Here is a 121,689-nt window from a genome sequence, read left to right as displayed (position 1 = left end):
TGTAAACTGGTGCAGCCACTATGGAAAACAGTATGGAGTTTACTCAGAAAATCAAGAATAGAACTACCATATGATCCAGCTATTCCCCTGCTGGGTATTTATCCAAAGAACTTGAAAACACGAATGCATAAAGATACATGCACCCCTATGTTCATTGCAGCCTTATTCACAATAGCCAACACTTGGAAGCAACCTAAGTGCCCATCAAGGGACGAATGGATAAAGAAGATGTGGTATATATACACAATGGAATACTACTCAACCATAAGAAATGATGAAATCCGGCCATTTGTGACAACATGGATGGATCTTGAGGGTATTAAGCTAAGTGAAATAAGTCATAGGGAGAAAGTGAAATACTATATGATCTCACTCATAAGTAGAAGATAAAAACAACAACACACAAACACATAGCAACAGAGATTGGATTGGTGGTTACCAGAGGGGAAATGGGGGAGGGGAGATGGCGAAAGGCCATGTGTGGTGATGGATTGTAATTAGTCTTTGGGGGGTGAACATGATGTAATCTACACAGAATTTGAAATATATTATGCTGTACATCTGAAAGTTATATAATGTTATAATCCAATGTTACTGCAACAATTAAAAAATTAAAAATAATAATTAAAAAAAGAAAAATTCAGCTGAAGTTTTATCTTGAGCTTCCAGCTTTGCAAATAGAAGAAAAGGGATATATGTAGATAGCCTTGAAAGGGGAGAGAAGAAAAGATCACCCTCCTTGACCTTTCTCTTTGCTGCTACCAGCCCCTTACGCCTCCCCCTCCATTTCCATTTCTCCCATTCCCTCGGATGATTGACAACTAAATGAAATCCACTCGAAAGATGGCTTTAGTGGGCAGCCTGGGAGGGGGCACCGAATTCCTGCCATACCAACGACTGGGGCATCCTTACAAGATGAGGATATTTCCATATAGCTGCTGGAGGAGGCTGCACCACTCTTCTTTCTTGGTTTCAAATTACATTCTTTACCCATGGTTCTGAATATACTCTTCCTAACTTGAACCCCCAAGAAAAAAGTGAGACTACTGCTAGCTGTGAAGTGTGAGATCCACAGAGGCTGATGACAAAAGAATCGTTGGATGCAATAGCCTTGGTCTGACTTGTTGATTTACACACCCTATAAGAAACAATTTAAAAATACATTATGCACAAAATTGTGCTTATGTGTTTACATCAGAGGAAAGTTATACTATACAAAAAATCTTCAGATGTGGAAAACTGTAATAAATTGAGCAGATGACATAAAATGAAGTAGTTATTGGCTTCAATTTAATTTTTTCCTGGAAACCACGGTGATGGGGCAAGGCCGTGGATGAAGGTTGGTACCTGGGGCAGAAGAGGTGGGAAAGAACCAGAACCAGTTCTGTCTTCCCTGGGAATCCCTTTCTCTGATGTGGACAGATGTGCTTCACTTTCCTAGTTGATACAATGCGACAAATTCAGGGTCCTTCCTGTACCAAGATTTCAGGGAGGCCCTGCTGAGACACTGCTGCCCTGGCCTGTCTCTTCTTGGTCTTTGGGTCTGCTCTAAAGTGCGAATCTGAGGGCCTAAGTAATTCCTGAAGACATGAGCATTCTGCCCAAAAGCCAGAGCTCAGGGGCTGCCCCAAAGGCTCCCAGACAGGACCTTAAATGCAGCTGTCCCTGCTCCCACAATCCCTTAATTGCTGATTCCCCTCTATGACTGCTCGCTGAAGACATCTAGGTGAATTTCATTTAGTTGTCAATCCCTTAAGGAGGTGGGTGGAGAGAATGAAAAGGTCCATAGTGAAGGAGGAGGATTGGGGGGCTGGCAGCAACAGAGAAAAACGTCAAAAAAGATGACCCTTTTCTCCGTTCCTTGCTCCCTCCTTGCTTCTCTTTCAGGGTTATCTATCTCTTACACTGTGGCTTGTAGTCTCTGTGAGTCTTTTTGCCCCACTCCTCCTGGAGGCAGAGAACCAGTGACTATTCTGTGCCTGGCACTTGCATGGACCTGGGAAGTACAGACGTAAACCATCCCTCCCTTCAAGGAGCTCACAGTCCTATGGGAGACAGCCAGGTAACCAGCACTGACAACACCCTATTCTCAGTGCTATGGCAGTGATAGCAGATGGGTGCGAGAGCTAGGACAGGGACACAGCATCCGCGGGGATCAGGCAGATTCTCAGACACTCAGACCATCAGTCCCTATACTTTCTCCCAGTATGGCATTGCCTTTCTGGCATCACTGCCATCCGGGTCCATAGCCCCCTCTGTGGCTTTCACCTATTCTCTAAATGCTTTTGTCCCCTTGTCCTTTTGCCCTAGCACTTGTCAAAACCCCAATTTGTGTGGCTTCTCCCTGCCCATACATGCCCTTCCCTAAGCACTTCTTGGAGAAAAGCCCAGGCGATTCGATCCTTTCCTATTCTGTGTTAAAAGTACTCCTTGCTCACCCATGGGGACAAACATTACTGACAAAATCACTGAACCAGGGCAGGCCGTTTTTAATGAGGCAAAGCTGAAGATTGGATACCTGTGCTGCAGGTACCCCATTCTTGTTGTATGTGACCAGAAACCTCCCTCTATGCCAGTGCTGTTCAGCCCTGTCTGTTTTGTTCTGTGCTGTATTCCTAGCGTCTAGTATAGCGCTGTGTGTGCAGTAAGTACTTGTGCAATGGATTTCCTGCTACCCCAAGCCAGAGTTTTCAACAGAGTTTGAACAGGAGTCTTGTATTCTGGGGGTTTAAATGTTTGCCCCAATCAATAAACCAGCAGTGAATCTAACATTCAACTGGTGAGCCTTGGTTATTTTCCAATGAGTAGAACCCAGGAAAGAAAGAAAGGGGAGGGGAGGTGTATTGGTTTCGTATGGCTACTATAACAAATTACTGCAAACTCAGAGTCTTAATACAAATTTCTTATCTTGCAGTTCTGGAGGTCAGAAGTCCCAGATGAGTCTTACCAGCCTATGTTCCTTCTGGAGGCTCAGGGGTAAATCTCTTTCCTCACCTTTTACAACTTCTAGAGTCCACTTGCACTCCTTGGTTCCTGGCCCTCTTCCTCCATCTTCAAAGCCAGCAATGTTGGGCTGAGTCCTTCTCAGGCTGCCAGCTCTCTGGTTTTCTCTTTGGCCTCCCTCTTCCATTTATAAAGACCCTTGTGATTACATTGGGCCCGCCCAGATAATCCAGGATCATATCCCTATTGGAAGGTCACCTGATTAGCAATCTTAATTACCTTTTAGCATGTAAGGTAATATCCATAGGTTCTGGTGAAGAGGATGTAGATATCTTTGGGGGGACATTATTCTGCCTATCACAGGAAAGATTCTGAGGCCTCAGACTCTCATGTTCATAAATGTCAGCCATCCTTGTCTCTTTCTCTCTGAGTATCCTTGTGCCCAGTGCCACACCCCACCTCCAATCCATGGGTCTCTTTCTTCCTTCCTCCTCACCTCCCTCCCTCTCTCCTTCTTCCACTTCCCTCTTTTTCGATTGGTTCCTTCTCCTTAGCCTAAAAACATATTTAAGTTTTGCCGCATAGAAACTAATTTATCACAACCTTTCTCAATCCCACATCCCCTCCAGCTACAATCATATCTTTCTCTTTTTCTGGTAAACAAAATCTTGAAGAAGTCCTTCACATTTACTATCTTTCCTCCCGCCTCCCTCATTTCAATCCATTGAAATCTGGCTTCTGCTCCTATCACCCTACAGAAAGTGCTCTTACAAACTTCACCAAAGACTTCTTTGTTCATAAATCCAAAGGTGACTTTTCAGTCTTTGTCCTTTGAAATCAGCAGCATCAGATGACACCACTGAACATGCCCGCTCCTCCATCCTTCTGGAAACATTCCCTTCCCTCCCTCTGCTTCTGTCCATAGCGCCACCTCCTTCTGGTCTGTCTTGTACTTGTCTGGCTACCCATCCTCAGTCTCCTTTGCTGGCTGCTGGTCCTAAGCCCACCCCAGGGCCTCTGCTGCTCCTCTTGGGGCTCTGTGTGGGCCACTTTCTCTTCTTAGTCTGTACTCCCTCCCATGGCTGAGGGTGTGGGGTGAGGAGAGGGGAACTCAGGAGATTCTAAGGCTCATCATCTTCCACTCAAACTTGCTCCTCCAGTCTTTCCCATGTCCAGAAATTTTACCCACATTCTTCTAGTCATTCAAGTCAGATGCCTGCCTGGCTGTTATCTTTGATGCCTCCTCTTCTTCAGGCTCAATATCTAGTTAGTTTTCATGTGTTAATGATTTCAGCTCCTAAATCTCTCTCAGGTCATTCGCTCTACTCCACCCCTGGTTTCTCTACTATAATTCAGGACCCATAATCTCAAAGCAGATGATTGCACCGGACATGCTGTGCTTGTTCTTGTCCTTCTCCTTCCACTCTCTCACTGCTGTCAGAGAGTCTTGTCTAACACACTCCTCAGACCCAATAATTCCCTTGCCACCTCACCACCACTATCACCCCTCCATCCTAAGGCTTAACCTCCTTTAGTGTCTCTCCACGGCTTTGAGGATAAGGTCTAAAGTCCACACCCTGCCCTTATAGAACCCCTTACAAATGACTTAGCCTCTGCCTCCCTTCCAGCCTCATCTAATATCCTTCTTCTCCTTGCAGTCTACCCTCCAGCCATAATTAACCACTTTAAGTTCCTTGAAGTCTTCATACTCTCAGAGTCTGGATCTTTAATCTTTATACATAATATCCCTTCTGCTTGATCACTTCCACTCCTCTCTCTCTGCCTTTCCCCCTAATCCTCACTTCATTTCGGACAAGGACAGGCTAACTGTTCAGTCCAAGTTACAAGTTAGGTGACAGTTTTTCAAAGAAGCCTTTCCCTGAGTGTCTCAGGCTAGGTAAGGGCTCTGCATGCATGCTCCCCCAGCCCCTAACACTCAATGTTCTCTTGGCTTTTTTCCTGTTACTCTGCCAGTTAGATTGTGCCCTCCTTAGCATATACTCCACGACTTTTTTCACTGCAGAACCCTCAGCACTTTGCACAGGACTTGGCACCCATGCCAAGGAGGCTTTTAATAAATATCTGCTGAGTGAATGAAGCCCTTTCCATCTGTTGCAAATGACACAACAGAACTGGCTGGCATCTTGCATGCAACTATACTAGTCACTAAGAGAACTGTGCAGAGGACACAACCCATGGACAAGGCATAAACACATCCTCTAACCTACTCCTTGAGCCATCTCCACAATCCCCAGAACTTCTAGATGCTAGGAGATACACACTCAGACACACATCCACAGCCAGGCCTTGGAACAGTGCTGCCGCCGTACCCCCCAAGCCAACCAATGCAGCTCCACCTGCCTCACAGAGTTGCAGCAACCTCCAAGAAGCATCAAAGTCTTTACTAACTACAAATGCTACACAAATGGGATGGAACTTTGTCTAGTCTGTGGGGCCTTAAGGGGATCACATGACCTCCCTGATCCTCAGTTTCATAATCTGTAAATTGGAGATGATAATGTTATCCAATCCAGAGGGCGGCTGTCAGTGCTTGGCACAGCAACTGCCACCTGGGAAACACTCAATGAATGGTAGCTCTCAGGGTTAGGCTTGTTGTTATTATCACTATCCTTTACAGCCCACTTGTTCACTTAATTTGGCCCCATGATCCTCTGTAAATCTTGTATCCTTTCTCAGACTGTTCTAGGTTAGGATTTGGGGAAAAGGGTTCCTATCATATTCATTCATTTATTCAACAGTCAGTTCCTGAGCCTTTTAGTATATTCTACATATTGTGCTACTGTCTGTGAATATGGAGACATAAAGAGGGAGGTGGAAAGAAGGAAACTCAAATGCCTACTACATGTCAGGTGTTTAATACGTATTCTCCTCTATTGCAACACCAGTATCTCTCCTCCCTCAAGAGCAGACTTTTCCCCAAGGAAGAGATTTTGTTCCCAGAGAACAACCGAGATGAAAGTTTTAAAAGATCAAAATAAAGAAAGCCACAAATTACCAACCCATATTGGAAAGCATATAATCGCATTGAGAAATGTGATAACACCTTACACTTCACTCTGACCTGATTACAGCTCAAGGGATAAACACAAGCATGGCAGTCCGCATTTACCCTGCCAGGCACTGGGACTCTGGGACTTCAGGAACATTGGATTGCTCTTCCCCCAGTGCCTACTTTGCTGCCATTTGCACCCAAAATGCACATCTCACATTTCCTTCATGTAAACAATAAAAACTATTTCAGACTGTCTTGTACACAGACACAATTTGGCCAGAATCCTGGAATATCAGGCCCAGAAGGGCACTTAAATATCACATAGCTCAAGATCCTCATTTTACAGGGCAATATTTGAGACCCAGAAATGTGAAGAGCCTATCCCAAGTCAGTAACGCTGTTTGGTTTTTGGTTTCTTTCCCAGTTCTAGTGAGACATAATTGACATACATCACTGTATAAGTTTAAGATATACAGCAGAATGATTTGACTTACATATATTGTGAAATGAAATGATTACCATAATACGTTTAGTTAGCATATATCATCTCATATAGATACAATAAGCAAAGGAAAGAAATTTTCTTTGTGCTTGTGATGAGAACTCTTAGGATTTATTCTCTTAACAACTTTCAAATATACTATACAAGAGTGTTAACTATAGTCATCATGTTGTACATTACATCCCTAGTACTTATTTATCTAATTCCTCCCCCCCACCCCCACCTCTGGTAACCACAAATCTGCTCTCTCTTTCTATGCGATTGGGTTTTTTTTTTTATTCCACACATAAGTGAGATCATACAGTGTTTGTTTTTCTCTGACTTATTTCACTTAGCATAATGCCCTCAAAGTCCATCTATGTTGTTGCAAATGACAAGATTTCCTTCTTTTTATGGCTGAATAATATTACATTGTATATATTTATATACACCACATTTTCTTTTCCATTCATCCGTTGTTGCAAACTTAGGTTGCTTCCATGTCTTGGCTATTGTAAATAATGCTGCAGTGAGCATGAGGGTACATATGTCTTTGTGAGTTAGTAAATTTCATTTCTTTTGGATAAATATGCAGAAGTGGAATTGCTGGATCATACAGTAGTTCCATTTTTAATATTTTGAGGAACCTCCATACTGTTTTCCATGGTGGCTGCTCCAATTTGCATTCCTAAAAGGGTTCCCTTTTCTCCACATCCTCTCCAATACTTGTTATTTCTTGTCTTTTTGATAATAGCCATTCCAGCAGGTATGAGGTGAAATCTCATTGTGGTTTTGATTCGCGTTTCCCTGATGATTAGTGATGTTAAGCACCTTTACATGTACTTGTTGGCCATTTGAATATCTTCGGAAAAATGTCTATTCAGGTCATTTGCCCATTTTTTAGTTGGATTATTTGTTTTTTTACCTTTGAGTTGTATGAGTTCCTCATATATTTTGGATATTAATCTCTTATCAAATGTGTGGTTTGCAAATATTTTCTCCCTTTCTGTAAGTTGCCTTTTCATTTTGCTTCTCATTTCTTTTGCTGTGCAGAAGCTCTTTAGTTTGATGCAGTCACACTTGTTTATTTTTTATTTCGTTGTTTATGCTTTAGGTGTCATATCAAAAAAATCATTGCCAAAACTAATGTCAAGGAGCTCCTTCCCTTTGTTTTTGTCTAGGAGTGTTATGGTTTCAGGTCTTACATTTAAGTCTTTAATGCATTTTGAGTTAATTTTTGTAAGTATTGTTAGAAAGAACTCGAGTTTCATTCTTTTTTTTTTTTAAAGATTTTATTTTTTTCCTTTTTCTCCCCAAAGCCCCCAAGTACATAGTTGTATATTCTTAGTTGTGGGTCCTTTTAGTTGTGGCATGTGGGACGCCGCCTCAGCATGGCTCAATGAGCAGTGCCATGTCCACACCCAGGATTCGAACTGAGGAAACACTCTCAAGTTTCATTCTTTTGCATACGAATATCCAATTTTCCCAGCACCATTTCTTGAAGAGACTGTCTTTTCTCCATTGAGTATTCTTGGCACCCATGTCAACAATTAGTTGACCATATATGCATGGGTATATTTTTGGGTTCTTGACTCTATACCATGGAACCATGTGTCTGTTTTTTATGCCAATACCATACTGTTTTGATTATGATAGCTTTGTAATATTGTTTGAAATGAGGAAGTGTGATGCCTCCCGCTTTGTTCTTCTCCCTCAGGATTGCTTTGGCAATTTGAAGTTGTTTGTTGTTCCATCTGTATTTCGAGATTGTTTTTTCTACTTCTGTAAAAAATGCCATTGGAATCTTGATAGGGATTGCATTGAATGTATAGATGGCTTTTGGTAGTATTGACATTTTAACAATATTAATTCTTTTTATCCATGAACACAGAATACCTTTTCCATTTATTTGTGTACTTTTTAATTTCTTTTGTCAGTGTCTTGTAGTTTTCAGAGTTGTGACTTTTCATCTCCTTGGTTAAGTTTACTCCTAAGTATTTTATTGTTTTTGATGCTATTGTAAATGGTATCATTTTCTTTATTTCTTTTTCAGATAATTCATTGTTAGTGTATAGAAATGCTCCTGATTTTTGTATTTTAATTTTCTATCCTGCAGGTTTAGTGAATTCATTGAATAGATCTAACAGTTTTGTGGTGGAGTATTTAGAATTTTCTATATTAAAATCTTCTCATCGAAATAACAACAATTGTACTTCTTTTTTTCTAATTCTTTGCTTTTTAGTTCTTTTTCTTACCTGACTGCTTTGCCAAGGACTTCCAGTATTATGTTAGATAAAAGTGGCGAGAGCAGGCACCCTTGTCTTGTTCCTGATCTTAGAGGAAAAGCTTTCAACCTTTCACCGTTGAGTATGATGTTAGCTGTAGGCTTGTCATATATGGCCTTTATTACATTGAGGTATGTTCCTTCTATACCTAATTTGTTAAGAGTTTTTATCATGAATGGTGTTCAATTTTATCAAATACTTTTTCTGCATCTATTGAGATGATCATATGATTTTTTTCATTTATTTTATTAATGTGATATATCACACTGATTGATTTGTGGAAATAAATCCCACTTCATCACGATGTATGATCCTTTTAATGTATTCTTTGATTTGATTTGATGATATTTTGTTCAGGATTTTTCCATCTATATTCATCGGGGATATTGATCTTTAGTTTTCTTTGCTGGTAGTGTCCTTTTCTGGCTTTGATATCAGGGTAATGCTGGACTCAAAAAATGAGTTTGAGAGTGCTCCCTCCTGTTTGATGTTTTTGAAAGAGTTTGAGAAGAATTGGCATTAATTCTTTAAATGTTTTATGAAATGCAGGGCTGGCCCCGTGGCCGAGTGGTTGAGTTCGCACACTCTGCTGCAGGCGGCCCAGTGTTTCGTTGGTTCGAATCCTGGGCGCGGACATGGCACTGCTCATCAAGCCACGCTGAGGCGGCATCCCACATACCACAACTAGAAGAATCCACAACGAAGAATATACAACTATGTACCGGGGGGCTTTGCGGAGAAAAAGTAAACAATAAAATCTTTAAAAAAAAAAATGTTTTATGAAATGCACTAGTGAAGCCATCTGGTCCTAGGCTTTTCTTCATTGGGAGATTTTTGAGTACTGATTCAATCTCCTTACTAGTAACTTGTCTACTCAGACTTTCTATTTTTTCCTGAGTCAGTCATGGTAGTTTGCATGTTCCTAAGAATTTTTTCCATTTCTTCTAGGTTGCTCAGTTTGTTGGCATATAGTTGTTCATAGTAACCTCTTATGATCCTTTGTATTTCTGTGGTATCAATTTTACTGTCCCTTTTTTAATTTAAAATTTTATTGATTTGGGTCCTCTCTTTTTTTTTTCTTGGGTAGTCTAGTTAAAGGTTTGTCAATTCTTTTAAATCTTTTTAAAGAACAAACTCTTAGTTTGGTTAATCTTTTCCATTGTTTTCCTGTTCTCTATTTCATTTATTTCAACTCTAATCTTTATCATTTCCTTCCTTTTGCTAACTTTGGGCTAAGTTTGTTCTTCCTTTCCTAGTTCCTTAAGGTGTAGTGTTAGGTTGTTTATTTGGGATCTTTCTTTCTTCTTAATATAAGCGTTTATTGCTATGAACTTCACTCTTTGAATTGCTTTTGCTGCATCCCATAAGTTTGGTATGTTGTGTTTCCATTTTCATTTGTTTCAAGATAGTTTTTTATTTTCCTTTTAATTTCTTCTTTGATTAATTAGTTGTTCAGGAGAGTGTTGTTTAATTTCTATGTGCTTATGAATTTTCCAGTTTTTCTCTTTCATTCATTCTAGTTTCATACTATTCCAGGGAGAGAAGATACTTGGTATGATTTCAATCTTCTTGAATTTGCTAGGACTTGTTTTGTAGCCTAATATATGGTCTATCCTAAAAAATGTTCCACGTGCACTTGAGAAGAATGTGTATTGTGATGTTGTTGGATAGAATGTTGTGTATATGTCGGTTAGGTCCATTTGTTCTATAGTGTTGTTCAAATCCACTGTTTCCTTATTGATTTTCTGTCTGGATGATCCATCCATTGTTGAGAACAGGGTATTATTGTGTTGAAGTTTATTTCTCCTTTTAGCTCAGTTAGTTTAGCTTTATGTATTTAGGTGCTCCAACGTTGAGTACATAAATATACACAATTGTTATATCTTCTTGATATATTGACCCATTTATCACTATATAATGAGCTTCTTTATCTACTTTTACCATTTTTAGTTGAAATCTATTTTGTCTGATATACATACGCTAACCTTGGTTTTTTTGATTACCATTTGCTTGAAATTTCTTTTTCCATCCCTTCACTCTTAGTCTATGTGTGTCTTTACGGCTGAGTCGCTTATAGACAGCATTTTGTTGGATCTTGTTTTTTATCCATTCAGCTATTCTATGTCTTGTGATTGGAGAATTTAATCCATATACACTTAAGTAATTATTGATAAGTAAGAACTGACTATTGTAATTGTTATTAATTGTTTTCTGGTTGTTTTGTAGATCATTTTTCCTTGTTTCTTATCCTCCTGTCTTTTTGTGTTTTGAGGTCTTTTGGTATCAGTATGCTTTGACTTCTTTATCATGTTCTTTTGTGTAATTACTGTAGGTTTATCCCTTGTGGCTACCATGAGGCTTACATAAAATATCTTAAAATTATAACACCCTATTTGAAACTAATAACAACTTATCTTCAATAGAATTCCAAAGCTTTACATTTTTATTTCTCCTCTCCCTCACATTTTAGGTTATTAAAGTTACAATTTACATATTCTTAATATTGTGTAACTAATAACAGATTATTGTAGTTTAGGTTATTTTTCCTACGTTTGTTTTTTAACTGTTAAACTAGAGTTGTAAATGAATTATGCATCACCATTACAATATTACAGAATCTAACTTTGACTCTATATATACCATTACCAGTGAGTTTTACACTACCTTCTTATGTTTTAATGATGTTAATTAGTATCCTTTTATTTCCACTCAAAGAACTCCCTTTAGCATTTCTTGTAAGGCAGGTCTAGTAGTGATGAATTCCCTCAGCTTCGGTTTGTTTGGGATAGTCTTCATCTCTTTCATTTCTGAAGGATAGCTTTGCCAAGCACAGTATTCTTGGCTGACAGAGAGTTTTTCTGTTTCAGTATTTTGAAGACATCATCCCATTCTCTTCTGCCCTGAAAATTTTCTGTTGAGAAATCCACCGATATTCTTATGTGGATTCCCTTGTATGTAACTTCTCTTTTTTCTCTTGCTGCTTTTAAAATTCTGTCTTTGACTTTTGACAATTTAATTAGAATGTGTCCTGGTGCAGCCCTATTTGGATTCAACCTATTTGGGTCCCTTGGGCCTCTTGGATATGAATGTCTGTTTCTCACCTTAGATTTGGGAAGTTTTCAGCCATTTTTGCTTTGAATATACTTTCCACTCCTTTCTCTTTCTCTTCTTCTGGAATTCCCATAATATGAATATCCTTTCTTTTCCTTGTGCCCCATAAATCCTATAGGCTTTCTTCACTCCCTTTCATTCTTTTTTCTTTTTGGTCCTCTGACTGGATAATTTCAAATGTCCTGTCTTCTAGGTTGCTGATTCTTTCTTCTGCATGGTTGAGCCTGCTTTTTAAGCTCTCTGTTGAAATCTTTGATTTAGTTATTGTATTTTTCATCTCTGGAATTTCTGTTTGGGTTTTTTTTATAGTTTCTATTTCTTTGTCGAACTTCATGTTTTGTTTGTGTTCATTGTTTTCCTAATTTCATTTAGTTGCCTGTCTGTGTGTTCTTGTAGTCCACTAAACTTCTTTAGGATGATTATTCTGAACTCTTTGACAATTCATAGATCTCTATTTCTTTAAAGTCAGTTATTAGAGCTTTCTTAGTTTTCCTTGGTGGTGTCATATTTTCTGATTTTTCATGATCCTTGCTTCCTTACTTTGGTATCTGTGCACTGGAGAAAGTGGTCTCCCATTCTAGACTTTGCAGGTTTGCTTTGGCAGGAACAGTTCTTCACTAGTCAGCTCAGTTTGCGTTTCTGGTCATGTCTACTTGTAATGTCCTTGGGCAGATGAGGCCTGCTATTAGGGCCTATTTTGGGGCAAGAGAATTTTTCAAGCTCTGAGGTCAGGGGTTGGGCGGTTGCGACAGCCTGAGAACTTCTGGATAGGACTGCTCGATTGGTTCCCTGCCTGATTAAGGTGGTAGGATGACCTCTGAAGTTGCCTCTATTCTCTGGTAAGACTTACTAGACAGTTGGAACTGGGTACCATACTCAGCAGTAGGTGGGACTATGAATTAGCTTCCCCGCCCTGGCAGGGTAGCAGGACATGACCCAGGACCTGCACAGCTCATTGTTTGGTGAACCAAATCAGGCAAGAGTGTGCATTGAATGTCCTGGTCAGGTGAGGCCAGAGGTTTTGCTCTGCAGACAGGTAAAACCTTGGGGTGTGCTCTCTGTTCAGGTGCCACTGTAAGCAGGGCTGTTGGATGAGCTACACAGCCTCCTGTGTGCTCTGGCAATGTTCCCTGGTTGGGCAGGCTGAAGGCTATATTCAGCAATGACTGGGGCTACAAATTAGTTTTCCTTCCCAGGTACAGTGGGAGAAGCAGCTCCAAGGCCAATAAAGCTCTTGTTTTTGTGGTCTTCACTCAAGTCAACCCATGCCCCAAGGTCCCTGGCTGAATGGGGCCACTGGCCTTGCTCTGGGGGAGATCAGCTCTGCCCTCCCCTTCCAATGCTCAGCGAGTGTTGCTGTGTTATGCAGCTTACAGGGGTTCTCACCCACCCTTCCTGTTAGATGGGGCCAGGGGCCACATTCTGCAGATGGTGAAGCTATGACTCAGCTTTTCTGCCTGGATGTGGAGAGACCAGGCTCCAGGGCCAACAAAACTCCTTGTTTGAGGACCCAAATCAGGCAGACCTGCACCCTGTCAAGTTCCCTGGTCAGACTGCACCACGAACTTTGTTCTGAAGATGAGCAAAGCCACTGGTTGAGACTACTACTTAGGCTCTGCAGGCAGGAACATGGTCTTCAATATTTGAGTGCTGGTCTTTGGAAGCCTCTCCTTCCTTCCCCATCACAATCAGATTCCCAGTGGTTGAGCTCTGAAGATTCCCCTGTGATCCCTGTAGCATGAAATCAGATTAGGGGCTCCCACAAAGCAACCCATAATGGTACGGGGTCTGGATGTCACCTCTGGGCTCTCTTTTCTCACTGGAGGAACTGTAGGCTCAGGGGAGACCTCTTGGCATGGTACTGCACTGCCCTGGGGGAGGGGCAATGTGGTCAGTGTGTAGCCACTCCTCATACCCTTCTAATGTGGTCTAACTTGGTCTCCGTGGTGCAGGTGGGTGCTTCAGCCTCACTCTTGTGTTCTGGGATTCTCTCAGTGGTGTCTTGTCCATCGACAGTTGTTGGTTGTTCTTCTTGGGAGGGGAAGCAAAGTCAGGAACAACTTCTACCTTGCCATCTTGGGGATGATACTCTTAGTAGCAGTGTCCAGATTAGAAGATTTGTTCCTTACGTATATGGCAATTAAAAATTCCAATGATCTTCCATGGGCAGGAGCTCCTTTAATCCTAGTCATTCCTGGAAAAGTTTTCTTATTATATTTATGTTACAAAAAGGTTAAATGACTTGCTCAAGGTCATACAGCTGAGACAGTGGTATAACCCAGATTAAAACTCGGTATTCTTGCCTCCCAGTTCCTGTGTCTTTTTACCATTCACATTTACTCTAACCACCACCAGCTTTTCACTCTGACCATGTTGGTATCTCATTCTTCTTATGGGTTTAGATGAGGACCAGTCCCAATAAAAACCTCTCAAATGGCCACATATTAATACTTACAAGAGGATATGGCCATCTGCTCAATGTTCAGGCTTTGCTGCATCTATCATGATGGCTCCTTCAAGGGGGTTGTAGTGTGGCCATGACGTAAAGCCAAAGTGCCTAGAACAGATTCCAGGCTGAGGCACCATTGACCAGAGCGCTAACCTTGGGCACCGTCTCCCATTGACCTTAACCTGGAGCAGGCCTGCTAGTGCCACAGAAGCCTGGGAAAGTTGGCTATAGTTCATCATAGGAGACCAGCTCAGCATGGATATGGCTTGAGTACTAGACAGTTTCAAAGTCAGTAGCAGCTGTTCCTAATATCAGCATGGAGGGAATGTGGTAACTAATAAGACTTTGGGTTTCACTGTCTGATACTTTTTCTGCTAAAAGTTTACCCGCTCTCTACTTTGCCAATAAATGTTCATTAAATTTCCCTAGTTCTCCTCACATCAAGAGGCAGGGAGGGGAAGGGTATGATTCCAGCTAGATCTATATTTCAGGAAGGAGGCTCAGCTTGAAATTTTTAATGATCTAAGAGCCCTAACCCAACATGATACCTGCAGGCATAAAACTCAATCTGCTAAGAATGGAAAGTCCTAAGCCCCCAGCCTGGTGCAGCTTTCAGGGCTGTCCTGAGACTATGATAAAACTGAATGGCCTGCAAAGGGACCTAGCAGTGTTATTATTACCCTTCATGGACTTCTGTTTATTTTGTCTGACCCTTTAATGATCTGAGAAAGGGTCTGTAGGCTTTGGAATAGTGTGAGTGAATGTGCTTGTTATGCAGCAAGGCTGGGGAGCGGCTGAAAGGATGGGAAACTCTTAGACCATGGGTCTTTAGGAAGTTGGCGTAGAATGGAGCCATCAATCCTACAGCAAGTGGGTTTCCCCAAATCGGGTCACATGTGCTGCTGTCATCTTTCTAAGTTTATAGAAGCCAACTTTCTGGGATAACAAGTCAACAAGATGATGGCATGCAGCCAGGTTCTCACATAGATAATAGCTTATGCCTCCCATACCGCCTCTTAGGTCCAGAACCACTATAGTCATCATCCATCCTAGTGGGTAGAGTGCCTGGACAGCTAAGACAAATAAATTTGGCCATAAGCCTCATTATGTTCTCTCTCACTTCTGGGTCTCTGTGCATCCTTCTTGAATGCCCTTCCCCTCTTTGCCTGGCAAATTCTGAATCATCCTTTAAAGCCCAGATCAGAAGTTATTTTATGCAATATTTGCTGACTTTGGACTATGGTTTTGGCCCTACAAAGTGGTGTGCAGGGTCAGCTCTTCCTCACACCTAGTGGGAGATTGCAATGAAGCATGGTGAATGTTGGGATAGCAGAGCAATACAGAGTGGAGTGGAAGCAAGCACACAGCTGCTTTGCCATGGAGGACAAGGCATGACAGACATGACCTTTCAGATGAGAACTGAAGGATGAGTAAGAGCCAGCCAGGTTAGGGCAAGAAGGGAAAGAACATTCTAGACTGAGAAAACAGCCTGCATAAAGGCCCTGAGACATATTAGTACTTGATGTGCAGTTGATATGGCTGATGCATTGTGAGTGAGGCAGCACTGTGGTAACAGGAGGATGAGCAGGACTTTTAAGGCCAGGGTTAGATTTGGATTTTAAATGCAGCAGGATACCATTGAAGGGTATTAAACAGGCAAGTGACATGATCTGCCTTATAGTTTAAAAAGCTAGCTCTGTCGTGATCCAGGTGAGAGATCATGGTGGAGGCTTGGACTAGGGTGCTGGTAGTGGAAGTGAGGAGAAGGGGGCACGATATGGGATTTAAATTAGAGGCTGAGTGCAGAAGATTGTCAGATATGCTGGATGTAAGGATGCGAGAGAGGTGTCTGGAATTCCTCCTATGTTTTTGGCTTAAGCATCTGAGCAAACAATGCTTCCGTTCATTGATAAAGGAATGATGAAGGGAAGAACTGTGTGGGTGGAAGAGTCAAGAGTTCCGCTTTGAACATGCTAAGTTTGACGTCAAAGGACTAGGCTAGAGATGTCGATTTGGTAGTCATCAGCATAAAGGAAGTGTGGCGGCTTTCATACATGTGTGCAAATTCTTTGACACTCCTCCTAAGAGGTGAGGTCGGTGCCCCTCCTCTTGAATCTGGGCTAGCTTTAGTGAGTCTATTGTAACAAACAGAATGCAGCTACTTCCCAGTTTAGGACAGTAGAAACCATGCAGCTTCCACGTGGTTCTCTTGGAACACTTGTTCTCCAGAGGCCGCTTCTGGAGATGCTCCTTTTCAGTGCCCAGCTGCCATGCTGTGAAACTATAAGGAAAGGTCATGTATAGATGTTCTAGTCAACAGTCCCAGTTGAACTCTTCCTTCAACCATCACAGCCCAGCTGGCAGACACATGAGTGACAGACCCCACCTCCTGGTCTGGCACCCAGAACCGCCTTCGTTTTCTCAGTTTCGGACCCAATATTTTCCCTGCTGAACAGGACTGCAGCTGGGCAACTAATATGCCTGTATCTCACCACAGAATCCCCTGCCATGCGGAGCTTGGAATTGGGTCCTCCATCCCCGATGTTCCAGTCAGTTAAGTTACCCTTGCTTATTTGAGTCTTCCTATCTGAGGTCCCAGGCATCATGAGGCAGAGATAAGCCACCCCTGCTGTGCCCTGTCCACCTTCTTGACCCATGGGAATAATAAAGGTTGTTGTTTTGTGCTGTGAAATTTGGGGGTGGTTTGTTACATAACAAAAGATAATTCAAATATGCAGTCACTGAAGCCATCAGGACAAATGAGATCATTCAGGGAGAGTCTGTGGAGTGAAAGGAGCAGAGACAAATCACTATAGGGAACCCCAGGGATGGGAGAAGTTGAATAGAAAAAACACAGGAAATCGGAAGGTAGCAGGGAAAAAAGCAGGGATATCAGGAGACCGTGGTGTCATGGAAACCAAAGAATAAGGTCACTGTCAGCAGTGTCAAATGCTGCCGACAGGTCAAGTAACATAACTGAAAAATGCCTTTAGGTTTTAGTAACCAGGGCAGTGGTGACTCAGCAAGAGCAGCTTCACTGAGAGCAGATAACAGAAATAGAATTCCTTTAGAAGAGAGGAACATGGATGAATAATAAAGTAAGGACTGGCCTTAGACAGAGGGAGACCATCTTTTGCCCGTGACAAAGGGAAGGGAGAGATCCCATGACTTCTGTTGATTTGGTCACAAGAAGTTTAGGGAATTCCCTTCTGAGGATTTCTGTCCTCCCCTAAGCTGAACCTTTGGAGGAAAAAAGAAAAAAGGAGGTGTCTTTTGTTCCAAATCTATGCTCTTGGCTTACCTGGAGGCCCCCTGCCTGGTACTAGCACCCCCTTAATCTTTTCAATTTAGCACCCTACTTGTCCCATGCTAAGACTGGAGCTGGGCCACTAATAATCCTGCATCTCATCACACAAGACACTCCCACATGAAGCTCAGGCGGAGGATATAGTGTGTGGGGAGGTGTTAAGGAGATCACTAATAGACCTGAGAGTTTGGCCTCTGTATTCCCAGGTTTAGCTTCCTAGCTGTGCTTACTTAGTGTTTAATCAAATTCTTTGGAAGCTGCCAACCCATCTGAGTTGTGTGACAGGCAACCAAAGGATGGGGCTTGTGCTCCTGGAGTGTGCTGGTGTGGGGGCCCCAGGATGGGGTGATACTCGGGGGCACAGTGGACTACCAGGGGCAGCTGCTGCTGGAAGGGGTACTCTGTTGACTTGTCTCTGATCAGAACCACATTTTACTAAAGGGGAGATGAAGTCTTAGCTCAGGGGAGGGACTAGTCCAACGTCACACAGCAACTGTGAGGGGACTAAGCCCTGGCTAAAATCCAAGTGTTCATTCTTCTCAATGTTTTCCCCTTGATATCAAATTGTTTGAGCTGAGGCAGATGCAAGGCATAACAGGTCCAAGGTTGCTCTCTGATGGAAAAGGCAAGAGGCCCCAGAGGGCAGCTTGCCTAGTCAACAAGGGCAGGCACCTTTAGCCTCACTCCAGTGGATGGTCACATGATTAATGTTCCCAGGAGAAAGAGAGCCTGTGTAATTAGAAGCTGTTGAGACTGAAGAGAGATCCCTGCCTCCAATTCTAGGGTCCCTTTGACAGATTTTCTCCCAATTCTTTCTCTTCCTTTTCCCTTTTCATTCATTCCATCTCCTGCTAGACTTCTTGGAAAGATTCAGAGTTCTGGAGGGCCTTCTTCCCAAGCTCAGACTGGAAGCCCTCAAAAGGGTGTCAAAACACAGGTGCATCTTCAATGGGCCAGTGGGCTCTCAGAGGGACTTGGTACCCAGTCGTGCCTTCCTCTCCTGCCCTCAGTACTTTTAGCATGAGGAACTAATAGGCCATTAAATGAACCTCCCAGATTTAAAAGCCAATAGGAGCAAACAATTATTTAAACAAGAAAAATCTATTTAAAATGACTTAAAACAAAGCACATTTATTAGTACTTGGATGCTCTTCAAGCTGCTTTAGAAGACTACAAATTGCATTTATTTGTTTCCATTAATCTCCACTGATCATGGTTTAGCTTGTCTCCTCTCCAACACCGCCCTGAAGAGACTCTCCCCCATATAGCTCTGACCTAGATTCGCATCAATTTATTCATAAATATTTATTGAATACCTACTGTGTGAGACATTCTTCCAGCAGCCTCTAGAATGGCTAGGGATATGACTCTGATGCTCTAAATACCATAAAATACTTGAGTTCAGAGATGCTGGTTCCAGTTTGACGTAGGGTTTCAAACTCTAGGGGAGCTCAGCAACAGAAGTGCTGATGGGAACAGCTTGAGATTTCCCCTAAGACTAGGGAAATAGTTTTCAGAGGCAAAGTGGCTTCAAAAGGTTTTCAAGGAAACGACAACACTTAAATATTGGTATCAGGCAATTTTGCTAGGGAGGCAGCCATGTGTGCCTTGCATGGTTGTTCTCAGGGCATGGTTGAACTAGTCAGGGACTGTGAGATTGTTAGGGCAGCAGGGCATCCATCAGATGACCACAGGGCTGGAACATGCACCAAGTGTCAGACTGTCCAAGTCTCTGATTTTATTTCAGACAAGAAAACCTTTTATATGATTTAAAATGCTCTCCCAAAGAGATTTTCCCCATCCCTTAAGAGCCATGCAATTTCCTCAAGCAGATCTCATGAGATTATTTCCCAGATTTTTCCTAACTCTGTAAGAAATAAGGGTCATCATCCATTTTCCAACACGTGGATCAACCAACCACTCACTCTCCTTCTGCTTAATAACTATCACCTAAGGAGACTATTGCCTAAGGGAAATAGTAATCAATGGAAAAGAGAGAGCCTTTAGAATTGCAACGAAAATCCCTCTCTCTATGTCCTGGGAGTGGGTGAATTTAGCAGAGGGAGCAATACAAGTGTTTCCTTCTCTGTCATATTGGGTAATGAGACCCTTGAGTCAATCAAAGCTATGTTTTCACATGGCTTCCATTTTGGATCACTGTAGTAGGTCTCTTGCTCTGGATATACCTTTTTTCCAGCATAGTCCAATGGTGTTAAGAACTGGAAAGTAAGGGTGGCACGAGAGTGGAGGTGAAAGCCAAGAACAGAGTACTGCTTGTGTTAGGCAAGGAGTGACCAAAAAAAGTTCGCCAGCCCAAGTATAATTCAGCGAGAGTTTAATAAACAGCTGCTAAACATTGCACCAAAGCATTTGGAAACATTTTCTACAGAGAGGCAAAAGTCAGGCTCATTCTAAATTCCTTAAGAGGATCATTAGCAGCCCCACCCACCCCACCCCCCATCCCCACAGATCCACGACACCACACTCTTCTAGTCATGAATTTATCTACAGACACAGTCTTAGGAATAATGGGACTGGCATGCATTATCCCAGCAATGGCAAGGAAGCAGGGGATGGGGGAAGGATGGGTGAAAAGGTAACCAGCAGCTAATGATAGACCCCTTAGGAGCGTTGTTCACAGAGTGGGCAGGGAGAATCTGCTTTTGGTGCCATCTGTGGCTTTATTTTAGCCTTCTAGGATACTCTGGACTAGGGGCTGGGGCTGCCATCTTAAACAATCTCATTCCCTTGAGCTGTGACTATTAGAAGTGGTCTGCTTGGATGACATATTGTGACTTTCTAAAACTCTTTTAGGCGTCCAACCAAACTGTTTTCAGGACCCAGCAGGCCTATTGAGATTGTGCCAATTCTGAGGTCAAGGTGGACCTGGCTTCTCAGTCATGTCTTCATTTTGGCCTTGGAAAGGGGTGCAAGATAGTTCTCTACTACAGACACTTGTAAGGAGCCTAGGCAAGTCATTCAAACATCTGAGACTTAGTTTAGCTACCTTATAAAAATTTTATAATTATAGGGGCCAGCCCCGTGGCATAGTGGTTGAGTTTGGTGCACTCTGCTTCAGTGGCCCAGGTTCGTGGGTTTGGATCCTGAGCGCAGATCTACACCACTCATCAGCCATGCTGTGGTGGTGACCCACATATTGAGTGGAGGAAGATTGGCACAGATGTCAGCTTAGGGCTAATCTTCCTCAGAAAAAAAATTATAATTATAAATGTCCTTTTTACTCGCATTATGAACAAATGAGATCAAATGGCCTATAAATATTATCAAACTGGTAATAAAGATAATGTTTTAGTTGACTCAAAAATCAACTCTATTCTGATTCACCCCTCTCAGAATCAGCATCAACAGAGGACCAGAGGTCCCTGACACAATGGGAGCAAAGTTCTTGGGCCTGGGCTAGGCTTTGGGGTGTGGCAGGTATGGAGAATAGAATCTGACTTTTGCCTGCCAGTAGCCCTCTCTTCTGAGCCAGACTTCAAGCCTCAACTACCACCCAGCCCAACCCTCTTGCCCCATCCAATATTTCACTAATTGTCTTGGCAGGGAGGTGACTTTCCCATATGAGATAGCCCAGCCTAGCTCCCTAGTGAGTCAGAATCATCTGATCTGGATCAGTCAACAATTGTCCTTGGTGTGGACCTCTCAAACAGCCAAGGCTCCCACTATAGGTAGTAGAGTCTCCTGTTCTTTCTGCAGAGGGCAGAGTGCAGTAAAATACATGCAGTGCCCTCAGCTGGGGGAGACTGGCAGACTAAGATGAGCAATTGGACAAATGGCAGTGTTTGGCTCTGAGGGTACACTCAGCAATGTTAGAGGGGCAATCTTTTTTGTTTTTTTTTTCATTGAGATTCATAAATATGATTTGAGAGTCATGGCTTGGTAGAGCGTTAAATGAAAGATCCTGAAACACACGAAGGGGAGCCCCAGGGTTTGGGTGCCTGGATGCTTCCTAGGGTAGACAGTGCTCTGGTTGCTGAGCCGCCACTATCTACTGTTTGCGGATCATGCCCTTGATAGCTGACTCCTGGTTGACGTATGTAGCCCAACAGACCAGACTGAAAATGGCAAAGAGCACAGGAATGATGATGCGAGAAATTTTGTCAACCTTGCTGACACTGTTGTAGGTCTTGGTCTCAGTTGGGTTGTCCAGCACATAGGTGGTCTTGGGCAAAGGAATGATTGTTGGTTTGGAGGAGACACTGGGAACAGCACCCTTGGAGATGGTGGGGAACTCAGTGTCCTTGGCCAGGTTGATGGGGTAGGTGGTCCCCACGATGTTGAAGGTGGTGCTGATTTTCTTTGTTGGAGCTGCTAGTGTTTTCTTCTAGGGGCCAGAAACAGTAGGAGAGAAGGGGGAAACAAAGCAAAAGCTAATTAATTCGTTAAACAGAGCACTCTCAGAGGCTGTGGGGAGGAGGAGCCATGAGGGAAGTTAAGAAACAGTGGCCATGAAGCCAACAGCTCTGAGTAGCCAGGTTGTGTCTGGGGATAATTGAAGATGAGTTTGAAAACAGAAAACTTGCATTATCCTGGTTTACTAGCTATGTGGCTTTGGCCAAGTCATTTCTCTTTGAGCTTTAGTTTCTTCATCTGCAAAATGAGGATCAAAATATTTGGCACGGTTGTTGAGAGGATCAGATGAGAGAATGGTTGTAGAAATCACCGGAAAACTGTGAAATGTTGGTCACATGAAGGGTCCTATATAATCATGTGATTTGATCGTCACAGTAACCCTATGAGGTTGGTGAGTGAGATTACTCCCATTTGACAGACAAGAAAACTCAGCCTCAGACTGAGTAGCAGAGCCCACACTAGCCACCTGGGCTCCTGACTTTTATCCAGTGCTGCATTCTAGGCACAAGACACTTTTTGGTCACCCGAGAAATAACTCCAAAAGGCTTCATCAAGTGGCACATCTCCTGTGAGGAAGAGAGCTCAGTGAGTCCAAAAGTCATTTCGTCATAAAGACACAATAAATCCTACGGCATGTTTACATGCATTATTTCGACAATATCTCACCCTTCACGCACGGTTAATGTGTTCAGCAAGCTGGGGCCACACTAGAGTTTTCCACTCTTGCAAAGCTGCAGGCAGGAGCCACAGCCTTCCCAGGGAGCTATGCAAATACTCCCCTCTGACACAGCAAAGGCAAGGACAGGTAGGGGCTTCCTATGACACTGCCTTTGGATTTTTATTTTCAGAGTAAAAAAAAAACTCAATAGGAAACAAGCATGCACACATGTCCCCATTTGTTCCCACATATATGACTTCTGTATACATGAACCTCCATGTAGCAAACAAAAGAGGAGACAAAGCTCAGCCCTGGATCAGAAGAGAAAGGCTGACGAAAAGGAGGCCAAGGGAGCAGGCCAGTTCCTGACTCAGGCCAAAGGCAGTGGCCAAGCTCATAATCTGTAGTGTTGGTTGCCTCACTCCCCCTCTGGCCTTTTCTGCCTTCCATCCCTCTTTGTTTCTAGGGAAAAGTGGTGCTAGATGAGCTTCAGAAGTGCCCAAGAGTATGAAGTGATGACTCATTGTATCACGCTTATTTCACACACCTCGCCATGTTCCCTGTCTCAGTGTTACTTGGCTTCCCAGCATCTGTGTTTTACTCCTTTACTCCCTCTCTTACACGTTTCTCTGAATCTCTTTCTATCTCTTTTCTTCTTTACTTCAGAGTCTCCACTATTTTCATATTTTTTTCCTTTTCACCACACTGCCATTTACCTTCCTGATCCTAATAATAACTTTTGCCAAATATTTACTGAGTAGCTACTTGGCCAAGAACTATGTAGGTATTTAGGGATGGGTGGAAAGGTTAAAAGATGAGTCAGTTTCAGTCCCTGTTTTCCAGTTCACAGTCCACTGGGGGAGAGAGCCCTGTGAACACATCATTGACTTAAAATGTAATCAGAGTTCTAACAGATATGGGCCAGATGTGGTGGGAATTCAGCAGAGGGAGGGGCACAGTACCTCCCTCTACTGGACAGGCGCTGGAGAAGGTGGCTCAGAGAAGGCAATGAGTTCTGTGAGCTGGGTGGCAGAAGATGAGCAGGAGCTCACCAGAGGAAGATGCAGCAAAGGACAGTACACAGGCCAAGGGCACTGATTGTTTGAGGGGTGCCCAGGAGCTTGCTGTAGCTGGATCACAGTGTGCATGGCAAAGGCCTTGTATGCCAGGCTCTCCTGCTCTGCCTGCCTGTGCTGCCTGCAGGGTTTTCAATCAGGGAGGGGGAGGGGGACAAATGAGAGGGTGTGGGTTTAAGTAAATGAACAGTCTGACTAATGGGACACTTAAAAAGCAATACTGTTCTTTCTCTTTGAGGACTGCAGTCACACTGCTCCAAGTGGAAGGCGGACAGAACTCTAAGGCTTCTAAGAACCTTGTAAATGCCTTAAATACTACACGGGACTCAATTATAGTTAACAAATTCAACGTGTGGATAGAGGCCTGCTGCTAAATGCCTCTGCTGTTAAATAAAAGAGCACTTTACTTCTTTGCCTGCTTACTCATTAATTTGCTTAGTAATCTCTTTTTTCGTGAGTAAACAAGAAAAAAAGAAAAAAGGAAAGAAAAACCCCCACTACCCTGATTTTGCTAGAAGCTTTCACATGTGTTATTTCATTTAGTCATCTGATAAGCTGGTTGTGATCAAGTCTCTGGAACAATCATTCTTAACAGCAAACACTTTCATTAGCTCCGTGGGCACTCTGTAGTCTATAGGTGGGGAGAAGCAGCCGTTGATTAAACCACAGATTTTTTAAGTAATAAAGGAAAATATTTTTTCATTTTCTTTGCCCTTTCCAACATGGCATATTTTAATCAGCCATTATAATTTTTAGCTAAATTGTCAAAGAAGGAAATCAAAGCAAAAGCTATAGTGTCAAGAAGACAGGAGAAGAAGGCAGAGATTAATGGCTAATATTTCTCCATTTCAGCATCTAGTTTTCTAATACTTCTCTATGTTCTGGAATTTGATAGATACAAACTAGAAGGACTTAACTTTGCCCAAACTGTGATTCTATTTCTACCTCCCTAGCCAAGTGCCTGACTCTTAGGCACATGATAGATGTTTACTGAACGAAAAATGACCTCCTCCGCATTGAAGATTCTCGATGTGATTTCTAGGTTGTTCTTCCTGAGTTCTGATCTCTTCTATATGGAGAGCATATCTCTATAATTCAGGCTGGACTTAACTCCCACACCAGAAAACTGACACTGACTCCTCCAAATTCCCCCAAGCAGTCTGACCCTAGGACAAGGACACCTTTCCTCCTGGGAAGCCACCTGATGTGGGTTTTTAGGATGAGGCAATGAAAACTTTTATGGACCAATGCATGTCCCACTCAAGAGTTTTCCTCAGATGGCACTCCTGGCTGTTGTTTCCAGAAGTACTAATTAGGGGTTTAGTTGGAACCCTGAATGTACTTGAGACCCAGCCAGGACCTCAGAGTATGTGCAGATATGGTCTGCACCCTGTGTGACAACCCCCAACAGCCATCCAACTTTCCCACACCCAAGTTTTCAGAAGCGGGGCAAGGTAATGCAGTATATACTATGTGGGATTCAAAGACAAATCAGAGCAATGACAAAAATCCCAAAAAACAAATGACCCAATTTTTAAAATGGCAAAGGACTTGAATAGATATTTATCCAAAGAAGCTATACAGATGGCCGACAGGCACATGAAAAGGTGCTTAACATCATTAGTCATTAGGGAAATGAAAATCAAAACCACAATGAGATATCACCCTACACCCATTAGATACCTACTACCAACAACAACAGCAAAAAACAGACTATAGCAAGTGTTGGCAAGGATGTGGAGAACCTGGAACTCTGTGCACTGTTGGGAATGTAAAATGATGCAGCTGCTATGGAAAATGGTATGTTAGTTTTTCCAAAAATTAAAAATAGAATTAAAATATGACCCAGCAATTCCACTTCTGGGTATATATCCCCCAAAATTGAAAGCAGGGTCTCGAAAGAGATATTTGCACACCCATGTTCATAGCAGCATTAATTCCCAATAGCCAAAAGGTGGAAGCAACTGAAGTGTCCATAGAGAGGACAGTGGATAAACAAAATGTGGTCTATCCACACAATAGAATATTATTCAGTCTTAAAAAGGAAGGAAATTCTGACGCAAGCTACAACATGGATGAACTTTGAGGACATTATGCTAAGGAAAATAAGCCAGGCACAAAAAGACAAATAGTATATAATTCCGTTTATATGAGGTACTTAGAAGAGTTAGAGTCATAGAGACAGAAAGGAGAATGGTGGGTGCCAGGGGGAGGGTGGAGGGGAGAATGGGAATTTGTTGTTTAATGAGGACAGAGTTTTAGTTTTGTGAGATGAAAAGAATTCTGGAAATTGGTTGTACAACACTGTGAATATACTTAACACTACTGAACTGTACACTTAAAAACGGTTAAGATGATAAATTTTAGACTAATGAGAGAGATTAATTAAAATAAGAGAACTAAAAGTAAGGGAAAAAGCAAAAGAAACATGCAGAGAGGCATAAATAATGAGTCAGGCAAATTCAAAAGAGGAAGGGCGCATGCGGGATTAGGAGGGGGCCAGTAAGCCAATAGACGGAGAGAAAAACGCAGGTGGAAGAAAAGGAATCACTTGCAAAAGTTTCCTGAGAAGGTGGGAAGCATCCAGAGCCAAACTGGGGAGTTGCCTGGGGCGAGATCACAGCTAAGGCGAGAGTGGATGAGACTCAAAGACTATCTATGTACTGGTGGGGACAAAGGTGCACAGTTAAAGCAAATTCCTCAGGGAGAAGGTGAAGGGAAGAGTCGAGATTTAAAATAGATTTTATAGGAAATAGAAGACAGAACTGATTAGGGACACAGAGAAGGATTGCAGGCACAGGTTAAAGCCCAGCAGACCTCAAAAGTATAAACTCATAAATGTCACCAATCCATCAATGGCTGTGGAGTTTTTTGAGAGAGAAGTAGGCGAGTTGGACTGAAGTGACTGAGGAGGTGGAGGGTGCTGGTGAGTGACTGCGGTGATACAGCACATGGCCAAGGCTAGAGAGAAAAGCAAGAAGAGAGGGAACCATGGACTTTGAGAAACTATAGAGGTTATTCATTTATTTGTCAAGTATTTACTGAGTGTCTACTACATGGCAGGCTCTATGCTAGGTGCTAGGGGTACAGTAGTGAACAGTAAAACATGGCCCATGCCCTCAAGGAGCTCACATTCCAGTGAAGAGGAGCATGTAATAAACATGTAAGCAACTAAATATACACAACAATATATGCCAGGAGGTGAGAAGTATAATGGCGACACATAGAGCAGGGCGGGGACAAAGAAGGATGATGAACGCTAGTCAGAGAAAGTCTCTCTGAGAAGGTGAGCAGGGATCTGAATAAAACGAGAAAGTGAGCCATGAAAAGATGTGAGCAACAAAACTTGCAGAGAGAGAGAACAGTAATGACAAAGCACTTCGGGTTGCTACAAGAGTGACTTGTACAAGGACCATCAAGGAGGCCACTCCTTGACCTAAGTGGAGTTGAATGAAAAAAAGAAAGGATGGTAAGAGGTAGCATCACAGATCTGGGGACCAGATCCTATAAGACTTTCAAAGCCATGATAAGCATTATGGATTTTGATCTAACTATGGTTGGAAGCCATTAAAGTATTTTGAGCCACATTTTTTTAATTTACAGTTTTGAATGATCATTCTGACTGTTGGGCAGAGAATAGATAGTTGGCATAAAAAGCACAGGAATAAAATTAAGAGGGAAATCCAATGAGGCCAGTGAGAGAGATGGCAACTTGAGTGCAAAGGATAACATCAAGGAAGTAAGAGAAAAACAGGAAATCCTGATGTATGAGAATCCAAGTGAAGATCTGGAGATTCAAAGGAGACATCTTTAGTATAAAAGAGTGGAAGAGTAATAGTCTGAAAGCAATATTGGGGATTAAGAGGATGTGACCTTCACTTCCGGAAAACGGGAGAGAGAAGATTAACGTCTCCAGCTGAGACATGGGTGTCAGTCAAGACAGGAAGTAGTTGGAGGGGTCATTCAGTGAAAAAACCAGTTGTACAGAATAGTTTTATTTTCCAGTGAACAAGAGTTTCTGAAGGAAGTGAAGGAAAGTTTATGAGAGGTAGGAGGATAAGTCTAGAAAAAAGCACTTTAGAGTATAAAGATAAGAAGTGAGGGGAGGATAAATAACCACAGAGGAAAGTATAATTTGTGCATTGATCAGAGATGACAAGGAGGTGGATCCTGTAGAACATATGACCTCGCACGTCCACAACAAAGTTTATTATGAGCTTTCTGATATCAGGTGACAGGTCCAAACATACTAATAGGATTAGCAGATTTAACTCTTACAGTCTTCTTGACAAAAACAAAGAAACAAAACCACTAGAGCAAGTATACAGGCAATTAGATTGGTCCATTTCCAAAGCCCTCACCTAGTGGTGGACACAGTAGCGGTACCCAGCAGGTGAGATGACCCAGAGCTCCGCTGATAGTACTGGCCACAGGCTCAGTTCTAGTTTATGATATCAGATGGGTCATCCAAGTGGAAAACAAAGACAGAACTTGCAGTTGTTGCAAAAAACGTAAACTACCTGTAAAAATCCTACATATGAAATGAGCATGTTGGAGTCAATAACGTTGGTAAGATGAAGGAAAATAGAGAGTGAGACAGCCAGATGAGAGGAGCATCAAAGCGCAAGGCAGTCTGCATGAAGTAAAGGAGGAGGTAACGACCTGGAAGCAGCAAGGAAGGGATAGAAGCATGGCTTCCTATTGCAATGGCAACTGAGGAAGTAGTTTCCTCCGGAAACAGCCAAGTTAAGGTGAAAAGAAAAAAATGGAGAGGGGACACTTTGGTTTTCTCTCTCCTATGGCACTTGGTCCTGTTTCTGGGCTCTGTCTATGTGTATATATACATTACTTTCCTCCCTAGGCTGTCAGCTCCTGAGTACTGGGGTCATGTAATGTTTAGCTCTGCATCCCACAGATATTCCAGAAATGATTGCTGTTTGTTTTTGTTTCAATCGATTTACCAGTAACAGAGTACAGTTGTTGTCAGGACATTTATGCCTACTGTAGAACAGGGTGAGAAGACCACTAGTTTATGAATACAACTTAACCCATGGTGAGTATTAGCCACCCCACAGAGAAAATACTAAGGGGTGACTCGATTTGTGGCTGTGTTTATAGGAATGCCTAATAGATTTAAAGGCCATTAATGATAAGTAACTAAACTTTTCCAAGATGAGGATGGAAGTTGAGTATGGAAGTGTGTGGAAGTTTCTCTAATGTAAAATAAGATATTATTCTAGAGCATTCAAATATTATTTGGAAATGAGCCTAAGAATTACTGTTTTCAAAATTTAGATAAGACTTTATGAATATTCAAAAGACAAACACCATATGATTTCACTCACACGTGGAATATAAACAAACACATGGACAAAGAAAACAGTTCAGTGGTTACCAGGGGAAGGGGGGTGGGGGGTGGGCACAGGGGTGAAGGGGAGGACTTACGTAGTGACAGACGAGAAATAATGTACAACGGAAATCTCACAATGATGTAAACTATTATGAACTCAATAAAAAAAGCATTTATGAATATTTTAAAAGCAGTTCTGAGAATAATGATTATCTTCTTTTTAAATGTAGAGGTTTATTTCATTTTAATTTGCTTTTATTATTTCTAATTTTCAAAAAATTAATCAAAGTAATAATGCACATACTTTTAAAAAAATAGAACTTAAAGGCTTATAATGAAAACCAGGGAACCCTTACCCCGATGCACCCCCAATCTTGTCCAGCAACTCATAATTGTTTTTAATTCTCTTAGCTGATACTTCTAAGGGTTATTTCTAAATGATATGCTTATACTGCCACCGGTTTTACACATAACTTACCATCTTTTCATGATAATGATTTACCTCACTTATGCAACCCCTCCTCCATCCTCTAATACAATTACAGCAATATTTTTAGTTCAATCGATATCAGTGGTAACATCATTATAAAGAACCATATAAAGACCTCTAGCCTCCTGCTCCAAATTGGACTGCTTCCTCCCCAGGCTTGCTTGCTGCATAGGTTTCATCTTAGGACTTCTCTTCACTTATCTTCTCTGTTGGATGCCCTCTTTTCTGGATCCAGCGTCGTTTTCTTTTATGTTCTCCTCTCTTGTTTTAATAGAACATATCCTCTAGTATCTTCCTAAGGTGGAGTGCGTGGGGAGTGACATTTCTGAGTTCTTGTAGGTCTGAAAATGACAACTGTACATCTCTACTTAGTTGATACTTTGGCAGGGCATAGGATTCTAGGTTGAAAATCATTTGTCCCTCAGATTTATGAGATTTACTGCTCCACTGTCTTCCGGCATCCAACGTAGTTGAGAAGTGTGATGCCATTTGGCCAATCAATTCTTTGTAGATAACATTTATTTTCTTTCTAGAAGCTTTTTAGACTATCGCTTTATCCCTGGTTTTCTGAAGTTTCATGATGATGTGCCTTCACGTGGGCCTATGAGGACGCTTTCAACCTGGAGGCTTATGTCTTTCCGTTTGTAAAAATGTCTCCTATTAGTGCTTTGTTAATTCCCTTCATTCATTTTTCTCTTCTCACTCATTCTGCAGCTTCTGAGTTGGATGGACTTCCTGGATTCATTCCTAAGTCTCTTATATTTTCTTTAACTTTCTCCGCTTATTTTTTTCTTTTTGCTTTACTTGTGGGGAGATTTCCCTGAGTTTATTTTTTTTTTTAAAGATTGGCGCCTGAGCTAACAACTGTTGCCAGTCTTCTTTTCTTTTCCTTTTTCCTCTCCCCAACCCCCCCCCCCAGTACATAGTTGTATATTCTAGTTGTGAGTCCCTCTGGTTGTGCCACGTGTGACACCACCTCAGCATGGCCTGATGAGCTTTGCCATGTTCACACCCAGGATCCAAACCTGCGAAACCCTGGGCAGCAGAAGCACAGCACGCGAAATTTACCACTCGGCCATGGAGCCGGCCCCAACTTCAGTTTATTTTTCCATCTCTATTGAAATTTTTATTTTGGTAATTCTTTTTAATTTTAAGAGCTCTTCCTTATTCTCTGATTTCCTTTTGTATTAGCATCGTATTCTTGTTTTACGGATATGATATATTTACAAATATAAAAGTTAGTTTTATTTTTCTTAAATTTAGGGAATTAAAGAAAATTTATCTTTGTTCCCTCCAAGATGAGCTTTTTTCTTTTAACCTTTGTTTTTCTCTTTCAGATTGCAAACTTTCCTTTGGTAATCCTTGGTATCTCAATATTATTTGGCAACATAAAAATGTGTGTATGCTCAGTGTACTTGAGCTGGCTTATTGATTGCAGACTATGATTTAAGAAGATCAGTTGGAAGCAGATCATTTTATGGGGTAGTCCAAAATGTCACTATGTAAAGGTCTTTTCTCGGGAGACATTCAGCTTCTTTAGAAGAGAGACTTCTGCTGTCTTTCTGCAAAGTATACATCTGGCTGCAGACATTTCACATGTTGGGCAGGCTCTGGGGTCTTGACTATTCTGTACACACACTTTTAACAGTCTCTCTAGTTGCACCCCTGTGCTTTATTCTCTGCTGTATCAATCACCTCAAACACCGAGTTTCTCGGAGATTCAGTCTTACTTCAGCTTAATAAATGGGTTCTTTCTTTCCAAGTTCATTCTTCTAAAACAATGCATTAAAATCTCTTGTCTGACTGAAATCCCTTCTCCAGTTCTCCTGATGCTTGTGAGTTTGTATTTTATTTCTTGACTCTCATTTAGTAGGATGTGCAAATACATGCAGCTGATCCTTAAAGCCTGCAGTTCAGCTATGTTTTAGAGTGCTATTATAAGCTAGTCATTTGTCTTCATTTGAAAATTAGATTTTGTTTTCACCTATTCCTCCTTTTTCTTTCTTTTGGAATCTTTCTCCTTACATTTTATGTAATCCTTAATCAAAGTCCAGATCAGAAATAGATTTTTAAATCATTTATATTATTTTTAAACAGATTCATGCTCACCCATTCTAGCTTTATGATGCAAATAAGGCTTAACATGTCTCTCTAAAGGAGGAAAACAGAAACTAAGTTACGATGTAAGTCCCAATAGTTTTACTCTCAGTGCACTTCAGCCTTTTTTCCTGTGGGTCAGTGGTTCTCACTGTTCATCCCTGCACATTGTAGCAGCGTGGACAAAGTATAGCACCCTCACATTAGAGACCTATTTTTATTCATTCCATAGTTGTTGTTTTTTTCAAATCTCATAATTGACTTCTTTTGGGTAACTTAAATGGATTTACCATGGAGAGGAACTAAGGAAGAAGACTGAGATGACCATCTTTGCAGAGAGTTTTAGACAATTCTTTTTGTTCTCTTTTTTCATTTTCAGTGCTCCTTGGAATTGGGGAAATGGTTGTCACTTTTGATATCTACATCTACAGTCTCTTAACAATCTATTCTAGTTCTCTCGCTGACATCAAACTGCCCCCACACCTCTTCCCAGCAAGACATCCGTGACAGCCTTTCAGATATCTGAAATTAGCAATCACCATCCCCTTGAGGCATCTGTCCCTCCTCCGTTGCAGTAACCAAACTGGAACAATGTACTTTTAAACATGGCTCAACCAGTACAGAGTAAAAGGGCTTATCATCTCACTTGTTCTAGGTAACTGTTAACTCAGGCTCAAATTAAATCTGCCTTTTTGAGAGTTATACCACATGGAAGACTTACATTAAATTTGCTTTTTCCCTATATCCCAGCATCTTATTTATAATGTGCAATTGTTGTTAGCTTGTCTATCACAGAACTATTTTTTTCTACCTATGTGTAAGAATTTGAGTTAGCAAATGTTAATGTTTTGATTTTAGCCTGTTCTCTCAAACTTTAGAAATTCTTCTTGATTCATAATTCAGAAGATACTCTTCTCCAACCAACATTCATTAATGGCAGCTTAAAAATTGGAATCTCCTACTTTCTATGTCTTCATTTGAGTCACTGATGACATTTAAGAGGGAAGGGTCAATGACAAAGCCCTGTGGACTATCACTGGGACATTCAGGTTGTTGTCCATCCATCAGTCAATTTTATTTGAGTTCAATTGGTCAACCAGTGACATCAGCCTAATTGTACTATTTTTCAACTACTGTTTCTTTTTCATGAAGGCATAATAAAACAAGTTAGTCAGATGTCTTATTAAAGTCTATGATATTTCCTGGTCTACCAGTCTAATGAACTTTTCATAAAATTTCTTAAGGTTAGTTTGGCATAATTTCTTCTTAGTGAACTCAGGCTGGATATCAGTGATTAGTGCTAACTGCTCTTAAAACATCTGTTTAATAATGTATTCTAGGGAGCTTTCAGTTTAATATGTCAGAGTGAAGACATCTTTGCTTCCTTCTCCTCTCCGGAACCAACCAAAAACTATAAGGAAAATGAGAGAGAGAAACAAAAACTCCATCTTTGATTAAACCTGAAAGCATTTTTAGCCCTGATCCCCAAAAGTAGGGGCTCCCAAATGCAGTAAAAATTAGATCAGGGTAAAGAATGGACCAAAGATGCCTGTTGTTCTGGATTTCAGGCCAAGAATAGAGGCCTAAAAGGTGGGTGGCATGACCTGAGTGAGGAAAAACAAAGGACCCCTGTCTTGAAACAAAATCAGTTTTCAGGCTGGTAGTGAGAACATCCTGGAACACTGCTTGACCATCACATAGTGGCAGAGGAAGTAGAGACTGGAGAAATTAAAGGATATAATGCTAAACACACACACACACACAAACAAACACACAACTATATATAGAGGGCTTTCCTGTGAACAAGGGAAACTTCTTGCTAGTGAGAAGCAGAATCACAACTACGAGGAGGAGTACTCATAAGAGTTTATATAGACAACAGATGATGCTCAAACTACTCACTCCCAACTACTCACCACTATCCTACTCACTCTCTCAGCTCCTCCCGAAAATGATACTTTCACACAGAGCAGAGCTAGTAAAGAACTCCTCTAATGCAACTTCAAGGAATAATTGAAAACAAGCTAATGTGGTACTGATGCAAAACATGTTGCAAAAAGGAGGAAAAATAACCAAAAAGGATTGTGGAACAGCACACAAAATAAACATAGAACACATGAAAAATAAGTCATCAGACATCATAAAATTAACGTAAGGACAAATACTACTACTCCAGAAATGAAGGCAAAAAGACACTGGTGAAAAAGGTCAGAGACATGGAAGACAGGCTTGAGAAAAATGAAATGGAAAATAACAGAGTTAAAACTTATTAGAGAAAAATGGTAGATATGGAAGACAAAGAAAGCTCTATGATGTGTATAATCTGTGCTTCCAGGAAGAGAGCAGAACAAGGTATTTCAGGAAAGCTTTCCTGAAACAAAGACAGCTGTGAGTCTACAGGCTTAAAGGGCAGCATGCTGTCCAAGAAAACATTCAGACAAAGAGATCAAGATATATCTTTGTAAAGTAACTGCAGTTTGTAAATAAAAGACACATGCATATGGGCTTCTAGGCCATAAAATCGTCACCTATTATGTGAGAGATTCTCAGGCTGGTTTTAAACTTCTTCATCACAACACGCATTGCTAGAATTGAGTATAACAATCCATGTCTACATGGACATTAGAGAAAGAGAATGTGACCCACAAATTGTACAATGGCCCAAGTATAATTCAAGTATAAACACAATTGACAGATAATTTTACACATGCAAGAGAGTAGGAAATATGGTTCCTATGAGACCTTCTTAAAGAAACTTCTAGAGGATAGCCTTGAGGGAACTAAACAATGAATGGAAAAATGGATAAAAGGATTATTTTGAGAAGAGAGTGAATTTAAATGTAGAACTATGACTAATCAACTATAGGAATTATGGCTGCGTAAAAGCATATAAATGCTATAGAACTTGACAATGCAGAAATAGTGGTATTAAAAAAAGTTGGGAGACAACAGAGACTGATAGAGCAGGTGAGAGGTAGGATAAGTATACTAATTTCCTGCTATCTTGTAATGGGTGAGGGGTCAGCAGACCCTGTTCATAGCTGATAAATCAAGTACTGGAAGGGTAAATATGTTTTAAGGATCCAAAGATAACAACTAGACTAAGTATAATAATAAAACCAACCAAAAATTCCTATGGTAGAGTAGATGGAGGATGTAGAAATACACTTATTTCTTCATAATTTATAGCAAGGAGTTAATAAATTCTATCTAAATAAATAGTTAAAAACTATTCCAAAATTTTGCCAACTCACCAGTCAGTATTCTATGGAATATATCTTTTCCTCCCGTTCGAAAAATCTTCATTATCTTTTCTCTTCTCCATGATTCTTCAAAGAGTATTGGAATGGTTCTGGGACCACTTCTGCCAGTTCTTTTTAGCATCTTTGGATAGTCTTCATCTAGATCTAGAGATCTGAAGTCTTTTAAAGCAGCCAAGCGTAACAATCTTGATTTCACTGTATTCATGTTTTATTCCTACCAATTCCAGTTGGTTTACTGTTTTTTTCTCTCTGTTTTCTTCCTTCCCATCCATCCACCAATTCAACTAACATCTATTTAGCTTTCACTATGAGTCAGATGCTATGCAAGGATGCTGGCTAGTCAGAAAGATCATGCAGGCAAACCCCTGCCCTCAAGAAGTTCAGTCTAGCGAGGAGGCAGGCAAATAACTCTAATACAAAGAAATGCTTTTAATATCAGGAGCACCCCTGCCCCAAGAAAAGCTAAAGCTACCTGGATGATTTTGGAAAGGCTCTGTGAAGAAAATAGCATTTCATCTGTGTCTTGAAGAATGAGTGGGTCTTCACTATGCAGAGAAAAAAGAAAAGAACATTCCAGGTAGAGAGTAAAAATTAAGCAAAGACACAGAAGGAACGGCAATCACTTTAGGTTGACTATAGATGGGAACATACTGGAAAGTGAGGGGCAGAGGTGGCCCTAAAGATTGTTCTCCAGGTTGAAGATAGAGTCCACTCTTCCGGGTGACTTTGTCAGTATAGTGGTTTCCCCTCGAGACTAGCAGTATCACACTTAGGTTTGTTCCCTCACGATAAGACACCAACTCTCCATGATACCTACCCTCTTCTTTTTTCTCCCAGCAAACACTCCACATTGCCAAGAAGCACTCCAGTTGAGAATTAGACTGATGACCCCAGTGAATAGTTCACAGCCCTGGCCAGTTCCCATAGGCTGCAGGCTGCCCACTCCTGGTTCCAATACAGTTCTCTCAGGGAGTGCTTCCCAGCCCCCACGCTTGCTGTATCTCCCCTTTCTCTCCAGGGTCTCTGGCACCTTCTTGCCTTCCCAAGCCCAGCTCCGCTTGGTGATGTAATTGACAGTGGCAAATATGATCAGCACAGAAAATACAAAGGTGTAACAGATGCCTATGAACCAATCCATGGCCGTCGCGTATGCCACTTTAGGTAAGGAGTTTCTGGCACTGATACTCAAGGTGGTCATGGTAAGAACTGTGGTGACACCTGGGGAGAGGAAAGATGAGAACCAGTTCCACTGGAAGACATTTAGAGCATATTTGATGAGCTCGTCAACTTCCTACCAGATACCCCACTCAAAAGGGCCCCTTTAAAGGAAAAAACAGAGAATGTCAAAGTTCTACCTAGTAACCACGCCAGGAATAGGAATCTCCAGTATAGCACTTCTAAAAGTTGTCCTCTAGCCTCTGCTTAAACATTTTCACTGACGAGTAGGTAACCCATTTCATTGTAAGAGAGCTTTTTAATTAGAAATACCTACCTTATGAGCTGAAACCCGCTTTCCTGTACCTCTTAGCCCATTGACTGATCTCAGAGTTCTGTCTCTGGCAACGCAGGAAAAAAAAAAAAAACCTGCTCCCCCCTCTCCAGGATAGGCCTTCAGAGAGTTGGAGAGGATGGCCATGGTTCCTCATGAATCTGTTCATCTCCAGAATGAACATGGTCAGTCCCGTCTCTTGTTTCTCCTCCTTTCCCAGTGTGGTAGTTGGTTCTTTTCTGAACAGCCCAGAACTGAGCCCAAGACTCAGGACATAGTCTGAGCTCAGTAGGATTTTCACTTCCCTTATTGTGGACAATGTTCTCCTAAAAATACAACAAACTATTGTAGAAAATGGTTCTTATCTGCATCACACTCTAGGTCCTATTGAGCTTTGTGGACAACCAAAGCTGTTCCAGTATCTAGTTCTTGTGAGTTTTTGCCAAACAAGAGCTTGCTTTTCGATCAATTGATTCTTTTTCTTGGTAGTGTTATTAACCTAAATTTAAGACTTTCCTTTATTCACCTTTAAATTCTATTAAAATTTTTTTGTAATCTTTTCATATTCTAGATACACATATGAGCTATACAGTGTTGTGGTTAACAATATGAGCTGTAGAGTCAGACTGAAATAGACTGCAATTCCGGCAATCCCGCTTACTAGTAACATGACCCTGAACATGGTGCTTTACCCCCAGTAAGTCTCAGCTTTATCACGTGTAAAATGTGTGTGTTGATACCAGACTCAGAGATTTGTTGGGGGAGCCCACGAGATGATGTGTATAAAGCCCATAGCACACCATCTGGGAGTAATCACTCAATAAATAGTAGCTTCTATAATTAACATTACTCTTATTTTTACTGTTATTATAGCAATAGTATTGTCATAATTATATAATTAATTATAATCACATTTTAAACTGTATTATAATAATTGTCTAACTGTTAGCAATAATACTCTAGTCCTGAATACTTCCATAGAAGTTAGAAGGCCTGAGTTCTCCCACTTACTTGCTTTGTATCTTGGGCAATTTCCTTAGTCTCTCTGTGCCTTCATTCTCCCCAGCCACGAATATTCCATGCAGTCTCTATTCCTCAGAGTTTTGATGAGGCAGTTGCTGTACCCACAGTCATCCAGACTTGAGGAAGGAGGAATAGTCAGAACCTCTTTCTGAGCGTTGGCATGCTCAAGAGGATGGGGAATGTGAGCCTTATGAGCTGGGTCAAGCAGGGCATGAAAGGAAGTCTTTTTTTTGTTTTTGAGGAAGATTAGCCCTGAGCTAACTGCTGCCAATCCTCCTCTTTTTGCTGAGGAAGACTGGCCCTGAGTTAACATCCATGCCCACCTTCCTCTACTTTATATGTGGGAAGCCTACCACAGCATGGCGTGCCAAGTGGTGCCATGTCCGCACCCGGGATTCGAACCGGCGAACCCCAGGCCGCCAAAGCGGAATGTGCACACTTAACCACTGTGCCACCGGGCCGGCCCCAGGAAGGAAGTCTTAATGGGGTGGGAGACGTTACATAGAAGAGCAAGCAGATAAAGCCTATTAACTATTAACTCTACCCAGAGAGTCAGCATGTGTGGTGCAGTCTCTGGAGCTTCATCATATCTTGCTTTCTTGAGTACCTTACTTACATACTTGCTATATAAATGAAAACCCAGACTGGAAAAGACTTAGTACAGTTTCAACAGAGAGACCCTTAAAGGAGTACCTTTGCACAAACTTAGGCAGAGAGTCGTCAAGGCTAATTAGCAAAAACACATTTTAAGCTCTGTCAGGAATCAGCCACATAGCTAGTACCTATGAACAAACTGTCTGAATTTGTAGCCTGCTAAGCTCTGAGAATGGACCCCAGGCTCAGTAACCCTCTGCCCACACCGAGCAAGGAGTAATTCATGGGAGAAACAAGTTACGTCATTTACGGTTATCAGCAAATGCAGTCGTCCACCCTGGCACATTCACAGCAGTGTGCCAGTGCATGGACGGAGAGGACTGCACTGCAACACAAGTGTTTCTGTGCCATAGCTCAGTAGAGATTTTTAGAGCTCTAGCCTCTAGGGCTTAATTAGCACTGTCATGTTGTGAAAAGCTCTTAGCTAGTCAGAGCTGGTAAGACCCTCAATCAAGCATTTGGTACACTTCATGGATGGACAAAGAGGTTTGGCATTTTAAAAGAGATCCAGGCCTGCCATCCAGTGCTTCTCTTTCAAGACTCTTCTAGAAAGTTTTTTGTGAATGCCCTGCTTCACTTCCTTTAAGCACTTCTAAAAGTCTTAAAAGTATACTTCTTTGACTATACATGTCTGCCCCATTAAACCAGGAGTTGCTTGAGAGCAGGGACCATGGGTAATTCGTCTCTATCTGCTCAAATGCAAACACAATACCTGGCAGAGTAGGCCCCTAGTGCCTGTGTGATGAGTGGAACTGCTCTGCTCAGCCTATAGCCCATGGCATTGCACCACATTTGCTCCCATCAGAGTGAATAATATTCTTTTCTTGCAGTAACAATATTGTTATTATTATCGATAATATAGGTCTTGTTCTCTTCTTTTCTCCAACATTAACAACTGTCTATTCTGTACCTTATAGAGTTAGGTCCTAGGGATACAAAAATTAAAACATTTCAGACCACAGCATTCAAAATGAGCACTCACTCTCCCCAGGAGACAATCAGAATTAATCATCCTTCATATACCTGTTGAGCTGAGACACCACCACAAGGGCAAGGCTTTTTGTTAATGCATTGTCAGTCAGCTTGAATCCTGTTTCACAAAGTACGTTACTGAATATGACCCAGTCCCTCATTCCTTCTTAACATCCCCTTTCTCCAAAACTCTTCTAACTTTCCAACTCTGCTGCTCTAGGACCACCTATATTCTCCACCTCTTCTCTGAATGCACTTTCCTCTTTTGGTCCGAACTGAAACCTGACTCTCCTATTGAGTATACTGTTTCGGTTCTCAAGAGGTGGTTTATCATTCAGAATCAAGAGCTCAAGAGGTAGGAGTCCACATTCTCCTTGATCTTTAGTACTCCTTAGACCATTACACTATCATAGTCTTGTGGTAACCTGTGCTCCTGTGAGATTTCTACCATCTGGTAATACCCCTCTGCGCCCTTTCTCATAGGTATGATCTACAGAATACGTTTATCACCCCAAAGGTTCCTTTGTAGCCACTTCATCCCCTCTTTGGCCCCAGGTAAGCACTGCTCTGCGTTCTTTCAGTCTGGATTAGATTTTTCCACCTAGAGTTGCATATAAATATCATACAGTATGTACTCATTTTGTGTCTAACTGCCTTCACTCAGCATAGTATTCTTTAGGTTCCTTCACGTTGCTGCATCTATCTTTAGTTCATTCCTGTTAATTTCAGGGTAGTGTTCCATTGTATTGATAGAACATAATTTGTTTATCCATTCCCCTACTAATGGACATCTGGACTGCTTCCAATGTTCAACTATTATGAATAAAGCTGCTAGGAAGATTTACACACAAGTCTGTGTGTTGGAATACGCTTTCATTTCTCTTGGTAAATACCTAGGGATGGAACTGCATGATTATATGGCAAGCACGTGTTTAACTTTACATGAGACTGCCAAGTGGTTGTGTAAAGTGGTTGTTCCATTTAACATTCCCATCAGATGTATGAGAGTTTCAGTCAGCATGCATCTTTGACTTATGAAAATTAAATATTGACATTTTTACACGTTTCCCTGACAATGAAACCATCTACCCCCATCTCAACTTATATACATTACATTACGGTCTAGTCTTTTATTCTAAATATATTGTACACCCAATAAGCCACTGTTATTTTTTTATACATTCAATAGTCATTCATTGATACTTATTATTCCCACTCTTTTCAAATGCATCTTAAACAGTTCTGGGACAAATTTTCTTTGGCTTGAAGAACTCCATTTGGTGAGAGTTTGACGATAATGAATTTTTAGTGGGTTTTTTTTTTGTCTGAAAATGTCTTTATTGTTTCTGTTGAAGTCAACTGATAATCTATTTATTATGGCTTTAAAGGCAAGGTACTTTTTTTCCAGGCCACTTTTAAGATTTTTCTCTTTGTTTTTTGTTTTCAAAAGTCTCACTCTAATGTGTCTCTGTTTGTATGTCTTTTAATTTATCCTCCTTGAGTTCATAGGCCTTCTTGTAATCGTGCCTATTTGTCCTTCATCAGGTTTGGACAGTGTTCAGCCATTATCTCTTCAAAAATTTCTTCTGGACCATTCTCTCCCTCCCCTCCTTCTAGGATTCCAATTCCCTCTGTTAGACCTTCCCAATAAATCGTATGTTGTTTCTCTCTCTTAATGCATTTTATACATTTTTGTCTTTCTGGGCCTCATTCTAGATATTTTCTTCCAGTTCATGAATTTTCCCTTCTCCCTTCAACTGTATCTATACCAGTGAGTTTTTATCTATGTATTCCAATTTTAGAATTTCCAATGTGCTTGCTCTTTCATGCATGCTCTGTCTGTCTCTCTCTCCCCACACACTGGTCATATGATGGAATTCTTATGTTTCTTTCAACTACTTAAACATATTCATCATAGTGATTCGAAAGTTTGATTTTTCAGTCAGTCCACCACCCCCAGAAGAAAGTACTGCTTTGATCTCTAACACCATAGCTTAGTTTTGCCTGTTTTGGAATTTTATATAAATAAAATCAAATATTATGTACTATTTTGTGTCTGGCTTCTTAGCTCGACACAATTTTCGAGATTCATCCAAATCGTTATGTGAATCAATATTGTTAATCCACTGTACGCATATGCAGCAGTGTATTCACCCCTTCACTTGTTGATGGACACTGGATGTTTTCCAGTTTGGGGCTTTCATGAATAAAGCTGTTATGAACATTCTTGTATAAGCCTTTTATGGATATATATTTTCATTTCACTTGGGTATATACCTAGGAGTAAAATACCTAGATTTTAGGGTAAATGTATTTTAAACTTTATAAGAAGTAGCCAAACTGTTTTCCCAAGTGGTTGTACCATTTTACATCCTCACCAGCAGAGTATGAGAGCGCCAATTGCTCCTCAACCTCACAAATATTTGGAATTGCCAGTCTTTTTAATTTTAGCCATTCTGGTGTTTATAAAGTAATGTCTCTGTGTGGTTCTAATTTGCATTTCCCTGATATAAAATGATGTTAAATGTCTTTCCATGAGCTTATGGGCATTTATATATATTCTTGGTAAAATGCTCATGTTTTTTTCAGTTTTTTAAATTGGATTCTTTATATTTTTGGAATATATGTTTTATCAGATCTGTACATTTATAAAATATATTCTCTCAGTCTATGGCTTGCCTTTTCATTTTCTTAATGCTATCCTCTGATGAGTGGAAATTTTCAATTTTGATGAGGTCCAATTTATTCTTTTTTCTTCACTGTTATTACTTTTTCTGTGCACTAAGGAATTTCTTCCTTCCAAATTTGCAAAGATATTGTCTTATATTTAGTTCTAAGAGCATTACATTTTTAGCTTTTATATTTAAGACCATGATTAACCTCAAATTAATTCTCTTCAATGCCATCTCTGTCATAAATCAAGTTTTTATATATGTGGGTCTATTTTTACTCTCTCTATAGTGTTTCATTTATTTATTTTTCTTCTCCTTGTGCCAATAACACACGTCTTTACTATAGCTTTTTAACCATTTTTGACATCTTACAAGGCTAGTCTCTCCATTTTGTTCTTTAGGAGGATATTGGCTATTCTTGGCTGTTGGGTCACACAAAAATTTTGCAATCACTTTTTAAATTAATATTTCATCTTGGAGGTTCTCACATCAATGCAGTTAGTGTAAATATGAACTCTAAACTCACATGAGGCCAAGTTTGAATTAAAAATAAGTTCTTAAGGAATCCTATATTTTACACAAAGCTCAGGCCAAAACAATATGCTTCCTTGTTGTCTCCCTGCACCGATTCCTGTATTTTTCTAGTGCTCTTTTGCATTGAGGGCATAACCCTTCGATGGTATTGGATTTATGGGATGAATGCTTATATTAGTTTCCTATGGCCACAAATTTAGTGGCTTAAAACAACACAAATACATTCTCTTACAGTTCTGGAGGCCAGAATCTCTGATGTCAGTTTTATGGGGCTAAAGTCGAGGTGTCAGTAGGGCTTCACTCCCTCTGGAGGCTCTAGAGAGAGAACCCATGGCCTTTCCCAGCTTCTAGAGCTGTATTCCTTGGCTTGGGGGCCTCTTCCTCCTCTTTCAGAACCAACAGCATAGCATCTTCAAATCTCTCCTGCTTTTTTCATCACACTGCCTTCTGCTCTGTAGGCAAATCTCCCTCTCGCTCACTCTTATCAGGACACTTGTGATTTCATTTAGAGCCCATCCAGATGATCCAGGATAATCTCCCCATCCCAAGATCCTTAACTTAGTTCACATCTGCAGAGTCCCTTTTGGCATATAAGGTAACACTCTCAGGTTCCAGGGATTAGGACACGGATGTCTTTGGGGGCCAGTATTCAGCCTCGCACAATCCTAGTTCCACCCCTTAACTTTACTCAGGCTCAAAGCCTTTCTGCGTAACCTGAAAACTCACTCGCATTTACCCAGACTAGGAGTCCATCCACCCATCTTCCGCTATGACAGTGTCAGCTCACGTGATTAACACTCCAGCTTTCAGTTCCTTCTTCCATTTGGGCCCCTGAGTATTTCCTTTAAGTTTTTATAAGTTCAGATATTAAAACAGAATGTTTTCTATGTTTTATGTAGCTGTTCTAGGATTCTGTAGAGGAAGAATTTTTCAGGGTATCTAGTTTATTGCATTTCCCAAAATGGGTATCTTTAACTTACTCTTATAGTCTCTGCTCCTTGCAGTTCACTAGAGCTGTTCTTTTCAAGATCACTAACAACCAAGCATATCACCATAACCAACAGACAGTTTCTGTCTGCCTCTTACCTAGGCACACAGCAGAACTCACTCCAGAGGATTACCCTCTGCTTCTTGAAACACTCTCCTCTCTTGACTTCCATGATATTACACCCTTCTAGTTTTAGCTTTGTTTCTACTTTACAGATTACTCTTTCTCTTTCACCACTGCTGTCTCCTCCTCCACTTGATCTAAAAGGCTGCTTCTTTCTGAAACATCATTTACTATTTAACTACACAGTGTAGCTTCAGGATATTTGAAAGAATCATTGGCCTTCTATGTGGGTACTCAGCATATGCCTCACAGCCACCACTGCCATGGAGGCAGTTTAAGTTAATTAATATTTATCTCCTAAAAAGTCTTACAGTGGGAAAAACAGGCAGAAAATGTTTTATATGCTTTAAGTCTCCCAGGGAAAAGTGCTAATGATATGCAAATCCCTTCCTAGAGATCAGTAAATTCGTATTGAGGAAAATTTCTGATCATTGAAAAACCCTTTGAACTTTGTGTAGCTTTTACTGAATGTCAGATAATTCATACTTCCAAAAAGGCTAGAGGAGAAGCAGCAAAGTCAGATGCTCAGACAAAAAAATGGGTTGTAAAAAAGCCCCAATCCACTTCTCTGTCGTCACCTTAGTTTCTCACCCTTCACTTCTCCAGCTCTGCCCACTAATTCCCTCTCTTTTTCACTGAAGACTCACTTCCTCCCCAGCTCCTGGAGCAAGCCTGACTGAGACAGGAAGCATCTCAGTCACCTTACTGTTCCAACCCTCTTCTTTTCCCCACTTCCTTTTAAGAATTCACTTCTCTGAAACACCAGGATCCGATGACCCAGTCACTAATGCTGGGCTCAGGCATTGCCACTATCTCCAATAATGGTTCTTCTACCCGCCTCGACTGACTGCCCATCATAAGACTTCGCAAATGTTTTCCCCACCATTCTCCATAAAACAACACTCACCAAAGACCGTGCGGGCAGGGACAGACTCTCTGTTGAGCCAGAAAGACACTTGTGACAGAATGACAGTCATGATACATGGCAAGTAGGTCTGCATTACAAAGTAGCCAATTTTTCACTCGAGATGGAAGTGGGTTGTCATGACGACATATTCTCCTGGAGAGAGAGTTAAAATTAGGCAGTATGTAGCCAAATAACCATCTTCAATCAAGGTGGGCCCCAATTCAGTTCACAAACTCCTTCTATATTGAAAACAAGACATCCCAGCACCTCCCAAGTCCATGTAACCAAATCTTTTTAATGATCATGAAGTACCTGTAGTGCGTATTTTTGTGTGTGTGAAAATATATGCTAACAGTGTACCAACACAGCTTGCTCAGAGCAATTTTGATATGTTCATTCAAATTAATATCCTCATTTAAATAATAATAAGAAATAATCTCTTCTACAGGATTTGCTATGTGACAGGCACTCTTCTAGCACTTTAACATTCTTAAAATGTTTAATCTTTACAACAACCCGATGACGTCAGGACTATTGTTATCTTCATTTTATAGGTCGATAACGCTGAGGCAAAGAGAGATTGAGCAGCCTGCACAAGGTTACCCAGCTAGTAAGTAGAGGAGCCTGAATTCAAGCCCAGATGGGTTGGCTCCACAGCTGATGCTTTCTAACCACTGTCCTCTGCTGTTCGAATGGACTTAGTGGGTTAGAACCCAAAGTTCACAGAGCAGAGTGTGTGCTGGCCTCCATCCCCCGACTCCAAAATAAGAGTCAACACAGACTGAGTTCTTACTTTGTGCCCAACAACTTTGAGGGTTTTAAGAGTATTAACTTTACACCCTCCCACCAACCCTGTAAGGTGGGTACTAATTATTACCCATGTTGTTAAAGCCAATAGTTAATTATCAGTCCTACTGGATTTGTCAGTGCATTTTACCCAGTGAAGCACTCCATCCTCTTGGAATGACTCTCTTTATGGAACTTCTAGGCTGTGCTGCTCTTCCAGTTTCCCTCCTACGTCATTTCCTCTCTAGTCTCCTTTAAATGTCTAAACATTCAAGGATGTCAGAACTCAGTGCTTGTACTCACTTCTGTCTCACTCCTTTGGCATTCTCATCCAACCTGTGTCTTTAAAGAATAGTGCAGACTCTGATAACTCCTCAACGTATATCTTCTGCCTGGGCTTCCTACTTGTTATGCCTTGAATTGTGTCTCCTGGAAAGATATGGTGAAGTTCTAATCCTGAGTGCCTCAGAATGTGACCTTCTTTAGAAACAGAGTTGTTGCAGATATAATTAGTTAAGATGAGGCCATACTGGAGTAGGATGAGCCCTGATCCACTATGACTGATGCTCTTATAAAAAGAAGATAGATACACACAGGGAGATGTGTGACACTATGCGCTGACGGAAGCAGAGACTGGAGTGATGCATCCACAAACCAGGAAATGCCAAGGGAAGCTAGGAGAGAGAGGCACACAATAGATTCTCTTTCACAACCTCCAGAATCAACCAACCCTGCCAACACCTTGGTTTCAGACTTCTGGCCTCCAGAACTTGGAGATAATAAATTTCTGTTGTTTTAAGCTTCCTAGTCTGTGGTATTTTGATATGGCAGACCTAGGATTCCCTATACTACTCTAGACCTATATATTCAATTACCTATTAGACATCACACTTGGGGATCTAATAGGCATCTTGACCTAAAATGTCCAAGTCTTAGCTTTTACTCTCCCCATCTCCTCCTCCCTCCAAACTGGCTCCTCTAATAGATTTCCCCATTTCAGTAAATGGTAGCTCTCAGGAGCACAGGCCAAAATCAAATTCTTCAAAATCCAAGCATCATCATTGACTTCTCTCTCTCCCTGCCTCCCTCATGCATACCTCTATGTGCATACATACACAAACACACACACACACACGCACACAATCAATCAGCAAACCTTCACAATTCTTTCTTTAAAATATAGCCATAATTGGACCTCTTCTCCCCACCTCCACTGCTGCCACTCTGATCTAAGCCACCATCATTTCTGATCTAGAGTACTGTAATAGCTTTCTAACTAGTCTTGCTTCTGTACTTATCCCCTTCAATGCCTTCTTAGCACAGCTGCCAAAGTGATCCTATTAAAACAAGTCAGATTTGGTCTCTCTTTTGCTCAAGACTCTCCAATGGTTTCCCATCTCTCAGAGTAAAAGCCAAAATCCCCAAAACAGTCCCCAAAGACCCACGCAATCTTGTTGCTCTACTACCTTTCCTGTCAGAGCTTCTTATTTTTCACCCGTCTCTCCACCCACCTTTCATTTTGGCAGGTCTCCCAAATGAGGCAATTTCCCACTTTCCTACCCCACCCACTCCCTGTACCTAAGCCGAGAAAGCAGCATCTGGTCATCCCAAGCTCAATACACAATCCATATTATGTGTGTATTCACAGTCTAGCTTGTTTATGTGAACATGAAAAATAGAAGGGGGCTTATTTTTAATTTAGCAAAGTAGTCTCATACAAAATTATGAAATATGCTCTTTATTATAACTTTGGAGTTTCTCTCTTTTCTTTCTCTCTGCTTCTTTTTCAACCCTTTTATTTCTGTTTTTGTTCCCCACCCCCTCCTACTCTCTCTCCCTCTCTCCTTTCTGTGTCCATTTCTACTCCTTTCTCTCTCTGTCCTTCCCTTCACTCTCTCTCTCCATTAAGAAGGCATTGAGGATTTATTTATTTATTTTTTATTGGTACCTGAGCTAACAACTGTTGCCAATCTTCTTTCCCTCCCCCCCCCCGGATTTTCACCCCCAATCCCCCTAGTACATAGTTGTATATTTTTAGTTGTGGGTCCTCTTAGTTGTGGCATGTGGGACGCTACCTCAACATGGCCTGACCAGAGGTGCCATGTCCGCGCCCAGGATCTGAACTGGTGAAACCCTGGGCCGCCAAAGGCGGAGCACGCAACTTAACCACTCAGCCCTGGGGCCGGCCCCTGAGGATTTATTTTTAACAAGAGTTGGACTTTGAGTAGCTTGGGAAATTTTCCCCCTTCCCCATCTTAGTTTCATATCCCTAACATCTTGTCTATTAATCTTATATCTGATCATGTAAATATTTAATATATAAAACATATAATAAATATTCATAAATTAGTTATATTCTGTAGATCTGAAAGGCAAAGCAAATGGACTTTTCAAAAGCTTATCAAATTAGCCATTTGTTTTAAATAACTGAATATATTTTCTTCAATTCTATCCTTTTCTATCCTCCTTTCCTTAAATTTCTGTCTTGCTGTCTCTCTTCTAAAGAGCAAAGAGAAGAAGAATAGGATGTCCCTGGCTCTAGTACTCCGTCTCAAAAGTACGGAGTAACAACTATCCACAGACAAAAACGCCCTTGTGAAAATCCTGGAACCAGAGCGTAAGGCTGAAACACCCTCTTGGCACACAAGGACCAAGAGAAGACATATTTAAAAAGGGAAAGAGAAATCGTTTCACTTTGCTGCTTTCTTCCCTCCCCCTCGCCAGTTGGGTGCAGTACCTGGATGGTTTCTCTGGGTCTGTGGTTTCTGTAGTGGGAAAAGGAGAGCCTAAGGCAGATATCCAGCTTCCCCAGCATTGGGGGCATTTCCCTGGAGGCTCAATTCTGTCTTGCCTCATGAGGGACACTGGGGGAATTGGCAGGGCTATTCCAGGTGGGGTGAGCTAGGACCAAAGAAGGGGGTGGAACTTACAGCTACTAGTGCATAGATCCTCACGGTGGCAGCAGGTTCCCGCCAGCAACCCCGCTTGATCGTCGAGTCCAGCCAGGTGCCTGGCCTTCCCTGCACAGGAAACCCAACCTCTGAGAGCATCTGTAGCTCTGGCAAACAGATGAGTGCCGGCAGAGGCCCCATCCCACAGTGGAGCTCAGCCAACAGCAGAACTCCAGCAGAGGCCTCACTGAAAGGCGGTTGGCCAGTCAAAAAGGTCACACCCCCTAATGCTGTGGCACTCCCGCTTACCAAAACCGTGAGCGCCAAGGGTCAAAACCGGCTGCAGGCGCCGCTAGAGGGTCTCCAAGTCCTTTGCCCGCCAAAACGGTGACCACAGGGGGTCAAAACCCACTGGCTTCAATGCCCTGACTTACCAGAACTGCCCACCACAGTGGGTCAAAACCTAAAAGCCCCAATGAATAGAGCATGCCAGCCAGTTTTGGTGGGGGGTGACAAATAGCTGCAAGCTGCTAGTCCCCCAACCAGCAGAGGCCCCCTGTGGCCCTGCTGAACAGTGGAACAGGGACAACTGAATCATGAAAAAATAGAAAATCTGAACAGATCAATATCATGTTAGGAGATTGAAGAGAAATGGAGGTACTGTAGACAATCAGACTGCAGCAGCTTCCAGGCAGATGTGACTCAGCATGTCCACTGCAGGCAGCACATGCACCAACCATGTATGGAAACACCTTATGTAAGCTGCATAATGTAAACATTGTATGTCATCTGCTGGCTGTATGCCACTTTTGCCTAGTAGTCATATAAAAGCGGCCACAAGGGGAGCTGCTGCGCTGCCACCGTCTGTTGGCCAGAGTGAATAAACAGTTTGTCTGCTTTGCCATCAGCTGCACGCAACTTTTTCCAATTCCCTGAGCTCTGTGGTCCAGTCCTCGCTGTTCCTCTCCTGCATACAGAGAGGTAGTCAGTAATTAAACACCTCCAACAAAGAAAAGCCCAGGACAAAATGGCTTCATTGGTGAAATCTGCCAAACATTTAAAGAAGAAGGAATGCTAATCCTCCTAAACTTTTCCAAAAAATTGAAGAGGAGGGAACCCCCCAAACTCATTTTACAAGGCCAGTATTACCCTCATACCGAAACCAGAGAAGGATGTTAGAAGAAAAGAAAATTACAGGCCAATATTCCTGATGAACATAGATGCAAAAATTATCAACAAATACTATGAAACCAAAGTCAGCAGCACTATAAAAGGATCATTCCCCATGATCAGGCGGAATTCCTGATCATTCCTGGAATGCAATGATAGTTCAACATATGCAAATTGATAAATGTGATAACCACGTTAATCGAATAAAGGATAAAAATCACTGATCATCTCGTTAGATGTGGGAAAAGCATTTGATAAAATTCAACGTCCTCCTATGATAAAGACTGTCAACAAATTAGGTATAGAAGGAATGTACCTCAAGTAACAAAAGCAACATATGACAAGCCCGCAGCTAACATCATACTAGGGTGTAAAGCTAAAAGCTTTTCCTCTAACATCAGAAACAAGAGAGCTATGTCCACCTCACCACTTCTATTCAATTTAGTACTGGAAGTCCTAGGCAGAGTAATTAGGCAAGAAAAAGATATAATAAATATCCAAATTGGAAACGAAGAAATATTAAAGTCTATGTTTGCAGATGATATAATCTTAGATAACCCTAAAACGTCCACCAAAAAAACAAGTTTGAATAAATGAATTCAGTAAGTTTTCAGGATACAGAACCCCCACATAGAGGAGCCTATCCAGAATTCAGGAAAGAATGTCCATAATCTATCGTCACATGAAAACAATATACATATATATAAGGTAATAATGTTTATATGGTTCCTAAATCAAGGGGAATACAGCAAAAAGTCTTCCTCCTATAGCTGTCCCCAAATCACTCATCTTATTTCTCCTTCCTTTAACTACAATGAAGAGATTGTTGTGTATCTTTCTAGAAGTATCATCCCTATACAATATACACCCCTATACCATTTGGTGTTCTGTGCTTTGCTCTTATCCCTCAATGATATATGCTGCAGATATTCCCACTGAACAGTACACAAATAACTTTCTCATCTCTTTCCATCTAACACCAGGATACTATTGAATTGTGTAAATGAACCTTAATATATCAAGTCACCTATTTACTGATGTACATTTTATCAATGTACATTGTTTGCAAAGCCAATATGCAGCGGCACCAGAATTCTCACCCTCCCGCCAGCCAGATGGACAACCCAGGGGCCAGGGGGACACCCTGGGCCTCTAGGGGCCCGCTGTGCCACGCTGTGTGGCACTGCACCCAGGCGCACACAGCCTCCTCCAGGAACCTCCGTCCTCTTTGCCCACAAGCTTAGAGTGGGAGGGAGAGCAGGTGGTGCATTTCGGATCTGATCTCAGACAGGAGGTCGTAGCAGCAGCTGCCTCTGGCAGCATGACGCATGCAGAAGCACCCCTGGGAGCAGGAGGCTGGCCTCCACACAAAAACTCAAGGGGCGCACTAGAGACAGAAGAATGTGCTTTGCACATGCAGGCGCTGAAGGTCCTGCTCCCTAACCCTGCCTGGGGAGAGCAGAACTCTGGCCAGGTGAGGAGGATTTCCCCCCCAGCACACCCAGCCTGGCTGACCATAGCCTTGGCCCTTCCCTTCCATGGGGCCCAGGGATGTGGGTTGCCAGCAGGACACCAAGACTGGAGTCCAGTCCATGGGTCAGGACACTCAAGCCTGGGAGCAAGTCTGCAACTGATGGGCAGCAAGTATACTGTCGTCTCCACTTCACTGGAAGCAAAGCAAACCCTCCTGAGCCCGGGAGGCCAGGCGACTACTGGCCCCAGGTCACACTTCCGACACTTCCAGAGGGTGGTGGGTGCAGCCGGAATGTGAGCCTCGGGCGTGCAGCAGCCATGCTGACCCCATACACGATGTCATGGAGTGCTCTTCCGAGCAAACAGCCAGGGTCCAGGTGGCCTAGGCACAGCAACCACCAGCACCTGTACGCTTCCTCCAAAGCTGGGCTGTTGGCCCCACCTGCTGGATGGAGGGGCATCCTGGACCCTGGCCAGCCATACACAGTGCCTGCTTGGCTGCTACAGGTCCAGCCACTACTGGCTCCAAGCACCTGACCCCAGAATCCCCTCCGAGGAGGCAGCCACACCCCTGCAGCCCCAGACTCTATCGCCTCCACCTCTTACTGTGAACTTGAAGTTTTTCCAACAGATTGTGTTCTCAAATACCTCTGGCCTCTTGACACCTCCGTATTTCCTTTCTCGAGAGTAGCCTTTCCCCATACCAAATTCCAAATCTCTAAATCTTGTTATTCTTTAAGTCTATTTCAAATGCTGCTTTTTTTAAGGTACCCTCTCCTGGTCCTAGGGTGGAGGGAGAACAGGGCACGGGCAAGGTGACATACTGCCACATCACAAGGAGAGGGAAGAGCAGTGTCCAGATAATGAAATAAAAAGACAAGAGTACCCTACTTCATTTTTAATTGTGGGTTCAGAGATCTTCCACAGAGATAAGTGTTGAAAGTTCCCATCGTTTCAAGGCAAAAAGTATTGTAAGATATGTGGGCCTCAAGATTTACTCCACTTTGCCTAAAACCCTAAGATTAGTCGGGATTCAGGGCGCCTCCTGCCTCAAGCCCCTGCAACTGGTCAGCTTCCGGACAGATAGGACTTAAGCCTATAGAACAAGTCTCTAAGTTCCATTTATCAATGTCCAAGAATTAGCCATTGAGAGGAGCTGGCAAGATTTTATCCTTGACACTCAACTTGCATGATACTGAAATACAACTTCCATCCCCAAACAATTCTGGGTATGTCTGTCTTCAATTGAAGTATGTTTATCCATCCATCTAATAAACACTCATTGACTAAATACTATGGTTTACACTGGATATACAGAAATGAACCCAAAGTGCTCTCTTCCTTCAATGACTCACAGTCTTCTAGATGTCCAATAAATGGTCAAACTTTTCCTTCTCTTGGAGGGTAGAGAGTAGGGGCAATGGAAGAATGGGTATAATGTTATCTAGTGCGGATGTCACAAATTCAAATGCCTATAAGAGCTAGAGAGATATCTTAAATGAGTAAATCAGGCCAGCTGTAATAAAAATAAACTGCCAGAAATGTAATAAAATTTTCTTTAATTAATTATGGGGTGGGCATATGAGATAAGATTCTAAAAAATCATATTAGGGATATTTTAAATTAAAAAAAATTTTTAAATTAAAAATGGCAATAATTAATGATTAGAATTTTCTTTTGAAACTTATAACCACTTTGATTTGCAAACCAGAAACCTGCCACCTTTTCTTCTGCACAAGGGTGTTAATGTTAGGTCTTGTGTTTGGAATTCCAATGTACGGAATTTAGTACAGATTAGTTTTAAGACGTATTGTGGGTAAGGGAAGTGGTGAGGAATGAGGAGTAAGGTTATTTCATTTTAGTGCCTTAAAGGAAGAGAGTTGTTTTCTTTCCAGACATGGATTGACTCTTTGCACAGTGGGTTTTATATCTGGAGTGAGCACCTTGCCCTCACTCAGGCACCTAGGCTCACAAAGGGAAGCTGACCAGCATACTGTTCACCCATTTCATCCAAGGTTTGAGCTGTCTGTTGTTCAAGTCAGTGGTGGGGTCTCCAGCTCATGGTGGCAGCTACCGTGTCCATAATGTGCTCTATTTAAACCTTTTACCACAAAGCAAATACTTCCTAATATATCTACCAAAGAACAAACATAAATTCTGTGTCCCTACAAAACATTGCCATGTTGGATATACATTTCGTAACAGTCTGACATTAACACTTACTTACATGTAAACTGTGATCTTCTTAGGACTTTTTTCAGTATACCTAAGTAAACCATTTCCTGATTTGTTTGGAATGGTCAATATGGCAAAAAGGTCTTCATTCACATCAAAATTCTCATTGAAATCATGAAAAGATATGCATAACTCTATGGTATTTTCCGTATCTGTGCTCTCCAGAGCTACAAAAGAAAATGCCACAAGAAATCTAACTTTTCCACATACTATGCCCTATATATAGTCTCAGCCATTTCTTCAACACACTGACAAAAATACTTGTAGTTCAATATATAATTTCTGCTGCAATTAATAGACATTTTAATAAATTTGGCATTTATAGAATATTTTCATGCCTGGGAAGTTTTGTTGCTTAACGCATAACTACATTTCCCAGCAACACTTAGTGTAGGCTTTCAAATACCAAATCTGTTGAACTTTCAGTTTGTTCTTTAAAGTTAACTAAGATTTTCATTGTACATCTTTTTTATATATCAATTACAGTTCTTTATAATGGATTGCATAATGTTGATATCTGAAGTTTTATTTTTCAACAAAGGCATACTTTGTATGCATAGTAAAGATGTAGAAATATTCTTCATCTCTATACGGAACTGCAAACTCTCCCATCTTTTTTGAAACACAGTCCTCTCAGTCTGTCTTTTAGTTTTAAAAATTTTGATAGCTATGGGTACAAGAACTATGTCACTTTCTTGTTGACTCTACTAGGAGCTCTTAATTCGACAATATGTAAAACAAGAGTGCAAGTGAGTTGATTAATGGCAACTGACACTGGACCCTGTTTTCAGGAAGAGAGCAGAAAGTGATGGAGACTTGGAGGAATGGGCAAGCTGTGCCCCTCTACAAGGGGCAGCCTCTACTCCACCCCAGCTGATTGTGGCCAGGTGGGAATTTGAACCCAATGCTGTCAGATCTTCTGATTTCATAAAAAATAAACAAATCTGAAATTTTATACGACAGCTCCTAAATTTCAAATCTTGACAAATAATTTAAAAAGTTGTAAACTGTATGGATCAAACAAATCACATCTGCAAACCACCAATTTGCAGCCTCTGGTCTAGAGACTTTCTCCTATAGATGGCGACCGTCTTTTGTGATTCAGCCTTGGAAACAAAGCATCCTCTCCTGCCTGTGGGGTATCCTAGGGCTCCCAGGTGGAATTATAGATCTTTATATTTCTGTCACCAAGAAGAAAGGGAAATCCTCTCCTCAGGACTCTTCTGACACCCTTACCTAAAATCTATTAAGTAAGGACTGTCCCACGGCTATTTGTGCAATGTGATTTCACAAGGCCCTTGTCCTCTCATTTTCCCCACTACCTTCCATCTTTAGTATATCTGCTTGGGGTTCCACTACTCTTAAGCAGAGAATCACATGAATATGTCTTATTATCTTTGCTGTTCAGGTGGTGTTCAGTCCCTCTGTTTAAAGGACAGTGCATTGTTCTCGGTACACCCAAGAGTTTGATAATGTAAAAACTAGAACATGTCTGCTCGTGAAAGTGTTTGGGATGGAAGAGTTTCAACCCCTAAGAAAGAAAAAGAATTTCTTGCTGGATCTCTTAACTTAAGCTGAGTACCTTGAGCATGCAATCTTGAATATTAGCCCTAAATTCCTAGCATGGTCTAGCACAAATGTGACAATAAATTGTGCAGCTACGAGTACCTTAGACACTTCACTGGGCCCAGAGTGGCAACTTGCTTTATGCAAAAAGCAATAGTTTCATTTCTATGACAATAATGTATGGGAACAGAGAGATTTATGGAAGAAAAAATATTCTCATATGATGGAAGTCAAAGCAGGAAAGGCATAATCTAATAAAGGAAGAGAAGGAAGATGGAGAAATAAATTTGAAAAACAAAATGAAAACTACTTGATTGTCTTCTCACAGCCTTACCCTGTACTGGTAAACAAAGCTTAATAAAGCACAGTAACTGCCATCAGGGTGCCGACAATCTACTGGGGGAGACAGAGGGTGCACAATAGTTATAGTACAAGCCTGAACAGGAAAAGTATGCACACCAGTGGAACAAAAATACGTGTTAAATGAAACCAGAGCGGGGCACTGTTGCTTCTGCCCAGGGTGGAGTGTTAGAGGACTCATAAAGTTGACGGTACTCACAAGTTGAGGCCACCTTTAGTAGGTAAAAGAAGGACATTCCTAGCAAAGAACAACACAGCAAGGCAAAAAGCAGGCAAGAATATGGAGTGTTAAGGGAATTAATGATATCCCTGGACTTACAGGCTAGAGAGAAGCTGAGGTAACATAAAACCCCTAATTACGCAAACTAAGAAACAAGGGGTCTAGTTCATAGGTTATAAGTTGCTGTGGACGTGTCTAAGTAGAGAGCTGACATGACCAGATGTATGCTTTGGAAGGATTGTAGTAGCTGCAGTATAGATGACCAGCTGGGAAGAGTGAAACTGAAGCCAAGACCGCAGTTAAAAGGCCATTACAGTATCTGGTGTGAGTGAGCCTTAGGGTATAATCTATGGTAGTAGACAGTGGACTGAAAATAAATTTTAGAGGTAGAACATTTTATAACAGGTGGTTTTCATGATGGCTAAGAAAGGAAAGGAGGAAGTTAAAGGAAGGATTCTAGATGACCCTGAGATTGTAGCTTTTCTAAGTGTGTGGATAATGATGGAATTCATTCATCCAGTGGAGAACAGAACTCTTCCCCTTTAGGCCTTTGCCTCATTCTCTCCTTCCTCCACACCCCTTGGATTCCTTTAACCCCTCAGCTTCCCTCCCAGAGTGTCCTACTCCTCAGTTCCAATCATTCTATTTTCATGGAGGAGTTGTTGGGGGCGGTACTGTAGAAAGGATATCTACCAGGCAATTAGAACTACTGCACTTGCAGAATGGCACTGTCACATATATTGTATGGGGTATGATGCCACAAGCATCTCCCTGCCTTTAGCTGCTTTGCCAAATGCTTCCTTCTGTTACTCAAGCTGCGGTATATGTCAGGCCCCAGGAAAATGGGAAGTTAAAAACAATCTTGCTACAATAGTACTGATGAGAAAACATTCCCTCTGAACTCATAGTGTCAGAGAGTCATTGCTTGCTTGATTCAGTCAGTTACTCATTCAACAAATATTAAGGCATTATATTAGGTAGTAGTTAAAGTACAGAGGTCTTAAGACATTTGAGATCTCATCCCTTCATTGAGCTTATAGTCTAGTGGAAAAAGACAATAAATAAGTAAACAATAAAGAAAATAATATCAGATGGTGATAAATGTTATGAAAAAAATAAAACAGAGTTTATGAGGTAGGGAGGGGTTTCATTAGATACAGTAATCAGAGAAGACCTCTTTGAGGGAGTGGCTTTTAAGCTGAAACATAAAAAATGAGAAAGAGCCAGAGCTTGATGGAGAATATTTCAGGTCAAATAAAACAGCAAGTGGAAAGGCTTCTAAGTGGGAAAGATCCTGCAGTGTTCTAGGAACCGGCAGAAGACCAAAGCAAAGGAGCGAGAGATATGAGATGAGGTTGAAGAGGTTTGTAACAACCAGAATACAGGATCTAAACCAAGACAGGGAACGTAAAAGAAGGTTTTAGAGAAAAAATAATCAGTTTGGTTTGGGCATATTCAGTATAAATACAAGGGTTCTGATGAACCTAACAACTATAGCCTAGGATTTGTATACATACGAAACCAAATGGAAACAGACATTGTATAGGTTTATGACTAAAACAAATACTTACACTTCTCAGGACCTTAAATTATCCAAAGTGATGGAACAAGTTATAACCTCTAGTTACTGGCAAATCAGGACAAATTTTGGATTTCTAGCATGGGGTATATGTATGTGTTTCTGCATCTATTGAGATGATCAAGTGATTTTTGTTCCTTATTCTATTAATATGATGTATTACATTGATTTTTGAATGTTAAGGTCAACTTTATATTTCTTGGGTAAATCCCACTTAAAGATAGTGTATTTTTCCCTTTATAAGTTGCTTAATTCAGGTTGCTAGTATTTTCTTGAAGGTTTTTGCGTCTATATTCATAAGGAATATTTGCCTGTGGTTTTCTTTTCTTTTGATCTTTGGTTTTGGTATCAGACTAACACTGACCTGATTGAATGAGCTAAGAAATGTTATCTCTTCTTCTATATTTTTCAAGACTAAAGTAATTAATCACTTTATATGTCTGTGTGTGTGATCAGGAAACCCTGTTTTATAAAGTGCGTGTTCAACACGTTGGCCTCTTTTTCTATTTAAGTTTCTAACTACTCCTTAGAGATTTGTATGGGGATCTTAATAATTATGGAGTTGAGTCACTTGTCATGTACATCCAATACAAATATTTTCTCCCACCCTGTGGCTTGCCATTTCACCATTGTTTTTTAATAAAGAGAATTTCTTTATTTTTAATATATTCCAAGTCATCCTGTTTTACCGTTGTGGCTAAGCAGTAGTCTATGTTCTATTTAAGTAATCCCTACCTCTTCCACGATCACGAATGTATTCTCTTATGTTTTCTTGCAAAAGCGTTATTGTTTTACCTTTCATCCTTTGACATTTCTATCTGTAATACATCTGGAATTTATTTTTGAGTATGATGAGAGATAAAAGTCAAGATCTCTCTCTCCCTTTCTCTCTCTCTGTTTTTGGACGTTCTGTTATGTCTCATTAGTCTGTTTGTCTATCTTTGCAACAGTAATACCTATACCTTTAAAATAAACCTATAGCTTTCACAAATAAAAATGGCAAGCAATAGGATATATTAGAGAATATGAGGAAGCCATTTGGTGTAAACCTAATTCGGCCTGACCTTGTCTTTCCAAAAGGGCCTGACCATGGCTGTTGAGCATGCATTGTGTATCTGCTTGAGATTTTCCCTATGGCAAGAACAAAGGCCCTTGAGATAAAGGTGCAACTTCCCTCCCCCTCTCAATGTTGGCATTCCCTTAAGGATTAAGCATTTTTCCTTAGGCTAGGAACTGATTGCTGTGCTCACCTGTGACCACCCAGCTCGAGACAATAGATTTGCCTCCTGCTACGCCCTCAGAGATAGCAGACCCACTACCTGCTGTGTCCATCAAGTGCTGTGCCAACAGGGCAATCTTGTGACTATTGTGGGAGGGACATTTCAATCATATGTAAAGCATCCTGTTTGGGGGTATATAACCACTCTGTATACCTCACTTCTTTGGTGCCCTTTCTTCCTTCGGGAAGAAAGGCCCCAGGCCATGGTCCTCACATTTTAGCTCAGAATAAACTCACCCAAATTTTCATTTATAGATTGGTTATGGATTTTTTTTGTCGACATTCTATATAAACTTTAGAATCAGTGTTGTTTTCCTTTGTATTTATCCTGCTTAGTGTTTACCAACTTCTTGAATCTTTGGATTGATAACTCTCATCAGTTTTAAAAATGATTGGCCTTTAGCTTCTTAATTATTGCTTTTGCTCCTTTTTCTTCTTGTTTTTCTTCTGCAAAATTACACAATACACTTGATTTTACTGTGTCCCACATGTTTCTTACTCTATTCTATAGTTTTGTCTCTCTATACTTCAGGTTTCCTATTTTCTATTACCTAATTTTAAGTTCTCTAATCCTATCTTCTGCTTGTTAAATGCATCCATTGAATTATGAATTTTGGATATATACTTCCCAATAAGTAATTTCCAATTTATTCTTCTTTATAGATTCCAATTTTCTGTTGAAGTTCCCTATCTTTTATATATTTTATTCATCTTTTATTCTTTTTTCTTGAACATATTAAGCAATGTTTTTGAAAGTTCTTATCTACAAACTCTGATATCTGGATCACCTGGAGGTCTGTTTCCATATTCTGTTTTTTTGTTTTTAAATCTTGGTTTTAGGTCATATGGTCCTACCTATTGGTATGCCTGATGATTTTTTATTGAATTCCAGACATCTTGTAATAAAACTGTAGAGTTTTCAAGTGATATTAACTTCCACCAGAGAAACTTTATTCTTTTCTTTGCTAGGCAGATAGTGTGGGAGAATTATCACCTTAATGCCATAAGGGACTGAGCTGGGTTGTAGTTTTGGTTAAACCTGGTCTGTCTCTGCTGTTCCCTTGTAACTAGAACATAGCTTCTCTAGGGTTTTAAACAGATAGCCTGGCATGTCTTCTTTTTGATAGCATTGGGAGACTGAAGGAAAGCCAGCTCTACTTTTGAAAGGTTTTCATATTAACTTTTAGCCTTATGATTTGTGCAAATTCAAAATTCAGCAACTGTCTTGAAAGGGGTATCAGTTAAGTGTTTGAAACCTTCTAGATCTCTACTTTTATCACTTGATCTCTATGTGACCATCAAAACTGTTGCTTTGTTTCTATCCTCCAGTAGCAGCCCTACAGCTGGGGCAGAACTTAAATTCCAAGCTTCAATTCAAGGCCAGAATTGACAAGTTCCACCAGGAATGAAGAAGCTGCAGGTGACAAATTCGTCCAAGAGAGGTAACCCTTTCTCCAGAATTTCAGTCTCTACAATCCTTGTTGCTTCTACAGTTCTAGGTTTTCTAATTTTTCATGAGGGGAGCACTTTTCACCCACAAACAACTCTGTCCTACTGGGAGTGAAAGGAATAGCCATCTAATTTGATAGTAAATCCAGTAGGACAAAAATCTACAAGTCACCCTTGAGTTCTTTTTCTAATATTATACATGTAATTTATTGCAAGATCCTTTTGGATCACCCTTCACAATACATCCAGAATCAAGCTACTTCTCACCACTTTTACCAACATCACTCTGATCGGAACTGTTATCATCTCTCATCTGAAATAGAGCAATACCCTCTCAACTGGACTCCCTGCTTCTATCCTTCCCATACTTACAGTTTTAAAAGAGTGTCCATAATGATTCTTTTAAGATGTAAGATAATGTAATTATTCTGTTCCCAAACTGGAATCACTCCCCATTTTCCCTCAGAATAAAATTCAAAGCCCTTTAATGTCCTACAAGACTCTAGATTACCTGGCTCCCTCATTGATCTCATCCTCTCCCAGTGCTTTCCCCCTCACTCCCTCTGTCCAGTCATACTGGCCACTTTGATGTTCCTTGAACAAGTCAGACACTTTTCTCACTCAGGATCTTTTCCCTGCCTGTTCCCTCTACCCGGAGCATGATTTTGTCCGATATCTGCACTGTTAACCCTTGTATCTCCTTAAAATTTCTGCTCAAATGTCACTTTTTCAAAGAGGCCTATGCTGATCACCCTATTTTAAATTTCAGTGGCAATGCCTATCCTCCACCTAGACGTGACTGACCCCCCTTATTCTGTGGTACTTTTATGTATTCCCATGGTGCTTCTCACTTTACAACATACTTTATACTTTACTTTTTAATCCATTGTTTCTTTTATCTTTCACCATCACTCTCTCCTCTATAATATCAGTTTCATAAGTGCAAGGTCTTTGTTTTATTTATGGATGCATTCCAATCTCCTAGAATAGAGCCTGTCACATAAGAGACAATCTGTAATTATTTGGCAATGATTGAAAAAATATATAACATGTAGTTATTTGTGTCTTTTCTTTTGTGAGGAAGATTGGCCCTGAGTGAACATCTGTTGCCAATCTTCCTCTTTTGGCTTGAGGAAGATTGTCACTGAGCTAACATCTCTGCCAATCTTCCTCTATTTTATGTGGGATGCCGCCACAGTGTGGCTTGATGAGTGGTGCTGGGTCCACGCCCGGGATCCAAACCTGCAAACCCTGGGCCACTGAAGTGGAGCGCGCAAACTTAAACAGTACACCACCGGGCTGGCCCCTATTTTTGTCTTTTTAAATGCACTTTCTACTTCAAAATACAGAGCTAAATCTAATTTAGGGATGATCGCCACAGACCTTGAGATATTGCTCTGATACGTCCCTATAGGAAATTTACTCTGAAATTCTTAGAGTCAGAAACTTGCCCAAATTCTGTTCTAGTTTGATTTTTCTAATTCATTTGAAAATGGGCTATGTATCTACTCATTTTGTCAGCTATACAGCTACTGGAAAAGGCAATACTCTCTAAAAATGAGAAAATCTCGAGTCTCTTCTTGTCCACCATTTACTGTAGAGAATTGGATGGAAGTATATGAGGATGCAGGTGGAATTGGCATTTCAAAAATAGAAACACATTCTATTTGAGGGATTTTGTCCTTAGAAGCTGCTACTGAATATCAGCTCTCTCTTGCTGTGTCTTCTGGACAATTTAGGAAACAGATGTTAATGTTTCAGTCTAATGAGAGAGAAATGAGTCTCACATGGTAAAATAAGGTTTGCTGTCTAGAATGAAAACTCTATGAAAGGCTGTCTCCCGCTCCTGATCAGTTAGTACTACTCAACCCCACTCCCCTTCCCCACTCCCATAGCAGCCTGGATTAAATGCCTAGGCTTTAGAAATGGCTTTAGAAACTACTAGAGGACAGAATAGGAAATATTCAGTTTCTTTTAGAAGAAGACCAGGCAAGCAGAAAAGTGAGAAAATACGTACAGCTTCCAAACTTCAGTGGGCAGGCATGCATATCCATAGGAAAACCTTCCAAAGCCATGGGGCACTCAGCATGAATTGTTAACCTAAAAGAAAGGAGAACAGAAAATGAAATTAAGCTAAAATGAATGCCATTAAACATGGAGCTGAGTTCCCATTCACCAGTTATGGCATTCTCCTAGGTATAGTGGGGTTTTGTTTGTTTAGGTTCACTGAGAACCAAGTTCTTATGAACACGAGGGATGAATTGCATGAACTAGATAGGCTCTCAAAGCAGCATTCAGTGTTCAGATTTTTAGATCAGATCTAAATCCCATCTTACCACTTTTAGAAAATCAAACGTAACTTATCTGACCTAGCTGAGCTCCCTTAGCCACCCTCCCACTGAAGCCTAAAAACCCCAGGTCCTGACTCATTCGCTCTTGATAGCAGTTTAATTATTTCTGAAATAATTATCCTCAGCAGGCTATCGTGTGAGTTAACCAATTTAAAGAGTGCACTGGAGAGGAGAGATACATAGAAAGAAAATTTTTACCCTGATAATGAACAAGCACAAGAGATGGTTCTGCTGCTCATAGCAACTGCTATAGCTTTGAAGGAGATGGCTCTTGGAGAATACATCCACACTTGTACACTCATACACACCCACACACGGCAGCTGGCCAGAAAATAAAAATACAGAGCCAGCCTGGATGGCCTATTGTTTAAAGTTTGGCATGTTCCACTTTGGTGGTCCAGGTTCAGTTCCCAGGTGCAGAACCACACACTTGTCTGTCAGCAGCCATGCTGTGTTGGCGACTCATATGGAAGAACTAGGAAGAACTAGAAGGACTTACAAGCAGAATATGCAACTATGTACTGGGGCTTTGGGCAGGGAAAACAAGATAAAAAGAAGAGAGAGGAAGTTTGGCAACAGCTGTTAGCTCAGGGCAAATCTTTCCCAGCCAAAAAATAAAATACAAAGGTGGTTGAGGACATCAGTAACCTCAGCGGTCAAGTCTGAAGAGCTCATGCTGTCTTCACAGGGAAAACATATAGGAGAGACTGTGCGTGGATTCCTCAATGGAAATCTGGATGGGGTTGTTATTTGCCATGCCCATACTCATTCTCCTGCTTTAGTCTGTCTAAGAAATCTATTCTAAGATTACTCCTCTGATTGATTTCGAGTTTTTTGAGCCTCAGCTGTTCTTGGCATAGACAATAGCCTCCTATGTAGAAATGGAACCCACACAGCAAAAATTCAGTGTTCTTTGGAGCCTAGCTCTGAGTAACTATTTCTAGATAACCTGTATACCTCTGGTTATATTGGATTCAATCCTTGCCATCCTCTTGGTGTTCTAGGTGGCCAACTGGCCAGCATCTCCCATCCTGGCTAATTGTTAAACCTGATGAATGTGTGATGCCTCACAAATGATCAGAGCAGCGATATTAGCTATTTCTCAAAGCAGACTGACTAAAGCAAACATACTCAGGTGTGTATTAGCAAGAACCCTAGGCTGAAAGGTGGACACCAAGTGTATGCCCTTCAGCAAATACCTACCCATCCCTTGTTTTCAGTTTCCCTCTCTAAATAGTAAGAGGCTGGAAGTAGAGGTCAGGTGTTCTTGCAGTTCTAACTAATCCCTTGGATATTTACAAAATATCCCATGATTTTTGGACAAAAGCTCAATTCTCAAGTCAGCCTACAATATCCCACCAATCTACTCTTTATTATTAAGGCATAAAGAGGAATTCAAGACTCAAAGAATCTGACACAAGACAAATGTATTTCACTAAGAAACTGCTCCCTGTGTTGGATACTTAAAAAATTCCATGAGGGCTTAATAAATAAAATTGTGTTTCTTCTCTCCATTTATATTAGTATTCCAAGATATTGCTTCTTATGAGCAATGCCAAAGGGAAATTACTTTATGTCTACCTAGCAGTCCTGGGGACATGGCAAATAAGACCACGACAAATGGATTATCAAAGCAAGATGCAAAAGGTACTGATTTCTGGTTAGGAGCAGAACTGATTTATAATAACTTTCCTGTCTTCCTTCCCATCCACTTCTTGCCCATCCCACCTAAGCACAGAGCAGAGAGGAGGAAGCAGATGTTAGTGGTGGCAGAGAACTTCACAAGCCAAATTATGCTGTACTCATTTCATTGGTTCTTAAACACATCCTAATGCTCTTTGATCTCCGGTGTCATACTGTCTGCCTTTCTTGCCTTCTTTCCACCTTGCTACAACTTTAAAGACCCCTTCAAGCTTTTCCTGCAGCAGAAAGCACCCTGACTGTACTCAGGCTAATATACTCATCATTACAATCTATGCCATAAACATATTCATACCCTCCAAATGTTTTCTCTCACCCTCTTTTTATTCTTCTTATTATTATATTGTGTGACAAGAGCACTAAACATAAAATCTATCCACTTAACAAAATTTTAAGTATACAATACAGTATTGTTAATTGGTAAAGGACCTGAATACACATTACTCCAAAGGAGACATTCAAATGGCCACAAGTATATGAAAAGATGCTCAACATCACTAATAAACAGGGAAATGCAGATTGAAACCACAATGAGGTGTCACCTCACACCTGTTAGGATGGCTATTATCAAAAAAAAAAAACAAAAGATAACAAGTGTTGGTGAGGATGTAGAGAAAAGGGAACCCTTGTGCACTGTTGGTTTGAATGTAAATTGGTGCAGCCTCTATGGAAAACAGTATGGAGGTTCTTCAAAAAATTAAAAAAGAACTACCATAGGATGCAGCAATCGCACTTCTGGGCATATATGTCCAAAGAAATTGAAATCTTGATCTCAGAGAGAGATCTGTACTACCATGTTCACTGCAGCCCTATTCACAATAGCCAAGGCATGGAAGCAACCTGCATCCATCGATAGATGAATTCATAAGAAAATGTATATACAGATCATCATGGTGGTGTAAAGAGGAGCCCTTTGTCTCTCCCCTTCAATTTACAGCAAGCAAAACATCCATAACCCAACAAAGGCTACATTGCCCAACACAGCAGAATGCCAGAGAGAGCCACACATCAGTACATACAAAGGTGGGTGGATTGGAGCACATAGAGGAGGCCAAATGGGGGAAGAGAAGAGGTGGTACCCAGGCTCCTGGACCCCTGGCCATGGCAGCTGAGTGAGTCACCCCCAGCCTCAGAGAACCTGGTGGGCAGCAACAGAGGTGTGCGTGTGACTCTTGCCTCTGACTAAGAGGGAAGTTTATAGCAATATAGGTCTGTGTCAAGAAACAAAATCTCAAATAAACAATCTAACAGTACACCTAAAGGAACTAGAAAAAAGAAGAACACACAAAGCCTAAAGTCAGTAGAAGGAAGGAAATAAGAAAAGTCAGAGTGGAAATAAATGTAATAGAGACTAAAAAGACAATAGAAAAGATCAATGAACTCAAGAGCTGGTTCTTTGAAAACATAATCAAAATTGACAAACCTTTAGCTAAACTCACTAAGACAAAAAGATAGAAGGCTCAAATAAATAAAATCAGAAATAAAAGAGGAGAAATTACAATGGATAGCACAGAAATACAAAGGATTATAAGAGAATACCATGAAAAGCTATACGCCAACAAATTGGATAACCAAGGTAAATAGATAAATTCTTAGAATCATACATCCTTCCAAAACTGAATCAAGAAAAAATAGAGAATCTGAATAGACCAATCACTAGTAAGGAGATTGAAACAGTAATCAAAAACCTCCCAAAAAACAAAATTCCAGGACCAGACAGCTTCTCTGGTGAATTCTACCAAACATTCAAAGATTTAATACCTGTCCTTCACAAACTCTTTCAAAAAATCAGAGGGGATGCTTCCTAACTCATTTTACAAGGTTAACATTACCCTGATACCAAAACCAGACAAGGGCAACACAAAAATGAAAATTACAGCCAATACTGCTGATGAACATAGATGCAAAAATGCTCAACAAAATACTAGCAAATGGAATACAACAATACATGGAAAGGCTCATACTACAATCAAGTGAGATTTATTCCAGGGATGCAAGGATGGTTCAACATAATTGTAATACACCACATTAACAAAATAAGGAATAAAAATCAGAAGATTATCTCAATAGATGCAGAGAAAGCATTTAACAAGATTCAGCATCCATTTATGATAAAAACTCTCTATAAAATGGGTATAGAAGGAAAGTATCTTAACATAATAAAGGCCATATATGACAAACCCATAGCCAACATCATACTCAATGATGAAAAACTGAAAGCTATTCCCCTAAGAACAGGAACAAGACAAGGATGCCCACCCTTGCCACTCTTATTCAACATAGTATTAGAATTCCTAGCCAGAGCAATTAGGCAAGAAAATGAAATGAAAGATATCCAAATTGGGAATAAAGAAGTAAAACTGTCACTATTTGCAGATGACATGGTTTTATATAGTGAGAACTCTAAAGAATCCACCAAAAAACTAAAGGAAATAATTAACAAATACAGTAAAGTTTCAAAGTACATAATCAACATATAAAAATCAGTTGCATTTCTATTGTTAACAACGAACGAGCAGAAAGAGAAATCAAGAATACAATCCCAGGGGCCGGCCCGGTGGTGCAGTGGTTAAGTTCACATGTTCTGCCTCTTGGCATCCCAGGGTTCTCCAGTTTGGATCCCGGTGTGGACATGGCACTGCTTGGCATGCCATGCTGTGGTAGGTGTCCCACATATAAAGTGGAGGAAGATGGGCATGGACGTTAGCTCACAGCCAGTCTTCCTCAGAGAAAAGAGGAGGATTGGTAGCAGTTAGCTCAGGGCTAATCTTCCTCAGAAAAAAAAAAAAAGAATACAATCTCATTTACAATTGCAACAGAAAGAACAAAATACCTAGGAATAAATTTACCCAAGGAGGTGAAAGACCTGTACACTGAAAACCATAAGACATTGTGGAAAGAAATTGAAGAAGACACAAAGAAATGGAAAGATATTCTGTGCTCATGTACTGGAAGAATTAACATAGTTAAAATGTCCATATTGCCTAAAGCCATCTACAGATTCAATGTGATCCTTATGAAGATCCCAATGACACTTTTTCATAGAAATAGAACAAAAAATCCTAAAATTTATGTGGAACAACAAAAGACCCCAAATAGCCAAAGAAATCCAGAGAAAAAAGAACAAAATTGGAGATGTCACACTCCATGATTTCAAAGTATACTGAAAAGTTACAGTAATCAAAACAGCATGGTACTGGCAAAAAAACAGATGCACAGATCAATGGAACAGAATTGAGAGCCAAGAAATAAGCCCACATATTTATGGACAGCTAATTTTTGACAAAAGAGCCAAGAACATACAATGGAGAAAGGAAAGTCTCTTCAATGAATGGTGCTTGGAAAACTGGATGGCCACATGCAAAAGAATGATAGTAGACAACTATCTTACACCCTACACAAAAACTAACTCAAAATGGATTAAAAACTTGCATGTAAGACCTGAAACCATATGACTCCTAGAAGCAAACATGGGCAGTATGCTCTTTGATTTTGGCCTTAGCAATATCTTTTTGGATATGTATCCTCAGGCAAGAGAAACAAAAGAAAAAACAAATGGGACTACATCAAACTGAAAATCTTCTGCACAGCAAAGGAAACCAACAACAAAATGAAAAGACAATCTACCAATTGGGAGAAGATGTTTGCAAACCATATATCCAGAAGGGGTTAAAATCCGAAATATGTAAAGAACTCATATAACTCAACAACAAAAAAATGAACAACCCAATCAAAAAATGGGCAGAGGATATGAACAGACATATTACCAAAGAAGATATACAGATGGCCAACAGGCACACAAAACGATGTTCAACATCACTAATTATTAGGGAAATGCAAATAAAAACTGCAACGAGATTTCACCTTACATCCATCAGAATGGCTATAATTAACATGACAGAAAATAATAAATGTTGGAGAGGATTTAGAGAAAAGAGAACCCTCATACACTGCTGGTGGGAATGCAAACTGGTGGAGCCACTATGGAAAACAATATGTAGATTTCTCAAAAAATTAAAAATAGAAATACCATACACTCCAGCTATCCCACTACTGGGTATTTATCCAAAGAACATAAAATCAACAATTCAAAGAGATTTATGCATCCGTATGTCCATCCCAGCATTATTCACAATAACCAAGATGTGGAAGTAATCCAAGTGCCCACCAACTGATGAATGGATAAAGAAGATATGGTGTATATATATACAATGGAATAGTACTCAGCCATAAAAAAGACAAATTTGTGCCTTTGGCCACAACATGGATGGACTTTGAGGGAATTATGCTAAGTGAAATAAGTCAGAGAAATATAAATACCATATGATTTCACTTATATGTGTAAGATTACAAAACAACAATAAACACATAGATACAGAGAACAGACTGGTGGTTACCAGAGAGGAAAGGGAGAGGGGGAGGGTGAAAGAGGTAAAGGAGGACATTTGTATGGTGACAGATGGCAACTAGACTTTTGGTGGTGGACATGATGCAGTCTATACAGAAGTCAAAATATAACGATGTACACCTGAAATCTATATAATGTTATAAACCAATGTTACTTCAATAAAAGTGAAAATGTATATACATACAATGGAATATTATTCGGCCTTAAAAAGAAGGAAGTCCTGCCATTTGAAATCTAAAATAGTCAAACTCACAGAAGCAGAGAGTAGACTCGTGTTTGCCAGGTGCTGGGTTGGGGCACTGGGGAGGTATTAGTGAAAGGGTACTAAGTTTCAGTTATGCAGGATGAATAATTTCCACAGTACAGCAAAATAGTCTTTAGTGGGCTTTTCAAAAAGATCAGAGACCCGCTCGAAATGTGACATTCAGATCATAGGACTTCAGTCCCAGTCCGGGGTTTGGCCTGCTTTGATTCCTATGCAAACACCAGATAGGAAGGAAGAGGCGATCCAGGAAATCCCCTTCTTCTGGGGTGAGAGATAAAGATGGGAATGCAGATGGGAGGGAGGCCCTTTTCAGCCCTGTGTGCACGTGCACACGCACACACACACACCCCTCTCAGTTATTGCTCTCATTTCGCTGGGCTTTGTAGCACCCTTGCTCCCATGTCACCCTACCCTTTGCTGCTCCACAGTTGGTTTTCCTTTCACCACAGCAACAAGTTAGTTTTCTTACTGCCATGGCGCCCTAACTGGTCTCTCTGTCTTCACCCTTTGCCCTTGGAGTCTGTTCTCTACACAACGGCCTTCTAGTGTTTCCTCATCTTATCCAGAGAAAGCGCCAAAGTCCTCGTCACGGCTGACAGGGTCCTGCATGATCTTGTCTCCTGTTCCTCTGTGGCCTATCTCCTACTGTGCTCTCTCTTGCTCAGCCTGCTTTGGCTTTCTTGCTGCTCTTTCAACTCGGCAGGCTTTCTTACATCATGGCCTTTGCACTCACTATGCTCTTGTATCTCTTTCGAATCTCTGCTTAATTATTATCTTCTAAACGAGGCCCACCCTGACCTCCACTCAGTGTCCTATCCACACTATGGTTAGGAAGACTTACCATGCTTTTGCTCTTCCCAGAGCACCTAACATATAACGTGCCATACAATTTATTTTTTCTATTATCAAATTTTTTCTCTCCTTACGACAAGCTTATGAATTTTTGTCTTCTTTTCTCTTTGATGTGTGCCAGGAGCCTAGCACAGTACCCAGCACACTGTAGATGTTCAAATATATATCTACTGAATGAATGAATGAATGAATTTTCGTTCCTAAACACATGTATTTCTATGGGGACCGTGCAGAGAGGAGGTGTAGGCTGGGCAAGCCAGGGTTCAGGTAGTCCCAGGGTTCCAGGAAAAATAGCATCTTAACATGATTTCTTAACAATATAATATCTCAACCTATCCTCTTCAATGGGCATATAACCTCTTTCCTAGAATTTCAGAGCTGGAAGAGCCTTACAGAAATCCATTTTTATCCCCTCATATATTTTACATATGATAAAACAGAAGGGAAGGAAATTGACAAAATCACCCAACAAGTCTGGGACAGAGCTGACTAAAAGTTTCCTCGCTCATTGGTGTTCAACAAATGTTGATCACCTACTATGTGCCAGGTATCATTCTAAGCAATGTAACATATCAAGATTGTTGCCATTTTAGAGCTTACATTTAAATAAAGACAAAAAATAAACAAGATAAGTAACATATAGTATATTAAAAGGTAGTATGCCTCAGGAAGAATAATAAGATGTAAGTAGAAAACATTGGGGAGGGATTGCAATTTTCAAAAGGGTCTTCAAGGAATACCTTACTGAGCAGGTGACATCTGAGCAATGACGTGAAGGAAATGAGAGTGAGCTTTGCGGACACCTGGAGAAAGAATGTTCAAAGAAGAGGGAATAGCAAATGCAAAGGCCCTGAGGTAGAAGTGTGCCCAGTGTGTTCAAGGAATAGCAACTAGGCCACTGTGACTGTTGTTGAGAGACCAAGGGGGAAGATTAATAGATTAGTTCAAAGAGAAAACTATGGGGAAGGGATCAGATAGTGTGAGGCTTCCTAGGATATTTTGGCTTTTACTCTAAGTGAAATGTGGAGGTCTTGCTTGATTTTGAGTAGAATGGTGACTTGATCTGAGCAACATTTTAGGATTATTCTGACAGCTGTGTGAAGAATAAATTGAAGGAGGGCAAGGGCAAAAGCAGGGAGATGAAATCCAACACCCATTCATGATCCAAAGCTCTCAAAAAACTAGGAATAGAAGGGAACTTTCTCAACTGATAAAGGGCATTTATGAAAAATCTACATTTAGCATCACACTTAATGATGAAAGACTATTTCCCCCTACGATCATGAAGAAGACAAGGATGTCTGCTCTCTCTTATTCAACACTGTCCTGGAGATTTTAAACAGTGCAGAAAGGACAGCAGTGGGGAGTGACTGATAATGAGTATGCAGTTTCTTTTTTAGAGGAACTAAAATGATCTGAAATTAGATATTGTTGATGGCTGCACAAATCTGTGAATATACTAAAAACCATTTAATTGTGTATTTGAAAAGGGTGAATTATATGGCATGTGAATCATATCTCAATAAAACTGTTTAAAAATTTAGGCAAGCAAAATAACTTAAAGACATAAAGAATAGAAAGCAAGAAAAAAACTGTCTTTAATTGCAAATGACATGTTCAGACATTACATGTTCATAAACTAGAAGTCCTAATATTGTTAAGATTCTCTCCAAATTGATCTACAAAGTCAATACACTCCTTATCAAAATCTCAGAAGCTTCTCTTTTTGTAAAGATGACAAGCTAATCATAAAAGTTATATGGGAATACAAATGATCTAGAATGGTCAAAACATCTTTCAAAAGAAAAAAATGTCATGAGTGTTTTCACTTCCCAATGACAAAACATACCATAAAGCTACACTAATAAATACAGTGTGGGTTTGGTCTAAAGATAGACAATATAGACGAAAGGAAAAGAATAGAAAGTCCAGAAATAAACTTTCACATGTATAGTCAGTTGATTTTTGACCAAGGTACCAAGCTAATTAGCTAATTCAGTAGAGAAAGGATAGCTTTTTCAATAAAGGTGCTGGGAGAATTTGCTATCTACATGCCAAAAACAAAATGAACTTTACCTCACATCATAAGCAAAAATCAACTCCAGTGGATCACAGGCCACAATTTAAGAACTGGAACTTCTAAAGGAAATCACAAGAAAAAAATCTGTGTGACCTTGAGTCAGGCAAATATTTCTTAGATAAGACACCAAAAGCATGAGCCATAAAATTTTAAAAATATATGCTAAGTTGGACTTCATCAAAATGTAAGCCTTTTGCTCTTCCAAAGATAACATTAAGAAAATAAAAAGACAGCCATAAAACGGTGACCATATTTGTGAATCTTATATTGATAAAGAACTTGTATTAAGAACATAAATAACTGTTACAACTCAAAAATGAGAAGAAAAACATCTCAATTTGAAAATGAGCAAACTATTTAAATATACATTTAATAAAAAGATATTCTGTTGAATAATAAGCATTTGAAAAGATATTCAACATCATTGGTCATTAGGGAAATGCAAATTAAAACCATAAAACCATGGCAAGCTGGCAGGCTGGCACCTGCCCAAGGTCAGTCAGCAGATCTGAGGACGGCATTCTGCAGCACCCCTTCCTCCTCAGCACCAGGCAATCCCCTCTTTGGGGAAGAAAGCTGGGCAGGACCGTCCCGAGCATGTTAGAGCCAGGGCATATCCTCCACCCAAGGGCATATCCTCCACCAAGCTTGAAGGCACAAGCTTCCTTGCCAGTGGACGCCTGGGTCTTCTCAAACGCCATTTTCCAGACTATGTCTCCCTCCAATAAAGAGATGTCTGGCATAATCAGTGCCATCTAACAATAGCTGAAGGGATCCCCCAACCCTCAGTGCACAAAGCACACATCCACACCTAGGGGTCCCCAGACATACCTGAGCAAAGGCATTCTGGAAGAGGAGGCTGTGGGATGCCAGTTGGTCGATGTTTGGGGACCTGATGAGCTGGTCCCCATAACAGCCCAGGGAGGGACGCAGGTCATCCACGATGATCAGAAGGACATTCAGAGGATCTGGACGGGGGAAGGGGCTTCAGTGAGATCACCTGCACTGACACTGAACCCCTACTCATGGTAGGTGGTAGGGTACTGAGAGGCCCAAGGCTGGCCCCTGCACCTTGACAGCCCAGCCAGCCAAGCAAGGGAGAGGGTGACCAGGGCTGGGGCTCAGGGAGGGTGGGAGTGGGAGTACAGAGGAAGCCCCAGTCCTGGGTGGCAGGGTTAGGCTTTGGCCATGGCCAAAGCCTGGATGAGGGAGAGAGAGAGAGTGAAGGAGGGAAGGAAGGATAGAGGAAAGGAATGAAGAATTTAGGGATGGGGGGAAGGCTGGACAGAGGGAAGAAATGATGGCGGGTCGGAGGGAAGGAAAGGAGTGAAGAATGGAGGCAGGGAAGAGTGGATGGGAGAAGGAACAGTATCAGAGAAGGAGCAAGGCAGTTAAGGATGGATGTAGGCAGAGAAGGAGGGAGGGAGTCCTGCAATCTGGGCGAGGGCGAGGGAGGAACCTGTGGCCGACTCGCCTGGCGCCGCAGACTCGAGGGAGCTGCAGACGGAACCCAAGACCAGAGCAAGCCATAGCAGGCCCCGGCAGGGCGGCAGCATTTCGGCACCGGTGCAGCCGTTCTGGGGCGACGGCGACACGCTGCGGCGGGAGGGCAGGGCTGAGCCGCCGCCGCCGCCGCCGCCACCGCGAGCCCCGCCTGGCAAACCAGGGCCGTCCGCAGGAACCACCCAAAGGTGGCTCTTCAGGCTGGGGCTCCGGCGGAGCACGAGCGCGCTTGCGCTCTTCGTCCCCCGCCCGCCCCGCCCCTCGGGGGCGGGGCCTGGTGGGGAGCGAGGCCCTCGCGCGATCTGGGACACAGCAGAGCGGGCGCCGCCCCGCTGCTTCTTCCGCCTCGCGCACCCAGCGGCCCATGCGCGCCTTCACAGTTGGAGAGTTGCTGGGGGAATCTTTCCAGGTGTTTCGGAAGAGCTGTGATGCGATGCAATCACTGTCCTTAACCAGCAGTTTCCAGCCTCTTTGCCTTTGCTCGTGCTATACCTTTCCCCTAGAAGCCCTTGCCTTCCCTCAACTATCTATAAAAGTCACACATTTCCTTGCAGACCAGCCCAAATGCCATTCTCTTTCAGTGAGGCCCTTTGAGAACCCTCCTTCCTCCATCTTTAGCACCCCCTTTCCTATGCATTTGTTCAGCAAATACTTATTAAGTACCGCAGATATGTGTACCAAGCACTGCTAGCGGCTTGGGAGTTCTAAGTCCCTGCCCTTGCAGACAGTAAATAACCAAATAAACATAGAATGGCAGCGGGCATACGCGGTCTGGAGAAAAGTAAGGTGAGGGGGTGTTTCTTGTAATTTTCTATGGGGCGGCCAGGCAAAGCCTCACTAGTAAAATGACATTTGAACAAAAACTTAAAGGAGGCAAGGGAGCAAGCCACGTGGATGTCTTCAAGAAAGGTGCTCCAGGCAGAGGGAGCAGCCATTGTGGAGAGTATGCTTGACAGTGTTAGAGGACAGCACAGAGGCAGGTGTGGCTGGCAAGGAACCAGGATACCAGACCGGAAGAGTGAGAGTCATCACACTGCTGGCAAGAAGCACCCACTGTCTGCCTGAGGCAGAAAGTTGGGAAGGACATCATTACAGTCAATGCCCGCCCCGCCCGCCGCCTCCTGCCCCCCGCCGATGAAATAACCTAACACAATGCCAGGCAGATTGAAGATCTTTTTTGCATGCAGGAATGCATAAATATTAGTGTTGTTATTGGGGGCAACATGCTCATTTTCTCCTCACCGCGACACTGAGCTAGATGCTACTATCATTCCCATTTTACAGAGCCAGAAATTAAAACTCAGAGAGACTAAATCACTTGACCAAGGACACACAGCCAGGAAGTGGAGGAACAGAGTGACTCTCCATGAGAAATGTGCCTTCTCAGGAGGGGGCGAGAGCATGGTCATCGCATGTGGCCTATTGCCATGGCTGCTGCACTTGCTTTGCTGTTTCCTCGGGCCTGAGCACAGGCAGCTGTTCACACTGGAGCCTGGCTGGCGACCCACTGGGAAGGGCTAGCCTCCATCTGCACTCCCCAGGCCAGAACACATTGAGTCCCTCAGGGTGGGCCAACCCCAGCCAAGGGCCCAAGCTGCCAAGTTTCAGGTGGCACCTCAGCTGTTCCTCCTCATCCTGACATTTGCCTTGTCTTGGTGGCTGCTCAGGGTCTTGCCCTTTCCCTCCTAAAATTATGGCCTTAACATTTCAGGAAACTCAGAGCCTCATGTCAACAAGGACTCTAGTGGATGTCTAGAAAATTGCTTTTACCCTTATTTCCTCTCTCCTTGGCATCTGTAATACATTCTTATAGCAATAGGTGCCTCTTATGAGTTTGTAAACTTAGGACCTAATTATATCGAGTCATGTGTCACTTAACAACAGATATGTTCTGAGAAATGCATCATTAGGCGATTTCATTGTTGTGTAAGCATCATAGAGTGCACTTACACAAACCTAGGTGGTACAGCCTACTACACACTGTCGACGAAAATAATCCATAACCAATCTATAAATGAAAATTTGGGTGAGTTTATTCTGAGCTTAAATCTGAGGATTATAACCCGGGGCCTTTCTTCCCGAAGGAAGAAAGGACACCAAAGAAGTGGGGTGCACAGACTGGTTATATACCCCCAGAGAGGATGTTTCACATAGGATTGAAATGTCCCTTTTACAATAGTCGCGAGACTGCTCTGTCGGCACAGCATTGATGGAAACAGCAGGTAGGTCTTCTGTCTCAGTGAACACAGCAGGGTGGCAGTCTGTTGTCTCCAGCTGAGTGGTCACAGGTGAGCTGGGTGGTCAAAGGTGAGTGCAGCAATCAGTTCCTAGCCTAAGGAAAAGTGCTTATCCCTAAGGAAATGCTACTGTGGGGGGAAGTTGCACCTTTGTCTCAAGGGCCTTTGTTCTGGCCACAGGAAATGTCTAAGCAGATATGCAATGCGTGCTCAAGAGCCACAGTCAGGCCCTTTTGGAAAAAACAAAGTCAGGCTGAATTAGGTTGATACCAAATGGCTTCCTCATGTACTCCAATATATCCTATTGCTTGCCATTTTTATTTGTCAACATCGAGACTATATGGTACTAATCTTGTGGGATCAACCATCATATATGCAGTCCGCCATTGACCAAAACGACAGAATGCAGTGTGTGACCGTACTTGTCCTTATCAAAAAGCCATTAAGAAAAAATAATTCAGTAAACCTCAGGGTTGGCCAAAGAAGGGAGTGAGGCAGAAGTTGCACACAGTTGCTGGCTCTAAAAATGTCTGTAGTTCATTTGTGGACGCCTTTCAAATTGGTGGGATACATGAGGAATAAGAGGCAGCCTGGGCCTTGCCTGCCTCCTCCCTCCGAAGAGTGCACATTCGGTGGGGAGGAGGGACAGCAGTGTAATGCGATCGCCATCACACAGGTGGACTTTTGATTTGTCAAAAAGAAGAGTTCCCCCAGAAGAAGCAATCAGATGTGAAGACAAGTTCACCCAATCTGACACTGATTCAAGGCCCTCTGCCATGTTGCTGAGGTGTGGGAGGACACCAAGAAGGGGCAGCTGCAGAGCTGGTTCTAGAGAACAGCCAGGCCTCTAATGACAGATATGAGAGACCAGGTATGGGGCCTATGATGCATTTGATCATGCAGTCTCATCTATATCTTTCTGGGAGAGTTTAGATTTGAATAAAGGTGAACAGCTAGCATTCATTGACAGCTGTGGTGGACAGACCCTAAGGTGATCGCCAATGAGTCACACCCTGTATAATCCCCTCCATTTGAGTGTGGGTGCAACCTGTGCTTCTAATCAATAGAATATGGTGAAGATGAGACTGGATGTCACATCTGTGACTACATTACCATGTATATATGAATCCATCTTGCTAGCACACACTAGAGAGATTCTCCTGCTGGTCTTGAAAAAGCCATATTGTAACTGCCCCTAGAGAATGTCACATGACAGGGAACTGTGGGTGGCCTTTAGGACCTCAGAGCAGCCTCCAGCCAACAGCCAGTTAGAAGTCAAGAACTCAGTCCTAGGACCACAAGGAAATGAATTCAGCCAACAATCACATGAGGAGGACTCCAGATTCCAGAAGGGAATGCGGTCTGGCCAATACCTCAATTGCAGCCTTGTAAGACCCTGAGCAGAGGCTCCAGCTAAGCTGTGCCTGGACTCCTGAGCTGTGGAAGCTGAACTAATAAATATGTGTTGTTTTAAGCCACTAAAATTGTGGTAACTTGTTATGCAGCAATAGAAAATGAATACAACAGCATTATTCATTCTCAACATTAATAGACATTTGACCTCAAGGTCAGAACCATTTGTAGGGTGACTCTAACAAAACTCAAGCAGATGTGGAAGTAGCTTCTTATGGTTAACAAAGCACTGATGCCCTAAAAGAGTCCATGAAAGCAGTTTTGAATTGTTCCACATAAACCACGCCCATTAAGACCAATCCACCAGCTATGCTGAGGTATGTGATGACAACACAATTCTGGAGAGAAACGACAGCCTCTCTGTCTTCAATCTAGCTACGGCCACAATCAAAGAAAAGATTGAGGGAAAAGGGGATGTTTTCAGTGTTCCAACAAAGCCCAAGAGGCCACAGACACAGCTGAGATTAAACTTGCAGGGCAACTGGAGAGGCTTGAAAGATCAAATGGACAAGTGCAAGGAGATGATGATGCAGAAAAAGTGAAAGCAAAAGCTGAAGATTGACTTTGTTGGACACGTAGTCCAGTTTAAGGAACACAAAGCAGCCCTGCTTGCTGGAGATACCCCAGACTTGAACAATTCCCACTAATAAAATTTCAAAATTGACAGTTTTCCAAAATATTTAAAACACCCCAAGAGACCAGAAGGTGAACCTTTCTTTCCTAAATATCAGCTGCATTCACACAGTAGCTTCAATTCATGGAGCAGTTTTTAGAGGGGTAGCCTAGTTTCAGCAAAAACTAAAATATGTAGCTGAGAGCATCATAAAATCAGGCCTCCAGTTTCCACATCTAATGTCTCAAGATGGGACTGCTTTGTAGCTCAGTGCCTGCATGAGATTTAATAGGGCATCCAAAGCAAACAGTCCCAATCTTTCTATATAAAATACATACAAGCAAATATTAAATACACATCCGGAATAGTAAAGAAATAATGATTGGTTCCCTTCCAGTTTAAGTTAATGAACCAGACACAGGCATTTATTGTCTCTTATGGGTTGGATCCGCCAGAAAATTGACTCAGAGTTAAGTGTGCAGAATCTTTATTGGGATTGCCTTTCAGAGAAATACCTGTGGAAAGGCTTGGAAGGGAGCAAGAGTGGACAGAAGGAGTACTCAATCTGTGATAGAGGCCTTTGCTGACCCCATGGGGCAGTCTAGAGCTAGAATAGCACTTCAGAGTTGTCTCGAGTCAGGCCAAGATGGCCAGATATTTATACATCACCTTAATAAGTCATTGAATGTGAGTTACTCTGGGAGGGGTGTGATCTTGGGAAACGTGGCTCTCTGCTGCTGAGGCAAGCCCTGAGGGGTTCAACAGCAGAAGGCTGTCTGCCCACAGCCTCCCCAGCAACTGTGGCAAGAAGTCCTTCATTGAAAGGGGATTTAGGTGGCACATCTATATGTTCACCACATCTCTTCCTCCCTTTAGAATAATTATGAAGGAACAAAAACAATATAACTGGACAGCAAGCAAGAATGGGAGGAAGATGCTCAAGTTCATTAGTTATTAGGGAAATGAAAATCAAAGCCACAGTGAGGTACCACTTCACACCAACTAGGATGACTATTATCAAAAAAATGGAAAATATCAAGTGTTGGTGAGGATGCAGAGAAATTGGAATCCTCATACATTGCTGGTGGGAATGCAAAATGATGCAGCTGCTGTGGGAAACAGTTTTGTGGTTCCTCTAAAAATTAAACATAGAATTACCACATGACTCAGCAGTTCCGCTCTTAAGTATATACAAAAGAATTCAAAACTGGTACTCAAACAAATACATGTAAACACATGTTCCTAGCAGCACTATTCACAATAGCTGAAAGGTGGAACAGCCCACATGTTCACCAACAGATGCATGGATAAACAAATTGTAGTTATATCCATATAATGGGATATTATTCAGCCACAAAAGGAATGAAGTACTGATGCTTGCTACAACATGGATGAACCTTGAGAACATCATGCTAATTGAAAGAAGCCAGATACAAAGGGTCACATATTATGTGATTCCATTTATATGAAATATTCAGAATAGGGAAATCTATAGAGACAACACAAATTGGTAGTTGCCAGGAGTTGGGGGAGAGCAACTGCTTAATGGGTACGGGTTTTCCTTTGGGGTAATGAAAATGTTTTGAGATAGAGATGGTGGTTGTACAACATTGTGAATACACTAAATGCCACTAAATTGTTCATTTTAAAAGGGTTAATCTTATGTTATGTGAATCTTACCTCAGTAAAAAAAAAAAAAAAAGAACGGGAAGGGACCTGCAATGAATTAAAAATGTCACCAAGTTTCTGAAAGCTGCCACAGTAGAGACCAAGGAACCTACAGCTGAGAACATCTACGAAGGGGGTTTCAGTTAAAGAAGGAACAAACTTAGCCTAGAAGTCTCCCACCTCAGAGATAGCAGGTATGACAGAGGGGAGGAGTGAGAAATGGGACTTAGAGAGATTAATTGAAAGTTTCTTTATGGAAGTTAATCTTCCCCAGAAGACCCAAAAGCCTGTATTTAACCCAAGAATTAATTAAAGAAGAGTTCTTCTCTAAAGAAATCAAATAAATAGTCTGGGAAGGACTAGAAAAACTGGAGCAAGTGTTGGAGCCACCAAAAAAAAATCTTTCCAGATTATGACATTTTGGAGGGCTCCCAACAAAACTGTCAGTACGCTGCCTCTTTATTTTAAAATGAAGCCTACAAATCAATAAGTCCCACCCATGTACACAGAGCTGCCAAGTCAGCCTCATTCTTAAGTGTAATCAGACAACAACAAAAAAGGCCAAACATATGAGGAGAGTGTACAAGATGACAGAGAAATATCAAGAAAAACAAACAGCAAAGCTGGCCCAAGAGGAAAGAGATAATTAAGAGGACAGAAAAGAATAGTTTAAAAAATGGCCCTACAAAAATATCTTTTATGAGGCTGGCCCAGCGGCATAGTGCTTCAGCAGCCCGGGGTTTGCCAATTCAGGTCCTGGGGGTGGAGCTACACACCACTCATTGAACCACGCTGTGGCAGCATCCCATATGGAAGAACTAGAAGGACTTGCGGCTAGGATATACAACTATGTACTGGGGCTTTGGGGAGAAAAGAAAAAGAGGAAGATTGGCAACAGATGTTAGCTCAGGGCCAAGCTTCCTCACCAAAATACATATATACATATCTTATATTAATAGCCTCAGAAAGACTTGAGAAGATATTGAATATATAGCACAAGAACAGGCTGCTATGAAAAAATTATAACACAACACAAAAGATCACTTGGAAATTAAAACTATGATTGCAAAATTAAAAATTCAATAAGAGAACTGAAATATCAAGTTGAGAGAAATTTGTACAATGTACAACAGAAAGACAGGAAAGGATACCACCAAGTGCTGACAAGAATGTGGAGTGATTCAAACTCTCATCCATTGCTTATAGGGGGTTAATTGGTACAACCACTGCAAAGAACTCTGTGGCAGTATTTACTAAGGCTAACACTAAACATGTGCCTACTCCATGACCCAGCAATTCAACTTCAATGCATGTACCCAACAGATATGAGTACTTACGGCCACCAAAAGACATGGACAAGAATACTCATAGTAGCATTATTTGTTTTTTTTCCTAAAGATTGGCACCTGAGCTAACAACTCTTGCCAATCTTCTTTTTTTCTTCTTCTTCTCCTCAAAGCCCCCCAGTACATAGTTGTATATTCTAGTTGTGAGTTCCTCTGGTTGTGCTATGTGGGACACCACCTCAGCATGGCCTAACAAGTGGTGTCATGTCCGTGCCTGGGATTTGAACCAGTGAAACCCCAGGCTGCCAAAGCGGAGCACACAAATGTCACTACTTGGCCATGAGGCAGCCCCAATAGTAGCATTATTTGTAATAGTCCCAAACTGGAATCAACCCAGATGTCCTTCAACAGTGTTCAATAATTGGGGATAGACAAACTGAGATATAATTACAAAATGGAATACAATGCAGCAATAGATAAGAACTACTGATACATGCAACAACATAGTTGAATTCCGAAAATATAATATTGATTGAAAGAAACAAGACATAAAAGAGTACATAGTGTGCAATTACATTTATATAAAGTTCTGGAACAGCATACAGATCTATGATGATAAAGGTCAGAATAGTGGTTACCTTTGGGGAAGGTACTCACCAGGAAGGGGTCATGAGGAAGTCTTCAGGGGTCCTGGAAATGTTCTAATATTTTATTTGATTGGTGGTTTCATGAGCGAGTATATATGAGACAATTAAGCTCTACACCTAAGATTTGTGCACGGTACTAACGTATGTAAGTTATGCCCCAATAAAATAGGTAAAACAAAATCTAGGAAATGTGAAACAAAATATAAGAGCCAATTAGGAAGACCAACATCTTAGTATGTTATAGAAATGAGAAAGAAAAAAACGGAGGAGAGGAAATTATTAAAGATATATTAGAAAAATAGCTTTAGAGCTAAAGAAAAAACTGAGGTCAGACTGAAATGACTTACTAAGTGCCTAGCACCATGAGTGAAAACATACCCAAGCTGATCCATAGCTTTGTGAAAGCTCAGAACTCCAAGGATAAGAAAATATCCTAAAAGATTTCAGATTTAAAAAATTATGTAAAATTTCAGGATGAAGTTTTATACATAGCCAAACTGTCAAACAAGAATGAGAATAGAATAGACATTCGAGAATTCAAAACATATGTCCTACTCAACTCTTTCTTAGGAGGTTAAGGATGTACTCTAGGAACTCAAGGAAGTATGGGAGTATACCACCATCACTACCACTATCACCATTAAAAACATATATGTTATATATGTATGTGATATATGTTATCATATATCACACATGATATATGTTATCACAAATACCATGTATATGTTACCATGCATGTGTTATCATACATGTATGTTATCATATATATGTTATGCATATTATACTATCTATATCTCTATATATCTCCAGAAAATTCTCCAGCATGGCAACTGTGCAGCAGGCTTAGAGAACCAGTCCAGATTAAAACAAAAGGTTAAAGACTCTGGGAGGAAAATCTCCAGGAAATAAGAAGATTTCATTCAATAGATAGTGTGGAAATTAATAAAAGAGACCTTCACTAAATTGGAGTCAGGAAGGCCTGTAGGGGGAGCTCACACACCCTATCATACGTCTTCAATTGCACCAAACAGGAAGAGACAGACAGCTCTTATCTTGGACGGAAAGCAAAACTATTATTAAAGTAAGACTTTTCTCCCTACCTAGCAACAGCCCAGCCAATGAGAAATGCTGCAGCTCAGCCACTGAGAACTCGTTGCCGCCCTGAACTCTTTCTTCCACTCAATGGACTTTACTTTATGGCAGCCTCTCCCTAATCCCCCTTTTTCTCTATGGAAGCAGCTCCCCTTGTTTTCTGTATTTGCCTGTGATCTGCCACAGCATGCACATCCCGAATTGCAGTTCTTTTGGCTATTCTGGAACAAACTCATTTTGAGATAAAGTAACAGGCAGATTTGCTTTTTAAATTGACAACTGTATAACCGAGACATTGGAAGAATTGAAGTACATGCTTAAAGTATAGAGTTCCTAAAACAAAAAAACAGAACAAACAAACAGTGATAATAATGGCACTGCTTTCCTGGCCGTCCAGACACAACTTTCTGTCATGTTGGTGCCTTTGTCTAAGAGGATTTTCATCTCACAGAGGAGAAGAGATCCAGTCTCACCTTGTAAGAGGACTAACAAGTGCCCGCACTGTTCTCCGACAAGCAGACATGGAGCAGACAGTCACGGCCAGACTCCCACAGGTGTCACCTTAGAGGGGTCTCCTCGGCGTCTGCACCACAGGATCGACGATCAGCTTTTACTGCTCATAGTGGATCTGGTGACTTTTCCCTTTTTCTTCCCTTTTGTTTTTTTCCTCCTTTCTTTTTTGAGCTAAACATTTCAAGAGTGTCATGTTTCAATTTAGGGATAAACCTCTGGTTGCTGGGGTGTCTGGCTCATAATACATGTCCTTGTTGATGAGCCTCTTTAAAGAGTGTTTGTCTTCGGGATCATAAGAAATAAACTTCCATGTTCTTCCTGTAGAAATAATCAGCTGTAGACACCAGAAGAGCTCTGAAATCAGGTGGAGGGGAAAGTGCAAATGGCGATCCAGCAGGACCAAAAGACACCGCTCCCCCCTCCTTGTTTTGATCTGACAGCAGGTAGACAGTCCCGTGAGGAGGGGGAAGCCTGGTAAGAGAATGCACACGTGGCAGTGGAGCTCAGGAGCACTGGCATCCTGGGTCTAGCTCTGGTCTGCGGTGATTCTCCCTGCCCCACCCTGCTCACTGAGAAATCCACACTCACACATGGGTGCTCATCCCCTTTCCAACATTCGTTCACTTGGGACTCCTTGGCTTTTAAGAAGTACCTTTTTCATCTTTACCTTGGACTTCCATGGGCCTCCTGATCTTCAATCACACGGAGATGCTGCTGTCTAAGAGCCACTTACCTATAAAGTTAGGCCCATGTGAGTCTTGCTTACATGTAAGTCTACATAGAAAGGGGCAGATGTGCAGGATTGTACTGTCGAATTATCTGCCTTTCGAAAAGGGCATGGTTTTATTTACAAAATCTGGATGGCACGATGTCAGTAACAGACCAGTTCCGTACTTCATTCCTACCACTTGGTCATGTCTAGATTGTGAACCTCACATCTGTTAACTGTTAACTGAAATTGGCTGACCTTGAGGCCTTCTGGGCTTGGGCAGAGGCAGCATTCTAAGCTCACCCATGAGTCAAGGGACCCTGAAAGGCTTTCATGGGCTAGGCCATGACAGCCAAATAAAGTCTTGAAATCAACTCGTGCTAAGGGGACCAGAGGAAGGACCAGGCTGGTCCAGAGCCCTGGATTTTACTTTTGTTCCCAGGGCATCACAGGTGACAGTGTCTAGGAAAGAGAAAATGCAGTTCAACCAGAAAGGGTTGCAGAGAGTGGGCTGCATAGAATGTGCTCCAAAGTACATAAAATGTGACATCTGATGCGTAAAGTCGAAGAGCCAGGTGATTTTGGTGATGGCAGACTCACTTCCCACAAGGCATTGCCCAAGCCTCCTCTAGCTCAGGGGTCAGCTCTGTTCCCCAGTGCACCCCCACCATCTCCTCTAGGTTCCTTTTTTCTCAGTCCCTTCTTGGGTGAAGTTGTCTACGGCCAAACCATGACCGGAGGGAGGGTGGAAGTGTCAGAGGCTTTAACCCACTGAATGACCAACCCCAGGAAAAAGAAACACTGTCATTATCTGTCCTGTAGTGTATTCTCTGGAAATGTGCACACCTCCTTCAGCCTGTGTGTCCATTAGGGATGGGGACAATTATGTCCACAGTCATTGTGATGGTCGTCATATGAAACAGGGGACACCCATGCCATAGGGACCACCCGGGTGCTCTGAGTCACTGCCCCAAAGATGGATATTGGTGGTCACGTGGTTATAGAGCAGTGGAGGGAGCAGCGATTCGTGAGAGAGCTTTCTTAGGAGAGCTGAAAACTGGTTCCCCAGTAAAGCCTTAGAAGTTCCCACGTAAGTCCCCAAGGAGAGTGCTTCTCACCTAGGGCGATCCCCCTCCTGGGGACATGTGTCAACGTCTGGACATATTTTTGGTTGTCCCGACTAGGGAGGTGGGGACGGAATGCTACTGACATCTGGAGGGCAGAACCCAGGGATGCTGGTAAATGGCCTCCAGTGCCCAGGACAGCCCCCATGCAAAGCATGAGCCAGCCCCCGATGCCCACGGTGCCACTGTGCAGAGCCCCTGTCCTAGAACGCCACTCGCATGTCCTCATCTCTCAACCTAGCTCCTCATCCTTCCACCAGATACAGGTCACGAGGCCTCAGTTTCTAGGCAGGATCAAGGGAAAAGCATTCATGCTCCCCTTCCATAGAAACATGAGTTGAAATGTCTGGGTAAACACGATGACAGTTCAGGCAAAAATGTGACAAGTTCAGGTGTCCGGGGTGGTAGAATCAATGGCACTAATAGGGACTTTATTTCAGGGAAGTATTGGGGCTCTTTAAGGCACAGGCTGACAGCACGTGAACATTTGAAAGACCCCTCAGCTCTTAGGAAACAGCTAAAGGGCAGATGGCAAGGAAACATTTGTTTCTGTGTTCTTAGCTAAATTTCTTCAATGCTTAGATTCTTCTCTTAAATTCTTCAACTCTTAAATTCTCAGTTCCTCAGCTAAATTTAAAAACAGAGTTGACAGTACAACAACGTCAAGCATTTGGAGCACACTGGGCCTAGCTTGTGGTGACTGACACTCGCCAGTGTTTGGGTGAGCGAGCTCTCTGTGGAGGACAACTATTGCGGGGTTGGTGTGAACCTTTACGAGGGTCTCGTCCACGTCCACAACCAAGCAGAGTCTCTGGCCTGGAGACAAGGCGCAGAGACAGGCCCCAGTTTACCACCTTTAGACTGCAGGAGAACCTCAGCCATGGGCAGAGGAGGGGGCCCACATTGCCAGTGACAGATCTCCCAGATGGGGCCTTGGAGGTCTGGGCCAGTGTGCTCGCCCCCAGACCCCGTGCAAACACCCCAGCGGGGGAGCCTCTTCCCACAAAGTGGTCCTGGCGAATTCCGAGCTGCTCTTCGGGAGCACCCCAACTGCTCAAGTACCTCTAACATCCGTGCTGGTGCTGGGATCCTGCAAGGAGAGCTGGGGACCAGGCCATTGCAGGGACAGGAGTCACAGGGCTCAGCCGGGCCCCAGGTGAATCTCACTGCTAGCCTCCCAGGAGCCCCGGTGAAGGGGTGCAGCACAGCCACGTGCCCACCTCCTAGGCCTCTCTCCTCCCCTCTGACAGGGGCGTTTAGAACCAGGCCACTCCCGTGTTCTTGCATCCCCCGAGAGCACCTCATGCCATAATGTACAGACAGGGCCAGGGAAATAGTCTCGCCAGACTACTAGGGAGGAAAGGCCCCAGGGGATTTGTCCTCTCACCCTCCCAAGTGCAGTGGGAGACTCAAGGCTCGGCGTTGTGTGTTCTTGCTGACTGAGGCTTATGCAAGTTGAGACTCCCTATGTTCTCATCCTTACTCCTGACCACCTGTTCACATATTAGTACCCTCCCTTCCTGCCTCAGTGAGTGTGAGGAGCACAAGTGAGGCAGAAGGCACCAGGGCGATACAAACGGGAAGAATTTTCCCCCACGACAGATGTGGGAGCCTGGGCTGAAGCCCTGCTGGGCCCTGGGCCAGAGCAAGAAGTTTGTTTTGGAATCTTTAACTAGCACGTCTGTTGACAGCGGCCCCCTATTCCACCCTGAAGGGGAGGCTTCTGTCCAGCCAATTGAAGCTGGTATTGTCAGCCTCTCGGATCCTCAGTAGACAGGCAAATACCACGTCACCTCACTGGCCTTCCTGGGTAGGGCAGAAGTGAATACTCACTAGGATAGCTGACACTTAAGCCTGTGACAGCTGAAACTTGTCAGTTTTACCTTTTTCATAGGCACGCTTCTGAGACCTTGACACACCTTCTTGCTGTCAAAAAGAGGAGCATCTGTACACCACGTCCTCACTCCTTGACGACCTGGGACCTGCACAACAAATGCTCACTTTGCTGTGGGCGATGATGGTTCAGGGATCCCCTCAGCAGCCACTGAGACACATCAGCATGCTGCCCTGATTGTCAGCCCAGGGTGCTAGACCCTTCCATCAGCTGCTGCCACGCTTCCCTCAGTGGCTGGCTGTTCTCATACAGGATGCAGCGTGGCCTTTGAGCTCCCAGCACATCGTCTACACAGAATTGACTGACCAAGCTGTCACTGTTCGATGGGGACATTCTGGAAAGGCACTGGGCTTGGGGTGACAGTCCTAAGCCTGTGTGGAAATTAATAAAAGGAACCTTAACTAAAGTGGAGTCAGGAACACCTGGATGGGGAGCTCTCACACCCTATCATACATCCTCAATTACACCAAACAAGAAGAGACATCTGGCTTGCATCTCGGACGGGAAGTAAAGCTACTTTACTACTGAAGGAAGATTTCTCTCCCCACCCAGCAACAGCCCAGCCAATGAGAAATGCTGCAGCTCAGCCAATGAGAAGCCATTGCTGCCCTGAACTATTAAGTTCCCCCAATTGACTTTCCTTTGCGAAACCCTCCCCTGCTTTTTCTCTATAAAAGCAGCTCCCCTCCTTGGTTTTCCCGACGTGCCTATGGTTCCCCATGGCATGCCCTTCCTGAATTGCAATTCTTTTGGCTATTTCCGAATAAACTCTGTTTGAGATAAAATAACAGGTAAGTTTGCTTCTGAAGTCGACACCTGCCTGCTCCATGAGGACAGTGAGCAGCAGAATCGCTGCACAGGAGGTTGAAAGGGCACTGAAGGAGAGGATGCACCAACAACTGACAACGCGCTGCCTCCCGAGTACAGAGGGGGAGGGGGAGAGCTGGCCAGGACTCCTTGGCCTTCACGGGATACGGTGACAGTTGGGCCAGTCACAAACACTGCTACGGAGGGCGTGGGAGGAGGCGGGAGAGTTGAGCCGAGGTGCAAGGGTTGATACCACCACCTCCAGCCAGAGGAGCCCCACGTCTCCCCTGGTGAGGGCTCGTCACATCTGCACCCCTGTTGGTCAGAATCCAATAGCTGGTGGAGGTCAGGCGGATCTCTTGAGCATCTGAACAACAGAGCCCCAAAATGAATGATCCCAAAACAGACAGAACTGGAGGAAGAAACCGACAGTTCTATAATAAAAGTTGGAGACTTCCAAATCCCATGTGATGGACTGAATTGTGTGTCCTCTTCCTAATTCACATGTTGCGGCCCTAACCCCTGATGTGACAGTATCTGGAGACAGGGCCCTTAGGGAGGTAGCAAAGGTTAAATGAGGTCATAAGGGTGGGACCGTGATCTGACATTACCGTTGTCCTTATAAGAAGAGGAAGAGACACCAGAGATCTCTCTCTCTCCACCCACGCACAGAAAAGAGGCCATGTGAGAGACAGAACAAGAAGGTGGCTATCTGGAAGCCAGGAGGAGAGGCCTTCCCTCACCAGAAACTGAATTTTCTGACACGGTGATCTTGGACTTCCGGCCTCCAGAACTGTGAGACAACACCTTTCTGTTGTGTGAGCCATGCAGTCTGCGGTATTTCATCACGGCAGCCCTAGCAGACTAACACGCCCTGCTTTAAACAATGGATAGAACAACTAGACGGAAGCGCAGTAAGGGAATCGGAGACTTGAACACCAGTATACAACAATTAGATCTAATGACATCTATAGAGAACTCTCCCCAACAGCAGAACGAACATGCTTCTCAAGTGCACCTAGGATTTTCCCCAGGATAGTGCACATGCTAGACCACAAAACATCCCTCCATAAATTAAGAGGATTCGAAAGGAGTGAAATCATACAAAGCACGTTCTCTGGCCAAAATGGAATGAAATTAGACATCAATAATGGAAGGAAATGTGGGAAATCTGCAAATAGATGGAAACCGAGCAGTGCATCCCTAAAGAAGTGTATTAGCCTGCGAGGGCTGCCACAACAAAACACCACACACTGAGTGGCTTCAACAACAGACATTCATTCTCTCACACTTCTGGGGGCTGGGAGTCCGAGACCGAGGGCCCGGCAGGCTTGGGTTCTTCGTGGCTTCTCTCCTTGGTCTGCAGGTGGCTGCCCCCTCACTGTGTTCTCACATGGTCACCCCTCTGTGCATGCATGCCCTGCCCTAGCTGCCCCCTTTTATATGTCCCAATCTGCTCTCCTTATAAGGACACCAGTCATACTGGATTAGAGCTCATCCTAAGGGCTTCATTGTACCTTAATTACCACTTTAAAGGCCCGAACTCCAGCAACAGTCACTTTCTGAAGTACTGGACTTAGGAATTCAGCATATGGATTTGGGGGGACACAGTTCATTCCATAAGAATAACCAGTGCATCACACAAGAAATCAAAGGGAAACTAGAAAATGCTATGGAATGAACAGAAACAAAAACACATACCGAACATGACAAAGCTTATGGGATGCAGCAAAAGCAGCACTCAGAAATTTAGGGCTGTAAAGGCCTACATTCAAAGAGAAGAAGGATCTCCAATCAATAACCTAACCTTCCACATTTGCAAACTAGCAAAAGAGCAAAGCAAACCCAAAGCAAGCACAAAGGAAAGGAAACAAGAGTTGGAGTGGAAATAAATGAAATAGAGAACAGAAAAACAACAGAGAAAAAGGATGCAACCAAGTTTCTTCTTTGCAAAGATCAAGAAAAGTGACAAACCTTTAGCTAGACTCGCCAAGAAAAAAGAGAGAAGACGAAACTTACTAAAAATCCTCCAGAAAGGCTACATAGTGTATGATTCCATTTATATGACATTCTGGAAAAAGGCAAGATTACAGAAATAGTAAAAAAGATGAGTGATTGCCAGGGGGTTGGGGGAAGGGAAGAAGGACTGGACAGGTGGAGGCAGGGGATGTTTTTGGGCAGTGAAGCCACTCTGCATGTTACTGTAATTGTGGGTATTTTGTCAAACCCATTTTACTTTACAGCATAAGAGTGACCCTTCAAGTATGCAAATTTATCAAAGTCATGTAGGAGTTCAGTGGAATCCCAGGAAGGAATGCAGCCTGTCTGAGGAATCCGTCTGACAATGTAGGGAAGACCTCAGTGGAGGGGTCGAGGAGGTGCTGGCCTAAGTCACTTTGGAAGGGAGCGAGTCTGTAAGACTACAGGCATGGGGAACTACATAACCACTGGGTTCTAGCTCATGGAGCTGTTTCCCAAGAGGGCACACATTTACAATACTGATACTGCTATACAGGTCCACCTAAATAGAACAAATATGTAAATGGATGGCGGAGAGTGGGAGCCCCGTTCCTCAGTGTTTAAAGGGGCGTTTACTCTTAAATAAGGGCAGGAGGCTAGAATGACCCATGGTGTACTAGATTAGAGTTGGAGTCATCCGCATGAACTCAGGTTTAGCTTCGTATAGACACAGATGCTTACACATAGAAACAGTTGTAAGTAACTATATACAGGGGTGAGTACAACTGTACATGCTTCCTTGCTCTGTCAGCAGGGAGGGCCTATGACAACACCCAGGAGCAGTGAACACACCTAGCACCCAGCACTTGGATTCTCAAACCATTCATGAAGAAAAGGAACCAGGGCTCCTTAGATGTGCGGATGATTCTCTGGCTGGGGCAGGAAAGATGCAATACGAGTGAGTAAAAAACTCACTCTTCCTCCTGTGTGTTCCTCCTTTACTCTCACACTGCTACCACACTCACAACATTTCTGACACCAGATGTGTGGGCTTTTTCCCATCCCAGCAATTCTGTGACCCCAGCTGAGTGTCCTACAATTTAACTGCATCTGGACACTGTCGACCTGGACACAGCATCGGATGCCATAGGTTAAGGGCTCAGTCCCACGAGACTGCCTCCCACTTCAGAGGCCAATCACAAGTAGGAGGTCTCCAGGTTACCCACAGCCTCTGTCCGAGTGGGCTACAAATTGGAGGTTCCCATGACGCTCCTGCCTTGGATTTGAGTATTTGCTAGGAAGGCTAGGAAGGCTCACAGAACTCAGGGAAACACTTACTTACATTTACCACTTTATTAAAGGGCAGGATGATGGACACAGACGAACAGGCAGGTGAAGAGATACACAGGGCGAGGTTTTGGAGAATCCTGAGCACAGGAGATTCTGTCCCAGTGCCATTGAGGTACGCCACTCTCCAGGTATGTGGATGTGCTCAACCTGGAAGCTCTCCAAACCCCCATACTACTGGAATTTTATGGAGGCTTCCACACGCTGGCATGATTGTTATTAACTCCACTTACAGCCCCTCTGCCCTCTCTGGAGAATGGGGGGTGGGGATGAAAATTCCAAGCTTCTAGTCCTGGCTTGATCTTCCTGGTGACCCACTGCCATCCAGGACCCCACCTGGAGTCGCCTAAATGATATTAGGTCTATGGCTGTGAGAAGCCTTATGTTCCTTCTCCCTTCTACAAAAAAATGCAATCAGAAACTCCAGGAAAAACAAAGACTATAGAAGAAAGTCAAAGTTTAATAGAAAGCAAACTAGAACATGGTAACATTTGGGACAAAAAGTAAAGTGTATCAGAAAGGAGACTCCATTTGAACATTCTCATTTAAGCATCATGGGGGTCTTGGCGTGCAACTATAGAAATGGAAATGGTAGATAGATTGTACTGTAATGAATAATATGACCATAGTCATAACACTGCAAACTCAGTGGGTTGCCTTTCAACTTTGAGAACCAATCGGTAAGAAAGCCCAGGAGACTTAATTATGGTTAAAGAACAGTGGACAATGGGAAACTACAAATACGGCTATGATGGTGCTATGGCACACTGTTCAGAACTCCCTTCAAGATGCAAATTCTTATTTCCCTAGCTGGCTTGAGTGCTGCCAGCTCTCCTCAGGAACTGCCTTGGATAAAGACAGTCAGCTTCACCAACGTCACACCCATACTCAGCAAGCCCACAGCCAATGATTCAACTTGGCGGTATAAAGGTCTAGCCTCTTGCCCCAACGTGGGACATCTCGGAAAGGCGATCCCAGCTTCAGTGCTCCCTGTGGGGTTGGCTGGAGCTTTTTGAGACTGCATCACAGCACACCTTCTCCATCTGCCCAACCCTGATTCCTTCCTGCCCCGCCCCTTCCTCAGGTGCTGGTCCTAAGAGCACTCCCTAAGAAACTCCCGCACATGGATCGCCATCCTAGAGCCTGCTTCCCCGGGAAACCGACCTGCAACAACAGTCGACAGACAGTCAGGACGAGGAAGGGAGGAAGAGAAGTGCAGGGAAATGCAGGTATATTAGTATCATCAGTACGATGTAGAAAGTCAATACTTGTGTCCCTAGTTGATGGAAAGAGAAATAGAGGTATAGGGATATTATTTAAAGGCACTAAATTAGTGCCTTTAAATGGAAAACCTGAAAAATAGTGATCTATCTACCTATTAATAGGAGAGGGGAAAATGGTAGGGAGAGATGAAAGAAAATTGGTCATGAGTTGATAACTGATGAAATTTGGGTATGAGCATGTGAGGCTTATTATACAATTTTCTGTATTTTTGTATATGTTTGATCAATTACCATAATTAAAAGTTAAAAATATAGACATGAAAAGAGCAAAGGATCAGTGAAATCGAATCTCATCTATCATAGCAGGAAGTCAGCAGATAATGTCTACAGTTGGCAACGACACAAAACAGTTGATGTAGATATCAGCATAATATTTACAAAGATAGAGGCAGACTACCAGAGGAAGTGAAACTAGAAACATTTAAAATGAGAATGGGGTGCTAAGGGGTAAGGCAAAGGAGTTTTGCTTTGTATCATATGCCTTTTGTGCTTTGCCTTCTGTTAGGGGTTGAACTGTGGCCCCTCTCAGAAAAAAAAAAAAAAAAAAGATTTGTTGAAGACCTAACCTCCAATACCTAAGCATGTGAACTTATTTGGAAATAGGCTCTTTACACAGGTAAGCAAGTTAAAATGAGGTCATCAAAGTGGGACCTAATGTAATAGGACTGATGTGCTTATAAAAAGGGAAAATTTGGACGCAGGCACAGGCACACACAGAAGGAAGATGTCCACGTGAAGCTGGAGATTGCAGGGCGGCATGCGCAAGCCAAGGTATGGCAAAAATTGCCAGTAAAACATCAGAAGCTGGAAGAGGCAAGGAAGGACCCTTCCCCTACCAGTTTCAGAGGGAGCACGGCTCTGCCAACACCTTGATTTCAGACTCCCAGCTTCCAGAAGTGTAAGACAATACGTTTTTGTTGCTCTGAGCCACCTAGTTGGTGGTACTTAGTCACAGTAGCTCTCGCAAACTAATACAACTTAAAAACATTTCAAAACGTCATGAGATTGATGGGTTATGCAGAAGGTCAGCTGAGAGAGAAAATTATGCACCAGTTACCACAGTTCCGTTCCGTTTTGGTTTCGGTTTTTTCTGCTGGGCTGTAGCAGCAGTAGCAGCAGCAGGACAAGAGTGACAGCAAGTGGAGAGGGCCAGCGAGGAAGCAGGTTGGGTGAGCATGGTGAAGAGTGAGGCTTTGAGAGAGCTCGTTAGTCAGAGAGTGGGACCCTGAGGTTTAAGACGTTTGAGGTGGAGCAGGTCCTGATAATCAGAAGGGCTAGGATGAAGCCTTGAAGGTGGGGGGCTGAGGCTGAGAGAAAGAGAGATTGCTGGAGGTTAGGAAGAAGTCAAGGGGCTTTGAGTGGCATGGGCAGCCCAGGTAGAAATGAAATCACCCAGGATGATGGCAGGACTCAGGGAGCCAAGGAGGCCTGGGAGCCAGGTGCCTGAGTGTTTGATGAATGAGGGAGAGGGACCAATAAGCGCAGTGGAACAAATTACCACAATCTTAGCAGCTTGTATACAACACCCACCTATTACCTCCTGGTTTCTCACCTGAGGCTCTGGGTTCTCTTCCAAGCTTATTCAGGCTGTTGGCAGAATTCAGTTCCTTGTGGGTGTGGGACTGAGGTCCCCATCTTCTAGATGGCCATCAGTCAAGGGCCCATCTAGCTCCCAGAGACTGCTCACAGTTCCTTGCCAGATGGCCTTCTCACAACATGGTAGTTTACTTCTTCAAGGCCAGCAGGGGAAGCTCTGTAACTTCAGGGAAGGCCTGGCCCTCCTTTGAAAGGTTTGCCTGATTAGCTCAGACCCACCCAGGATCATCTCCCTTTTGATTAACTCAAAGTCAACTGATTAGGGCCCTTAATTACACCTGCAAAATCCCTTCACCTTTGCCATATCCTATTGTTTACAAGCAGGTAGTCCATTCTGCCCACTCAAGTCCAAGGGCGGAGAGGGGATTCTACAAGGACATGTACACTGGGGGGCGGGTAGGAAATGTGGAGGCTATATAGAATTCTACCTACCACAGATGCACCCTGCCTTGAGCCTCAATGCCACCGGATGACAGAAAAACTAATCTAGTCCATCCCACACTTTCCCAGTTACTTCAGGGTTTTCTTTCTAAGTACAAATGATCATTATCAAGCAATTCAAGATTTTCTCCTCCTTGGCCCCTGGCTACCACCTACATTCTGTGAGGCTTACTCAGTTCCATGGCATCTGGAGAGAGAGAGAAAGCGCAAGCGAGCATCTGATCCTTGTCATTGGCAACTGTCCCTGCCAGCATCCACTGCAACGTACAATCCCATCTGGCCCTAAGAGACAGCACCCCTTCGTGCTGACTTCCAATGAGGTGTCTTCCTCCTCAGGACATCAGGTGTGTCCTGGTACACAGTCCAAGCCACTTTCCACTGTGACATCCTTTGGAGGGTGGCTCTCTCTCCCACGCCACTTTAGTGCCATTCAAATTCAGGGGGCTGCTCCAGACACTTCCGCAGCTGAGTCATGCTGATCTAGTGTGAGGGGAGTTCTAGGACGCTGAGAAGTTTTCAGGGTACAGTCCAGCAAGGGAGCACAAGTCCCCTTGCCCTTGGACTTCTATTGTACTCCCACGTTTGACCCTAACTCCAGGGGTGGGGCAGAACACATCCGTCTATTGGGAAATATTCTGCAATTCCCTGCCACAGCAAAAGGATGAGGATTCGAAGAAGAATTGAAGGCTTGTCTCCCATTCCAGATCTGGCATCCTCAGACGGGCACTCCTTGAGAGCAGGCTCTGCCCCTTCCGTTCACTGCTGTATCCCCAGGGGGGGCACCCTCTTCTGGGTTTTGCAAAATCACTGGGATGAGAAGCATGAGCAGAATTACCTGGATGAGAAGGCAGAGCGGCCCAGGCTGTACTCAGCCTGCTGCCAGTGAGGGCTCTCTTGCCCTGCACGGAGAGGCAGGCAGGGCTCTGGCCTCTGTGGGCATGTGAACTGGTTCTGAGAAGGAACCTGATGTGGGCTGTGACTGCCACCAAAAGTGCTAGGCACCGAGGGCCCTGTTCCCGGACGTGGCTGTCTGAAGATGTGCAAGGCAGGGCCATGACACTGTTCTCCAACTGCCTGGGCAGGGCCAGATAGACAGTGCTGGATCCGGGCTGCCCGGAGGTTTGTGATGCAGCAGGAGCTGCCTCGTTCCTGGCTTGGGCCTGGAGGGGGAGTGAAAGGGAATTGGATCACAACCAGAATCTCATTCCACTGAAGTAGAAGTAAAGCCCCATGGAGCATGAGGGCACAGAGGAGGGGCTGGGCACCCCGGCAGCCTTGACATTTGCTGAGCTCCTTCTCTGGGTCACACACTGTGCCAAGGGCTTTACAAGCTGAGATGACTCATACAGAAGAGGTCAGTCGCAGTCCCCTTTGCCTCTGGACATCTTGCCTCGATCATCCTGCAAGTGATCTTTGCCTTCCCTTCCCTTTCCTCCTCTCCCTCCTCCTTTCTTTTCTTTTCAAGCCCAGGCTTTTTCATCCTGCCATTCATTGCTTCAGCCAGCTCAGCTCCAGTGGTCCCAAAGGCAGGGCTTGGAGCAGGCCAGCTCAAGGCTCTCAGAGCCGGGAAGTCGGGAATTTCTAAAAGCCTCCACCAGGGGTCGCCTAGGCACCAGTGTTTGCCAGCACTGTTTCACAGGCGATTCATTTCCTTAAAAAAAATGTATTATTTTGTAAAGCATAAGCTTAAAACAAAACAAACAAAACAGAAATGCCTCATTGGATCTCTGTAAGTACCGCTCTCTAGCTGAGTGAACGATGACGGCTTCCTTTTCCATTTGCGTGGCATCCATCTGAATGAGGACGTTCCATTTGGGCCCCCCTTCCCTCCTGGTTTTCCCTGCTCCTCTTGCATTTATGAAGGAGTCCTGCTTATTCCCCCAGATCTGTCTTTACAAAGAGCCTCAGGGAAGGGAAACAATGACAGGTGTTTGGGAATAAAGGAGGACTCTCAAGGTTGAGGGCTTCCTGTGCGAAGGGAGAGGCTTCTGGTCCCTTGGGCCTGCAGTCACAGCCCCAGGGCCTGTCCCTGTCCCGAGGTCCCATAGGCCAGACCTCACCTGCCTGCACTCTCAGTCTCTAACAAGCAGGTGTTGCTTGCAAAGGGGAGCCCACAGCTGGATTGCCAGAGCAACGCCCATTGCCTCCTGCACTTCTGAAGGCAAAGCCAGAGGACAAGTCGGAAACCCTGGGAAACACTGCAGGGCTTTGTGACGTTCCTCTTGGGTCCCTCTGAAATGAGTGCTATGAAACACACCTCGGGCACTAATTGATGCACCCAGAGAAGGAAGGGCTAAAGACAGACAGCCTGAAACACGACAACTTCCAGGGAAACAACAGAAGGGTAGGAGGAATCTTCCCCGAATGACCACATGCCTCCTGCCTCATCAGAGAGAGGCCCTCATGAAGGGAGCAGTTTATGCCAAAAAAGGCAGCAACGAGAGCAACCTTGCCGGCTTGGTGAGGAAAATCAGCCCTCCGTTGCTATGACACAGGAAAGCAGTGGATGTCCCCCATTGCAGAATTGGTGTGATGTGATATTTCTATAACATCACTAAACAGTCTATCGATATGGGAAACTTCTCCAAGAGTCTCGAAGGAGCCAAGAAAAAGACTCCAGTGGAGCCTGGTGGCAGAGTGGTTCAGTTCGTGCACTCCACTTTGGTGACCCAGGGTTCGCAGGTTCAGATCCCGGGCGTGAACCTACACACAGCTCATGGAGCCATGCTGTGGCAGCATCCCACATACAAAATAAAGGAAGATTAGCACAGATGTTAGCTCAGGGACAATCTTCCACAAGAAAAAAAGAGGATAATTGGCAACAGATGTTAGCTCAGGGGCAATCTTCCTTCCCAGAAAATAAATAAATAAATAAAACCCCACTGTGGTGGAAGGCTTACCAGTGGTGATTCTTGCTAAAGGGCATGTGTTGTTCACAGTGAAAGTGCAGTTTTCAAAAGCCATCGAAGTTGGGATTTCTCTCCATTGGCTCTTGGAGCCCAAGAGTTGCCTTTGAGTCCTGGGGAGGAGCAAAGCCTTGAGGTTCCCAGTCCTACCCTTGACCTTGTAATCCAGGCAGAAACCATTAGCTGCCACACCTCACACCCCTGACTGCTTGCTTGCCCCCAGCTGGATGCCAGCCCCCATCTCTCTGAGTGATCCTGCACTGAGCAGTCACACGATGGGCCAAAGAGCACGGGCTGTGCAGTCAGACAGACCTGACTTCAATCCTAGCTCCACAGTGTGGCCCTGGCCCACTGCAAAACTCTCCTGGGGCTCATGTGGAAAGGTGAATCCCACAGAGACGGCCTAGGGGCCCATTCCTAGCCTCCAGCAGGCACTCGAGAAACGGGGGCTCTAGGTAGCAGGTTCCGCCTGCCTGGACCGACTCTAGCCCTTGGAGTTCCCGGTCCCAGCCTGCCCAGTCTGCCCCAGCTTCGGCCCCTCTGGGGCACGGCAGCAGCCATCTCCAGCTCTCCTGAGCCCCACGCCATGGCTTGTGAGCTTCAGAGATGCCAGCTGGGCCAGTGAAGTGTTCCCAGTTAGGAAGCTGCAGCCTGTGGCATGGGGGGACTACAACCTTCCCTCAGGTGATGCCCACCCAGCTCCCTGACAGGCTCCAGGCAGCACGTGGGGTACTTCCCTGGTGTCCCTTTCAAGGCGCTATGATCAGGGCAATTCTGGCTTTCCATTTCCAGGGTCACGTGGCTTCTACATCATCAACAAGCTGCTAAAGGAATCAGTTCCCAGAGGGATACGATGGCAGGCTGGAGGTGGGCTGGCACTACCACTTCTTGTGACATTCACGGTGAGACCCGGGTGGGGCCCAAAGTTAGACAAAAGGCCCCAACGCCACTTTCTTGCTTCTCTTCGCCATCACGTCTTTGTGCATCGAATTCATTCCAGCCTTTTCAGCTCATTGAATCCTCACTGCTGTCCTTATCTCCAGTGCACAGATGTGCAAAGGGAGGCTTGGAGGACGGTCGTCACTGGCTCAAGATCTCACAGCCGGCACAGCTGGAACTTAGATGCTGGCCTCTTGGCCAGGATGCCACACTGCCACAGACAGACCCAGGCCAGGGCACTGGTCTGGGCTGCTCAGTACTGTGGTGTCACGGTGATCACCATATGTCTTCACAGGCCACCAGGACACGTGGAAGGACACGGGGGCACAGAAGCAGAGGTGGGCAGGTGAGAGAGATTCCAGATCCCGGGCTGGCTGAGAACACTGTTTTCCCAGGGAGAACGTGCACTTTGCAATTCAGGCTCCAGAGTAATCCCGAGGATAAAACTATTGGCTGCCAAGTATGGAGCCAGGGATACCTGTGTGCCACAGCCTGAAGGACAAGGCGTATGTCCCAGCACTGCTGGGTGTGGGGTCTACCACCCTCATTTTACAGGAGGAGAAAATGGAGGGGCGCTCAGGTCACACGACTTGTCAGTGACAAAGACTGGACTTCAGCCCAGCTCCCTCACTTACCCCTGCGCTCAGTACTGATGCAGTGAAGGACACGGGGCATGGACGTGTCAACATGACAAGCACAATGAAGCTTCCCTGTGGCCAGCACTTGCTATGTGCTAGGCCCTGTGCTGACTGCTTCAGCTTTGAGGCCAACGGGCCTCGTTAACCACCTTGCCTCCTTTGTGGTCACTTAAAGACGTTTGCTAGAAAAGGTGAGGTGTCCACTCAGACTCCTCCAGGTGAGGGGAAAGAAACCCTTCGAGAAAAAAGTGGGGACAATGAATGAAAACAAGATGGTGAAGGCCCTTCCTTGGAAAGCTGCTTTCAGGCACCTTACCATGCTGTCCACAGTGAACCGACAGGCTTGTCAGGGACAGAGTGGGCCGCACAGCAGAGTTCCTCACATAGGCTGCAGCACGACACCCCTTCAGCTCACCTGCTGCAGCTGCGTTTTCCACTCAGGGATTGTGAAGAGCCTGCTAGGAAAGCAGCAACTGGGCTGGCCTGACGATGCCAAGCTCCCTGTGTTGTTGCCTACATCTCAAAATCAGACTCCTCAATCATGCAAGCCCCCAGAATTGTGTGCGAGGGCCCAGGCGTTCTGTGACTGCCCTGGGAAACTGCACAGGCCTCGGGATTTCCTGAAACAAGACTGTGGGCAGATCTGCAGGGGTATGAACGACTGACGTACACACACGCTTGCCAAGGGCCTTCCTAATTTTAGCTCCACATTCACCCCATTTCCACCACGGAAAACTGGGTTGGTACCAAGTGAGATTTCACACCCTGGGGCAGTTGGTTCGGCAGAGCTGGGGCATCCGGCCATCCAGGTTGACCTGGGGCAGGGACTCAGTCCTGCCTGTCCCAGGAAGGGCATCCCTGCTGGCTGACGGCTGGAGGAGAGACATACCTCCAGCAACTCTGGCCCTCCGTTAGTCCTCAACGAATGCTGGCTCTTGCTGGTGATAGCATCACGTGCACAAGGCCGCCTCGGGGCCACGTGAGTTTCAGAATTCAGAAAGCTGACAGAGGGCACAGACCGCATAGCACAAACACCCTTGCAGGCTCCAGCGAACGCGTTGATAGCTCTACAATGACACATGACTACAAACGCCAAGGGGGACAAAGACAACTCAGGATTCTACAAAGAGCTTCTTGTCATCCATTTTTGGTTTTGCCACCAACAGACTTTAGGCGAAGCTGATGAAAACACTTTTGGTTGCCAAAGCTCTGTGGATGAGGGAACTGAGGACAGCAGATCATGGACCTGTATCCCCAGACGCAGCAGACTGACATGGACGTCCACACACATCAGGGAAGAGGCTCCCAGCTTTACAGATCCCTGGGGGCACTGATACAGGCCCCACTTCTCAAACCCTGTCAGTTTGAGTGGGTCCACATTGCCTCCCCACTGGCCCCAGGGGCCACTATACTGTACATTTTTGGTCAAAATCCATGCACGGCACCTGAGGCCCCAATCCACAAACCTGGGGCCACATCCAGTAGGACCTTTGGGACTGGGGGCCAACGGTGTCACTGCTCTTCCTCTTCCTTGCCAAACTGGAGGCTTTTCCATGTCTGTGCATCTCCCATCTGCAGTCTTCGAGGCACAGGCCAGCACCCCCACGCTCTCTCTTACCTATCAAAGCCTAATCAGCAAAACAGAGATGCCTCTCCAGCCACCACTAGCAGTGGAGTGCTTCATGGTTTACAGGCCACTCTCACAGAACCATCCTGTGTCATCCACGACCCCAGGAGATAGGCGGAAAAACAGCATGACTCCTCAGGGGGAGATTTTCATATTGTGCCCATCTTTCAGATGAGGAAATTGAGGCTCGGGGAGGTACAGTGATTTGCTTAGACTCACACTCCAGCAGTGGTCGCACCAGGGATCAATCCCAGATCTGTAACCATAGAACAAAGCTTGCGTTTTCTGCCATGCTCCCCCTGTGGAGGACAGGAGCGTGAAGGGGCCAGGTTGGGGGCGCTCCCCAAACACATCTGCCTCAGCCAGGAATCTTCTCCCAGCTCCCTGAATGTATCTGGCCCTTTCAGGGGGCCTTTCCCCCATTTCCCACCTAAGGAGACCCTTTTCACCCTCAAGACCTAGATGAAATGGTCCTTCTCTCTGAGGCCTTCCGCAGCCCCTTGCCCCGAGTCAGTGGTTCCTTCCCCTTCACGTTTTCCTGACCCCATAGGGCCTCGATTCAGATCAGGTGGTTTACAGGACTGCCTGGAAGATGCCCCCACCAGCCCTGAGTGACGCAGAGCTGAGTGCGCCTGTGGACCTGCATCGTCAAGGAGCCTCTTACAGGACGGGTGGCTGCTGACAACTCTGCTTTGCCCTGTGCTGTTCCCTACCCAGGTCTGCCCTCTCCCATCAGCCTGGGCTTACAGCGATGCTAAGAGACGCCAAGCTGGCAAACGCCCTGGAAGCACACCCGCTTCTGAACCCAGCAGTCTCCTGACACACAAGAGGCCGAAACACCCCCCACCAGGCCGGCCGCAGTGTGGAGCACGGTTTTGCCCGAGGAAAGGCACCTGGCGCCCTATGTGTGCTACTTGGTATGCACGCATTCCTGGGGCACCAATTCTGGGTGTTGATTGACCCGTTCGGTCCACCTGGATTGCAAGGCCTCAGGCACAGTGAGGGTCTGACCACCCGGCCGAGTGCGGGTCCTCAAAGGCCGATCCCTGCTCTGCAGCTCCCCGATGGGCTGGGAGAGACTGTCAGCTTGGCGTTGCAGGCTGAAGGGACACCCTGTCCAGCCCTGCTTCACCCTGCTCCCTTGGTGGGTGTTAGTCTCCAGTCAGCCTTTGGCACACCTCACTCCCTCTCGGGGGAAGCTTCCTGAAGTATTCCACCTGAGATGGTTGCTTCTGGAGTGGTCCAAAAAGCAGGTGCTAAGACAGGGTCTTGGTGCGGGATTGCTCATCACCCGCCCCACTGGTAATGAGGAGCCCATCCTGGGGGTTGGTGGTGTGCAGACAGCCCAGCAGCTAGAATGTTCCTGTCAGAACTCTTCGCTGGGCCAGCGGATGGAGAGGAATTTCCGGGCAGGCGAGGGGACCCAGGCGTGTGGCACGTACGGGAAGGAAAACTCGAAGGACAAGGGGAAGGAGAAGGGTGACCCTCTTGCTTTGATGACCTGCAGGGCGATGAGAAGCCTGGGGTGATTAACCGAGTGAAAACTAAGGAGGAGCCCCAGAGTCTCCTCAGTAGCTTGCAAAGTCGCCCCATCTCAGGCAGTGGACGAAGGGCAAACCCAGGATTTGATAGGAGTGGCTGAACTTCAAAGACGGCTGAACGTTCACCAAGGCAGGTCTGTCAGGCCAACATCAGAAGCCCCGTCGGGAAAACCCGCACCCCTGACACAAGAGACAGGCACATCCAGGCGAGGGCCCTGGAAGAGCTAGACTCCCCAGATGCCTCTGAAACTTCTGAGCCTGTGGCAGCGGCCCACCCCATCCCTAAGGGAGCAAAAAACTGCATGTCTTTCCCCGTGAGTGCCCTCCGTCCCAGGACGTAGGGTGACCAGCTGTCCCATTTTGCTGTGGGACTTGCAATGCTAAAACCAGGAGAGTCCCAGGAAAACCAGGAAGAGGTGGTTGGCTTCCTGCCAGGCCCCCAACCAGAGTGAAGTCACCACACAACACAGGCAGAATGTGCCAGGCCTGCTAAGGGAGGAAAGGAACTGCACAACCGCCTGACCCACAAACGGCAGTAGAGGTCCTGGGGTGGCACTGAACGGCCAGCATGCGGGGGCTGACGCTGATGGACACCACTGGCAAGGAGGCCTGACCCCTCCAGCGGCGGAGGTGGTCAATACCACACGGCCTCCCTGGGGGCACAATGGATGGGCAACCCACCAAGGTGCAGCCTAAAATGGACCCTCGAAAGAGCAAGAACACACGGCAGGTGGCTGAGGGCAGCCACCCCAACAAAGTCATGATCCCTTGCCCAGGTTCTGCCCCTGAGCCAGTTTTCTGACCTGGAACCGTGGACTAGGGAGGTGGGAAGGACACTGCAGTGCCATGGAAAGTAGGCACGGGAATGACCCCCCCAACCCCTACCAAAGGGACCTCTGGCTATGCACTGGGGGACTGAACGCTGGGAAATGGGATTACCAGACCGTGGGAGGCTGTTGGACACAGCGTCCAACCCGACATTGACACTGGAGTCTCAATAAACTTGCTCTCCGCGTCCACTTCAGGAGGACCCCCGTGCTGGAGTTTCTGACCAGAGGACGTCACTGGGTCCAAGGTGTGCTGGGCCATTCTCGAGCATTTGTCAGTAGCACTTGAGCGGAGAGAGCCCAGAATCCAATACACTCCACAGCAAGGTAACACTTAATGTTAAACAAAAAAACATAAGACAGAATGGTCACACAGCAGGAACTCAACTGAGTAAAGAGGAACCACACAGAAAAAGAACGGGGGGAGGGTCAGCCCCATGGCATAGTGCTTAAGTTCAGCACCCTATGCTTTGGCAGCCTGGCTTCACAGGTTTGGATTCTGGGGCACTCATCAGCCATGCTATGGCAGCCACCCACATATAAAGTGGAGGAAGACTGGCACAGATGTTAGCTCAGGGCTAATCTTCCTCAAGCAAAGAGGAAGACCAGCATAGATGTTAGGTCAGGGCTAGTCTGCCTCAGCAAAAAACAAGAAGTGGGGGAATAGGCCCAAATTGTGAGCATTCACACCTCCGAGTAGTTGTCTCCTGAGTGCCCTCTGTCTTGATTCTTCATATACTTTCTGTACTTTCCAAAGTCGCCACAGCGAGCATGCACATACTCAGGAGTTAGCCGAGTGGGTCTTCTGCAACAGAGTGCATTAGTCCACCCATTCAAGGCCCCATCACCATAGTTATGGGATGGCAACACCTGCTACAGGTCTCCCACACCTGAATCTCATAAACAAATAAGCTGGACCACACAGTGTCACTCAGCCACAGTGTGACGTTTGGATGCCGTCCCTCAAGCTGTGGAGGGCCTGGCGAGGGGGTCATTGCTTGTTTGCTCAGAGACTGAGGACAGTAAAGAAGATGTTACTGAGACTCAGGAGATGGAAACATGGAAATGAGCACTGATCCGCCCCCAACTGACGGTGCTATTCTGGCTTGTGATATGAATGCAAGTGAGGAGGTTGCCAGATGTTCACAGAAACTCCCAAAGTACCAACTCAACCAGGCCACCCTATGTGTGCAGGCACCACACCTAAGCAGTGGTGGCAAAGTAGCTCGTGGGTGACTGCAGGTGCCTTGTGATGCAGCTTCCTCCTGTGGACTTGGAGCGTCACTACACAAAGGCAGAAATAAGTACAGTTCTCAGTTTGGACCACGTGATCCGGGCCGTACTGAGAGGGACCCACCCAACTGGAGCTACCTGGGGGACAGAGAGCAAGGAGGGCAGTGGAGTCTGCCTGTTGGAAGCAGGCCACCTGAGGATTGGGAGGAAAAGGGAGACTGGGGCCAAAGAAACAAGGCTCGCTGTCCTCTTGCTACTGCACGGCTGCCGGGCCTCCTCTTCAGCAAGGTCAGGACACGGAACTACAGCCAAGCGGTGACAGAGGGAATCACAGGGATGAGAAGGAGCCCATTCTCAGGGGCAGAGTGCTGGACGCAAGGGCACCTCCTCCTCGGGGACCACTCCTCCCAGGTGGTGGGGCCTGCGGGTAGAGGGCAGCCTCCAGCTGGAGGGGCAGTGGACACTCCCTGACCTTTGGGATCACTTACACTTCCAGAGTCTAGGTGAACGCTGAGTGCAGAGCAGGCCTGCAAAGGGAGGAGGAGAGCAGCCCCCGAGGGCCAGAGGAGGAATCTGAAATGCAAACAACGAAGGGGAGATGAGCACCCAGGCTTCAGAACCAGCTCCCACAACTCTGCACCAAAGAGACCAGCAGCTCAACAGAAAGCCGGGCAAAAGACGTTTCAGAGAGGAGGAAACCGGACCTGCGGAGAAGTGTATGGGGGAAACCGGGAGTTTGGGTCACGCCGGTCCCAGATCTGTGGTGCCGCAAAACACGTGGCAGGAGCCAAGTGGAACCTTCCCTGTACCTCAGAGTCAAAGAAGCACGTGGGGTGAACTCTGCACTTCTCGGCAAGTGAGGAGATGGGTGACAGGCTCAGCGGAGGGGAGGGGATGTGGAGAAATCACACGGAGCAGAGAGCATGGGCTGGGCAGGAGAACATCTAGGCCAGAGAGGGGGCCGGGAGAGCCAGAGTGTGGAGCACCGAGAGGCCTGGTGGTGGAAAGTTCCCAGAGGACAGCTGGGGGGAGGTGGGGCTGGATGGACACAGGTCACTGGAGGGGTGAAGGATAAGAAACTGCAAAAGCAAGGGCTCAGACAGGCCATCGGGGACAGTGAGTTCTGCAGGGTGCTGCCCGGAGGGAAGAGGAAGCGAGCCTGACTGAGGAGGTGCTGTGAGCTCTAAAGAGGAGGCCAAGTCCTGGGGGCATTCGCCACAAAGAGCAGTGGTGGACATGCTAAAAGCACTTCCTAAAAGGAAGATGGGCTGCATTATGGGGATGGAACCACGGTCTGGGGAAGAAAGCAGGCCCCTTGCAGCCCTGAGGCCTGAATCCCATGAAGGTGCCCTCTGCTCCTCACCTCACCTCAGGGCCAGCATTCGCGCTTCCTGGAGCTTCGGCAAGGAGCAAGCAGCTGCAGCTCACTGGAAGGTAAGGCAGTGCTCTGTTGATCTACACTGACTGAGCAACTCCTGTGCACTGGGCCCGCAGCTTGCAGAAACGAGTCAAGAGCCAGTCCTGGCATTTAAGGACCTCAGCGCTCCTGAGGGGGCCCTGGACTCTTGGAGAGCAGGTACAACCCTGGGAGACAGGAGCCCAGGGAAGGGAGGGAGGAAGGGAGGGCCAGAGTGCCGCCAGAACCCAGGGACAGGAGTGCCTGCCACCAGGCGTGGGGCAGAGAAAGGCTAGGACTCTCTTGTCTTGGCAGGCATTAGAGCCCACGGGTACCACGTACCAAAGTGGGGAGTCCTGACAGACTGCGTGCACTCAGGGGTCAGGGGCTCCCCAGCACAATGACCCACATGTTGGGCCACAACGGGGGAGAGAGCTGGCCCCCCCCCCCCCCGGAAGGCCCTCCCAGGGCCCCGAGGTTTTTGGGCTTCAACAGGAGAGGGCCCAGCAGGGTTTTCAGGAGGGCATTGATGAGGTCAGATGTGCTGCTGAGAAACGGGACTGGTGGCCTGTGCAGCTCCCACTGGACTAGAAAGAGCCGGTGCCCAGGCCGATGGGGAGGCTCAGGGAACAACCAGCACGGGCCCCAGACTATGGGGCCGGAACTCAGGAAGTGGCCATGGGGCAGGAAGAGGGGCCTTCATTCTGATCAGGCCTTTGAGAGGCAAAGCCCCAGGACTGGGTCATCCAGGCAAAGCCCAGGAAGGGCGCAGGGATGTCGAGGAGCACAGCGCGTGGCAGTGAGTGCCTTGAGCTACTAACTGAGAGTCAAGACAGGATGCAGCTTTGACAGAGAAGCGGGCTTTTGGGAGACATGTCAGGTGTGAGGGGCAGCAGAAAAGAGGGGGGACTTTCCTTCTCACCTGCAAACAAAGCCCATATCACGACTGCCCCTCAGGACCTCCTGGCACGCCCGCGGTGGCCTGGAAGAAGGAGACCCTGACTCTCCGGGCACAGGACTCAGCCTAGAGGTGCCGCCCTCTCCCGGCCTCCGCGTCCCCCAGGGTACCTTCGGAGGGTCAGTTAGGTCGCCAAGGACGCTGCCACTGCACCTTGACTTCTGCCTCTGAGGTCACCGCGCACCAGGCGCCTAGCCCCTCCTCCTCCTCCCTCCCTTTCCCCCAGCTCCTCCCCCACCTTTCTCCCAGCTCCGCCTCGTCTCCTGAAGCCCCGCCCTCAGCCCCGCCTTCTCTTCCAATAGCGGCTCCTCCCTCGGCTCTTTCCCTCAGGTCTGGCTTCCATAAGGCTCCCCCGGCCCCGCCCAGCCCCGGCCCTGCCCCTCCGCCTCCCCGCAGCCCCGCCCCCTGGCTCACGTTGTCCCCCGCCTCACTCTCCCCCAGCCCCTCTTGCCCGTTCCTGACGTGCTCCCAGCCGCTGGTCTCCAGGCCCCGACTGGGCCTGCTCAGCCCTCGTCCCTTGGGGCCTGGGGAGTCCATCGACGTCTCCTAGAGGCGGGGGACCGCGTGCACTCGTGCTCGTGACGTCAGCACGTGTCTTCGTAATGAACTGGCTGCGTGCCTGCGTGCCTTCGTACAGGCGTGCTGAGTTCCGGCGTGCTGCGTGCTTACGTACGTGATCCGTGCCCCTGTATTCCCGCAAGAAAGGGGCGTTGGCGCCTAGGCGAGCCTGGCCTGCGTACAGAGAGCCGGCGCCTGTCGCCTGTCGGTCGCCCTAGTCTCCGTTTCCCCCGGCGGTGGCGGCGGCGCAGCCAGGACTTGGGCAGGCGCTTTGTCTTTGCTCCGCGACCCGCGTCGTCTCCTCTCCTGGGTGTGGGAGGCGGCCCCGACGGGACACGGGGAGGCCGAGGACCATGCCGCCCGATGGTCGGAGCCGGGTCGGCGCAGCGCGCCCGCCACTCGCTCGGCCAGTGGATCCGGGAGACCCGCGCCGCCGGAAAGGCTCCAGGACTCAGCCCTCCGCGGGATGGTACCACTACCCTAGGAGCGCGTGAAGGTGGCCAAGGCCGCACTTTCCTGTCCCTTCCCCACCACCGTCACACACCCGCCCTCCTCCTAACTCCTAAGTGTGTGGACCAGCGAAGTGCGTCTGTGCCTAGAAAGGCGAGTGTGCCGGTCCCCAGGCACCGGTAGGTCCGCCCTTGTACCTGCCCTCCTGCCTCCCGTGACCCTTCAGCTGTGCCCCCACCCAGGCCACGGGCTCCGCTGTGCCCTCGGAACACGATCCGCTTCCGTGACGTGATGTGCTGTGCTGCTGGCTGCTGGGGCGTTATGTGGTCCCACAGCCCGCCGGGGCCAGAGAGACCCACTGCCGTGATGAGCAGAGCCAAAGCGTGCGTGAGGGGTTTCCCTCCAGTTGGACCCTCCCGGGTCCTGCTGGCCTCCAGTCCCTGCTGAGTTGAAGACCGTTCTGGTACTTTAGCCCACATTGCTGTCTCGTACCTGATGACCTTGTCTCGTTATCCCTCTTGTCCTTCTGCAGGCGAAGGAGCTGAGACCAGAGGAACAGGCTTTCCTCTTCAGGCCACCAAGCAGGTACTCTCCGCATCAGGAGGCAGGAGGGCACTCGGCCCCCTTCGTACCTTTACGGTTACCTCAGTTCTCTCTAGGGATCCCAGCCACACAGTTCAGGTCTCCTGGTTGTGATTTTGTGGTTCTGATGAGAAAAGGACCAAGACAGCGAGTGGCAGAAACTAGGCAAACCTGCAGTCCAGTCGTCTACCCCAGGAGGAGAGTAGAAGTGGCCAGGCCACAGGGGGACATCCAGCCTCTCTCATAAATAATCCAAAGCCAGTGAACAGGGCAACCGTTTGTCACCCATCAGGTTGGCAAAGGTTAAGTGGAAGGAGGATGCTCAGGGCCGACGAGCGTGTGAGGAAATGGCCCTTGCTTGTGGTTGATACGCAAGTGAGCCTCTCTGGAAAGCCTTCTGCTGGTGCAGATTGGCATCACAGATGTGCATGCCGTTTGACCCAGGCCTCCTCCTAATGATATCTTCAGTCAACAGCTGTTTGTGGGGACGTCCTTTATGGTGACAGAAAGTGCAGAGCAGTCTGTGACTCACCATTAGGAAGATAGTCAGTGAATTGTGGGAGAGCCAACTATGGGATAGCATACAGGCGGTGACGAATAGGACAGAAGAAGATGTGCAGACGTGTAAGAACGTGCTTGATGTGCTGTTAATGGAGAAATCAGCCTCCACCCTTGGAGACGTCCAGGCAAGAGCACACAGCTCTGTTAGTTTGCCAGGGCGGTCATGTCAAGGTACCGCAGACTGAGTGGCTTCAACAGCAGAAAGTTGTCGTCTCATAGTTCTGGAGGCTGGAAGTCCAAGATCAAGGTGTCGGCCGACTTTGCCTCTGCTGAGGACTGTGAGACAGAATCTGCTGTTCCGTCCTTGTCCCCGACTTCTGGTGGTTTGCTGGCAATCTTTGGCATCCCTAGGCTTGTAACTTTCTACCTTCCTCTTCACATGGTGTTCTTCTGTGTGTGTCTCTCTAAATTTCCCCTTTTTATGAGGACACCAGTCGGATTGGATGAGGGTGCACCCTAAGGAGCTCATTTTAACTTGATTACCTCTGTAAAGACCTTTTCTGTGTATATAAGGTCAGATTCTGAGGAACTAGGGACTGAGACTTCAAGACGTGAAACCGGAGGGGCCACAATGCAACCAATAACAATCTAGAATGGCCCTGTGGTAGGAAGGAACTTGGAGCCTTCCTGGGGTAGAAGGAAAGCCTTCATGGCTGCAGGATGTTGAATAAAGCAGGGAGGAGAGTGGACAGCTGGAGCAGGGTGCAGATCACATGGGACCTTGTAGGCCGTGGTGAGAAGTGTGGGTCTGTTCTGCTTGGGGAAAGAAGCCTCTGGCAGGTACTGGGCTACGTGCCCTTGGAGCCTCGACCCCCGTCCTCACACTCACGTGGAGACTGAGGTTCCCCGAGGTGCCATGACCCAGCTGAGGTTGGGGCCTGGGGCCCAGGTCCTCCCAGTGCACATCTCTGTCCTCCAGGGACAGAGAAAGGAGGCAAGGACAGGGAGTGCATGCAGTTAGGTCCCCTGTAATGTTGAGTTCTCTCTTCATCCTTCAGTGCCTCCGTCTCAGCTGTAGAGTGGGGTGACAGTAGCACTGCCCCTACCTGGTTATTTGAAGGTTGAATTCTGTGATCTGTGGATCGCGCCCATCCCAGGGCCTGGCATGGAGACAGTGCCTGCACATTGCTGCCGATCGTTCTTGCTCTCATGATTCATTTCTCTCAGCTTGGGACTCCTGCTGACAGTGGAGAGCAGTGGTTCCAGAAGGGGTTGGAGGAGGATAACAGCCAAAGGGTTCAGGAGGAGACACCTGATGGGGCCGTCTGAGATCGAGGGCATCCCCAGGGCCCAGCTGAGGTTGGATACCAAGGATTTCTGGTAGCAGCCCTGCAGTAGGGGCCGGGAGATTTGGGACCTGTGGTGCCTTGGCAGTGGCAGTGCCAGGAAGCAGAGAGGGTTGGGGTGGGCGGGGGTGGCAGGAGAAGAAGCATAGCCCAGGACTGTCCCTGTCTGTGCTGGGAGAGGGCTAGAGCCAGCCCACTGTGCTGTGAAGCCAAGGGGCCCTCCGTCCCTCCTCTGTGCTGCCCTGGGGCTCAGTGACCTCTGTTGTACAACTGACCACGTGCTGTCCTGGCTGTGCCTTTCTCTAGCTGTCCCCAACCTGCTCCGAGAGCTCCCCAAAGACTCCATGTGACGGGCGAGTCATCCCAGTGGCCAGCCTCTTCCGTCAGGCCTGTCAACTGACTGTCTGGTGATTGAAAGGAGGAACCAGCACTCTCCGCTACTCCACCGTCCAGGTCAGTGGGGTTTCAGGGCACCTTGGGGACGCTGGGGAGAGGTCAGGCCCACGGGCCGTGAGCTTGGAGTGCTGGTGCGTGAGGTTTATTGACATTGCGGTTCTGCATTTCCACAGTCCACGTGAGGCCCAAGGAGCTCTGGGGAGATGAAGTTCAGCTGCCTCTCTTTCCGGCAGCCCTAGGCTGGTTTTGTCTTAAATGGGGTCAAGACTGTGGAGACGCGTTGGCGTCCCCTGCTGAGCAGCCACCGGGACTGTACCATCGCCATCCACATTGCTCACAGGGATTGTGAAGACACGGCCTGGAGGGAGCTGCTGGTGGAGAGGCTGGGGAGGACCCCCGCTCAGATTCGGGCCTTGCTCCAGGAAGGGGAAAAGTACGGCCGTGGAGTGATAGCTGGCAAGTGCTGCTGTGCCGACCAGCGCTCAGACACCTCCCAGGGCTGCCCCCGGGACCTTGCTCAGGAGTTTGGTGGCTTGTTTTCTTTTGAACTGCTGTGTGTGTGTGGGCAGTGTAGTTTCTTTCAGCAACAGACCTTCAGAGGGGCAACAAAGGGCCCTGACCCTGGGGTTGGTTGGCTGAGGTTCCCCGACCCAGGGTGAACCCTTTCTCCATCCTGGGCCTCCGTTCCCGTTTGTGATGCAATAGGCAGGGTGAGGTCTGAGTCTGCATGTGGGGTTTGCCTGTGTGTGTATGTGCTTGCGTGTGCATGTGTGTGGCAGAGATCCTGAGAGGCAGCACAGCACACAGAGTGGGTTGGACCGGCCTCTAGACTCAAGCTGCTCCCTGGCTTCACGTGCCTGTCCCACCCCCAGTGCCCGCTGCATACTGGGAAAGTCCCCTAACACCTCAATGGTTGAGGTCCCACCTGAGTTCCGGTTACCTCGTGAAGTGCTTGAGGACCCGCTGGCTTGTAATTTCCCTGCAGCGGCCGGGGCCATTGTGATCTGTACCTGCTGCCCTCAGCAGTCTGATTGGGATCTGCCTGTTATTTTGGTGGGGTTGTTGAGGACAAGCCCCTCTCCTCATTGTCTCTCCCTCGGCCTCTCCCAGAATCCCGTGGACAGAGTTTGGCACATGAGAAGTGCTCACTCAGAGTGACCCACTTCACTCCGTGTCCATTGGGGCGATATCATCTTAGTCTCTGGTGGTTGTAACTTTGAATACCCATGTTGTCTGACAGGCAGGCCCTGGTTTGTGGAAGGAAAAACATCTCTGTGCTCCTCCCTTTGTGCACAGGGCTCGTTGACATTGGGGAAACTTTGCAGTGTCCAGAAAACTTAGCTCCCGATGAGGTGGTGGAACTGGAAAATCAAGCCGTGCTGACCAACCTGAAGCAGAAGTTCCTGACGGTGCTTCCAAACCCCAGGTGGCTGCTGGAGCCCATCCCCAGGAAAGGCGGAAAGGATGTCTTCCAGGTAGACATCCCAGAGGACCTGATCCCCTTGGGGGAGGAGGCCTGACGAGCGTGGGCTCCTCAGAGGAAGGTCACCGAGAGACCAGCGAAATCATGACCCAGCAGCTCATCGTCACACAGTGGACCTGGAAATCGGGTTCAGTGTGGATTGGCACCGCAGTGGAGCGTTCCCCACTATGTGCTGTTCACGTAAACAGATTCTCCACTCACTTAGATGCAGGGACGGGGAGCGGGACTTTCCTTGCAAGATACCTCTCTGGGCTCAGTGACAGTCTCAAGGACTTTGACCTTCAGGAAAAAGGGAAAGCTGCCAGGGAGTTCTTGGCGCTGCCACTCATTTTGGTCCAGCTGATTTCTGGATTGACCAAAGAAATATGTTTTAAGAGGAATCGTTAGTGTTCTCCCCTCTCTTTGTTCTAGTCAAACTCATAGAGTGTTTGCACAGCATCCAGGGGACGTTGTGTGGAGGCTGGGAGCGGGCGCTGAGTGATTGCTGGAGAGTGACCAGCCCTGGATGGCCTCATTCCTGACGAAGAGGACATCAGACTTGGAAACAGAGCGCCTGTCCTTGCAAAAGACTTTCTCTGCTGTAAAAGTGTCCCTTGGCTCATGGGGCATGCGTGTTAGACATGTCACACAGCTACTTCATGTGTGAAGAAAGGAGCTTAAATACAGCTCTCTCGGGAATGTGACAAGTAGTGTTGTTTATTTTGTAGGAAGTCTTTTTTCTTTCTTTGTTTTTGGTAATTTGTTAGAAAAGTTTCTAATGGTTGTTACCTGTGAGCATGATGGGCTTTCCCCCAGGCATTGACTAGAATGACCTGTCTCTTCTGAGCCAGACTGCAATGGTCGGACATCCCTGGGCAAATGGGCTGGCCCTACTTTGGAAGGCCCCTGCCTCTTAGGCCAGGGACATTGAGCTGCTGATCAGAAACTTCCTGGCATCATAGATGGGACCCATGAGGAAAGACCCTCCTGTTTCAAGATACGTGAATAGTGGAAGGCGATAGCCCCAAGGTCAAGAGTCAGGCTGTTCTGTGTCCTGACCACCAGGCCAGGCTCAGGGAATGAGATCTTCCTGGGCTTGCCTCGATACTCCCTAGCCAAGTCCTTGGCTGAATGTGTGAAAATGCTTGTTCTTCAAATGAAAGAGGACAACGGGGACCAAAGCCTGTTTGGGGCCGGGATTTCCAGCCTCCTCAGGCTTACCTGATGAGCTGTGTGTAGTATCGCAAGTTAGAAAGAACACCGAGTCACAATTCTCATTAGATTGTTTATTTACTCCCTCAGAGTTTCGCATCATGGCTGTAAAATGGTGGTTTTTATCTGTCACTAGTGACCTGTGAGCTTAGGAACGTGGGTTGTCCTTAAAGTGCTCACATAGCGCACACTTATAATCTGAGGAGCTTTCCTGCTCCTCGTCCTCGTCAGGGGCCTCATGTGGAGCCATCACTGAAAGGGAAGCCAGCAGGATGGAATAACAGGTATTGTACAAGGACATCACCGAATCATAATCTGGGTAATCTGGGGGGCTGGTGGGTGGCTCCTCTGCACCGTCTCCTCCGCCAGTAGCCATGGACTCAAACAGAACATTCCTGGACGTGCCCTCCCCACTTGGGCTGCCTGGCTCACTTGGTTCACGATTTTCTGTGGCATGTCCTTCTACACTGCTCACAGAGTGGACATCAGAGCACATGAACGACCAGGTGTCAGTGGGTCCCTGAGCTTTTGGGGCTTCCTTTTGGGCCTTTCTGTCAGTTTCTATGGTGGGTTCATTTTGACAGATTCGTGGGGAGCGCCTCGTAGCTGCTACCTGCTTCTTTCTCTTTGGAGTTGTTGTGCTGGTCCCTGGCTGAGCGGTAGTTCTCACGTTGCCTCTTTGGATGTTGTCGATGAGCAGAGGCTTGTCTCTCCTAAAGTTGGAGTTACGGTAGATCTGAAACAAAATCAATCCTGTTAGTCATCCTGGGAGCAAATATTCACCCCCCCCCCATCATAATGGTCTTGTTTTCCTAGGGAGAAAAGATCTTTTTAACTTGCTGGCAAGTTTCATTTTGCCCTAGAGCCTGAGCTCGCTCAACATACGTAATGCATAGGTTAAGGTGCATCTATCTCCTTGACATTAACTGAGCTCTCAGAGTCTTTCGTCACACCTGCAGATTACCTCTCGGGGTGGTTGTTTCATAGGAACAACTATACCTTCTCATCTTTCCATAAATAAAGTCTCACGTGAAAAAAGTTATCCTCAGAAATTAAACCCTTTCAGTGCATCATTCATCTTGGTCTACTAGGAAGATGTTCGAGGGATGGAGAACATGGGAAACAGAAGGACATTCTACTTTACCATCATTCTCTTGTTCCCTGGAGAGTGAACCGAAGGGTCGTTTGGACGTATTTTGCTGAAGCCGTAGAGGTTCAGTTGGCGGATAAAATTCTTCAAGCTGTCTGTTTCAAAAATTCTCCCTGGGCCTCTCCGATGAAGAATCTCCCTCTGGAAAAGATCCTCTTCAATGATCACGGTGTCTCCCTCATCATTCCAGCGCACAGACGTGAAGGCGTCGTCCTCAGCTACCATCCAAAGCTTTCTTGGGAAGGAGAGCCCGAGAAGGTGGTGGTTTTCTTCCACGTGGACGGCGCCTTGGTTTGGGTCCTGTGGTCGCAGGTTGTCTTGGGGGCCTGGATCTTGGCTCATGGCTTGGTCACTGTGGGTCTCCAAAATCTCCCTGGAATCCAGATTTGGATCCAGGGATGAATTAGTTGGGACCCCTGTTGCTGGCTCTCCGTCACCCGATGGGGCCTGCTTGACTTCATCTATCTGGTCGGTACTCTGACTAGCCATGGAGCTAGTCTAGGTCAGGAGCACTTTCTATCTGAGATCATATCCCTGAACTCTCAGGTCAGAAATGCCTTTGGTCAGGGTGGGGATGCCCAGTAAATACTGTCCACAAAATTCTAGAGTCTCGGTAGTGCGGCAACCGGCTGCTTAAGTCATCGTTCCCTTTAGTTGTCACATGATGTCACAAAGGTGGCTCACAGCTGGTCTGGAGAGGGAGCCCTGGCCAAGTGTGGGGGAGGGGAGGGGTGCAGGGTCCCAGCTTCTCTCTTTTCTAAAAGGAGAGAAACGTTTGGTTCAAGTTCCCAGGAAAGGCTCCTATCAGCTGCCAGGCACATTGTTTCATGTGGCCCAGCCCTGGATGGGTTGAGAAAGCACAATCCTGTCTCCACTCCCACCTCTAAAGACGGGTTGGGGGACCTGTTGCTGACCTCTCTGATGTGCTTAAGGGCCAGGCCCTGGTTAGTCCTAGCTTGGCTCCCACCAAGACTAGGCAGGTCATATGGGCCACTGGGGGACTGTGCCTCCCAGGAGACGGTGGTCCCTAGCAGGCTGATTTGCCTAGTCTAGGTTGATGGCCCCCTCCTTCTTCGTGCTGCTCCTGCTTCCTGCTTTGGTCTCCTCTAGCTGCTCCTGCTGTTTGGTTGGTCCTGCTCAGATGGGCCCAAACAAGGAGTCCTGTTTTCTTGCCTCTGGGTCAAGTTGTCCCCAGAGTAGTGCTGTGCTGGAGCACAGTGGGAGTGCTTCTGATGATCCTCAACCTCAGTGTCACCCAAAACACCTCAAACACACTATTACCCACAGCGTAGGCATGGAGGTGGATGGCCGCATCCTCCACTGTGCTTGGGAGGGAGTCTCCTCTTGTACTCTGCTTGCCCTCAACTCATCCCTCTCCAGGTTGTCTTTAGTTTCCATTTCTTCACCATAGAAACTCTTCTGGTTGTCTTGGACGAGCTCACTTTGGGAACACCTGCATGTGCCCTTTTCAAATCACCTTCCACAGCTGCTTGCATACAACCTCCCTTGAGGCTTCCTCTAAAGCCCTATTTCTTTTCTGCTTTAGAGTGGTTTGGCTTCTGCTCTCCCAGATTTCTGGCCTCTCACTTCCAAATTGGATCTCCTCTGGTACTTCCCCTTTTAATTCCTTGATTTGGGGGGTTTAGCACCTATTCTGTTCTGTTGAGACAAAGCATTTCACTGACCCACTCCCCTGAGCCAGCCCTGCTCTCCTTGCCCCAAGCCGACCCCCACCCTCGACCCCAGTATCCCTCCCCTGCCATTACCTGGATGGTAGGTCCACTGAATAATTTTGTTTTCCGTTGGGTTAGATACTTTTCAAAGGGCCTACCTTACACAGACTCACTCCCAAAGAAAATTCCTACTTGTTTAGTTAGATGTAAGAAGACAACATGAAGATATCCATCATTGCGTATGTGAAAATAGATGAGAGTGTGGCTGTGGAATCGCACAAAACCCAAATGAAAGTTGTCCTCACCACAGAGGAGAGGATACGATAGTGAATCTGGTGATAAGTGTTCTCTAGCTGTTGCGGACAACTTTGTTCTCGGGAGATAGAGTGGTACCATGGGAAGGCCCTGTCTGCAAGGATCTCAGGTCCTTTGTCCTGGCTGCCACTGAGAAAGGTCATTTGCCCTCTCTGAGGATCAATCCTTTGTTTCTAAAAGGGGAGTGCAAATAGGGCTTGAAAGAGAATCTGCCAAGATACCTTTCACTCTGGGGACTGTAATCCTTAACAGAGCCCCGAGGTCTACATTTGGGCTTGGTCTGTGGTCTTTGTGCTTCAAAACAGGTTTCCAAAGAATTCATTGAAGAAGTCAGTTTATCCTGTAGGGACATGCCCTCAGAGGCTAAGAATTTAAATGGAAACCATTGGTGGCTTCTCAGAAGGGGCCTTCTTCTGATTTGGATGAACTTTGGATGAACAGCCATCTCCCTTCAGTTGCACAGCAGAGTATTTTTGCCTCAGTGAGTTCTGTAAAGACTGAGAATGAAATTTCCTTGTGGCCTGTGCTAGCTCATGAACTCGGCTGATGACTTATACAAAGGGATTGAGCCGTTTGGTGGGAGAAGAGAAAATGACTCAGGAAACTGCAGTCTGGCATTCTGCAGAGAACCAGTATTTACTTGATGTCGTTTAGGCACTCTTGAAGTCCTAAGCCTTCTGTAGGACCATTAGCTCATGGCCTTTGTTTCAGGATTTGCCGAATTTCTGCTGTGGATAAGAACTAGGACACGAGGCTCATCTTGTCTTCTGAAGATGAAATCCTCACGGTGCTTACTTCAGTCTAGTTGATGAAAGGCATTATGAAAATGGCTTCCCTCGACTAAGGCTTCTCCGTCCCAGAATTTCAACCCTGTGCCCTGTGGCCGCCAGTCCCACGGTCTTTATTAGGTACCTAGGTTTGAGAGAAATGATTGGTTGGCTCTTCAGTGCTCCAGAGGCCCGAGAGATGACGTGTACGTGTCCCTGCCTTATGGACCAAAGCCCCAGGGTCAGGTGACTCTAGCAGATCACAGCTGATTGGACTCTGAGGACAGCCACCCCAGAGGGAAAGTGATTTCAGTCTGGACTTGCTGTGGGAAATGCACAGCCTGCAGCCATGGAGAAAGTGCCTAGCTGTGGGCTATGGGTCCCAAGGCCTTGGGCTGCCAAGGGGCAGGCCTGGCTGTGTGGTCTTTTTGCCTCCCCCTCCTTCCAGCCCCCCTTACCCTGTAAGTCCTGGTGGGAGCTGCCTCCTTACTCTTCTCCCTCCCTCCCAGGCACCAGCTGTGCCCCTGCAGTTGGTCTACCTCACATCTGAGTGGTCTCTCAGCTATGGCTCAGACAGAGGCCCTGGTGACATCGAGGCCTGCCCTTTCCAGTCTCCTGGCCGCAGGGCTCCTCTTACCCACTCACGCAGCCCTCCAGCCACTTTCACTCACTGTCTTCTGGGCTCCAGCCCTGGGCCAACCCCACTGGGCCCCTGGCACTATTGTCTGACACGCTGGGAGCTCCTGTCAGGAAATGTCCTCCTGCTACCCCCTCTATGGCAGTGCCCTTCTCTGTCCAGAGGCCACTCAGCCTGTCTGGGTCCTACTCCAAGGCCTCTTCCTCAGTAAGGCCTTCCTCCCATCCCAGGTCCCCCTCATGGATCCTTCCCCACAGTTCCCACAGCCTAGCTGCCATGTCCAGTCCCAGTCGGAGTGCTCCTGCCCTGCTGTGATATTGGGTGCATCTGTCTCCCCCTCCAGACTAGGAAGAAGGACCTTGAGCATGGCAGGGACCATTATGTGAAACCAGTGCCCAGTATACATGTTGGAAAGAAGGAAGTTCTGTGTCACCAGGAGCTGGGTTGTGTTTTGTGTCCTTGAACACAGCTCTGCATTATAACAGCAATGATAGGAGCAGTTGTGGAGGCCTGCTGCATCACACTGGCTGCGCGAGCGCTCTGAGGGTCTGGGCCATTTGCTCTTCAGCTAGTCCATGGACAGGGACCAGGAAAGGCCCAGCCTAGGCATGGCAGGTGGAGTTTCAGGCCCAGCTTCCACCCGGAGGAAGAAGTAGAGCCGGAATGGGGCCAACAGCCTCACCCCCATAGGGGGCCCTTCTGTCTGCCATGAAGCCACTGGCAGACTGCAGGACAAGCAGCAAAGGAGAGTCTTTGTTGTCTGGTGATGTCTCATTCTGTGGTGGTCCAAGGCTAAGGGCACGCCAGGGAACGTGTCCTTAGAGGCGAAAAATGGCATGGGGACCACTGGATTAAATGTGCCTTTCTAAAGGAGCCACGTGCAAGCCTTGTTAGCAGTCTGCCTCCCCTCCTTGCCTTAGACAGGGAGGCCTGGATTCTAGGGATTTCCACGAGCCTTACTCTCCTTTAGGGACGTTATCCCGGTTGGAATCGTGGTGTTAAAGTCAGTCTCAATCAGTCTCTCTCTGGTGTAAACTCTTTGAGGATTGGAAACAGAACAAGTCTTCTGATGATTTTTGCTTATTGGAGCCCCTGGAAATAGGAAGACAACTTGGGAAAGAGAGGCCGTCTCAAGATAGAGATAGACTTGTAGAGCTTTAAAAAGCAGTGTTCAGATCATGTTATACAAATGAGCCAAGGATGGATGACCTGTGTGTATGGGCCCCTAGGTTGTATATTTCTTGACAGCAATCTGCGTCCTGTTGGCTTAAAAACCTGCCAGCCCCCAACCCAAATTTTCACATGCCCAGTTATTTCACACGGTGCTCATACTAGTGGATTTTTGGCCCTTTAGAACCTGCCAAACCTCAACCCACATCTGCTAAGAATAGATAAGATACAGCCTTGTGGTCCTAAGACCCCAGGCCACACCCCGAGCTGCTGAACGACATTGCTTTGACATGTGGGCTGCCTCTCCGATGCCTCTTTCCCAACAGCTCCCTTGCCTTCCCCCCTTAGCCCGGTCCTGCTGCTGTAACAAAATACCACAGACTGGGTGGCTTAGAAACAACAGAAATTTATTTCTCACCATTCTGGAGGCTGGAAGTCCAAGATCAAGGCGCCAGCATGGTAAGGTGAGGGCCCTCCTCCTGGTCCCTAGCCGCCACCTTCTCGCTGTGTCCTCACATGGTGGAAGGGGCTGGGAATCTCTCTGGGACCTCTTATATAAGGTGACTCCCATCCATGGGGGCTCTACCCTCATGATTTAAGCACCTCCCAAAGGCCCCGCCTTGTAATGCCATCAGCTTTGGGGGTTAGGGTTTCAACAGATGCATTTGAGGTGACACAAACATTCAGACCATAGCGCTCCCCTTCTGATAGTGCCCTCCTGACCCATAAACCCCAGGATGATCTCATGCTGTGAGGGACTCCCCTCTAATGCAACCCTGTTGAGGCACCATCCTGTAAATCTGGTGTTGTGTTGCTGCCTCTCCTGGTCATCTCTTCTTCCTGGGTCAGCCTCCAATCCCTCGAACCCCCTACGGTTGGCTAATGAGCTCTTATGAAATCAAGTGTCTGACCCTTAGAGGCTGATGATTATCCGACCTGAGGTGTGTGTTTTTCAGGCGTCAATTGGGAGGGACTCTAAGGCTGACAAGGCAGAAAGGGCTTAGGACAGCTTGTCACTTGGACTTGGACCCCCGCTGTCTGGCCTTGCAGTGTCTCGGCTTTCCTGCTGCTGCAGGAAAGCCACTGACTCCTTTTGGACCCCAAACCCACCAACCCTAATTGACCAACTTTAAGATAAAAGCTAAAACTGTCCACGATGGGCTGTTATAGCCTCAACACGAGTTGTGCTGAATGGAAAGCAGGCCAAGCTCGATGAACAGGTCTTGGACTCTGGAACTGTTGCAGATTTGGGACACCCCTCTGTGGGCTCCAAATCTGTTAAAGTATCTTGAGTGCTGCCCTGCACCGTCTGGGTCTTTTGCAGATGCCCGCGATGAAGGGCTTGATATCGGATGGGAACAAGTGAGATGGAGCCGCTCATGGGCACTGCATTTCTGAGGTGGGTGATTGCACTCCTAACTTGGGATGCCTGTGCAAGTTGTACATGAGAGGAGGGCCAATCATGGGGAATGGGATCCACCATGTACTTCAGCCAGATCCCACTTAGACCCCCTCAGGACGTTCCTCTGCCTTTGAGTAGGCGGGTTAGTCACAGTTTGCAACAAGGACTGACTGCCTGACTTTTCCCCTCACCTTTCTCCTGGTGCACACGCCAGGCAGTGTGAGTGTTAACGGAGCTGTCCCCAGAAAGGCCTTGCCCTCTTCTCTACCCCTCACTGGATAAGCGATCAGGATGAAAAGGGTTATGTAAATCTATTTTGAAAGTTGCTGACATGTCGGGATTTCATCCTGACCACATCCTGAACATGACATGTCTTTCAGGCTCACTTGTATGAGGATGTTTGTCTGTGAAAATGCCTTTGCCCCTCTTGCATACAATCCTTTCAGGTAAAAGGGTCTGGGGGAGAAGAGGGGATTATGGAAGCAATGTAAAGTTTGATCACTGAATGGGACACACTGATTTTGGAATGATGAAGGAAAAACATAACCAGACACCGGGGGATATGTGGTACAGGGGAGAGCTTTTGGATCTTGGTTTTCCAGAACTGCTCCTGGAAGCTTTACCCTCTTCCTGAAGGAAAACTCACCATGCTGCCTTTGCAAGCTGCTGCAAGTGATGGAATCCAAACGACTGCTGAGCCTGGGAGCACACCTGACAGCACTGACTATGACACACCCTGGGGTGGGCCCAGCTCTGGCACTTTCCGCTCAGAAGAGCTGCACCACACGTCATCGACACTGGTCATGGACGCTTTTGTTTGGAACAAAATGCCTTCAACACACTCTCTGGCCCCCAGGGGACTCCCTTGTAGTCCTCTAGCTAGGAGATGGGTCTCTAGTCTCCTGACACTGCTGTGCACTTCCCTCGAATGGGTCTGACTCACTGGCCAAGTGGCAGGAGCATAGAGAGAGAATATGGAAATTAATTTAAAAAAACCTGAACTATATTGAATTGGAGTCAGGAAGGCTTGTAGGGGGAGATCTTATGCCCTATGATATGTCCTCCATGACACCAAAAAGGAAGAGGGGGATGCCTGCATCTTGGACAGGCAGTAAAACTACTTTACCACTGAAGGAAGATTTCTCTACTCATGCAGCAACAGCCCAGCCAATGAGAAGATATGCCACTCTGAACTGTAACTTCCCCCCAAAGGACCTTCCTCCAGAACAGCCCTTCCATACTCCCCCTTTTTCTCTACAAAAGCACCTCCCCTCCTTTCTTTTCTGAATTTGCCTGTGGTTTTCCATAGCATGCACATCCCAAATTGCAATTATTTTGGCCATTCCTGAATAAACTCATTTTGAGATAAAATAACAGGCAAATTGGCTTTTTAAGTTGACAAGAGAAATAACAGAAGGGATTCCTCTCACACTTTTGGTTCCCTCTGGCTTCTTTCAAGTTTTCTTCCTCTTTGATTTTCTGCAGTTTGAATATATGTCTGGCTGCAGATTTTTTGTTTGTTTTGTATCCTACTTGGTGTTCTCTGAACTTCCTGAATCTGTGGTTTGATGTCGTGAATTTGGGGATGTTCTCAGCCATTATCACCTCAAATATTTCTTCTGTTCCTGTCTCTCTTTCTTCCCCTTCTGGAATTCCACTACTGAATGTTTCACCTTTTGCACTTGTCCCACATTTCTTTTTCTGTCTTTGTTCTCTTTACATTTCAGTTTTGGAAGTTTCTGTCGATGAATCTTCAAGCTCGCTCATTCTGTCCTCTGCTGGGTCCAGTCTATCGATGAGCCCATCAAAGGCATTCTTCAGTGTCTTTTTTAATATTTTTTATTGAGGTAAAATAAATATAAAATTTACCATCGTAACCAGTTTTAAATGCACAGTTCAGTGGTATTAAGCACATTCTTATTGTTGTGCAATCATCGCCATCATCCATCTCCAGGATTCTTTTCATCTTGCAATACCCAAGAAACTCTATACCCCTTAAACAATAACTCCACATTCCACCTTTTCCCAAACCCTGGCACCTATCATTCTACTTTCTGTCTCTATGACTTTGACTACTCCAAGTACCTCATGTAAGTGGAATCATACAGCATTTGCCTTTTCATGTCTCGCTTATTTTACTTAGCACAGTGTCCTCACGGCTCATCTGTGTTGTAGCATGTTGACCTAAAACAAACAGCCAGTTATTTTACCAGCAAAATGGGTTCATTCGGGAACAACAAAGAACTGCAATCAGTGACATGTGGTCCGTGGCAAACCACAGGCATCTCCAGAGAAACAAAGGAGGAAAACATTCTCTTATGAAGCTGGGTGGGGCTGTTATGTACAAAGAGTCCATTGGAGGAACTTGGAAGCTCGAAGTCTAGTGAGTTTTCATTGATGAGTTATGGCCGTCTCTCATTGGCTGAACTGTTGCTGGACAAGGAGGAATTTCTTCCTCCCTTCCTTCTGCTGGGGTGGTAAAGTATATCACTTCCTGTGGGAGATGCAAGGTATGTCTCTTCCTGTTGGGCTCTGTAGGGTGCATTGAGAAGCTTGTGCATGAGAGATCTCTCTTCTGGCCTCCTGACTCCATTTAAAATAAGGTTTCTGTATATTAATTGTCAGCAGAATATGTCAGAATTTCCTTCCTTTTTAAGGCTGAATAATATTCCATTGTACGTTTGTACCACATTTTGCTTATTCAGTCACCTGTTGATAGACGCTTGGATTGCTCCCATTCTTTTAGTGTCCTGACTCTCAATTTCAACATTGGGGGGGGGGGTGATTTCCACACATACAACAAGATATTCTCAGACACGAGAAGAGTGTCCAATGTGGACGAAAATAATCCATAACCAATCTATAAATGAAAATTTGGGAGAGTTTATTCTGAGCTAGAATGTGAGGACCATGGCCCAGGAGAGTCCTTCCACAAAGGAGCGGAGCA

At 44.9% G+C, this 121,689-nt stretch overlaps 2 protein-coding genes and 1 pseudogene across 21 annotated transcripts; 1 reads left to right on the top strand and 2 right to left on the bottom strand.

Moving 5' to 3' along the window:
* Nucleotides 1–20,249: 20,249 nt before the first annotated feature.
* LOC123282422 (gamma-aminobutyric acid receptor subunit alpha-3-like) lies at nt 20,250–106,306 on the bottom strand. 20 transcript variants are annotated; one of them, XM_070503142.1, is made up of 8 exons: nt 72,399–72,701; nt 71,756–71,892; nt 70,921–70,983; nt 61,285–61,367; nt 45,349–45,474; nt 44,260–44,412; nt 35,715–36,115; nt 20,250–21,934 (listed from the first exon to the last, which is right to left on the bottom strand). In XM_070503142.1, the coding sequence occupies exons 6-8, from the start codon at nt 44,351–44,353 to the stop codon at nt 21,599–21,601; spliced, it is 831 nt and encodes a 276-aa protein (XP_070359243.1). In that variant the 5' UTR covers nt 44,354–44,412; nt 45,349–45,474; nt 61,285–61,367; nt 70,921–70,983; nt 71,756–71,892; nt 72,399–72,701; the 3' UTR covers nt 20,250–21,598. The 20 variants fall into 20 exon arrangements, 13 of the variants coding, with proteins under 13 accessions (XP_070359243.1, XP_070359240.1, XP_070359241.1 ...); XM_070503139.1 differs by lacking the exons at nt 44,260–44,412; nt 45,349–45,474; nt 70,921–70,983; nt 72,399–72,701 and adding exons at nt 103,256–103,340; nt 104,131–104,194; nt 105,584–106,306; XM_070503140.1 differs by lacking the exons at nt 44,260–44,412; nt 45,349–45,474; nt 70,921–70,983; nt 72,399–72,701 and adding exons at nt 103,256–103,340; nt 104,136–104,194; nt 105,584–106,306.
* A 2,851-nt stretch (nt 106,307–109,157) lies between these two features.
* Nucleotides 109,158–112,765, top strand: LOC123282473 (protein EOLA1-like; annotated as a pseudogene).
* LOC123282472 (heat shock transcription factor, X-linked member 3-like) lies at nt 111,777–113,267 on the bottom strand. Its single transcript, XM_044763615.2, has 2 exons — nt 112,773–113,267; nt 111,777–112,364 (listed from the first exon to the last, which is right to left on the bottom strand). The coding sequence occupies exons 1-2, from the start codon at nt 113,265–113,267 to the stop codon at nt 111,777–111,779; spliced, it is 1,083 nt and encodes a 360-aa protein (XP_044619550.2).
* Nucleotides 113,268–121,689: the final 8,422 nt, after the last annotated feature.

Source organism: Equus asinus, chromosome X, assembly GCF_041296235.1.
Source record: "Equus asinus isolate D_3611 breed Donkey chromosome X, EquAss-T2T_v2, whole genome shotgun sequence".
Taxonomy (NCBI): Eukaryota; Metazoa; Chordata; class Mammalia; order Perissodactyla; family Equidae; genus Equus; species Equus asinus.
The sequence above is the reverse complement of the archived record's forward strand: the minus strand, read 5'-3'. Positions and strand labels throughout refer to the sequence as shown.

Coding starts and splice junctions, on each gene's coding strand:
- LOC123282422 (XM_070503139.1), bottom strand. CDS start 71,862: ATGACCTGCGTCCCTCCCTGGGCTGTTATGGGGACCAGCTCATCAGGT. Junction 61,368..71,755: donor TCCAGAATGCCTTTGCTCAG/GTATGTCTGGGG, acceptor CCTTTCTTTTAG/GTTAACAATTCATGCTGAGT. Junction 21,935..35,714: donor CTGGGAGAAAAAAGAAGAGG/GTAGGTATCATG, acceptor TCTGGCCCCTAG/AAGAAAACACTAGCAGCTCC.
- LOC123282472 (XM_044763615.2), bottom strand. CDS start 113,267: ATGGCTAGTCAGAGTACCGACCAGATAGATGAAGTCAAGCAGGCCCCA. Junction 112,365..112,772: donor CAGGGAACAAGAGAATGATG/GTAAAGTAGAAT, acceptor ATTTTGTTTCAG/ATCTACCGTAACTCCAACTT.